The sequence below is a fragment of the Cygnus olor genome, chromosome 1 (assembly GCF_009769625.2).
Source record: "Cygnus olor isolate bCygOlo1 chromosome 1, bCygOlo1.pri.v2, whole genome shotgun sequence".
Taxonomy (NCBI): Eukaryota; Metazoa; Chordata; class Aves; order Anseriformes; family Anatidae; genus Cygnus; species Cygnus olor.
In genome coordinates, this window is record NC_049169.1 from 36,411,489 (window position 1) to 36,512,823 (window position 101,335).

Below are 101,335 nucleotides of genomic sequence, written 5' to 3' on the forward strand. Positions count from 1 at the left end.
GGTGGAGGCAAGGCAGGAGGACAGGTAGCCTTCCATGCTGTTAAGCTGGCTGTATTTTGCAGACCTTACAACTCACATGTAATTCCCTTTTTGGGGCTATTGGGTGAGTGGAGCTAACGTAGGAAAGAAAGAACTTTGTATACAACCTGCCTGGATATCCAAACATCGGATTACTAAACAGAGGTTTACACAAAGTTGGAATACGTGTTACTTACTTTCTTAGTTTTTCTCCTTTTTTTTGATGCTTCAGGACCATACCTATTCCTGAAGAGATTATTGCAGAAGTAACTTTGATGCTGTATAGCATTACTATCAGTGTCACCTGAAGTCACAATTTTTTTAAAGCATGAGAAGCATGAAAGAACTTGCTATTTTTCTTTATGAAATGCAAGAGACATTGCTTGAGCTTTATCAACCAGTGTGCCAGTATCCCAACACAAACTAACTTCAGCTTTTCTGGAATACTTGAGGATTGGTATCTTTTTTATATTTTGAAGCATAGTAGTTTTGCGGTAACACTGAGAACTCATTTCTAAAGCAGAAAATCAGCATTAATAAAAATAGCCCACATTCACAAGCACTCATCCCTTTGTTTATAGCAACTTATTTTCAATGCAGGTGAAGAACCCTTTACACAAAATATGGGGAATTTGCTATAGGAATCTAAATCTGCAAAGTCCTTCTTGCCAAGCAAGTCACACACCATGTCAAGATTAAACATGTTACTTTTTCTAGGAACCCTGCTGCCTTTTCCTCAGAGCTTGTACAGGAAAAACTGAGGTTGGTGATGCAGTTGTATTCCATCGAGTACCTCTTAGTCCTCTTGTCTTTGATGTGTGTTTGTTTTTAAGAAAAACAGTTTCTTTTGGCAGCTGGACTAGGTTCAAGTACCATCCACACCTTGAGCAAGCAGGCACCAACTCTATTTTAAGATTAATGAGCTATTACAGGACTGCCAACTTCAGACACAGTCCAGTGGATATCATCATATGATTAAATGACAGCTTAATCCGAATAGAATAACATCTAGAAAACTGTGTATTAGCATTACCATCTTTTTTTTTTTCCTTGAATGAATGTGAGTCCTTTATCATTCTTCATTTTTCTTCATACACATGACTTGCTCTTAGAAAGCAATGACAAAAGGAGACAGTGTGGAAAGCTTCCACAACCCATATGGAAACGTCACTTGGGCTATCAGTTATGTCTTTAAGCACAATGGGAAGATGCATCTAGGTAACAGAGATGCATTTTCTTGTGGTGCTACAGTAAACTTTCAAGTTTTCATAACCTGAATCAAAAAAAAATCCTTCAAGTAGCTGTTAGACATTTTCCTCTACTTAATGAAACACTGCTACATCACTGAAGCAGAAATGAACATACAGTGCAGAAATACTTCTTTAGAAGCTTGGGAAATCCTCAGACTTAAATAGGTTAAACATACCTACTGTTTAGTCTAGAAAATTGTTATGTACATACTTTTTTGTTATGTGTATACTTTTAAAGCAGTTGCACAGTATCATCCAAGGAATCAAATCCTGTAACAGGGATTTTGAGGTGAGGGCAGCACTTAAGTGAAGCAGCGCTTATTTAACTGTTGCACACAGTTCCCATTATTGGAAAAAGCCTTACACGGGATTGTATTCTTCCTCTTTTGCAGAGCTAGAATGTATTGCTTTTAGTTATGAACAACAGTTTCTCCATTGTCTGTTCTTAAAATTTTCCATCTATTCAGCTACATCAGTTTCCAAGGAAATATTGGGAAGTACAGCCTGCATTTAAATGAATTCACTCACCTCAGTGTTCCTACCTCCTGCAGTAGTCAAGTGTGGTCTTGCTAGACTCTATACATAGAGATCAACTGTGACTGTGTAGAAGTTCACTGGTAGACTTTTTTTTTTTTTAAAGTAACAGGGCAGTTAGCACAGAATTAGCTTATCAGTTCAGAAGTCCGTCTTTAGAAAAGCAACACAGCGTGATCCTTTGGAAAGCTTTAATTGAAGTTCAGTAACAAAGATAAGAAGTTTGATAGGCAGTTTATTTTTTCTTTTCCCAAAAGTGCAGCAGTGAACAGGGTCCTCTGGAAGGGCACTTTCTAAACAAACGTTCAAACAGCAGAAACTAAGTATGCTCACAACATGCTACAGCAAAGTATGCTCACATACAGAGAAAAGGAATACGAATAAGATTCACTTTAATTGAATCATAACAAAACTGACAGTTGTTTCATTATGAGGAAATGTATAATCAGTCTCAAACTTAAGTTGATTGCTTGAAGAGGTATTGCACCTGTTTTGTGTGTTTCCATGCATGTCCACATTACAGCTTTATTCCCCAAACAGAAGTCCAATTTACTGAGCCTATGCTGGGTAAACACGTACTAGCTGTATTGATTTATGCTGAAGTGATGATACAGAATGCGTTTCTTGTTTCAGGGTAATGTCAAAGTTATTGATTGTATTTCTCCCTGCATAGTATCTGCTTTACCGCATCAGATCATTGAAGTTCACAGCTCTGCTTTTGAGAATAATGACTTATAAAAAAAATAAATCACATTTTACTTAAACACAGCTCTGCACTGGTAAGGCCCCTTCATTTAACACAAATGCCTTCAGTAACAAGGTACAGACACAGCTACGATCAAATAGCATATGAAATTGAATATCCAGGAAGACCATTTAGCTTTAAATCCATTTGGTTGGGAATTAGATCTGGCTGCAAGTTAAAATTCCTTCATGATATATATTTTTTTAATTGTCAGGGTTAAGAATTAATACTGTTCATTCAGGACTGTTAAAATACTTAGAATTAATAATTCCTGGAAATAAACACCAGACAAGTCACAACAAACTCCTCCAAAAGTAACGGAAGCCAGGCAGATGTTGGTTCCTGTTCTTCCTTCAATTCATTGTATGTTCTTAAGCCTCTATCAAAAGTGAGAGTGAAGTTACTTTCTTGAATAGCTAATTCTCTTCTTTTTGGTTAAGAAAGGAAGAATTTCATTCTAAAATTGAGTTTATAGTATGACATATTACCTACAACAGATTTCAGGTATAGTGTGGTTCTGAGTGCAGAAGGTAAGTTATTGAGTCTGGGTACGACTTTATCTGTAACTAAATTAGCACTTGTACTATCTGCATAAACCTGTGAATAATTTGTCTCATCACACATGCTGAATAGTCTATATCAATTCTACTGTCAACTTTCATGTCATTTATTAGCCAAAAAGTAAAACTTTCAAAAGGAAAAGTTTGCTTACTATGGCTTTAGATCACTTTAAGAAAAGTGAGTGTATGTTACGTATTTATACCCATAAAGATTTTTTTTCCATTCAGAAGCATAATAATGAAATCATTACTTGCACTGAAACTTAACAGGAGTATAAACTTTACATACGATCTCCTCGATTTGATAGAGCTATTGAGGGTTTAACGTAAACAGTGTATTTTGTACCAGCCTCCACACAGCTACCAATATGAAGTTTAAACAAAGACCAAGTCTAACTTGCTAGAATTATGTGAGCAAAACACTATGTAAATGAACTTTAGGTTTAGCTCAGGATACAAGAAAATACTTGAGCATGAAAAACTTTGGTTTTGTTTTTAAAGACAAAACAGAGTCTGAAGCAAACTGATGGGCGATACTAAGGCTTGAGAAACAGAGAGAAAAGGATAAAGCTACCAATTGTAATGGAGGAAAAAAACATCCTGAGTAGCTGAAAGCATGCAAATAGTTTGAGAGTATCGAAAAATCTCAGCATTGATACAGGTGCTTCAGCTGAGAAACTACCTTTTCCAGTAATTTTTCTCCAAATATTTGGTCACTCTAAAGATTTGAAACAATGAGCTGAATTTGAAATAAAAGCTCTAAATAGGGCTTTTAAAAGCTTGAGTAAAACCTTACCATCACAGAAGTTCGCAACTAAACTACATGAAAGGCAACTTCTGTGCTTCAGAATCAAAAGCAAGGAAAGCTCGTATGATTTTACTGTAGCACTGTTTTTGTCCTGTATGTGGGTCTGTATCAGGGTATCTCCACAGTTCTGATATTGTCATACTTGTTGCCTGATCATTTTTTTCCCCCTTGGTAAAAGGTTTTGTGTGGAAGAAACTGAAAACACCATGCTCTCCCTTTAGAAGATCTAAAATAGCTGGCTAAGAACTAGAGTTGCACCACAGTTTGTTTGACAAGGGAAAGACATCTTGCCTGATAATACAGTTGATTTGCACACAAGCAACACGAACTTTGAACTTGTGTTTCAAAATACACACTGTTTCTAGAAGGTGTTTTACTAATGAACCTATACAGAAGTTCTATACTAACTCAAGTTCAGGTGTTTTTCAAGATTCAGAAAGATACTCAAGTTTGGGTACAAGTGACAGCTGCATTTCAGATAAGCCTAATCAGAAGGTTGAAAAGTCAACACCACCCTTCCAAAGGGAAACCAAATGATAACACACTACAGTTAGATGTCTACTGTGCACTCCTTTGATGTGAAGGCCACTTACTGCAGATTGCGTAGTTATGTCTCAACCAAAAAGCAGCTCTCTCTACAAAGAACTTGAACTGCCTAAAATAGCCCTCTTACCTTAACTTCTAGTGAACAGTGATTTTAGTTTTCACTCAAAATAATTTACCTTCAAGAATCTAATGACTTGTTAGACAATTCAAGACATTTGGAGGTTAGAGAGATCAACTCTACTGTGGTGCCCTGTTCTGTGTTTTAGTATTACTTCTTTCCGTGTACTGAAACAGATTTAACAGCTCAAAACACAGGCACACTTATTTGAATACTTGTTAGTCTCTGTTTTGATTAACACACTAGGAAACCTATATTAAACCCTAAGTTTTTTCAGTAGTACATATTAACCCATTCCAGCATTTCAAACTAGGAGGCTGAAATTACATTCTTGTTTGCAAGCTACCAAAGCAAATCTACAAAATTCACTGGTCTCATTTAAAGTGGTCTTATTGAAAGAGGATATTTTGCATACTGATTTTAGACTGCAAGAGATACTTGCTAGTCAGATCCTACAGTTTTGACTAATGCCTTCCCTATGCTATTTTGGGCTAGGTTGCTATTGTCATTAACAGCTTTGAGCTCAACACAGGAAACCTATCATTAAACATAGCCTTCAGGAAAGTGTGTGACACTGAATATAGGTGAGCATTACTGTGCAATAGCTCCTGCCTATCTAACCCAATTCAAATATGCATTTATTGACTTTTAGAACAAAAACTGTTCAGATTCGTAGGCCATAGATTCACCTCTGTGCCTGTGATATGAAAAGGTACTTAGAAGACAAAGGTGGTAATCAAATATCTGAGCAAGACAGGTTAGCTGTGTCTAATGATTTAGAGTTACAGTTCAGCTGTAAAATATACATATTGCACAAGGCAACCAGCTAAAGACAAGGGTTTTCTTCCAAACAGGGTTTGAATAGCCCATCAGAAGTCTTCCAGCTGCGATCAGTGAGAGTTTCAGAGACAGACCTGCTGCAATCACTGGAGAAACTGGTCAGTGGGAGCTGATTGCAAGAGGCTCTTAAACGCTTCGTAAGGACTGTGCAGAAAACCTCCGAGCCCGAACACCGTGATTGCTGAACATAAGCCGTGGGTCAAACCTGTACCTGTAGAAAGGAACAGCGTGAGTTACCCTTAGTCTACAGTAACAGTCATTTCTAGAAATAGCTGATCTCTAAAATAGGTCCAGTACAATGCTACATGAATAGCTCCTCTGCTGGTATCTAATAGGTAGAGAGACTGTCTCTACCGTATGCTGAATTATAATGACGCGTAGTTAAGGAGTTGATAATCTCTAAAGAAATAAATACGAGCTACAACATACCAACAGCATATTGGTATGTATAACATTAAGCATTCACGAGATGCATTTGCTGCCTCAAATCACAGATTTATGTGGCACAACTGTAAGAACATTTTAAACAGTGCTTAGAAAAGCTTCAGTCCAAATGAGTACTGACTGAATTTTGACATAAGCAGCAAGAATTACTTACCACAGCTGTCTAATACATACAGCTTAGGTCCTGCAATAAAATATTTTTTGCTAACAGTACCTCCAGGAATAATCAAAGTAAGTATTTGGAAAATTCCTGCCTATGGAAATACGCAGAGCTTTTCATTGCTTGCAGGCGAGTCTGAAGTCAGTTGTGTCTGACTACCCAGAACAGCTGTAAGCTTACAGCTATGCTAAGTCAGTGGCTGACAAGATTAGAATAGTAGAATTAATACCATAAAGTTATATTTTGTAGGTTAAATTAAAATAGAAGTTAAGCATTTAAGAAATATAAGCATCAAGAAGCCATTTCTATTAAACAAAAGCATGTATGTTGGTGATATTCTTTCTCACCATAAATACCTTCTATGCAGAATTTTGTATATATATATTTTAAAGTACATTGTTATACTTTAAAGTATTATGAGTCGATACAGTGCTTACCCAGGATCAAAGACTCCAGGTGTACGGCAAGTTGCTCCTGAACAGGACTGCAGCATCATTAATCGATAGTTCATCTTCTCTAGAATTTCTTGATCAATTGTTTTAGCAATGTTGTTGATCTGGTGTGGATCTGCAGTCAAGTTATATACTTCCACAAACACCTGTTGAATATAGACAGGACAGTGTGTATATAAAGCTAAAGTTTTGTTACATTTTTTTTTTTTTTTTAAAAGGCGTATTTTAGGTGGGTGCAAAACCATCTGTTACAGTACAGATCTTTTTAACACTTAAAGGACCCTGTCTTAAGCCTACAACTCCAGAGGAAAAGGCCATGGAGAAGGTGGCTGTTTTTTCATTAACGGATCTCAAAATACGATTTCCTGACAATCACATCACCACTGTATGCTCACCATGTACTTCCAGCTGTACAAACTCAGACACATCTTAGCTGCATGTACAAAACATGCTGAATACAAATAATAACCTTAATAAAAGAAAGCTTTTGTTGTGTGGACGTACTTTGAGAACTTCATTTGTCTAGACAACTTTGGGGTATATTTGTTTCTTGGTACATTAAATCTCTAAACTAGTCTGTGGGACAAACAGTAGTCAAACATATCTCAAAAAATTCAGCTGGAGTTTTGTCTGTGCTGCAGTAGGAGTTGTGATTGCAGGTGATAACTATTAACACTGACTCAGTTGTGTCTAACTTAGATAAGATGCATCAGGACAGACGCTGGTTGCAAGCTTTCTTATAAGGTTCACTGCAAGGTCTCAAACACTACTTCACTGCATCTTTCCAATATTGTTAGCCTTAATTTAGCTGACGCAGGTAAGCTGAGTGACCCAGAAATTCAGCCACCAATGAAGTGCAGAATCTGCTATCTTTATTTCCTATACAGTCTTTTTTTGCTGTCTGCCTGCAAAAAAACACCTTGTGGGATTGGCTGTCCTGCTTTAAGTTGTTTCTTGCAGATTACCAGATGTTTTTGTGTGGCAGCATGGTATTGGGAATACCTGATTTACTGCACATCTGCTGACAATGCAGCTTATTGAATTTGTCATCCTAACACTTCCCTCAAACTCAGTGTGCTCTCTGGAACAACCGTTTGCAAATGGGCACAAGTAACAACCAGCCCTGAGACTCACCAGCTTTTGCACATACAGCTGGTGCTCCGCAAGTGAGATGTGAACAGTTTCTGAACAGACAACTACGTCTCATACAACCAAACAACTTAAGCTAACAGCAGAGACTTTTCTCGGAGTTGTAACAGACTTTTGGCCATAACAGGCAAACACGTGAGCAACAGAAGAGATAATTAGCCTGAGGCTTCTGTTCAAGGAAAAGAGTTGCAGTTAAACATAACAGCAGAGTACAATGCAACAGAAAATGCTGTACAGAGGAATCTGTCACATGGAATTAGGGCAAAAATGGGAACTGAATCCAGCCTCAAAACAGCTCCCCCATAGGCTGTTAAGTAATACCAGGAAGCAAAAGTGATAGTTAGGCTATTCCCGTGCTGCCCTCCCACCTGCCTCCCCATCTCACCACAAAGTTTTGGTCAAACGTTCTCATCAGTAGTTAAATACTTTACTGCTTGTCCTGCAAGCAGTGCTAATCTGCTTTTCAGATTACTTTATGCAAATGCTGAGAGCAGACGGGACTGTGGGCAACCACTCGCACAGCTGTGAACAGCTAAGGTCTGTTAGAGACTCACCTCCCGGTCATCAAACTCGCAGTACTGCAGATCCCACGAAGTTGACATCGTCCTTACACAAGCGTATGTGTTGTTATAGGAGTCTTCACAGACGCAGTCTGGGAAGCAGTGCTGTGAAGTAAGCAGTTCACAAATACTTGAGATCAGGGAAAAATAAAGATGAACTAGCAATCCTTTCCCTAGAGTCTATACCAGCTCAAGCCAAATGCAGTTAATTAATGAACACCTGGATCTTAGTCTAACAAGTGTCCACTGGGGATGTTATGCAAAGGTCAGCTCTTCTTGAGGAAGTATTGTTAATGAAGTCACCGTGATTAAATGCATTTTGTCTGGGAAGCTTGTGTATGCACACTAAAGAGAATAGTACAAAACGCACTACTAAATACACCACAAAAGGGATGCTTTCCTTAAAGGAAACTTTGATTCAGAAAGCAGGTAGTGACTTAAAAAGCTGTAACATTGTACTGTGTGACAAGCCACTGGAACTCTAGCAGGAAGATGTCGCTGCCAGCCATTTTGTCCAGACCACTCCCTTCTGGATATTTCTTCTGCCCACCGGCCCCGTAGATTCCCACTAAAAGGGCAACTGTTCTGTATGGTCATGTGGACACATCAGTTCCGCATGGCTGGATGTCTCCCTGATTCTTAAATGCTGCGCAGCACCTACAGAGCTAGCCCCTGCTTACCAAGACACTGGAAGCTTGCTTCTAGAACCAGGTTAGCCCACAGAACAATCAGAGCTTTAAGTCAGCTGCTATTTTCTAATATTAAACAAATCTTGCCCTACTTACTGTGACACCAGGTCCTAGGCCAGGACAGGTAGGATCACTGCCGTTATATCCTTCTCCTTGGTACTCCACCAAGAAGTCTGATCTCCATGTCACATTTTTGTCTCCTCTCTAGGACAAGAGGTTAACATGACTTAATATTCACTGAACTGTGAAAGAGAAGAAATGTTCCATGCCTGGGAAAATAAATTCTATTCACTGCTTAAAAGGCAGTTTGAGTCATGGTCCCTAGTTTGAGTCAGTCTTAAAATAATATTCAGTCTTAGGTTAGAATGCCTTGGGTAGTTAGAAGACGAGGATCCAATCAAAGAACCCTAAACCTTTATAAAAAGGGTACTAAAGTACCATCTTCAAGTTATAAGGGATCAATCATGCAGCAGTACAAAACATGAGCCACGCGGCTAGAAACTACTGTATTGCAGACAAGATCCCTGTAACAAGGCTGTTTCTCTTTCTTTGATTTATATCAGATGACCACAACAGATGGAAAAAGATAGCCTTAGCGTAAAAGATAAACAGCTTTAAGAAGCAACTAAGTTTTAAGCTGCTCTATTTGTAGACGCATTTCAAAAGATAGAGTGGGGGAAAGAATTATAAGGTTAATATACAGCACCATCACAGATATAAGCAGTGAAACAACGAGTTTCACATTTTTGCTTGTCGGAGTTTAAACTAGATACCTTTTATCTGCTTCCATCTAATGAACAGCTTAAGGTTGGGATACAAGGTTTTAATAGCAAAGCACTGTTTTAAATCTAGATGATCTCCTACATTTCCAAGTAAGCTGTCTTCAATTTATAGACTAAATTTAATTAAAACTAAAAGGATCAACTACAAGCAGCTTTATTTAAGTAGGCTTCTGCTCGCTTAGTGGAAAGGTCAGGTTCACTTTATGAAACCACCTGCATTTTTGCAGAGTTTTAGGGGGAACCACTAGTTCTGCTGGAAACTGAGGCAAACCAAAGATGTCAGTAAAAACAGCCTACTTTTCTCTTATGTCTATACTGAAAAATCCTAAGGGAAAGGCAAGCGATAGTGCAAACTGGAAATAACACACAGCCTTCATAATAGGAGTTCTTTATGTACGGCAGGATTAGCCAAATGATGACAAGTTTTGGTTACAAGACTACCACAAAGCTGTAGTGCTTATCAAAATATACCTGCATTTAAACAGCATACCAACACCCCCTCTCCCTCCCCGCAAGCTATGAATAATCTGTAAAAGTAAACAAGGGAAGAATATGAACTACAAGTCCGTTGAAGGGAACGGTATGCACTTTGAATAACCCCTACAACAATTACTGGTTACAATCCCTGTCCATCTACTTACCAACAGCGGCAATAGTGACATTCCGTCCATCTGGGTCTTATTCAAGTCGTAGCCTGCAATATCCAGAATAGTGGGACCCAAATCAATATTTGCAACAAGCATCTGCAGGGTGAGGAAAACTGTTAGTTCAGAAGAACAGAACCTAACAGATAAAATAATGAGACTTCTAAATTTTAGCGTGTATCTAAAAATCACAAGCACTTAATTTCATCTTCATTGTCTAATAGAACCTGTAACATCCACAAGCAATGCAAGGACCTTCAGAAAGTGATTTCCACACCTAATTTATTTCTACAGCCTGCAATTACTTAATTTTACTGATTCAAGCAAGGTTGTAGAGCTTTTTTTTTTTTTAAATAAGGTCTTTGCATTTTCTACCACCCCATGTAGGCAATAATTTCTAAATGATATAAAGTGGGTAACTGTGAAACAACAGAAGCAGAGCAGTATTGTGTCTTCACTTCTTACCTACCTTATTTGTCTGATTTGGTTTTATCCCTGGTCCTCGAACTAGCAGTGGAACTTTGATATCAAACTCATACAGCTGCCGTTTGTCTATTGGCAAAGAAAACTGGCCTACACGTTAGAAAAGGGAGAAAGTTAAACGGGTTATTGTTTTATATCTAGAAAGAGTCTTGTGTTACTCAATTTCCAGCAACCAATTTTAAGAAGTCAGGAGAGGTTCTTAACATCAACTACATTAACAAAGTAGAGGACATTTTGAAGCTGTCAGTTCCTGTAAGACATATCTCAAGGATTAACAGCTTAGATACCACGTATTCAGCTGTGCAACTTGATGTAGAGATAGGTCTTTGAGACAGATATTTATTGGTCAACTCTACAGAGATCCTTCCTCCATTTCTATCTAATTTTAGCAGTAGACAGTAATGCTGAAAACCAACAAAACACAAACACCCAAACAAACCAAGAAATATCGCCAAACACTCCACACTGCAACTACAGAATGTTTTGCAATTCACATCGGTACTTCTCATGTCTACAGTTTTCCACAGCTGCTGTTCCCATTTTCTGGAGTGGCCCCAAGAGTGACACGTTACGTGTGATTTCTGGATCTTCTACAAACGTTCAGTAAGCAGTTAAAACCTTACCAGTATGGAAGCCATTGTCTGATGTATAGAAGATGTATGTGTTATCCAGTTCTCCATGGAATTCCAATTTCTTCACTAGTTTCTCCACCAGGTCATCTACTGACAAAAGAGTTTGCCACCTATACAGAAACAAAGCAATTCACATGAAAATGAAAAATTTAGAATAATTCTGACTCTTGGGGCATTCATGTTGCTCTAAATTAGTAGTGTATGCACTGTAAGCAGATTATTTTATTTGCAAATTCTGAAAACAAACTTCATAGATTACTATTCTGTACTTTTTGAGGCTGCAGCTTAAGATAGAAACGGACTGTTTGTCTTCAGTTCTTGTTGATTTTATTCTGCAGTGTCTGAGAAAGACGTCAAAATGATGATTACTTCTTATCTTATCTGGAGACAGCCAGGACCAACTTTGAAGCAATACAGTAACAAAGAGTCAGAGTTATCTCCTACAAGGTCATTTGTTATTAGTTCTTTATATCTAATTTTTAATACTAAAATACAAGTCTTTCAAGAATTTAATTTTCTCTAAGGGATCCTTTCTGCCTGGAAAGCACGTCAGTTATTTTGTATTATGTAGTATCAGGGTCTGTTATTCCAGGATATCTAAAAGCCTTGAACAGTCACAGGTTATTCTTTCCTTTGTCATGGGGTCTGTCATTGAGAACGCTTCCAGTAGGTCAACAATAAGACTTCTTCTCAGACTAGTATTATGCTGAATTAACTGGAGTTATTTAATTCTTAGATCCTGTTGTCTCCAGGCTTTATTTAAGATTGCTGCATAATTTTGCCTTCACGTTTTATAAAGCAAGAGCCTAAAAAAAAAAAAAAAAGCCTGGTCTTCCACCTCCAAAACAACAAGCTAATGCCTGATAACTGCTCAAAATGAAGTTTAACATTTAAAGCTAAGCTAACATTTCTTTCAGAAACCTACAATGTAAACAAATACACCTTTCTTTATAGTAAGAGAACAAGCTGTATCTTCACATTCCCTCCCCACTTTCCCTAACCCCTTATAAAAAGGGAATCAAGCACTTGCCTTAGACGGTCAGAATTATTACAGATATTCCTGCCTGAAAAGATGGGACTAAGAAACAGACAGAGCCAACATTAATGAGATTAGCTGGCTGATAAATTGGTATTTCATGTACATCACATAAGAATCTGGAATTCAAGTGCTTCCAAAGTAGAGAATTGTGTCTTTTTTATTATTATTTTTGAAAATGTATTGTGCATCGAAAGAAAAGCAGTAAAGACACCAAGCACGATGTCTTTCTATGATTTAGGAGAAAAATATTTCCAAAGTCAATTACAATTTTCTTTGCAAAAAGTAAACTTAAAGTCAGATGTGTTGAGACAAATGACACAACTATTACAGGTAACTCAACATCTATTGTCAGACTTATTACAGCCCTTTAAAAAAAGGAACAAAAAAACATGAAACCAAAAACAAGACAAGTTTTGAGCAGAAATTTTAAGCAACAACAAAAAAGATTCTTACCTCTTTCTATAAGCATCATCAAGAAACTGTATTGAAGAGTTAGTCATTGGAGTCTTTGCTTGTCGAATTAACCAGTGCTTGTTCTAAAGAAAGACAGATCAGGGTAGAAGAGAAGAACAAGAAAAGGTTTGTATCAGCTTTTAAACCTTTGTTAGGCTGATTACAAAATAAATCTTGTTTAGGGTAAAACATCCACATGATTCCTGTGAAATAGCTAGGTAATACTATCAAAATGACCTGACTCCAGTTTTGGTTTACGTAAGACCTAAGTTGCAAGAGAGAACATGTTACAGCTCCCTTGTGCTTGGTCCTTTGACAAAAAAATAGCTGTGAATATTTGCAAAGCAGTCCAGGAAAGAATTCATGCAAACTGCTAGGGAAGGCCCTCCCAAACAAAGTTTCAATAGCTACCAAAATTCAGGAAGAAGCCTGATACAGGTCTGATAGGAGAAAAAGTCTGAAGGATTGTGCAGCATTATAAAATTGGATATGGTAGTCAAAGTAAGGTTCTTTTGGGACTGATACTTGGGAGCATCCTAGCATAAGTTGAGAAATGGGGAGAAATGCCTGCAATTAAGACTACCTAATTTATGGACAGGTTATAGAAAGATCGGCCACTATCAGATTCTCAGTAGCCTATGAACTCAGGGCTGGAGACTACTGAGAGAAAAACATCCCAAATTTGAGGGAAAAACATCCCAAGTTTAGTTGGATTTTTTTATTCCAGAAAGAGTGTTTCTTTGCTGAATCGTTATTATTTTTCATCCCCAAGTTTCAGAGACAGCCCTTTCCCTTCTCCCCTCACCCCTGCTTCCCCAAGTAAGAGAGATGATCAAACTCTTCATATGAAAACTTATAGCTGCACATCCTGAAGCACCAGCCTGAGCTGGGTCAGGCACTGTATAAATGCATGGGAAGGGCTGTTGTGAACAGGCTGAAGGTTAGTATTAGTGGGGAGCAGAATAAAGGAGAAAGTCATGTCAAGGCAACTTTACACTTTTTTGTTTACTAAGTCAGACATGACCCACTCCTCATCTCCAGCTTGAGCCTATATTTAGCTGGTCACTCCTCTCCAGAGCCTCTAGTTATGCAATTTCCCTCCCGTCACAAGTGAATGACTGAAAGGGTTCAGAAGGCTTTAAGGACTCACAATGAAGTGACTCATCTTCTGCAGTTTCCCTGTTCTGTGTTTTGCAGACCGAAGAAAAGACTTTTGGCATGGAGAACTAGTATCATGCCCAGTTTATTTTAACTCAGTTGTATCAGATCTTGCTTGTGGCAGTTGTAAAGCAATTCTCTGGACAGACGCTACCTCCATCTCGGCAAGAAAACTGATGGCATCATCAAGACCAAACGCCTAGGGCTTACGTGTTGGTCAGGAGTGCAAAAGTAAGGACAGACATCACAACCCCCATCCCCAGCTCAGCACAAGTTCTTCAGGAAGTGAAGGATCCAGCAATGTCACCTGTGCGGACACCTTTCTCAGGAGGTGGACTTGGGAAAGGTCCTCCCCAAGGCACAACTGTGCTTTGTTTCTATTGCTGTGAAATAGGAATCCCTCTCTTCTGGAGTATTTTGATATTCCTAGCTTTCTCTTTGAGTTTCACAAACTTCACACAGCACCTTAACACCCTTGTGGATTTCAATAGACTTCATACTGATGTGCTGCCCTCAAATTTGTTTCCCTGTTGAGTTTCTTTCACCACATTATGCATAAAGCTGTCCACCTGTCCTGCTGCCTCCCTGTGTCCCATTCTGAAAGAAAGTTTACAAGACCTTGAGACAGAACACCCTGTCTTGCCAGCAGAATCTGGACACAGCTGTGCTCCAGCTTGCAGGGAAAACAATCCATGCGAGAGAAATACCTGACACACATCTCGGTCAACTTCTCTCAGGAAAAGCTTTCTTAGACCACTCACCCAGAGTATCAAGAGCCTTGCTTGGGAAACCAGACAGCTGCCTACCACTTGGTATAGTTCATTGCTGAGGATCCTAAGCAGAAAGCAGAGTGCACATCACTGGCCAGCGTGATGAGAACTCAAATCCTACTCGTTATGCAGAGATTCCACCTACGCTGCTCCTTTCAGTACCTCTTGCCCACATCCTACACAAGGAAGCTAGGCAATGTTGATTCAGGTATCAAGGCTGTAAAATGCAAGACTACACAATGCGAGATTGCCCAGCAAACATTACAACATCAGCGACTTGAGGGTCTGAGCCAAAGCATACGTTTATTACTATGGCAGGAATTGCACTTGCCCCAGAAAACAGCGAAGCTCAAAAAAGAGCTAGGCTTGAAGATTACGACGTTACCACCTAAAGAAATGCACGCTGTTAATGACCGGAGCTCTTTTATGTCTAGGAAGATAGGCAGTGCTAGTCCATTCCTGTTGTGAAACCTAGCAAGACTGCTGCACCCACGGATATTACCTACCAAACATTAAGTAGGTCTGTCATTTTGCTTTGTATTATACAAGCACATGCAGAGCTTTTGCTTCACATAAGCGACCTCCCAAGTTGTATTTTTTTGGCTAGGTGCTAACTTCACTGGTCAAGTTATTTCTAGCTCACACCTTTGAAAGCATTCAGTTATTACAGTAACGCAGGCTAAGAAAGTTAAGGATTTTTTTTTAAATGGAAAAAAGACTTCAAGATCAAGTCCAACGATCAACGAAAAAGACAGAAATTCATCCACTGCCTTCCCCTCTGCCCTTTTCCTCATACCCAGCTGTGTTCCCGACCTCCCCTGTCCCCCACCCAGCAGATGAGGAATGGGTGGCTGCAGTCAGTCCCTAACGGCATGTCTCTGCTGCTCCCTCATGCTTTTCCCTCCTCCACCATGGGCCTCTCCACAGGCTGCAGGGGAATCTCTGCTCTGGTGCCTGGAGCAGCACCTCCTCCTCCCCTCCTTCTTCAATGACCTTGGTGCTCACACTGCTGTTTCTCACAGTTTCCTCTTCTCCTGCCTGGGAGGTGTTTTCTGCCCTTTAAGTGTATTTTTCCAAGTGAAATCTTGACGTAAGTTAAACGGTGAAGTGCAGTAAGGTCTGCATTTGAGACTAATTGGACCAGAAAAATACCAAACCCCACAAATTAAATATCTCACCAGATTAACTGTTTGTGGCTTACTCTACCAATAAGCGGAAGCAAAAGCAGCAGATTAGTGTAAGCTAGACTATACACGGCTAAGTTTCCCAGCAGTGGAAGGTACTGGCCTGTGACAAACCTGTCTGAGTTTGTAACGCTAGGCTGAGCAATTCTGGTTACAAGTTATTTCAACAAACGAAAGCCAAATTCTCAAAGACCTTTATGACCCTGGGCCCTGCAGCTCACAATTTCACAAAGCCTGCTGGCTGGCCTGATAAGCTTGTCAAGTTGGGGGCAGCTTTGCTATGAGCTCGAGCAAAGGACCATCCCACCCACATGAGCAGGCATGCGCAGAAGACTGCGTTCTCATTCTTCCTCTGAGCCTTTGTGTAGCACACCACCTGTGTGTTCTCCTGGACACACTGAAAAGCAATGAAAGAACACGAAGTGCTTCAGGACGACCTGGAAACTGGACAAGGAATTAACTTTTTCCCCTACTTATCAATCATTATTCTATTAAACCATGTGATTTCTGCCACTGACTTTTTTTTTATTTACAAGACATCAATGTGCAAAACCTAAGTCACAATAGACATACCTTACACGTAAAGGGTGATTAAAATAACTAAACAACCAGCAGTCATTGCATTGGCCTATTCTTCTGTTTAAATTTAACATGCAAGTCAGGGTCGCTGCCTACTGCTCTCACAAACTAGTGGAACAACCTCGCAGGGTAGCTTACCTTTCCGTGAATGTTGAAATTGCTGTTTCTTGGCGCACTGACGTTCTGAAAGCTGTTCTTGTACTGTGGCGCAGCTGTCCAAGGTGAGTGTGGTGCTGGGGTTGAGATCATCATGAAGAAAGGTTCAAAATTAGATTTGTACTCCAAGAAGTCCAATGACATGTTGGCCTGTGAAGAGTTTTGTTGAAGAAAATAAGTCGTAACTTCAAAGGTAAAATGTACTCAAAAAAACCCAAACTAGGCATGCAAAACAGTTAGAGCTTGGTAGTACTGGGAACGTTTACGCCACTTCAGAAGCTTATTACTTGCCCATCTACAAGCATCCAAAACAGCAGCTCCCGATAAAATAAAACCAAGTGCTAAATTCTTTGTCCCACATCTCTGAACAGCATTCTGCTTTAGACCTTTACGTTATTTAGGCCTAGAAAGCTCAAAAGGATGCAAAGGACGACTCCAGCTTCTCATGCACCTACTCCACGTCTCAACAAAATCCACTTGAAGCCTCCTGTCACTGAGTAAAATTGCAACTTTAATATAGTCTGAGTCTTTGAGGCTCTCAGAATGCCATCTCACGCCTGACAGATCACAGTCTGTCAGATTCAGTTGTCTTATGAAGTTAGCAAAAGTTCTGAAAAAGTTATTTTGCTCCACTGTTTATAGTGTATGCTCACGATGCAGTCAACTCCCACTCTCTAAGGGGTGCCACATCTGTGCTGGTGAAACCAGAAGCTCTAAGGTGAAGCACAGTGCCAGATTCCTACCACTCATGCCAAGTCACTGTACTTTCATTTTCACTTCAGTCTATGCCCAACTTCAAGTAGCCAGTTCGAGGAGACTGAGTTTCATTTCGGCTTTAATTTCTAAGATTGACTGGGGGAAGGCTTCAAAGATACTACTTGCTGGTGAGTTCTCCACTATTCAGATCCTGCAATGTTTTCTTTTCCTGTCTGATTAGTATATCCCTGAGATTTCCTTCTCATCCTCTGGAATAAAGGAAACACTAGGAATTCCCTGCTTATACAACCTCCTCTTCCTTCCTCCTAACTTCCACAGCTAAGCAACAGGGACTGGACTTCAAGTATATAACTACAGACTTAAGGGAGGATACGAACTGTGTGAAGGAGGCAAACTCAGAACTAGTCTGAGCTAGTTAGGAGCTTAAACTGTAGTAGACAGATCCAGGTGTTCAGATTCTTAATACTACACTTCATCACCTGGATGTCCTTAGGACAAGAAGATTGCTCAGCCCATCAAGCAACACACGAACTTCGCATAAGCTACTTAAGCTTTTTCCTGGTGGTCTCTATTGCCACACATCTGGCAGCAGAGGTGTGGTGTGCAACACCCACACAGTGAATTGAACTCGAACACTAATTTGAAATGGTGAATACATATTTGGTAACTATAGGCAGAAGTTAGAATGCAACACACTGAAAATCATCATATACTGCTGTATCGACAGGCAACCCACCACAGCTAAGAAGTTTATGAGCAATCTGTCAGTTGAAATGCTTATGAGCTACTGAAGGATCAATAAGACTGATACAATGCCAGTAACAGAACAGTTAACTCACTTCTGGCTTATCAATTCCAATCTAGCTTTAGCCACTGTAAATCTAAATTTAATCAGACAGCTGTTACATGCCCTAAGAAACATCAATCATTTCTGTCCCTAGTAAGCAGTTGTCTAGGTTTAAAAAACTGGCAATGAACCTCAGAGTCTCAACAGAAGACCACAAACTTACTGCTTCAGGAGACTTCAGGGAAGAGTTTTCCTGAGCATGCAAGCTCTCAGGAATGCCGATTAACATACTGTAACAGAACACTAACTTAAGACTCCAGCTTTTGCAGGGAGATGAGGGGGTGGAAGCAACAGAAAAAAAAAAAAAAACAAACAAAATCCAAGGTACTTGCTAAACAGGGCCTCAAGAGAACTAAAACTAACTCTTACAACTTTCCTTTAAGCATCTTATATCTCTTAACTTTCTTAATTACTTTTCTTTGTCTCAAAAGGATAAAAAGGCTATAGGCTTCCCTGGTTGCCAACACATTTTGGCAGAAAAGTTGCCCTCACGCTCCATGGTGCATTAATAAGCCTTTGATATGCCTAAGTTATCTGTTTGATGTAGTTAAGGGCCACAAGACATTGACACATTGTAATACCTACCAAACAGAACAGCACCAAGTTACTTTTACATGCTTAATTTCCTACTGAAATTTTGGTGCAATTAATCTGTTACAGAGGTTGAGTACTATAATGAAATACATCCTTCTGTGAAGTAATTTAAGACATGGCTTGTATCCATCACGTTCCTCACGTACCACAGCAGTCATTAGTAACCTCGCACTGAGGTTACTGGTAGCAAATGGACAGTTGAAACCAATTTCCTTTTCACACCTCATGTGCATGAATGTGTCATTTTTAAATTCACACAATCTCGTGTGAACCTTGTTTTGCTGGTTAATGTCTGCCTATGACCATGACCGCACAATCATGCAGTATTTATGAACTAACAAACTGCCATCCCCAGCCCCCCTCAAGCCCCCAGCATGAGACATTATCTGGTCATAAGTAGCTTTTGTGACACAGACGTTGTGAAATTCCTTACCAGTACATCTGTCAGATAATCTACGCTGTAGTTTTCACCATGCCTTCGTGCTTTGCCATTTACTGAAAGAGTATAGTTGTAGTACTTGGAATTTTTCTCCTGTGAAAAAGAAAAGTTACACGCATTTTTCTACAGAGCAACATTGATTACTTAGAATAACCAAGAACTCCCAACAAGCATTCATCAAATATGTTACAAGCATTTGTCAGAAGGACAGACCAAGAATTCTCAAAACTGGTCCCCAACAACAGCACATATCGCAGTGTTATCTTACACTGCTTTGGCTTTACAAATTGGGGTTTCTCCCCAGACATCTGAGTGGGAGCAGTCCTTGTGAAAGCCAATGGACTGACATGACGTAGAGAAAAGACAGTAAGATTTATGTTAAGCTGTTAGATGCTGTGGCTGCTGTTTCACGACCAGCAAAGTTAGAACATGAGTTGGATTCCAAAGCTACCAAAATTAAGTATATTAAAAACAAGTCACATACCAAAGCGTACCAAAAACTCCATCCAGGAGGGACATGGCCAACTCCCCCTGCATCCTCTGCTCCATACTGAAAAAAGACAGACCACGACTCAGTTTCTGTTATCATGAATAAAAGCTAGAAGTTACATTTCATATTCATATCCTTTATTCAACGTTAGTCAGAAATCCAAATAAGCCAAATTCAACTTCAGAAGAAATATATCTACTCGTACATAAGAGTGTATGTACAGCCTGTTAAAGAGATAAGGGTTAAGGTAACTAACCTATTAGGGACTCACCAATAAAATTTAAATTCTATTCCCTCTTCTACTCTGCACGTGAATGTATGCAGAAATCCTACAGAACACACAATAAATCATCGTGTAATAAGATATGATCAAAACATGCAATGAGACAGTCTCGGGTTTTGTGCTAACAGTTCAGAAGAGATTAAAGATGACTTCACATAAACTAACAGCCTCCATCATCCTGCCTGAAGAGCTGGTGTGAACTTAAAGCAGTGCTAGCTGCTGTCATCTTAGTGCCAAATGATCCACAACAACCAGCCCTGAAGCCAGCAAAAAGGAAACCAACGGCTGAACGAGTGCCAAATTTAAAACAGAGGATGCCTCAGAGCAACACAGCACGTCTTCTCAGCGCTGTCCTCTGCCATCTACATGGCTCCCCTTACTGCAGGGACAGGAGATTATGCTGAGTCAAGGGATGCTAAAAGGAAGCCAAACAAGCCTTCCTTCCTCTAGTCACATCAGGAACTTCAGTAGAGACAGACTTGTGCCTGGCGATGAATGCTCACGTTCCATTATTTTATTATACCGCCATTTTCCACCAAGAGATGCAAGGACAATAATGCTGTTAAGAACTCTAAGTCATCTAGCTCCAAATACAACTCCATCACACAAGAACCACACCTCATCTTAGATTATTAGCGATGAATTTTAAAGCTTACCATAAACTACTGTGAACCACAGTTTAGCTGAAAATAGGGAAAAATACAAAAAGTGCATGCACACACAAGTAATTTAATAAAAAGTGTGGAGTAACCTCTGCAGAGAGCTCCACTAATCCCAGTGAGTTTACTTCAGTGAACTTTTAATATTTAAAATAGCACGTTAACTGCTAAAAAGAAAGTAGTCCTGATTCAAGGAGATACATCAGGAACAGCGAGACAGACCTATTTTTGTCTTTAAGTAAAACTGTTCTAACACCTATGGTGCTGGCCTGATGGCATTCTTCATAGATACTACATGCCAGTCATTTATTTCCTACAGTCTTAAAATGAATCATCTCTAGCAATTAACGCATCTGAACACACTGAAAAAAACCTTTGGATCCTTTCAAAATCAACTTTTAAAAACATTCAGGGAACTAAGAATCTGACTTTAACTAAGTTAAGTTCCAGATTTGAACTTTGCATCTTATTTACCCTGTTTCAGTACAGAAAATTGTTTATCCAAGTATCCATTTTAAATGTTTTGGGAATACGTCATTCATTATGAATATAAAAATCACTGAATATTTTAGAAATGTATACAAACAGTAGAAACATAAGCACATAATACCTCATTCAAATACTTTCCAGCGAAGAACGTTTGATAGCCACACATAGATTTGAGCAGGGCTGGGAAGGTATACGGCTCTTGAATCTTCTGCCATGACTTGCTGCTACAGTTTCCTTCCAGAGTGTTATTGACAACGTGATGATTATGAGGGTATTTTCCTGTTAAAATGCTAGCGCGACTGGGACAGCAAAGTGCACTGGGAACATACTGGAAAAAAAGCAGGATGAAAAGATACACGATTGATATTGTGGAATATTTTTTTCCTTAAAATTTACAGGTTTGAAACATCAGACAATAGGTTGATTAAGAAGTTCAACGGCTTTAAAACCGCACAAGATATTATATTCTCCTTTTTGGAGGCAAAGAATTACACCCCAACTATTTTCACTAGTGAAACGCTGCACGTGAAACCAGTTTTTTGTTTCTCCAGCATACGGCCTCCACCCCCATCCCCTGTATCACAAATACTGCTTACCAGTTGATTCACTACGTTACTTTAGCCATGATGATGTATTAGAATATAGAATGACTGAAGCGTGTTATCAACGCACAGAAAGCTAAAAGTTTTAAGTAGCTTTTTTTAAAGCTTCTTAGATTATAATAAAAATACTTACTAGGCAGTTTTACTTCACTGGCTAAGGAAGTTAACCCAGAGTACTTTTAGGAAGTGAAATTTTCCCCTATAAGACTCTGAGCGTGGCTTTCAGTTACGTATATTTTGAGACTTAAGAGTAGTTAGGTATTAAAGAAACCAGACACATATACGGATTTGTAGAAGTTCACAGGCTCTGAAATTTTGGATTAAGCACAGACACACACACCTGAGCGGCCCAGAGAGGTAACGCAAACACTCACCGCGTTCACGAAGGTGACTCCCATCTGCGCGATGAGCGCGTTGGTCTTCTTCAGGGGGGTCTGCAAGAGAGGTGAGGGCGCCGTGAGGCCGCAGCCGGGTGCCACCAGCCGCCGACAGGGCTGGGCCCAGCTCCCACAGCCGCCCTGCGCCCGTTTTCCCCCTGCCTTCACACGGGTGACACCAGCCCGTCAGGGGACGCCACGTTTTCTGCCCCACGGTGTCGAAGCCCCGCTCCCCTCAGGGTTTACCACAACCCGCCCCCCCCCCCCCCCCCCCCCCCCCCCCCATGCCGGGCTCACCATGCCGCCCAGGAAGACGTCCTGGTCGTCGGTGAGGACGAGCACCACGTTGGGCCTCCGCGCCGCCTGCGCCGGGCTCGGCGCCGGGCTCAGCACCAGCAGCGCGGCCAGCACCAGCCCCCGGGCCGCTGCTGCGGGAGCAAGAGGGGACATGGCGGCGGGGTGCTAAGGGAGCTGAGGGGAGCGGAGCTGAGGCTGCCGAGCCCCGGGGAGCACCGCGCGGCCCCGCCCCGCCCCCGGCAGATGAGCGGCGGAGCGGGGGGCGGGTCACGCAGCCCGGTACCGCCCGCCCGCCATGGCCGCGCCCGCCCACCGGAACCTGGCGGTGCCGCGCGGCCGCCACAAGATGGAGGCGGCGGAGCGCGGCCTGCGAGGGGGGGCGGGCAGCAGCGCCGACAGCCCGCCCGAGGAGGAGGAGGATGAGGAGGAAGATGAGGAGGATGAGGAGGGTCCCCGCAGCGGCCGCTCCAGCCGCACCTCGTCGCTGGTCAGCGGGCTGCTCACCGAGCTCTACAGCGCTGCCGAGGCGGGCAGCGCCCGCGCCGGGGTCCTGCGGGAGCTGCAGCGGCAGCGGCGGCCGAGCCAGGGCGGGTACCTGCGGCTCAAAGGTACGGGACAGCCGGGACAGCCCTCCCCGAGGGGCTCATGTCAGCAAGGCACGGCGCTGAGGTGCCAGGAGCCGCTCTGGTACCGGCCGGGTCTCCCCGTGTGACCCCCACCCCATCTCTTTTAATTTGGGGAGCTGTGAGAGGTGCTGCATCACACGGGGCAGCTGTTCTTCTCAGGTCATTTCTGTTCTGGCAGGCTTAAGGTTTGCCTTTTTAGGCTTAGCTCACCTGCAGGTAAACTTCCAGGGGAAAGCAAAATGATACAACGTGTAAACGCAACAGTCAACTACCCCAAATCAAAACGAAGCCACCAAACAGCGCTAATGACAACCAAGCAGCCATGGCGGTGAATGCTTGTGAGAGGATGGGACTTGCAGCGCCAGGCTGACCCAGCGAAGAAGGCTCTGCAAAGGGCTCTGGTCTCCCGATCTTAAAATGTTCTTGGTTTTGGCAAGGAAAGAAAGGAGGTGAAGAAACATGCCTGTTTTTCAGGCTGTGCAAACAGCTTTCTGCTTCCGTGTTTGGCTTCTTAATGTGATGATGTTACAGGATGTAGCTTACGGTCCGTATGTCCCATGGTGATCTGGGACTCAGCAAGGAATCAGCTTCCTTGGGAATACGTGTTAGAGAATAAAACCTCTTAAATTTTGCTGCAAAATTGATTCGTTGTTTTTATAGGGACAGCTAACTGGAATGAGCAAGAAAGAATAAAATTCAGCTCACTGCTTTTGTGGTGACCATACAAATCGATAGGAATACTTTTTTTTTTTTTCCCCGTAAGGTTCATAAATGTGATTTGAAGTCACCTTGCCTGATCCCCATGATTGGAGGCGCCAACTGAGCAGCAGGTGCCAAAATGGGTGGAGACTACAAAATACAGGATTGTACCAGTGGCTGCCCTGCCTTGCCTTGTACCTGGCTCTTTATCACCCCATGACTAACTAACATTTTAGCCTACTTTGTCCTTTTTTCTAGGCTCCCCAGAATTTTGGGGAAGGCTTTGCTGTATGAGTTGAGCTGGTCACCATCTCACTAACAGTAGGTTTTCCATGATTCATGAACTTTTTGCTCACTGGATCAGATTACCACAGTATGGATTTTTTTTTTTTTTGATTGACTTTTCTTTCAGCATCAGGGAGGCAAGATTGGATTGAAAGTGATGTAAGGTTTGATAACAGCCTTAGGAAGAAGGCTGTTAGATACTAGTGGCAAACTTCACCAGGCTGTTACAGCAAAGACCTGAAGAGGTCAGTGTGTGATAGGCAAGGCCCAAGCATTCACTGATGGGATGCGCTGTTTTCAGGACAGAGGATAGAATTCCAAATTTTAATGGACTTAAGACATCTCCCACACAACTTCCTTTTCTCCTGGACCCAAAGCTCACCACATGAGGGCTAATAGGAATATTAGAATTAAGCAGAATGATTTGGGTGAGCTCAGGGGGTGTGGTGGAACAGTGACTGACTGGTGAAAAGAAATGGAAGCCACGTAGTTTGTCTCTTAGTGGAAAGAGTTTCCCATTTAGAGTTCATCCTGGACTTGCATTTCTGTCCTTGGAGGCAGTTTTTTGAACATGTTCCTTTGCCTCTTATCATTTGCTTATTGCCCATGCACGTTTTCCACAGGCAACTTTCAGTATTTAAAATATACCCCCTGCTTTTGCTACTCTAGATGTATTCTGTATACATCTGTCATATAATTTCCAATTTACAGAAGTATAATTAGTTTATTACACCATGCAATAAGTTGAGGTACTTTAGTTTAAATGAAAATTAAAGTCTTTGGCTCGGATCCTGAAAATGTGTTAACTGGGAATTGTGCCATTCAGTAGAACTTGTCATTTATTGAAAGGTTGTGTACGTAAATGTCTGCGGGGGGAAATCCCTTCGCATGTCAACTACAGTAAGCTGTTTATGTGTGTTTCGTCCCGGACTGAAGCTATTTTCTATGCTTATTGGCAGATGTTGATGAATTGACAACTATAAAACGGGAACTGAATTACAGAATTTCTGTCCAGTCAGCAAAGTTGCTTCGTCTTCTAAAGCAGAAAGACAGGCTTGTACATAAAGTCCAGAAGAACTGCGATATTGTCACAGCTTGTTTACAGGCTGTTTCCCAGAAACGATGTAAGTACTGTTCTGTGTATGTGTATATTAGTGTAAGAAGTTTATTTCATTAATATGGGCAGTATTTCAATTAAGCACTTAATTTAAAATCAAGAGGCAAGGCTGTGTTATCCCTTAGATAGGACTAGCTTGCAGTGGTCTGTGGCACCTGGGAAAAGGCAAAGTACACTTTGATTTAAACAACTGACTAGGTAGGCTGTTGGAGCCTCAGCTTTGTAGATTGGTGCGGCACCCTTACTGTAGATTGTCTGCCAGACACCTTCACCTTTAGTTTACAAAAATTCTGAGATGAATTTTTGGTTGTGCATGCTGTGTTTAACCGTGTACCTTCATATGGTTGTAAGGAAGATGCTGGAATTGGAAATTCTGCTCGCTGGCAGCTATTGATGGCATATGTAATTGTCTTCCCAGAGCATTGCTAGTAGTGCATGTAGGTAGCTCCTTTCTATTGAATTGCTTCAAGATGAAGAGTATCGGTAAAAATAAACCCGCTTTCCTCAAAATGTTTTATCAGCACCTGTGTATTTTGTTTTTTAAGGGGAATGTGTGGGAAAGAGGGGAAATGCTGTTCTTTAATTCTTTAGTCTTTTCTTCTGAGACAGTGAAACCTTTTTTTTTTTACCTTGGCCAAGTTGTCCTCCAAAGACGCACAGTAGTGCTTTTGTTTGTTCTGCTAAAGTGAAACTGAATGTAATGTCACATGTAAAAATAAGTAGAAATTATACCTTTGTCAAACGGACATGTTGAGAATAACCTATTTCCTGTCTTATTTTTTCATTAACATGCTGCGTGACAGGTACAGAAATGTTCAGGTACAGTAAATAAAGCATGGTCTCTTCACAAAAATGCTTGTAGGAGCTTTGAGGTGCATGTAAAAATATTATTAAAAGAATCTTACCATAGTGGCATGTGCTAATTTAATTTAGTTAAGGGTTGGTCTATTAATTTTTTAGTATTTATAACCATTCCTTTGTTTGACTTAAAATGCAGCATGAAAGTTCTTGAATTACATCCACTAATTAGGCATATTTCTCTTCTCACCTATTATTTTTCTCTCTCAACATCGTCTTGATAATTGAGTCCTCAACACTGAGCATACACTGTGGTCTCCTTTTAAATGAAACTATGTTATTTGAATTTCGCATGCATTTAAGTGTTTAGAGGATTGACTATCAAGTCTGAAGGTCTGAACATCCTCACCTCATTTGTTAAGTAAAAAGTTGAGTTGAAGAGAGATGGGATTTCATCCTAAATATGAACGTGTCTTTATAAACGTCAGGTACATTTACATTTTAAGCATAATGCCTCTTTCCGTTAATTTGCTAGCAACACCTGAAATAGCAGCTACTACCTCATTTTTAAATATTGAAAACATTGATTTGTAGATGATTTTATTATTCTGGATTCTTCTGATGAAATTATATGCTTGGAATATTATGTTACATGCCATAAAACTTTATAATATGCTTTCATGTACAGCATTACCATTACAATATTCTGTAATACTAAAATCTTTCTCAAGTAACTAAGAAGTTATTAAATATTTTTTCATTTTTAAAGAATATTTTTAGTGGCAAACAAAGAAAAAATCTTTTACCTGTGTTATCATTGATTCTAATGTTGCAAAATAGATAATAATACAGAGGTGCCTCAATTGATTTCTGTAGGGTTTCGCAGTGTGTTAATACCACTGCCACACAATTTTTTTTCCTGACATAGTGAAAGCTATGCGTAGAGGTAGAAAGCCAAATTAACCTTAGGGTCATGTTCACGTGTTTGAATGCTACCTTTAAACAATCTGTACAGAACAAATTGCAAACGAAGACTGTTTCAGAAAAAGATGGAAACCGTGTCTTCATTCTCAATTTTGGTTTTATACCAGACTTGTTATTGAACACTGTTGAATTCACTCCTCATGATAAATTCAGTTAAGAAGGGAATTACAAAGGATAAAATTTATCCTTTATTTTATGATGAAATGTCTATCATGCTTTAGTCTGCTTAAAAAAAAAAAGGAAAACAGACACTATTTAAACAACTGCATGTTTAAAACTGTATATATTCAGTATCTGAAAGTTCTGTGTCTGTAAGAAATGTGTGTTTTGCATACAAATAAACATTACCATAGAAAACAAAATTCACAGCAGAGTAAAATGCATTTTGGTTGGATACATGAATAGCTATGGCTCTGCTAGGTGGTGGATCAATTGCTCTGTTGGATACGTGCTGAAAGCAGTACTCTTACAGACTGTTTGTAAGATACATGCCTCACCAGTTACATTTTAATAATGCGTATTTCATCCCCAATTTAAAAACAAACAAAAACACTCCAGTGAAGAACATCAGTAAGAAAGAAATAACAGCGGTGGCCTGATGCCACATACGGCTTCTAGGCACAAAGTCTCTTACCTTTGCAATTTTGATTTATTCGGAATAACAAGAATTAAGTTTCTTCTGGAGCACTGTGAACTACTTCAAATCCAGCTTAGCAAACACAGTGCTTCATGTGCTGAAGTGTATCACTTGAGAAAAGCAGAGTACGGACAAAAAAAAATCAAGTTTTTTTCAGCTTCATCTAAAGGACATGCAAAAGACATCCCATTCTTATCTTTCGTCCTGTTTTTATATAGTAACAACAAGCTTATATTACTAAATGTATTTTGAGTAATCAGAAATTCTTAGAATCACAAATTTTGTTTGCCTGTCATTCTAATAAAAAAGCATGCATTGTCTTGACATTTATAAATAAAATTACCCTGCTCCATTACAACTCAGTCTTCCTGCTGGCAAGCAAGGATGCTTAAATATGTTTCAGTATAAAATAAGTCAAAGTTACATTAACAGAAAGTGCATTAATATTCTCTTGTATTTTTAATGAAGTAATATTTTCAGTAGAAACTTTCACAGAGATTTTGTTTTTTGTTTCCTTTTTCTCCTCCTGGTTTAATTTGATGCAGGGCCGGCAGAGGGAGACAGTATGTTTTATTTTGTGCAGAGAATGAGGTTTCTCTCTGCTTTTCATAGGTTGGTGGCTTTCATATACTTCCCTTAAACATGAAGTAAAGTGCTTTGCAAACATGTTCAGGCAATAACTGGATGAAAAGGTTTGAAGTCAGGTGCAGCCTAGCGAATAAATGTTATTCCTCAGGAAAGTATTAGGGTTCACATGTGAAGTGGTTGGAAAAAATGGTGACAGATGGTTTCTTAATTAGAACTGAGATTATTAATTCCCACATGGCTGCCGAGGTTATTTCAGAAGCTCCTGATCATGCAAGCTGAATGTTTTGGGGTCTATAGAAATTCAGAGGTTTATATATCTATACTTACTAGCAATACTTTTGATCTCTTTGAGTGCATCTTACCTAGACAGAGAGCCAGCACAAACTGCTATTACCTGGCCACAGAGGTACCCTGTGTGTTCCCAGGGGATGGACAGAGTTCCCTGGGAGATGACCAGGCTGTGGACTGCTTGCCTGTTTCTTTGACTGCTGAGAATGTTATTCTCACTGTAGCATCAGTACTTCTCACAGGTTATGGAGCTCCCCTGGGGGAAAGTGCAAAAGCCCTGTCTGAAATCGTAGTACTATGAGGTGGTTAGAAGATGAATGAGCAAGATCATCTTCATTTGGTGTCTCTGGTTAAGTGTAATCTAGATATGCAAAAGTTCTTGATTAAACTTCAACTTGATTAAGCAGATTAAACTTCTGCTTTTTCTCTCTCTTTCTCTCCCTCCAAAGTTTGTTTCTTCAGCTTCAGTCTTGCCTCATCTGTGTGTACTGTCCCATCTCCCACATTTTTCTTCCCTTCCTAATTCGTTATTAGCTTTTCTCATTTGATCGTTGTCTTTAAATATCAGACTCCTCAGCTTTGTTCTGTGTTTTTTTTTCCCTTCCTACATCTTGTCTACTCTTCAGTGTTGAGTTTTCTTCATGTTGTTCCTCAGTCTTTTTCACATGTTCTTCCTTGTCTTTTTGCCTGCGTGCACTAATCATGTGCTCACCTCTCAGTCCCCTCTCTTCACTCAGTTGCTATAAGACTGAGACAGACATTCACAAATCTTAGTTCAGAAGGTGAAAGTTTGATAAGGTGTGAGAACAGCTTTAATGCAACATATTGTGTACTGCTAACACAGCTAATGTTGATTTGACTGTCACTCTGGATCAGATATCTTTTGCTTTTTTTTTAACCTGGGGTATATACTTGTGTGCTGGTGTAATAATTATTCATGCGGGTCAGTGTGCCTTACCTGTCTTTATACTTCTCAAAACCCAGTAGTTTAAGGTGCTCTTGCAGTTGTATGAATGTCATTTAAGCTGGAACATGTCAATTGCTCTGGTTTCATTTCTTTCTCTATGAAGATCTGAACTATTCAGCAGATGCTGCTACTGTGGGAGTTTTGCTCAAAAAAACAGACAGAACTCACTGACTCTCCATTGTTATAAACTGGGGGACAAATTTCAAACTTGTATTTGCAATTCACATTTGTCACTTTGGTGTCTGAAATGTTTAGTAAAGAAGAGGATATTTTGTATTAAAATATTGTCAGTGCAATTTCCGTTTGCAATTAAAAGAGAAACTGTTGTGTACTTGCTGTGTTCATCTCCAACTCTTCTTTAGATTTCCAATTTTAATTGTCTAATTTTAAATAGCTCTGATTTTTGAAGCCAGATGGATTAGCTTTGATACCTTTTTTTTTTTTTTATAGCAATAACTATTCAATTGATCTATCAAATACATTCCTGCTTTGATGCAGTTAAAAGAGGAGGTTTGCTTCTCATGGAGTCTGATTTCATATGAGTCATCCTCAAATGACTCAGTTGGCTGAATGCTTCAGTTCAGTAGATTTCCTATTATCTCATCTGGTTTTGTGTACTTGTTTATATTACTAGCCTATCCTTCATGGGTGTTAATGAATTTGATACTTTAAATTGATGCTGTGACTTTTTGAAATTTATATCTAAGAAATAGTGCTTATGGCTGTTTTTTTTTTTCCTAATGAATTGTTTTTAATTTATTCTACTTGGTCTTTTGTCCTTGGGAAGACTTCTGGTGGGGAAAGGGAAATGGAAAGAAACAGAATCATGAGTCTGAAACTGTGATGATCATTTTCAGCTGCTTTTTAAATAGTTGCCAGAGGTATGCTGAATTACCTTTACAGTTGGTTGTCCACTTGTAGCAATACATTATTTGCTACGACAAATAAATGGAATACTGCTATTGACTTTTAATTGTTGCTATTGTCTACAGACTGTTACCTATGCTACATAGAGCAAAGACTTTCTCTGTTATTTATGACTCAGGATGTGGAGGTGGGCTGAGGGATTGGTTAGCAAGGATTTTTTAATTTATTCGATGTCCTGTGCTGGTTTGTAGGAATTGAAGTAATAGAGGAAAGAAGAGAACCTGTTTCTAAGGATGCTGGAGCTTGGCTCATTGTGGAAGGTAGCTGTGAGAACCCTTAGAAAGAGCCAACTGTAGTGGTGAATATGCCTCTATAAAACTAAATGACACTTCATTATCATATTTCATTCAGCTATAGCCAGCCAAGATCCTGAGGAACCTGAAAGCCTATTCCAGTGCAACAGGAGCCTGGTCTGAGGATTACTTGCAAATAGCATCATTCATCACTGTGCAACAGGTCATGGAGAAGTGTTTCAATAAATAGTCGTGTGTCATGTTTAGTATTTGCTAACGAACATCAGGCTGTGTATTCTTGGTATTTGTTAGTGAGTCTTTGAGACAGAAGAGTGAGTGTTCTCATACACAATACCAGCAGTGTGGAACAGTGAACAAGATGTTGATTGTTGAAAGGGCAATAATTTTGTTTTTTAAACACTATTCAAAGTCTGCTGTTTTAGTATTTTATGCAGTTATGGAAGCTATTCACACAGAAAGTGCCAGCTCTGTGTTAAAGGCTGACAGTCGGTATCTGAATAATCCTGGGGACTGTTTAGGTAGTGAATTCCATGGTTACTTCATTTTGATGAGAATAGGATCTTGTAACTGGTTGATGGGATGTGCACACAGAGTATGGATTTTATATGTAATTGAGGTAGGTGATGAATGTTGACATCTTTGGTCATTTGGCAATCTGTAGTATTGGTAAGCTCCATGGAGAATTCAGACCATCCCACTTCATTGTCCCCAGACAGTTCTTCAGGATGACTAATGCTAGCCCCAGAAAGCTGACTGGTGTGAGGCCAGAGAAGCCCTTGGCTGCCTAATTCAAAATAATTCATCTGACTGCCATCTTCTCTTGCTGATATTCTCCAATGTAGAACTAAAGCTGTAATATAAGTTCTAGATTGGGAAACTGTCCGGTCAGTTTCCTTACAAACTTAGCAAATGGTGTGATTGTACAGACTTGATATCACTCAGAAGACCACTTCAGGGTTAATTTCAGTTTCACTCCTGAAATGAAGTAAGAATTCTCTCCTTTTCTAAAGTAAAAAAGGAAGTAATCTTTTCTTTTTTCTCCTCTAAAAAATGAGAGGCTGGATTTGCTGTCTGATTTGGTCATAGCCCATCTGAAAAGTTTCTGTCGACTGTGCACTTGCAGAGTATCAAATTGAAAAGAGGGCAAGAACTAGTGCTTAGAGCAGTACAGAACCTGGAATCCTCACTTGGAGGGAAATTCCGATTTTCGAGTACAGCAACAAAAATATCTTGTTCCAGCATGAAATAAAACACCTACTCACGAAATTCAATTGCTTATGAAGCAGAATTCTGAAAGCTTACATTTTGAGCTAAAATGCTTTGTTCAGATTTTGACACTCCTCGCCCTTTCTCATTTCTCGTTATATAATGAGCCATTTTTAAGACATTAAAATGTCTAATCCTAAAAAGAGTAAAAATTGAATTATGCTTTTGGCATTTAATTTTTTTTTTGTCAAAGATAATACTTTGCCATGAAGGACTTCGCTCTCCACAAGCTGGTGTTTTATGATGGAGTTTTCCATTAAAGTGTGTTTCCAACAAACTTGAGATTTTCCTGGGAATACGCAGCCATCCATCTCTGCAGTTTGCTCCCTGGCAGCTCGACTCTGGGGTTGCCAAGCTGATTTAGGGAGCTGCAGAGCTGACACTCATAATTAAGGCATATGTTTTTCTTCTGCCTCTTTGGGGATTATGTGGATCCTTATTTTTCTGTGTCAGATATTCCCTACTATGCCTCTTTGTCCCTTGCCACTGAAGTGTCTTGCCTGCATTGCAAATATGTCACTGCGCCACCCGAACAAATGCTGTCGCATATTCTGTCATTGGCTAAAACTTGCACAATTCTCAGGAATGGCTTTTATCATGGGCTTCTTCAACTGAATTTTTCAGGATTTAACCAGGCAAACTTTCTTGACTGCCGCTTCAACTAGTGGCAGGATCCAGAGGTAGGATGGCTTTTGTTGTGAACCTTGGGAGTCTGGTCAGGGTCTAGGCACTCACACTTTCAGAGGACACTGGGCAGTGCTCAGTATCAGCAGGGGATATGCAGATATACCCAACTGCCACTTCTGTTGTTGTAGGTGTCATTCCATTACTACGTTTATTGGGGAATGGCTACAGTCAAAGCTGAAGATTGATGCTGATGGTAGCTTCCTGGGGACACTGAAGGCTGCTGACTAAGATTGCTACCTCCTTGGGGGAGGTACTGCCTCCTGGCTCACTGCTGCTGCTCATTTTCCAGCTCGGTGAGGGGTGGGATTTTCTTGGGGAAGGGAGACAGCAGGGGTTTGTTCAGAGATGGGTGGGTGCTGAGCAAAATGGGCAGGGGAACTCAGGCGCTCTCCTCTGAGAGGAGATAGCCTTCAGCTTCCTGTTCTCTTCTGCCTGTTGACCCTCAAATATATTACCGGATAAAGGAGCTGTGGACCAGCTGTTTGGTGGTAAATTGTGTCAAGCATGTTTTGGGAGACAGCAAGCCTTCACCCAAAGGAGTGTGGTGAGACCTAGGAGGCCCTGGTCAACCAGCTGTGATGTCCCACTTCTCCATAGACTCTAGGCCCTGCGAACTTGAGAACCATACACCTGCATGCTGCCTTCTCCTCCCACTTTGAATACTTGCCTTGGGAAATGGCAGACATCTGGGGTGAGGGTGAAGTGGGGCTGAATTTGTAAGCAGTGTCAAACAGGCATGGTCAGTAGTTGGTCTCTGATGCTGAGGTGAAAGGGGCACTGCCATCTTGTAATGCTCACCACCTCAGGTGGTGAAAGCATCAGCCGCTGCTTATCTAACTACAGTGTCCTCAGTGAAACAGTTCTACAACAACTGCGTATTGTGCAGACACCTGATGGGGTATTAACAGCTGAACGTGGCTATGGTATGAAATAAATTACCAGAATAAATACTTCGTTGCTTATCATGGATCTGAACAGTGAATTCAGTAAATCTTTCTGTGATCAATAATCTTGCTGCTGAACCTAGGCCCAGTTTGCAATTGAAAATGTAGGTTGCTCAGTATATAACTCAGTGACAAGAACTTGGTAGTGATCCTGTAATCTGTACAGTGTTTGTTATAGCGTGTTGTGAATATTCTTTGTCAGTGTGCTAGCAGCTGTGACAACATAGAAATAGTTGAGTTAGTGCTACACCCGAGATTGTGCTTATTTTGTATACGTGTACAACTTGGGTTACTGACTGCTGCCTTTTCCATATTCTTCTGTGTAACGGTGGTCCTGTTTCTGCTACAAAGCAATAGCAGACCTTATGGGATTAGTTTTGTGATGCAGGTAGAATTTTGAATGCGCTGAACTACGTTTTTCACAACAGCTGTGCCGTGAAAAGTTGATGTATTGGATAGTACTTGTTACATAAAATGCTTGCTGAGTATTAGAAATGTGGATTAATCTGATAGATTATTGCATGTGGGTTTCTTTTTTGGATTCCTTACCAAGTAATGCTCTAGTGGTTGTTATTTGCTAATTTCCCTGAGCAAAGTGGTTCTCAAATAAGTGACATCTTATTTCTCTAGTACTGCAGTAACTTGGAGAGGTGGTATTGAATCAGCTTGAACTGAGGAGACGCTTTAGTCTCCGGAAGGAAGGATGCTGTTGTTTGATGATAACAACAACAGAAAAATCAGAACAACCTGTTCTCTATCTGCAGTCCCTTGTCAGTCAGTCGTGACATCAGAAACATCTCTCAGACAACAGTTTCCTCTTCACACGTGTAGTCATCAGGATGGACACCTGATCCACAGTGAAGTTCAGTTAGCCTCCTATTTCCCTGAAGAACTGGAAAAGCGACGCTTTTACTGAAGTCATGCTGGGATTACTGTGGTTAAGTGAGTTGACGGGCTGATTTTCTGCACAGGTTCAGGAACAGCGTGAAACTGAGCTCATCCTGTCCCAGCCCAGTGAGTCTGCCCAGGGCAGGGGAGCATCAGGCAGGGAAAGGGAGGAGCGGAGTGTGCAGCCTGGCCAAGCAAAGGGCTCAGCCTGCAGCTCTGTGTGACGTGAGCAAAACCAGAATTAAAAGTAGTCGTGGGCTTTGCTGTGGTACTTCATCAGTGTCCAGGAGATCTAGGATGTAACTAGAAGTTCATTGTTTTAAATGAGAATTTGAGAGGAATGTGGCTGTACAGCCAGTGCTACCAAAGGCCATACATGGAGGAGTGATGTGTGAGGAGTGCACATGATGGAGATTTCCAACCTTCATGTTTCCCAAAGCATTTAGATGCTTCTGAACCAATGATAGATCCTGCTCTGACACCTGCAGGTAGTAAAAACCCATGGCACTTACTGGAATTGTTGAACATTCAAGATGTAAAGATGTGTTTGTGTGTATAAGTTCATAGGATGGTTGGCTGTATGAGCTCTGGAACCATAATACAGTTGTTACAATCTTTAATCTTTCTCTTACAAGGTTTTGGATGTGGAAATAGCCTAAGAGAATAAAATGTGCAATTAGACTATGCATAGTCTTTCACATTTGTCTAGCTTAGCACTACCTTCTTTTTTTTTTTTTCTAGGTATTATACTTCAGTACAATTAACTTCACTGTTCTTTTTCCTAATTAAATGCCATCTTTTTTTTCTTTTTTGTCTTAAATCTTTGTAAACTTGCAGGAGGGTAAATAGAGAAATGGAGCTTCAATGGAAATGCCCTACAGAGTACGTGGCCTTTAAGTAATATAGATGCATTTTATCTCTGAATATGACATATAAAACATTCTTTGGTTACGTTAGGCTTTGACGAAGAGATTTGCTGGATACTGAAGATCAAATGGAGGATAACAGCTGCTTGGGATAATTAGTCCTAGGAATAGACCGGTTTATGGAGCATCAGCTAGCAGCTACATTTCTGCAGCCTTGCGAAATAAGTTTGACATTTAAACGCAAGATACTAGAAAAGCGAGCTGTGAATTTAGTCTATTTGGATCGATACTCCTGCATGTAATTCTGTGCTGAAGCAGCTCTGGAAATCTCAGATTTTACAGTGTTTCGCTATTTGAAGTTAATAATAACTTGAGTTTGACTTGCTGAGCAAGATGCTCCTCAGAAACACTTGAAATTTGCCAAGGAAGTGAAGTCCGTGTTACATCTCCATGTTACATCATCTTGCTAAAACACTTTTGTAAAAGTGACACAAGCATATTATTTGTATCTTTCTTAGTGAAAATTGGAAACCTCTTGTTCTGTTTTAGTAGCAGTGAAATCTTTTTCTAAAATGATGTACCTCCCTAAAAATTACAGCAACTTGTACCAATCACTATGTTCTTCCTGTCATCCATACAGGATGCTATTGCCAAAATCCAAAGTATGAGCAGTTTGTGGTTCTTGGGTTGCATCTCATCCAGTCGTCATTGTCAACAAATGTTATTGGGCCTTAGATCCTGAAAGAAAAACAATTACTCAGTGAGAATAGAGGAAGTTGGAATGGGGAGGTAACCAGTGTGCATAGCTGGTCTTTTTTTTTTTTTTTTAATGGGAATCATAATCTGAGGAATTAAATAATATTTGTGGTAATGCCTAGAGGAGCCCAGGGAAGTCAGAAATCTAATGAGCTGGTCACTGGACAAACACTTGGTCAGAGACTCTCTAGAAAATAAACTTTTAGTGAGAGCAGAGCACTCAAAAGCTGGTAGGAGCAGCATATGGTCAGAGGAGCGAAGTGGGTTGTCCCAAGCTGCATAGTAGTAAGCAAACAATCAGAGTTTGTGTGTTACCAAAATTCACACTTGTATAGTGTTGTACATATTAAAAAACAATTTTAATGGTTCAGGCTTCTGTTCTAAAAGAAGCTTTGATTAATCATAAACATATTCAGTTCAGTAAACTTGTCCTGTGAGAGTGGACTATAAACTGAAACTTTGTCGTTTAACTTGAATAAAAAAGCTTGGAATAGTAATGTGGTCATGATTGGTAACTATTTTCTTCTCGTTTCACTCAAACATCAGTAAAAGCCTGTTGCTTGGTCAACCTTGTTTAAATGCTTGATGAAACTTGAAATTCTTGAAAAGCTCTCATTTTTCAGGAAGTGGGAGGTGGTAGCTTGAGATTCCCTTAGGCTAGTCACCTCCTTTTTCAGCACTTGCAGAGGTTGCAGAGCACTTGCTCTGTGAAGCCATGGCCCACCTGATAGGTGGAGAAGAGAATTATCTGGACTCAGGGTTGTAATACCTTCATTTACAAACAAAACTTAATGGGAACATTTCAGTTTTTTTAGAGAGCTAGTGGCATCTGCAAACAGAGGCTGATGTATATGGGATCAAAGATCTTGAGTGCTGGTAGAGGGCTTCCATAGCGACTGATCAAGATTTGTGGTCCTAAAAGCTCCATTAACTTCTGTTAGAGTGAACACCATTTTCCTCCACAACCCCAGAAGGGGTTTTGTTTCCATTCCTCTGTAATGCAGCTCTGTCCATGGTGGCCATGTGAATTGAGAAAGGGAGGATCTGTGCTGGAAGCAGGACTCCTATACTTGGGCAGTGCTGGGATGATGTCTTTTTTTTCTACGTGTCTGTAGAAAGCTTTGTACCTCCTGATCCTGGTCTTTGATGGAAGTCCTGAGCATTACTGCAACTAAGTAGTAAAAGCTATACAAAAGCTTATTTATAAACATGGTCTCACCCCCGTAGTTCTTCCCAGCCCAAAGCAAAGGCATTTTTTGGTTAGACAGTTTTCAAACTGATGATTACTTTTCAGTCAAAAACATTTACGTGTTCTGTCTGTGGATAAATCTTGTCTTGGGGAACACAGTATTTTAGTTTTCATTAGTTATGTTAAGGGCGTTAAAACCTTGCTGTTTCTGAAATAGCAGTTCAAACCAAACAAGCTGGCAATGCGCACTGTAACATTCAATTTCTATGCTAGATGCTAAGCAAATAATTAAATTCTAATAAGGGAAGAGCAGCTGTTTGAGGGCTGGGAGCCTGCAATCGAGTGACCTCTCTTCTTCTACAAATATTATCTTAAACATGACTACAAACAATAACTGTCAGAAGTGTAGTTCTTGTTATTCTTTTTTTTCATATATTGCATTAGTCTTTTCTGCTGATTTGGTGATTTGATTTTTAAAATGACCATGTGGCGTCTAAGCAGGATTCTGGTGTGTGAATGCTGGCCAAGACGTGCATTTACTTTCCATCATTTAGCAAGGTAAGGGAACATTTCTTAATTCTTACACATAATATTTTTGTGTAGGCCTCTTCAGTGATTTTTCTTACTGTGTCCTTTACAAAAATAGTATATTTAATTCTGTATTTCAGTGGAGACTGGTAATTCCTCTGACAAAAAAAAGGTATTTGCTATTTGAGATCTCACTTCAATTAATGTGTGTTTTATTTAAAACACACTCCTCTGTACATATTTTATTGGTCATAAAAGCATTGCTGTGACTTCTGTTCCACCTGTTAACATTAGAATTTATGCAGTTTACTACTTGGTTAAATACATTGTTGCTATAGCAATGCCTTCATGACATGTCTTTTACCTTGCTCACTACATGCAAATATCTACTTAATGTAACTGCACGTGATCCCCTTTACTGCTATAGTCAGTGAAATAAATTGACGTTCACTCCATGGCTTCCACCCCCCCACTGTATTTCTGTATTTCCTTCATCAGGACAACAGTGATGACTGTGTTCCTGAAATGGCAAGGAGGACTTTAGAATTAATTTATACAGCTGAACCTAATTAGAAAAGAAAAAAAAAAAGGAAATCTGGATGCTGTTGTTCAATTCCAGCACCCTATAATTTCACAACATGAGAAAAACCTTCCACTGATTTACCTGTCACTTTTTTTCTAATTAAGATCTAGTTAGAAGCATTTGGGACACACAACACTTCTTCAAGCTCTTTTCCTGCTGGCTATAGTTGTGTCCTTTTAGAAGATGGCATACATGCTGTACAAAGAATTAATTGTAACAGTAGATTTCAGTTAGAGATTAACCCGTCTACATTTTAGTATGCGTACATAGGTGTTTAAACGTGTGCGAGTTGCCTACGCTTTCCTTATGGTCTTCAGAGACCTAGTCAATATCTTGCTTCCATTGCTTTAACGTAGAAAGCTCTTCATTAACGTAGAAAGCTCTTCACAACCTACTCTTCTCCGTTACCACATATTTGTCATTTCCTGTTCGATGTTCAAGGTTAGCTCATGCCTCCTCCCTGCATCCTACACTTAGCATTTTAAAACAAGTACCTTCTTATTTCTCCCTGTGCTGGTATTTACTTGTAGGTGTTTATCCATGTTGAAGTTCATTAAAACCTAATCCCTCAGCCCTCTTACTGACTTCATGCTACGTCATTGTCCTCTTTCAGATGTGTCCCTTGGTACTCCTTTTTGCCATGAAGTCTACAGAAATGCAATAGCAGCTCCTATATTAAGACTCCTTCCGTTGTGCTTACCAATACAGTCTTGCTGTTTGCATGTGCTCCTCCATATGCTAATATGTTTTCTTTTCTCTTATTTCTTCCTTTTAAAGCAGGCAGTCTGTCTTTTGCTGTGCTTGTACAGCACCTACTACAATAATGCTGCAGCCCAGAATTAGAATTTATGGGCATTGGAGTGAACAGAAACAGCTTTAATAGAATATCAGGCTTACTCACTTGTGCAAGTTTGTTGCCCTCAGTAATTGGCATAAGAAGGGGAATTAACTTACTCCTGTCCTGTAATCAAGTAGTATTATATTTAACTTTTGTTTCGTACATGGATGGTTCTGAGTTAAAAATCTTTGCCTTGTCCTTTCAGTGCAGCCATGAAACACTGTGTTAAGGTAGAGGTTTCCAAATCACATCTAGCTTGTAACATTTGATTTTTTTATTTTTTTTTCTCCTGAAAATATTTGAGGTGTCCTCGATCTGTGGCATATGCTGTTTACAGAGCATGAGTCGATTCCTACTTCTCAGGAATTCTTTCAATTCTCTCCTGTTATGCTCTGGGAACAGTCATGTCGTGGAACAAAATAGGCTGCTCTTTGTACCTGGCCCATTGGCACTGGTTGCTGCCATTTGTTTGCTCAGTGTTCCTGCATTATCAGCAAATTTAATTCTTCCACCTCAAACAGTTTTGCCTAGAAGCTGCAGATGCTGCAGAATATGAGCTTTTTAATGGCGTGATTGTGAGAGATGGTTACACAGCGAGGAGAGTTAATAATTTGTGGTGCATAGCATTTGAGTATTAACATATCCATAGCTTTCAATGTGATTGTGTTGCAGAGACAAGCTCACGAAAACCTTACTGCTGTGTGGTTTCCTGAAAGGCTCAGGAAAGTAGGGTCTTGATACTTCAGTGGGTTGTGCATGGGTCTGGGGAGACACGAGCATGCAGTTTTGTTGTTGGCCTTAGTGAGCCCTGGTACCGTACAGATGTCTTCCTGTGCATCCCCAGTTCATGAAAACAGCTACGTCTTTACAAGTGGAGATGGTTAAAGGCAGGTTCAAGGGGGTTACAGCTGTGTCAGTACTTTTGGTACTTTTTTTTTAGCAACCTGTGATGCTTTTGAGAGCTTTCACATTCTCACCGACATGATCCTATTGCATAAGCATCTCTTGTGCCACCTTGAGAACAACATCTGAATTGAGGGGTTTGCAGCTGACCTTACCTGCACTGATTCACTGCCCGTGAATGTGGTGCCTCCCTAAATGGGAGACTGGTCATCGCAGTTCCATCCTGGTGTGCTAGAAGTTTCTAGAAAGTGCTTTCACAACTGGTTTGCAAGTGCCTTCGTTACAGATAGGTGATCTTTCAGGTCTTTTCACTGATGATGGAAAAGTTTGGCATACTTCTTGGGCATACTTAACTGCCAAAAACTTCCTTACTGTGTTGTCTGTTGTTGAAGGGAGAAATAAGTAAGAACGGTGTGTGCAGTCTAAAGGAAGAGGTAGGACTGGCCTAGAATTGGATTAGTTTCTCAGTTCTGCTGCACACTTCCTGAGACTAATCATTTAAGTCTTGGTTTTCCATTTCTGATAATCATAGATGTTATTTCCTATCCTTGATATAGTTTATATTTGTAGTGAATACCTTGGTAAGCAAGTATTGTCTCTTGCTCTTTTTTCTGTGATGTCTAATAAATGGGTTGAAAACTGGCTGGGTAGCCGGGCCCAAAGAGTTGTGGTGAATGGAGTCAAATCCAGTTGGAGGCCGGTCACTAGTGGAGTCCCCCAGGGCTCAGTGCTGGGGCCAGTCCTCTTTAATATCTTTAATGATGACCTGGACGAGGGGATCGAGTGCACCCTCAGTAAGTTCGCAGACGACACCAAGTTAGGTGCGTGTGTCGATCTGCTCGAGGGTAGGAAGGCTCTGCAGGAGGATCTGGATAGGCTGGACCGATGGGCTGAGGTCAACTGTATGAAGTTCAACAAGGCCAAGTGCCGGGTCCTGCATCTGGGGCGCAACAACCCCAAGCAGCGCTACAGGCTGGGAGATGAGTGGTTGGAAAGCTGCCTGGCAGAGAAGGACCTGGGAGTACTGGTTGATAGGCAGCTGAATATGAGCCAGCAGTGTGCTCAGGTGGCCAAGAAGGCCAACAGCATCCTGGCTTGCATAAGAAGCAGTGTGGCCAGCAGGTCTAGGGAGGTGATTGTCCCCCTGTACTCGGCTCTGGTGAGGCCGCACCTTGAGTACTGTGTTCAGTTTTGGGCCCCTTGCTACAAGAAGGACATGGAGGTGCTCGAGCGAGTCCAGAGAAGGGCGACAAGGCTGGTGTGGGGTCTGGAGAACAAGTCTTACGAGGAGCGGCTGAGGGAGCTGGGATTGTTCAGCCTGGAGAAGAGGAGGCTCAGGGGCGACCTTATTGCACTCTACAGGTACCTTAAAGGAGGCTGTAGCGAGGTGGGGGTTGGTCTATTCTCCCACGTGCCTGGTGACAGGACGAGGGGGAATGGGCTAAAGTTGCACCAGGGGAGATATTTTACCATTTTTAGTCTTTTGGTTAGATTTAGTCTTCTTTGTGCAGATCATAAGAGAATCAGTGAAGCGTGGGCTTTCCAGGAGGCCTGGATCTGGGTAGCTAAAGCTCCGTGCACAAAGCTGCGTCCTTTTCTTTAATCACAAGGTTGCTCTGCAGCCCCATTTGTGCTGTTGTTCCTGTCACCACCGTATCTGCTGATGCTTAGTCTTCCTTTCTTGCTGCACGTCTTGAACCTCATTGCAGTGCAGACAGAATAGAAGTGGGCTGGTGAATGGGGAGGTGTAGGGTAAATATAATCGCTTTTTCTGTGTCGAAACCTGGTGGTGATCATAGGACCAATCACCAGAAGGCAGGTTGTGACAACTATGCGAGTTATACTTGTCACCGAGGATTTCTTATGAAGTATGCTCAGGCCCTAAAAAGGCACAGTTAGCAGGTGGTGGTAAGACTGCAGAGAGATACCAAATGAAGAGGAAAGGTTTTTCAGAAAGTGACTGTGTTGTGTGGGAGGGAAGAAATGAACTGCAGGGGAGAAAAGCAAAGTCTCAGGCTGATAATTATAAAATATCTGGAGGTTAAGTATCTGGGTTGCCCAAAACTCTTCTCTCTTTTTTTTTTAATGTATTTTCTAATAATTTGCCATCTGTCTTGCCAGTAATTATAGATAAGGACTTGTGAACATGGCCAGCCTTCTCTGCCTCGGTGGATCAAACTACATGCATGATGGCTCGTGACATCTTTGGGTTCAAATTGTTGCTTTTTCCTCAGCTTGAAACTGATGATTTGTCTGTGAGCTGCAGTGTCTGCGCTTTGAAATTTTCTTGTTGTTGAAGACTGTGTTTACAAATTAGTGGTAAATAGGGCAAATTTATACAAGCTGCTGACATGCAGTGTCATGCTTAGATGTGTGCAAGTCCAGGGAGTGGGACAAAGCATGCCTTTCTGCTGGCAAGTTAGAGGCTTTGGCTGATGGGTGGTTAAAAACTGATGTGATCCATTTTTCTAGAAGCTAGGTTCTTGCTCTTTAGATATGCATATGTATACATAATGGGAGACTTATCCATGTCTCCAAAATCCATTTGTGCTAACGATCTAGTGAGTCATCAAACCCATTAGTATGTTTTGGCTTGTTCATTTTGTGCACTAAAGTGCATTTTTGCATTTTTCTTACAAGAAACGTTGCATTAATTGGCTGGCATGTGGGCAATTGTCCTTAATGGCGTGTTGGTCCTTGCAGGTATCCATGTCCTCAGTCACGGAGTGATTGTCCTGTTTGTTTCTGGTTTTCAAAGACTGACAGGATGACAAGTAGGAGAAACAGCAGTAATGAGGACACTGAATTCTTTGGTTGTACCAAAGCAGCTGGTTATCCTCATCGGTTAAATATGGATGTCTTTCTTAGAGCTGATTTTTTTAACAATTGAAGGAAGGCTATGGTTGTGTTCAGTTTGGTGGGATGACCAAGTCACTGTCTGGATAACGAGAGTGCCTCTTTGGGCAAGTCCTGAAACTTTGGCCGTGGCTGCTGAGATTTTGGCCAGCGGTGTAGTGTTGAGTTACCCAGTCTTGAAATGATCAAAGACTGATGTGGGGCTGTTTGTGTATGGTGCCCAAGGAAGAGGAGAAAAATATTAGATTACATGGTTATTTCTGTAGTTAAATATTTCTGCTACAGTCCCATTGGTACAATCTGTACACCAAGGGAGATTAATTTATTTCAAATTTGATGCTTTAACCACTAAATCATCATCTCCAGCTGGCACTGAAACGAAGTGATTTACATCATCTACATCAGCAGGGAAGTGTCACCTTTGTTAAAAAAAGAACCACCGACACACAGACTTAATTATCTATTCAGAGTGCAAGCTAGCAGCTCCAATGTGGTGGCTTTTCTGCAGAACTGAACCAGATATTTAAAGAGGCATGATCAAAATCACACTTCTATGAAAAATTAACGGTAGCTTCTAAATATAGATATAACTTTTTGTGTGTGTGTCTTTTATATAATTGGCTTTACTGCTTATCTGTTGCCAGCTTTCTCCTGCCTTTGTAATGCAGCTGATAAACATCTGTTTAATAAAGGAGCAAGGGGCTGTGTCACAGCTACAGCTGTTGGCGGGTGGACTCGGACTGGTGGCAGCTTGCTCTTTGAGCCTGACCAGCGTGACGTGATAAATCCTACTCGCCTTCTGCAGCAGCACCGAGTGGTTTAGCTCATCAGAGCTGTCAGTATTTCAAATATTTTCCTTGATGATTTCCTACCAAGCCCTTTTAAGATGCTCTTAGGTCGAGTGCAGGTGCTTGAGAATGCACCCATAATGCTGTCAGGTAGTTTGGGGTGTTTTTTTTTTTTTTTGAAGTGTGTTGGTGCACGGCACGTTGTCACTAGCATTAGGTGAGGCTGCGGCTCAGATTCCCAGAAATGGCCGTGAATTGGGTGGAGGAGGTCCCCAGCCCGGGGTCCCCTTGCCGGGTGCTCGCCCCCCGGGCTGCAGTGCTGCTGCCGCGGGCCCCCCCGCCGCCCTTTGTTTCTGCAGCCCAGGTGCTGCTGGAAGAGGAGGAGGAGAAGGAGGAGAGGCTGCCGGTTTTCACGCAGTGATGCTAGGATTGTGGGCGGGAGCAACTCCTTTTTTTTTTTTTTTTTTTTTTTTCCTCTTTTTCTCCTCTCCTCGTCCTCCCTCTTTCCCTTCAGCACCTCCGCTGGGCTGCCCGCGCCGCACAGAGCCGCTGCCGCCCAGCCCGGCCCGGGGCTCTGGGCCCTCGCCATGCCCCCAGCCCTCCGCTCGGGGCTGAGGGAGCCGTGAGCGGTGCCCAGCGAAGCCCCGGCGAGGAGCAGCCCAGCCGGGCCGGGCACCCATGCGGCAGGACCGGCTGACGGGCTCGCTGCGGCGCGGCGGGCGATGCCTCAAGCGGCAGAGCTCGGGCGGCGGCGTGGGCACCATCCTCAGCAACGTCCTCAAGAAGCGCAGCTGCATCTCCCGCACGGCGCCGCGCCTGCTCTGCACCTTGGAGCCAGGTACCGCGACCCTAATCCCCGTAAGCCGCTTGGCCTGGCTCGGCTCGGCTCGGCTCGGCTCGGCGGTGCGGGCGGCAGGGCCGGGAGGAGGCGGTCGGGCGGCGATGGGCGCCCCGGGTAGGCGCGGCGCGGTGCGGGGAGGCGGCCGGCGGCAAATGGCCGCCCCCGGGCCTGCGCGGGGCGCCGCCGGCTGAGGCCGGCGGGCAGCGGGCGGAGCGGCCTCGGGACCCGCCCGGCCCCGCTCCCCGTCCCGCAGCGGCCGGTTCTGCCCTCCAGCTGTCCCCTTGTCGCCGCTCGGCCCGCTGCTGTGCCGCTGGGCTGGTCCCCGCCTCATGGCGGAGCCCCCTCCTGCCGCCCAGCCTTTGTCTGCGGTGCGGGGCTGGCGGGCTCGCCTCAGCACCACGGGCTTGTGAGGGGCAGATGCCCTGCCAGCGGCTGCCGTGTCCCAGGGAGATGGGCTTTGGGCTCAAGGGGGGATCCTTTTCGGCTCGGGGGATCCTTGCTGGGTGGTGGTTGCTTCCGTCACAGCGTTGGATCCTTTGGTTTTTAGTGGAAATCCGGGTTTATAATGTCAGAGCTGTCGCTCGGAGCTAAAGCGTTGTCAGGTCTTGCCTGATCCTAGGCGTACTGGAAATATGTGAGCTCGAGGTCTTAAAAACTAACCTAGAGCAGTGCATGGAGGTATATACGGTTCATTTCCCGTTGTACTAGCACTCATGTCCAAGATGGCTTTTGGAATTGTGTTGTGCTGACTGCTTCTGTGCTCGAGATTCATTTGGGATGCTATTATTAATATGGTCTCGGATTTATTCTGGTGTAGGTTTATAGCACTGCTGTTACTGAAAGGATTTCCTGACTTCTGATTCTCACAGACCCCTGTAGTAGTCTTCCCGTATTCCAGGTAATGATATCTGGGTAACGATGTTCTTAAATGCTCCTGTGAAGACTAGGATAGACGATGAGAGGTACAATCACGAATGCCATAGTCCTAAAGCTAGGAAATCCCCCTGGGCTGGGCTTTCCACATTGTTCAGTGTAAGTTAATAGGGATGACATCATTCGGGATACATGCTTTCACAGTGCTGGAGAGAGGGAACCTAATGAGCCCTTAAAAATATAAGCTTAATGAAATTTCGTTCAGGTTTTCTTAGTATCTGTGTCAGCGTATGTTTGCAGTGAGTTTTTGTGGACTGCAGATTTTGGATGTGCTTTGATATATCCGAGTGTGCTCTGGTGGCAGCTTTGGCTGCTATTTCTGATTTTGCAGGTGAAAATGTATATTTAGAGAAAAATTACAGGGTGAGACTAGGAGTCTTTCTGGTTCTAAAACTAGCAACAATAAGGTAGTAGTTCATGTTGCCATTTTTGTCCCCAGGTTTGGACTCCCACTGCACAGGAAGCAGCTCTAGGCCCTTTTCCTTGTTTGTTTTCAATAAAATATTTATTGGTTTTCCGTGGGAGACATTTCAACAGCTGCTTTTAAGTACCAAGAACCTGCAGTGATGTGCTTTGTAAGTTGGAAACTCTGGCTCGTATACGTGCATCAGAACAGATCATCTCCCTATGACTTTTCTGTTTTAGTATTTCTGAAAAAAATATCTGAGACTTCAGCCCCATCCTTTTGTTTATCATAGCTGAGGATCAGGGACTTGATTCTTCATCCAGGTGCTTGGCTGGATGGTTTTCTCTGCTTTGGTGGCTTATTATGTGGTTATGTGCCCTGTTTTGGTCACGCAGTGGATGTCTGTTAGGGTTTGGGAGTCCTAGGGGTGTAATGTTCCTTCTTTTAGCCCTTTGTTGTCAGGCTACATGGTGCGTTTTTCATGGGAAAGCTAACAGGTCTGGATTTTGTTGTGTTTTGTGTGTGTTGGTTGTGTTTTTTGTTTTGTTATTTTTTAATTTCTCTCCAAATAGCTTTTCTGCAGTTGTTTCTGGTGACCTGGCTGCAAGGGCATTGAACAGGCCATATTTTGCCATCCTCCTACCCTTCAGAAATATGATTGGTGCCAAACAACTGTACCTTTGTGTATGCTTGTGTTTGTGGAGCTAGTTAATTCGTTTGTGTTCCTGCCTACACGGGTTAATAATTTTTTTAGGTATGAAGCATCAATTGAAAGTGTCTGACCTGGAGGTGATACGTAATGTGTCAGATGACACCGTGGACTGTCTGGCTTGGTGGAAAAGGGCTGAGTGGTACTGACAGTGCTTACAGTCCATGAGAGTAGGAATTATTGCTGCATGTATGATACGTTTCCGCCATGCGGAGGAGCTGGAAAGAAAAGTTCCTGCAAAGCCCCAAGGGGTCAGGAGTCTTCTCCGCAAAGAGTGCGTGCTTATGTAGTGGAGAGGAATATGGGACAGATGGAGGGTGGACAAAAAGGGCAAATCCAGTGAAAATGGGTGCAGAGGGTCCGTGGCAGGGTTGGATAGGTGTGAGGTGCTGAGTGGGGGAGAAGGGGTTGGGGAATCCAGTTTTGTGGGGAGAGGGCAACTGAAAGCAGAGATAACGGGATTCACTGGTAAGATGTAGCACATGAGGGAATTTAGGAGAGAAAAGACTGGATGGAGGAGGAGGAGGCCTGGCTCATCACCAGCCTTTCCCCAGATTAAGAGTGGACGGAATGAAAAGGATGATGGGACTGACTGCAAAAGAAGTACGTGAAGGGCGGGGAATGTGTTAGGAGAGGGGGAATGATGGGGGTAGGAGGGTGTGGGAAACCAGGAGAGTTTGGAATAGGGATAGCCATTCATTTCCTTGTGGAAGCTCTGAAGTCCAGGGACAAATCCAGTGAAGAGTGCAGAAATTGCACATGTAGAGATGTCTCTCGTGTCAGAAACAAGTAACAGGCAGTGGGGTTTGATTTTGGGAATATTTCTGACTAGCAACTGGGAACAAATAAGGGGCCACAGACTCCATGGCTTTGTGGAGTTACGTGGTTATAGTGCATGGCCTGACCAAGAGGTTTCTCATCATACGGCAGAGACCTAGCCGTGTAGACCAGTGTTACCACATAACGTTAGCCTTGTTTCTAGTAATTTTCACATCTGTCTTAATTGTCAGCAATGATATGATAAACTTATATGGATGGAAATTCAAGGGTCTTATCTCAGTCTGATTTAATCAAGAGAAAGACAGCTTATCTGGTGCACTGTGTGAGCTCCCTTGCCGTGATGTTAAGTAAATGATAGACATGTTCCACCTTACTGGGAGGTTGTATCTGACCGTGCTTGACCTTTTGCAGATCGGGCTGTCTGCTTGCATCTTCCTTAAAAAGTTGGTAAGACAAAGAGAGAAGTTGTTGCTGAGATCTTTAGATGTCTTAGAAAACTGTGAAGTGATTAATATTTGGCTGTTGAGTTGGAAATGAATACGTGATTAATGTGGAAGACTCTTGCTCCTTTGCTACCAAGCAGTGTTAGGTAACTGTTACCTTAACGAAAGGAGTTCCTGGTCATGACACTGGTCTGTATGTACTGGACATTTCCGGTACTTACCACTGAATTGCGTGGGAACAAGAGTCACTTTTTCACATTTACAGCAAGCGTGATATGATTGCATCTTAGTAGGTTACCGGCATTGTTACACTGTTCTGAATTATTATGAAGAGATTTATATATCAGGAGTCCCTGCTGAGTGCCATGGACTTATGGGGTAGAATACTAATAAGCAGTTACTTCCAGGAATTGCTGTTAACACTCGAATATTTTTCGAGACATTTCTATTATGGTTTGAAGCTTTTATTTTTCTAAATCTGTCAAGCGTGTCTTCTAAATCTGAAGCAGGGAAATGACAGCACCCATCCCCAAGTCTCAGTGATGCAACTAAAACTCTAAAATTCTAAACAGTACTTATTTTTTGTGTGAATTTTCTTTATTTTTCCTTCCCCATGCCAAAACAAAAGCAGCCTTGAAGGAGAAAGCTTCATCTTTGTATTTATCAGGCAGTGAGGTTTCTACGTTACTTATTGCCACTTTTTAAATTACAGTATACAAATCCTAAAAGACATTTCATATTCCAGAACTAGCAAATGCCACTACAGTTTGGGTTTTCACAGACTCACAGGCTTCAAAGTACTGAGTATTACTGGTGGGTTGATTAGCGTGGATTTTGTGTACTTAAATCTTGCAGGATTAAAGTATCGTTGCGTGGTGTTGTGTGGGGTTTTTGTTTGCTTTCTAATATGACTATTTAAATATATATGCAAAAATGGTTAGGGTTGATATTCTAGGAAGACCGTAAGTTATGCATGACATAAATATGGAGCAATACACGATACTGAGTTACGGAGGGAAAATACAGAAAGGCTTTATTCTTTATGCCAGAAGCTGGGGGAACGGCGGGATGCACTGTTCAGAACCGGAGCGCTGGACAGCGGCAGCTGAAGGACCAGAGGGTTGTGGAGGCAAAATGGGTGCTGTTAAGCAGCCTGACAAGTGCTGCTGTTCTTTGTGCTATGGCTTACCAGATGCCCTAGTCAGCATCCAGCGTGGGCCTTGAGATCCTCTTATTCGTGTATTTTAAAGTGTATCCGCTCATTTTCTGTATGAAAGCTAACGTAATCTGCTCTTACAGCCAAAAAATAAAGTAGGTTAAATATTTGACATCCTGAGCAATACAATAGTTTTAACACCCCAAAGTCAGAAATTAATATCAAGTGTTTTAAGGTCCAGAAGTTGACGTAGATGGAAAGCACCTCTTTGTATATCTTTTTTCAGTGGTAGTTTGCAGTATATCTTTTGTATATCTTTTTGTATATCATTTCATATGGTAGTTTGTAGTGTCCTAATATGATTTTCAGAACAGTGAAATACCAGATTTTTTATTTGATTTTTTTTTAGTTAAGTGAATTGTGCTGAACTACAGCATTAATTTGAAGAGGGCACAACTGCATTTTAAAAATGTTTTGTCCGTGTACTTTTTAAAACATGCCTAGAATCCACTGTGAAAACAAGAATTAACAGAAACAGGTGAAAATATAATTATTCAAACACATCTAGTTGAAGTCTCATGTTCTTATTTCAACTAGATTTTTTTTTTCTCCTTCTGAACTAAATGAAAATAATGATCACGATTATTTTTCCTTTTTGTTTCTAGGGGTTGATACGAAATTGAAATTCACTCTTGAGCCATCTTTAGGTCAAAATGGTTTTCAGCAGGTAATTTGATTCATTTTTCTCTGTGCTTATGAAGGACTGGGCTCTCTTCAGTTGAGATACTTACCCTAGTTCAGAAAAGCATCTGTCATCATGTCAGCATATTATTCGCTATTGCATGAAGAGCTGTTCTATTAGTATTTGGAAAACACAATAGGTTTTAATTGTTTTCTTGGTTATCTCCTACATCTTTGTATTCTAGAATATTATTGTTTTCTTAGATCATTAAGTAATTAATCTATATTTTCCCTGTAAGTGGATTAAGCAATTAAACTTCGAAATGCGTACAGAAATGAACGTGCATGTTCTCAGTGTTACAGATGTTGCCACGTTTTTGCATTAAGCTAACGGTGGACTTTTACCCTTTTGGATGTTTTTGCTTAGTGGCACGATGCACTCAAAGCAGTGGCCAGACTGCCAACAGGCATACCAAAAGAATGGCGCAGAAAGGTAGGTAGACCTGTACACGATGCAGGACACATCACCTGTGGTTTCCCATGAGAGGGAGATGAACGACATCAATCTCATCAGTGTTTTTCAACCATTTATTTATTGGGAAATTTTAAGTGTAAGTTGTGCTGGGATTTTTCCTACTTTCCATTCTTCAGTGATAACCTCATTTAGCAGCTGGAGAGGCTGAGACAGGTAAACACAGCATTTACGCCCTATTTAAAGGTTCTTTTTGATCGAGGCTTCGGTCACTTATTCCAGTGCCATCGGTATTGTTTCAGTCTGTCAGTCCCAAAGAACTGCGCTGGCAAAGCTGCACCAACAGCTGAAGGTCAACTAAAAGGAGAGGTGAAGTTGCCAGATGCTGGTGCTGGCAAGAATGTTGATAGAAACATTTGACAGGGTAAAGGCAGGTCCCCTAAATGGGAGAGTTCAGAGTCAGCAGTGATGTGGAACAGCAGAGTACACCATCACTGGGAAATTGCACTTGGTTAGTATTGTAGGAAAGTGTCCAGTGGGATTATGCTAAATTTGCCTTACTGCTTTCTTTAGCAACATTTGAAGTTCCCTAGCCTAAAAAACAAGCCTTGTATGTATTCATCTTTCTTAACAACTAAGTGAGGCACACGATCTCAGCTTTAATAATTTAGTTCTACTAAAACAAATATTTTTAAAGCTTTATAAAATACACATGGTTCCATATATTTTTGATGTATCAGGTAATTTTCTTCCCTGTTTTCTTCTTGCTATATTTCCAAACCGAAATATTCCTCTTTACCAAATGGGGAAGGAAAGGTAAGACGTTAAGTGCCATTGCTTTCCTCACACCACTACCATTTTATTTTTGATCTACAGCTCCAGTGAATTATTGTATCGATTTGGTAGCCTTTTTCTTTCCTGAGAAGTTCTTTTATCCCTCTTCAGTAAGTCTCTTAGAACTGCTGTTTCAGCTTTTCCGTGGTGCGTGAGTGGCGGAGGTCACAAAGTCACTGAATTGCTGAGGTAGGAAGGGCCCTCTGGAGGCCTTCTGGTCCAACCACCTCCTCAAGAAGGGTTACCTGGAGCAGATTGTCCAGGACCATGTCCAGATGGCTTTTGGATAGCTCCACAGATGGAGACTTCGCAGCCTCTCTGGGCAACCTGCGCCAGTGCACAGTCACGTGAACTGCAAAGAAAGGCTTTCTGACGTTCAGGTGTAACCTCCTGTGGTCCAGTCTGTGCCCATTGCCTTTTGTCCTGTCACTGGGCACCACTGAAAAGAGCCTGGCTCCATCTTCTCTGCACCTTGCCTTCAGGAATTTCTATTCAATCATGAGATTCCCCCTGAGCCTTTCCTTCTCTAGGCTGAACAGTTCCAGCTCTCTCAGCCTTTCCTCATAGGAGAGAGGCTTGTCTGGCCCTTCATGGGACTCTCTCCAGTGTGTCCACATGTCCCTCTTGTACTGGGGAGTCCAGATCTGGATGCGTTACTACAGGTGTGGCCTCACCAGTGCTGAACAGAAGGGAAGGATCACCTCCTGTAGCCCATTTCTCCAGCCTGTCCAGGTCCCTGTGAATGGCAGCACAGCCCTCTGGGGGTATCAGCCACTCCTTCCAGATTTGTGTCACCTGCAGACCTGCTGGGGGTGCGCTCTGCCCCATCAGGTCTCTGTCTTCCTTCTTATACTGCCCATCTCTGTCATTGCTCCACATGGTCCCATGGTCCTAACCAAAGAATCAGCGTTAGATAAAGGGATGTGATCTTTTCGCTGCTATTCCTTGGCTTTCTGATAACTTTAAGATTGATACCAAAACAAAGGAAGCATTTCATGGTTTGGCAGCATGCTGATTGCTTGCTCTGCTGGCCGCAGAAGGGGCAGGGTGACATCTGTGTTACTGCTGTGGCACGTGACATCTGGTGTCCAGAGCTGGCAGAGGCAAGGAACATCACCAGGATGATAGCAGTGCCAAATGCTGCTGGGAGGCAGAGAGCAGCATCATTCCTCTGCATGGGTGGCTTTGCAAAAGTGGGATGGCATGTTTAAATGCAGAAAAACTCAAATTCTGTGAGTTGCCTATAAATTCCTTCACCATGCGATTATCTAAGTGTTTATATTTGTGGGAAGCGTCTGAATTGCTTTTCTCACTTGGGGGACTTAACAGCTGGTATAAAACTTGACCCATTTGCTTTCATGTTTTCTTTCAGTATCCTGAAGACAAGAGTCCTTCATTGTTAGTTGCTGCCATTGTATGCTCTGTCATGGTCCATCCTTAGTCTTCAATACACATTCATAAATCTGTTTTGGTAATTACTAAGCTTTGAAAATAGGCAACACGTCTGTTTTCAGAACTCTGTGTTGTGCCAATAATTTAGGAAGTCCTTTTGGAAAATGAACTTACTCTGATCCAAGTAGTAGTTTTTCAGATTGGCCCCAAATGCTTCATAGTCAATGCTGCTTTGCTGCAAAGTTGATCAGGTGAGACCACCTCTGCAGGAGAGAAGCACTATTAGATTTCTCTCATGGTGTTTTCAGGAAACGAATCCATGGTGGAGTTTGAGGAAAGCCTGCAGCTGTTTTATTTTTTTATAAAACACCTTGCTGGTTACAAGGTTAGAAGGGCTGATCCGACCAGGAGGGCCCTCGCAGTAGGTGGGCTTCTGTTTTGGAGAGTCCCTGTGAATTCAGTTTCTGACAATGGACTTACACCTTTGTAAGCACTTCACAGGTTTGGATGCTTAATGCTGTTTCCTTCCTTTCTGCTTTAGGGAGTAAGGGATTACTTTAATTATGCAAAAGTTATTTTAAATATAGTTCTCTTCTGCGTACTTGAAGTCTAACAGCAGATCATCGATGGCTGAAGTTGGTGAGGTTCATCTCACGATGTTTATAAAAACTGCTCATATTTTATCCGAGAAATAATGCATTCTGTTGACTTTCTAGGTTTGGCTGACCCTAGCTGACCAGTACTTGCACAGTATAGCCATTGACTGGGATAAAACAATGCGTTTCACCTTCAATGAAAGAAGTAATCCTGATGATGATTCAATGGGCATTCAGATAGTAAAGGTAGTCAACTTACTGTTATTTTACTTTAACTTTTTAATGAAAAGTGAAGACTTTTTTTAAGATAGAGTTTGGATTTATTTTGTTGTCTGTAACAGCTTTGGGAAAGGCTGCACCTTAATTCCCTTTTGGCTCAGTAACAGAAAATAATTTGCTGTTACTGAACCTTTTTTTTCTCAATTTATATATATATGTGTGTGTGTGTGTGTCTATATATATATATATATATATATATATATATATATATATATATATAAGAAATACTGGAGTAATGGAGACAGTTATATGGTTTTGTCCTCATCTCTGTAAATAAAGCCAAATATTTTCTGGGGTTAAACAGTGTTATGTTTTATAATAAAGCAATTGAACATCTTTTCAGTTATTTTACAGTGGTGAAACACCTTTGTATATATTTCTCAGCTGGTTGACACTATATTTAAAGCAGAGAGTAGTTTTGGGGAAGGGCTTAACAGATGTATGTTTCTGTTGTGACTTAGATGTTAGTCTATTTACCTAGAAGAGATTGCTTATGTTCTATAGCCACCTTAATTACTGTACATGGAGCAAAGTACCTTATGTTCCTGATTATTACAATAGTCGTCTGTACTCGGTAATTCAAGGTTACAGATATTACTCGTGAAAAACTGTAGTGTGCTTTGCCTTTCACAAATCATTTAAATTAAATTCTCAAGGACACTGTTTTTGTTTGTTTTTGTGTTTTGAAAACTTAGCTTCCTGGCGGTTCTTTTATAGTTTGATTTAAAACAAACAAACAGTTCCTCTTGTTTTATTTGGTCATTTAAAAAAATTGATTTTTGTCTGTATTCATTTCCTTGTCTGTATTCCTTTCTTCGCACAAATTACCGCTTCACAAATTCAATGATATGTCAAGAACATCCCAGTCAAAAACTCTAATGGTTTCTGAAACAAAGGTCTTGAAGGGAAAGTCCTTGACAGATGCTTGCTAGAAATTCTGTATCTAGCTTCAAACCTTGAAATTGCTGCTGGCAATGTCAGTTTCACACAAGCATCTGTTCTAATCCTTTGCTCCATGTTGTGCAATAATAGGAGGTCATGATATTCTGCTGAGCCAACTCATGGTGTAATGGCTGTCCCATGCAACGAAAGCAATTCAGAAATAGAAAAATGTGGTATTTTTCCCTTAGGCTTCTGTTTAAGATACACAAAATGCATTTTTCTGAAGTCTTGCTTTTGGCAATCTTTAAAATTGAGAGAAATCACTATTCTGTGAAGGGAAATCTTAAAAAGAATTATGCAACTTTTATATTTTGCGTATTTGAAATTTAGATGTCTTCTAACATCTAATATCTTCTGTGACAACTTCATATGAACATCTTCTGGATAACTTGTTAACTTAAGACCCTGCTCAACCTATTTCTCTTCAGTAAGCTAAAGGTTTACAGATTAAAAAACTCTCATCGACTTCAGGAGTATGTATCAGGAGGGTGGAGGCGGGAGGAATACTTGGACAGGCAGGAGAACTAAAAGGGGAAGGAAAATTCACACTTCTTCTGTCTATGCTTTTCTCCTTTTTTCTTCTTTAAAGGACCTTCACCGGACTGGTTGCAGTTCCTATTGTGGCCAGGAGGCAGAGCAAGATCGAGTGGTATTAAAACGAGTTTTGCTGGCTTATGCCAGGTGGAATAAATCTGTTGGCTATTGCCAAGGTTTTAACATCCTAGCTGCACTCATTCTGGAAGTAATGGAGGGCAATGAAGGAGATGCCTTGAAAGTGAGTAGAATCTTTTGTTGCAGTGTTGAAGAATGTGTTTGCTTAGTGAACGTCAGAATAAATGAATGTGCAAATGCTGTAGACAGCCAAAAAGAGGAAGACTCGGAGGACTCAGTTGATTTGTATCTGTGAATTGTTTGTTATCCTTACTGAGCTAAAGGTGGACAGTTTGAATGTTATCCTTGTTAAAAATTTTCAAACAAACAAATGAGGGTTTGGCCATAACGAAATGAAAGAGAACATTGCTACTGACTTTAGAAGATTTTAACCCATAATCCCAAAGCTGCTTCCAAACCGTGTGTGTGGCTAGCGCCTCCAGTTTCCATTATCAACCCCATACATAGCAGTTAAAAATCAACTGTATTTTAAAACAAATTCTAGGAAGACACAAAATAAATACTTAAAATGAAAATGAATAGATTTGAAGCTACTGTCAGGGCTACGTTAGCCAGTGTTTTACTACACGTTTATTATACACGTTACTGTGTTTTATTTTTTAGACCTTTTCTATTCTAATTAAGAGAAGGCTTCATGAAGCTCATAAGTCATAAAAATGAAAATCCGGCTCACCGCAGTCATATGCAAATTTAATTGAGTAAACTTGCTCATATGTGTGAGGGTCAAGATAGTAAAAGATTACTGTGACTCTTGAGATACTGAGCCATCTGTTTTGCCTTTGACAAAAATGTGGTAAATACTTAAGTCTGCTCAGAGCTCTAAAATATAAAGCTTTTGGCAATAGAGTCCAGCTAGTTGGCATTTGATGCTTCATTCTAGAGAGCAGCCTATAATATTAAGAAGATAATATATTATATTTACTTTGTCAGGCAGTAAGCTTTCCTCTGAATAGTTTGTGCTGAAAATGTATTCAATACTTTCAACTATTATTTTTGTGTGATTTTATACTGTCCAGAAGCTTCTAGGACACCTTATGATAGTGTAGGGAATACGATTCCCCAAAGATTTTATGAAGCCCAAATTGGTTATTGGGAACTCTGTGTTATTTTTGAGTTGTATTTAATCATGAGTGGCATCAGGCTTCTTGTGCTAAGGAGGCAATGGCATAGCACCAGACTGCCCTGGAGAGGTAAATCACTGAAAACTGTTAGCACCACAATATGGGTCTTATCTGGCAAAAATGAGAATGGAAAACAAAGTTATCTTTTCTCCAATTTCAGTGCGTGGGCTTTGCAGGAATGGAATTTCCTCAGAAGGAGGAGATGGGGTAGGGGCAGCTTTTGTCACTTTTAATTGTGGGACAAGCTAAAGACAAAAGATACCTGTTCTCAAGGAGGCATGAGAGAGAAAGAGGCTCTGAGGGGATTTGGGAGTTAGCAAGGGCTGAGAACCTTCTAGTGCCAAGGTGGGGAGGCACATGCAGGTGTTGGTAGTTGCTCTGTGTTCTGTAAAACATGGAACAGAAGAATTTTATTGCCTGAGAAATCTTGTAGACGAGGATAAGTGGCAGCACGTGGTCACAGGCAGCTGGGAGAAAGCAAGGAACAAGTACGACTGTGTAAGGCAGTACCCTCAGAAGTTCAGTATCTGACATCGTTTTTTTGGTCATCTTAAAAGAGGGATTGAAAGGAGGATTTTCTTCTGTGTATGGAGGTACCAAGTACCTCTCTAGCATTAGATGCTATGTGAAACGGAGGATAAAGATGCTTGTTTGAAATTTGAACAAGTGAGTAATGGAGGGTTGAAGCAGATATTGTGAATAGAGATTGCCAAAGATCCTGAAGTGAAGGCCACTGTCTTCTGTTGGGCTGATGAAATAAATTGCCTTCTGTATATTTGTTTCATTTGTTCATTCTCAAAAGTTTGGCAGTATCCAGTTAAAGCATTATTACCCATGCAGTTGAGCTGTCTTACTTGAAACAGATGTCTGCTTCAACTGTCTCATGCTGCTTAATTTAGCACCTTTTAAAGTGACAAGATGAAGTGCAGCACACAGTGACACATCGCAGTAAAATGTGGGAGGAATGTTTTTAAAGAACAGTACCTTGCGTTTTGGGGAGGAAAAAAGATTATTTGGAAGATAAGTCTTCTAGTTGTGGCAGTTAACAACCAGACAAGGGATAATGGAACTTTACAACAATTTGGAGAATCTCATAAACACCTATGGCATCAGAAGTGCAAAAAGTTGCCTTTGATTCAAGTAGTGCTTCCAATTTACTCATAGCTTACTGTGAAATTGATGCCAGCCATTCATGGTTCATAAAATCTGACCAGCTTCAAGAGGCTGTCTTAGGCTTTGCACCTTGATTGCTTGTGGTTACATGGAGTACCTGTGGGTACGTAAAATGATGATTTCTTCCCATATATACAGAGATGCCAGAGGCATGTGTTGCCACTGGCTCCAAGCTGTAATTTAGAGAATTTTGGAATTCTCTATATTTTTTCTTCCGTTATTCCTAGAAAATAACTGTCTCTGTAAGTCCTGCATGATTGTATTTCATTTTCTTACAGATCATGATTTACCTAATTGATAAGGTGCTTCCTGATAGTTATTTTGTCAACAATCTCCGTGCTCTCTCTGTGGATATGGCTGTTTTCCGAGATCTTTTAAGAATGAAACTTCCTGAACTGTCCCAGCACTTAGACACCCTGCAGAGAGCTGCCAACAGAGAAAGTGGAGGTACACTCAACAGAAAATGCTGTTAAATTCCTTCTTGTTATTGTTTCACCTGAGCACAGGTCTAAAAAACAGTGTTCTAAGTGTTTGCCTGAATATATTGTTCAGAGTATATATTTATATATTAAGTTGTTCGAAGTGAAAGATGACCATTTCCATTATTGATATGCTTAATATATATATTGGTGTCTCTCTCAGGAAAAATAAATACGAAAATCGTTTGGTCCCACAGTTAACTGCCAACATGATGATGTTGACAAGGTCATAAAATGAATGGAGTGGCAACACTAATGTACAGCATAGTACAAAAGCTACCTTGGAAAGGTTTCTTGCTCAAGATATCTGTCTAACCACATATTGCTTGTAGTTGCTTGAACTTAGTTGTTCTGAGAAGAATTACGATTTGAGAGCAGATGGCATTTGGTTAGTATTACTTCACCTGTGAATTTTTCTTGTATAGCATTCTCTCCAGACTTAAAAATAAATAAATAAATAAACAAACAGCTGTTTCATTTGGGATTGTGTTGTCTTCTCCCCCCTGCCCCCAAGTCTGGAATCTAAGGAAGTTCCATCTTGGAACACAGTGTACATCTTTTCGATGTAAATAAAATCATGACTGTGCCCAGACTGTACAAAAACAAAGAAAGGGTATCAAGTAAGCGTTTGCTGTTTGAAAGTGTTTTCGTAGACAACAGCCTCTCTGGGTCATGGCCTTCAGTGCATCAATTGATACTAGGATGCATGAAGTTTTCTCTAAGAATAACAAGAACATAAAACTATAGGTTTTCAGGCCGAAATGCTAAATCTTGTATGAAACTGTTAACAAGCCAAAAGGAAAACTGAATATGGTAACAGCTGCTTCTGCTAAGCTGTCGGTGCATCAGGACTTTAGCACAATAGATAAGACAGACTTCAATGAGAGTCACCTTCATGCAGCTAAAGACTTCTTAAGCCTTTAGTTTCTGCAGAAATACAACTACTTTTTTTTTTAATAAAAACTTCTAGCTCCTGTCACTTCGGTGGAGGACAGACATTTTTTCTGATACTAAAAAAAAAAAAGCAACATGTTTAATGGTGTTTTCAAAAGTTTATTCAAGCACCAGTGTTGTTGCTTAGAGCTTTTGGCAGTGCAGCAGAATGAAGGAAGACTAAGTATGTCATTTCTCATTGTTCTTCTCAGCTTCTCATCAGACAGCTGCAAGCGAAGAAAGTTTTGAGCATTATTAACAGAAGTTACTAGAATGACTGGTGGATTTCTGTATGCATTTCATACTCCTTGTAAAGTAACTGTAAATTGCAAAATTACTTTAAGCATTTATATTTTTTATTTCAGGAGGCTATGAACCCCCACTTACAAATGTCTTCACAATGCAGTGGTTTCTGACTCTCTTTGCCACGTGCCTGCCTAACCACACAGTTCTGAAGATCTGGGATTCAGTATTCTTTGAAGGCTCTGAAATTATTCTGAGAGTCGCTTTGGCTATCTGGGCAAAGTTAGGAGAGTAAGTGGTCATTTTAATCTGCTTTTTCTTTCGGTTTGAGCAATGTAAGTAATTTATATGTTGTTCTGAAGAGCATGTTCTCGGATCTAAGCAAGACACGACCTTTCAGGAGAATGTGCAGCTTTTTTGAAGCAGAAGCAATGTGTCTTTGTCTTCCCCTAAAAAATGTGTGCTGGAGAATATCATCGTGATGCCAGAAGAATGGGCATGATGATGAATCAATCCTTCTTGTCTCTTGTTATTTGCATTGTCTGTATATAATGTCTTTATGGTATGCTAAAATATTGGTTGGACTTTCCAGAACATAAACCTCTGAGGGAGTTAGTAAGTACTTGGGGGGAGGGGTGCTATACAGGGAGGCTTGAGTGTGACTAGTTAATTCAGTCGTAATTTACCTGAAACTGGAGAGGTTTTAATTCTCATATTTTCACTTAAGGAATCTCAGTGGCTATACCTGAGAAAGAGTTGAGGATTACTAAAAGAATGATTTAGTGCTACATGGTTCTTTTCTGTTAAAGCCTGCAAACACATTTTCTTGAAATTCTCTGCTTTTAAACACGTTCTAGCAAAAATACCACTATTAATAATTTCTATTTCAATTATTATTAGACTATTAATTTCTATTAATTTAGGTTATTATTAACCCACCACATAGGGCAAAACACAGGAGAAGGTTAGTTCTTCTAAACTGCCTTTGTTGTCATGGCAAATACTCGCGTCCCAGAGAGTGTACAGTCCTCCTGGAGAAATAAAGGTTTTGTTACCAACTCCAGCGGGAGGCGTGAACTCTTACAGGACAAGCAGATATTCGTTCAGCTGGAAGCTTTTTTTCAACAGCTGCGTCAGTTTTTCTTGTGATGGCTATCCATACTTTCATTTTTTCCCCCTCAGGCTGGACCAGCTGATTTACATTCAGTTCTGTCCTTGGATGTTTGATTTTTATTCTTTCTTTTTCCTTTCTGACTGAATTAGCACTTCAGTTCAATTACATAAGACATTTGTTTTAGGTTCATGAATGAAACATTCACAAATCATTTGCATTAGGATTAAGCTGTATGTAGTCCTATTGTGCTTTATTACTTTGTCCTATTCCTGTAGATAAAGGTCCTATGGGGGTGGGTCTCTGTGCTCTTATGAGCTGTAACTATAAATGTTCCAATTCATAACATGATTTAAAAAAAAAAGGAAGTCATTGCTTTGAAGATTTTTACTATAAAAATCTAATCAAAGCAGAAATGAAACACATTTTATAAAAATTGAAAGGAAGGGAATGAAGAAATCGCCTATAAGAATATTGCCAACAGAATAAGCTATTCATGTTTCACACCTTAAAACCATTGCTTGTGGGGAATGGGAGGGAGCGTGGCCTCTGCATACATTTTGTGGCACTTAACAGAAAAGGGCCAGTGGTGTGATAACCAGAGATGCAGAATATGGTGGGTCACAAAAACTGAACAAGCACGGAAATTCGGTAAGTTTGTGATTATTTACTACCCAAACAAGGTAAGGAAGTAAAGCAGGGGCACTATGTTCTTGATGCGAGATGACTGATTTTTTTCCTCTTCTCTGCTAAAAGTAAAATGGGGAATTGAAAGAAGTGGGACCGGAGACAATGATAGTATCAAAGTCTTCATGCTTTTCATGACTATTTTTCTAGACATAAAAATGGGGTGAGAAGTGCTTCTCTTAAAATGCTGGAGTTTGTCATGCTTCGGTTTTGATGGAAAGAGACTTAAAGAATGAGCAGTTTAAAAATAGTGGCAGTAGAGAAGATGTGGATTTTTGTGAGAGACTGAAATTATTAGGGAAGACAGGCAGTAAGCTTGTGGTAATTGGCCACATACCTATTATTTCCTTTTTCAATATTTTAGCTAAAGTCAGTCAAGATTTTGATAACAGCTCAGTAGTTCAATGGTTATTCCCTAACATAGACCCCTAAGGTAGATCAAGAGAAGCTTCCTCTTCTAATCCTTAAGAAAAAAGACTACTCTTTTTTTTTTTTTTGGAGGGGGGACTATCCCAGCAGATAGTGGCCACTGTACAGAGGAAGCTACAGTATGCTCGTTTCTTTGAGCTTTCCAAGTCAAATATAGGCAACACATATGATTTGTTTCAAAAAAAAAGTCTGTTGTGGTTTTAGAACACTGCCATAATTAATGTGTGCATTAACATATGAAGTAAAAATAGTGAGGGTGAAAACAGTAAAGATTCTTGTAATTAAAAGCAGGTAGTTGTACAATGATTGTGTGAACAAATAAGCAACCTGGAGCTAACTGCTTGTTGAGGGAGTAGTAGGAAGAGAGCTTTACTGTTCTGAAAGATCAAAGGGATGCCTTTAAAGCAGAAGGTATGCTGAGGAGACTCGACTGTTGCAGAGACTGATTCAGGAGACAGACCTGGAATGGGAGGGGAATTGGCAAACGTTCAATGGTCATATTACCCAGGTGGGGATTTCCTCTAGTTTGCCCATTCGGGGGCTAGCCATAACAGAGAAATACTGTTCTGCCCCAAGCAGTGATTCAACAGAAAATTATGACCATCTTTCTGTAGCTAGGTGGTCTCATGATGCTGTCTCCTACTTCTCCCAGTCTGTTAAAAGCAACAGGAAAAATGTCAGTAGTGGAACATATAGATGGCTAGAAGTAGGTCTGTGTGCTGGATGCGTTCCTGTTTGTACCTGATTTTTTTTCAGCAGTGTTTGCAGACACTTCCACTTAAGCAGGACGAAATTGATGGCTTGGACTCTTGAAATCCAGAACTGTAAGATGCAATGTGCAGAAGTCCAGATGTGCGTGTGTTTGTGCAAATCTATGTCTACCTTTACCCATTTTTTGATTTGTTGTTCTGAATTTGTTTTTCTGCATCACAGCTCCATGGAAAGAATCACAGGTCTTTTAATCAACAAAGAACAATTTTAGAGCTCCTTTTTGACAAAGTTGATGATATATTGTGCCTGTGTTCTGGTGAAGTCCCGAGAAGAAACACAATTTACTTTTCTAGCCTTCTTTAAATCTCTTTTCAAATTCTTGGTGTAAGCTTGGATGAATAATAGGCCATTCAGTATATTTTCTCAGAATAATGATTTCAGCCAAAGTGATTTTAGAACTATGATTTTTTCCAACGAAATATCCATCCTGGATGGATCAAAGATCCATTCTATTTCTAGAACTATTACAGCTAGATTTACTGACAGAGTTTCTTTCCCTTCAGGGTATTTTTAGGAAGGAAAAATTGACTTGTGTATATATCTCAGACAAACAACCTTGAGAATGTGGATTACTTCTGTTTTCTTTCAGGTTTATTGCAGAATTTCACACAAGTCTTTCTAATCTATAAACTTCTCATTCATGGGGTGAAGATAATATTTATTTGCCCCTTGAAGGGGATGTGAAGTTAAACTAACCTTTGCAAAACGTATTGGTATTTTGAATGGAAGTTGTTGCAAGTGTCAAGAAATGTGATTGTGTTCAGCTATCTAATCGGTGGTTCATTATGCTGCTTTGCATCCCTGTGTCTGTCTTTAAATGGGTTTGCTGTTTGGAGGTCAGACAAAGGTTCTTAGAAAAAAAAAATGGTGGGAACAAGGTTAATTTTTATTCTTGGAGGTCTGAAGAAGGGCCTTGAAAGTCTGGAAGCTTTTCTGATTGAATCAAGCCAGTGTAATCCTTAATCAAGCTATTATACAGTGGCTTTATAATATGTTCAGCTAAACTGACCAACTCATAGGTGTGTATGTAAGAGAGAACATCCCAGTCTTGTTTTTTTATGCAAGCATGCAGAATGTTACAAGATGAATTTAGCAAGAGACGCTCCATTTTTGAGATGAGGGGTAAGTTCCCTTGTGTTAGTAGGGGGACAGGGTTTATTGATCCCTGTGTTGTAGAAGTGAAAGGAGCAGAGCGAATAACCTGTCTGTATATGGATGAATCCTTTATCTTAGGTAGTCACGATAATGTGACGTGCACCGTCTTATTATTTGGCAGTCTAGGGGGGATTGCGATAACATACGAATTATGGTGACTAATGGAAGTGCATATTTTATGGTAACAGAAAGATCAGTTTTGGTTTGGAGGCATATGATCATGTGTAAAAGTAAAATAAGAAACAACAACATTTGTTTTGATGTAGGCAAATAGAGTGTTGTGAAACAGCAGATGAGTTTTACAGTACCATGGGCAAGCTGACCCAGGAGATGCTGGAAGACAGTCTGATTGACAGCAATGAACTCATGCAGGTGAGTAATTGTGATATAATTATTGTTTGTGTTTTCTGTGCATCCTTCTGGTGCTGATTTCTGAAGAATTATGCTTTTATTCAGATGCTGCAGAAACGTAAACTCTCCCAGGAATAAAAGCTTAAGATAAATGCAGATGGCTTGCAGTTAAAGCTAAAATCTTATACATTAAAAATAGAAAACCAGTAGGCTCCATTTGATAAAGATTGTGTATATGTTGACAGCTGAAAGTTTGGAGTGATACAGTGCCCAACTGATTTTATGCAAGCGAGATGTACAATCTCTTTGTAGTCATAATTTTTAGGGTTTTCTTTTCTATTTGTTTTTGTTTTGGCCAGTTATTTATTACACTGTGTCCTTTTCATTCTGTAGACACAGTAGGAGTTAAGAATTTATCAAGTAAGAAGGAAGAAAAATCCTTCATGATTAAAAAATGATTTAAAAAATAAATGACAGTGCCATGAACGGTGTGAGTGAACTATAAACAAAGACATTTTTAGGTAACTGTGCTCATTGAATTCTTAAGCTTACAATCATTGTGTAAGAACAAAGATCTGTGTTGTTCTGGAAAAGGAAAGGGCCTTGAGTATTGCAGATAAAATTTCATTGATTTGCACTTGCATTTTTTTTTTGCTAATATCCATGAGGTTTTTCCTTTTTAGGTGTTTTATAAAGGTTTCATGCTGCAGTTCTCAAGTCAACTTTCGATGAGTCAGAAAATGGTGATTAAATAGGTGCAAATACAGAGCACATAATTCACCTGAAAATTTTTACTAAGTGGGGAAAAAAAAGTATGAAGTACATGAAGTTGGATAGATTTATTAATGTAGTTTACAGGTGACTTTTTTACCCGTTATTGGAAGCCAAATTTGTTGACTGGGATTCCATAGCCTGGTAAAGTACTGTCCTGAAGTAAAGGATCGCTTTCAGATTTTTTTGGTGGTGGTTGGTGTTGTTTCGTCTGATTAAGGAGCTCTGGGAATGGGAAGGGTAACTACTACGGCTTTGTTTTGCTTCAGAAATACAAGTATAGCTGGTCAGAGGTACTCACGTGCTTTTTAAATAGTTGTTAAGGTTCCTAATGGGATAGTCCAGGTAATGAGGAGACGTGAGGGGAGCGGCACAAGCTGATGCCTTTTCATATTCAGTATGTTTCAGTTCCTGGTCTCAAGGGTTAGCACAAAATCAAGATGTAGCATTTGCCACAAACAGTGATGTTGGGAAAGCTGAAGGGTGCTTCAGTGACTCTGTTGGATTTCTTTCTTTGCTGTTGTGTGCAATGAAGATAAGGCATAGGTAGATTTCTGGAGGGTTGGAAGGATATTTCTTTTCACTGCTGTAATTATTATGAATATATTAATTTGGCAGTCATTTTGTGCTTTAGCAAGAAATGGCAGTGTAGCCATCTCCATCTGAGATGTTCACTCCAGACTCTCTTTACCCTACGTGGAGAAAAATAGGCACCCGAAGTGTTTGCTGTTAGGGGATATGAATCCCACCATGTGCCTGGCCGCTTCATTTGAACGTTTTTTTTTTTTTTTTCTCCGTTTTGGGGAAGAAAATAGAGAAATGTGAACCAGTGTGTTAAAGAAAGGATCCAGTCTGCTTGAAGACATTATTTTTATAAGTTGCTTTAACTTCTTCCAGAGGAGTTAGCCAGATATGAGTGTTTAGACTGCTTTGTTTTCAAAATGTTTTTTTCTGTAATCAGAGCAATGATTTTACTTGCATCTGATACTTTTTCAAGGTGACTCAAGGATTAATATCCTACAATGGGAAAGGATTAATATCCTACTCTGCCTTTTCGGTACATTTCAGTAAAGGTTGTTGCTGATGATCATCTCACTTTTTCTTAAGCTTGCGTGACGCTTCCATTTGTATCTGAACTACCTGCCCAGGCTCGCTTAAGCCAGTGCAGAGTAACTGGCACTTCTAGGCCACTGGGAAACAAAGGCCCATTGCCTTTAGGAACTGGAGGAGGGAGGTTTGGCTGATGCTTCAGGGGCAAGTGTTGACAGGGCAGATACCTAAATTATATCAGAGGACTCCTGTCCTTATTCTGTCCACCAGCATGTATAGTCGGTGCAAGTATATCATTTAAAAACCCCTCTCTTCCTCCCGTGCAGACAGTAAATAATATACTTAGGAGTGAAGACTTGCAGCTTTTGTGGATTTGGCCCTTAAATAGTAAGAGTTCTTCTCATGTTATGCTGAGGAGAGCTTGGAGGGATTGGCGGAGCAGGCAAGCCTACAGCCTCCTCCTTTTTCATCGTGAGCAGTTCAGGTAAATAAAGGGTAAGTGCTGCACGCTTCAGATGCTAGACTGCATATGTATTTTAGGACTAGAAGCTAAACAAATAGGGTATTCAGTAATGTCATTTTATTGGCCTATTAATTAACTTCAGTTCTCGCATGGAGACAGAAGGCTTTTTGCCAGGTGTCTGCAAGTTCTCTAAACAGTGTGTGCTGGCTAGTTTGAGTAGACGCTTTGATCCCTTCTCAGAAAGTGAGCGTTTTTACAAGCAGCTAAATTAATTCAGTTTGTAGGCTTAGAAACATTCCAGTGTAGAGGAGATGAGAAGAAAACAGGAAAAAGGAGAGGCATCCCTGTGTGTTTACTGTGTTGGAGGGAAATAGGGGTTAATCCCTCTCTGTTATCCCAGTTTCAGACTAACTGCTGTAGACAGTTACCTGGCTGTGATGGTATTCTCTTTCTGCTGGAGTAGCACTTAGTCTGTTTACTTTTGGGGTCGTTTTTGCTTTGGCTTTTTGCTTTGTCTTCCTAATGAAAAGAGAGAAAAGCCTTAAACCGTTGTGGGACAGCTCGAGTGAAGCATTTGTGAGGTATCTGCAAAAGCAAAACCACTTGCTCTCTTTTGGAAGTCACAGTCTATCGCCTTTTGTATGGCTTTCTGCTGAGGGTGTAGATGGCTTTGCATTTTTAGAGAGAGTCATGGGACTGAAAAGTCCTACTGATTTGAGGTGAGAAGGGAGGGTATTTTTCTAGTCTCTTTTAGTGTTCCCAGAATCTGTCCCTCATGGCCATAACTAAGATAGTGAGTTTGGCTGCATCATGTTTTTTATTGGTAGGTTGTTTCCCACTGGCACAGTTTCACCAGAATCAATCAAAAAGCATCCAGAGCTGTGTGCAAACTAGGAGCAAGATTCTTTGCCTCTGAAGCATTGCTGTGAGCTCACAGGTGCTGACTGAGAATAATTTTTGAATGTCCAGGGGAATTTGCACCAGCATAAAATCTGTTTGTGAATCTCTTAGATAGCAAGTGAGGCTCCTAGTTATAATCTGATAACAAGTAATTAAGTTAAAAATGTGGACAAATGAAAGAGATTGCACAGGATCTAGAAAAGATGCAGATTAGAGACATGCTAAAGCTGAAAGCATAATCTAAAACAGTAGGTGCGAGGAGTAAATGGAGGGCTCAAGCTGACTGTTTCACATAAAGGGTAACCAGCATATGGAAAAAGTTACCTGAAAAGGCTGTTGACATAAAAACTAGAAATAAATTCCAGACGCGCCTCCTTCTCCGTGAAGGGAGAGAGTGGAGACATATGGGGAAAAACACAGGAAAGCATGATGGAGATCAAACAAACAGACAGGCACGTTGGGCCGGAGGTAGGTCTTTCTCCAGATCATAAAATTCCTTCGTCTGGTAGACTGCCGGCGTATCACTGTTCAGGCCCTAGAGGATATTTATCTTTCACAGTAGCAGTGCAGTTTTGTGGAGTGGCAAAGCCTCTCAGTTCATGCTCGGGGTTTCTGAAGGTGCTCTCCTTGCCTTCCTTTTTGCAGAGCTCAAACGAGAAAATTCTTTTCATGCAGAAGCCTGTTGAGCTGCACTATTGCCCTGTGCCTAATCAAGCCAGGAATACCCTTCCTGCTCCTAATTGCTTACATCATTGCCACTGGAGAAACGTATATATGTATTTTTTTTTCCTATCAGGAAAGGTCCAGCTCTGAATCTCACTGTATTTAGAACAAACCACTGTTCATGAATGAATTAAATAGAAATTGTTCAAAATTTCCTTTCATCTTAATTGAAGCTATTTGCCTTCACATGAAAATGTCACTGACTTAATAGGACAGAAGAAGAAGCGATGTCCTTTCATAGCTAATGAGATATATTTTTTTTTTTACGTTGCTGCCTTTCAGAAGACATTTAATTTTCAAAAAGCTTGATTTTTCAAAGACACTCTGAGTAATGATGTTTCAGATTTTTTTTTCAATGCAAAAGTAGGGGGAAAAAGGGCTACTAAAATAAGTAGGATCAAATCAGTAATGATACTGCAATGAATATTATGTATTTTTATGCCAGGTTGGCTGGTGACACGCATCCTTTTATTACAGAATGAATTAAAGCAAATCTAATATGGAAAGCAAGTACCTTTGCTACTATTTATCTTCTTTAACTCTGGGTATTGAAATAAAATCGTACTATGGTTTCTTATTTTAAGTTCTAACATCGCAATGATGCATTCAGAGAGTTGAGGACATTTTATGGTCCATGATAGGACAAGTCTCTTCTCTCACAATTAAAAAATGTCCATTAACTGGAAAATGTTGGATCCTTCCTGTTTGACTGCGACTCAGGTGATGTAAGGGATCTGTTAACGATTCCCAGCAAGTGAGGGTTAACAATTCCCAGCAAACTCCTCCCTGTCTTATGACAGTGTCAATACCTTGTTGAATACTTAAGAGAAATATAGGTCTTCTGGAAGATGCCTAAAGCCTCAGTGATGCAGATGTGCTGGCAAGGGGAGGACTGGTAATGATTATTAAATAGGTACAGTAGCTGAAAAGGATGCTACGTCTCGTATTATCTTACATGCTTTTAAAACTATGAACCCTGTATTTTTCTATTGAGTCAGTCTTTATTTTTCTTATAGGAAGCATTGACTGAATCATAGAACTAGGCTGTTTACATTTTCTTACAGCAAGACCGAAAGTCTGTTCAGGGAGAAATCTTTCGTGGGATTGTTGGTTAGAGGGGCAATTTTAAAACCTGCTTTTTTTTTTTTCTCCCTAGACTGTTTATACCATGGCTCAGTTTCCCTTTCCACAACTGGCAGAATTAAGGGAGAAATACACGTACAACATTACTCCTTTCCCTGCAGCAGTAAAGTCAACTTCACTTTCAGGGTGAGTTTGAAATGCTTCTTACTGCATAGGATCATTGTTTACCCTAAAAGATAGTGAAATGACAGGTAGCGTCTTCCCTTACGTGCACCTAAAGAAGATAAAGATGTTTCATAAAGATGTTTCATGTGTAAGAATGCCTCTTTCCTTTTTCCCTTATGTTCTCATTTGACAGAAGGCTAGGCAGAACCAGAGACAGCGACGAGGAGAATGACCTAGATGATGAAGATTCAATTGTCAATGCAATTGGCTGTCTTGGACCATTAAGTGGATTTTTGGCACCAGAGCTCCAAAAGTACCAGAAACAGATGAAAGGTAAAAGTATTTCAGTTAATTTTGAAAAATGTATTTAAATCTGCGTGACCTTGAGAAATCATTTGTATGTTCAACTATGAAAGCTGCTATGTTTCAATATTGAATATTGAATATAGCTGTATATTTCAATAATGAAACTTTTGACAGAATTACATGTTCAACTGTGCGAACGCTCAAAGGAGGAAAAAATTCTGATGCATGTGAGAAGAGCAGACCATCTCGCAGTGGCCTTTATGAAATGATGATCAGTGGTGATTTTATGATGCCCTGGGAGAGGCTATAGTTGTTTTATTTTTATTTTTTTCGTTTTTTAAAAGTGGATGAGTAGAGGGGGAAGCAGACTGATGTAGCAGTCACTGTTAGCTGATTACACATCATCGTTCTTGTGGCTTGGTTTTGTTGAGACCTTTATGCTGGAATCTTCTTCTTGATTTTTGTTTTTTCCTTCCTGAGGGACTGTAAGTCTACCTGCTGCTTCAAGCTAGCACTTAGTCAGAACATCAAACTTCTATTGCAAACTAAGCCCAAGACAAACATCCCTTGGAAAAGAATTATCCCCTTGACCCTGGAGTGCCAGTTTGGTGATGCATCAGAAACAGCTGTGAAAATAAATTGCACTGCTTCTGTTGCTCTGTGGCTGTTTATCAGAAAGGCTCTGAAGTTGCCTGACTGCTCAGCTGCTCGGTATCTATCCCTTCTTTTGCTACTGGCAGCTTATTCCCTGTGGTGCCGTAACTGTTTCTTGATGCCTCTTGCTCATATCCCTTAGGACGGTTGATTAACCTCCTGCCTTCTTGCCTGTAATGTGTTTTATAACTTGCATTGTTAGCCTCATCTTTGATCAACTGAGTGTTTTAATAATCATTTTTTGAATTACTTTAGTGATGGTTTGGTGTACTTTAGGGTAATTAAAAAACTGTGATGATAACTTTCCATTGCTATGTTAATTGATGTACTCTTGAAATGTGCACACCCCCACCACATACTTTCTATTCTTAAGCAGCAGTTCTGGAAATGTAATTCTTATAAATACTGCAGCTTTGTTAAATACATATATTATCTTAGCTTTAATTAAAGACTACAGTTAAATAAGACAATAGGAACCAGACATTGGCTTGCCTTGCCAGTAATCTGCAGTATTCTTCAGTATGCCAACTAACTCCTCATCTTCCCTTTATTCCCACTCTGTGCAGACCAGAATGAAGAACAAAGCCTGGGCTCCAGCAACATCGCAGAGCTCAGTCCAGGAGCAATAGACTCTTGCCGAAGCGAGTATCATGCTGCTTTTAACAGCATGATGATGGAGCGTATGACCACTGATATTAATGCACTAAAAAAACAATATTCCAGGATAAAGAAGAAACAGCAACAGCAGGCTCACCATGTGTATATTAGAGCAGGTAATATATCAAGGCGTGTTTCGTTTACTGATTTATCGCAAGCTAACCTCATCAGGAGACAAGGCAAATAAGCTTATTTTACTTTAAACCAAATAGAGAAGACGAGAGGTTGATGCAATGTGTAACACCTTAGTAGTAGGGTGGGTACAACTTCATGGACACGAATTGTAAATGAAATGGTGATGTTGTTTTTTCTCTTGTCAGGATCTGAAGATGACGACCCTGGGATATTTTTAGGTCCCAGGGACCAGCTGAGCAATGGTATTTAATAGTGTCTTTGCTATCTGGCTGCCTTGACTTGATCTCTCTGCTTCACAAGTTTAAATCTTTGGCATTCTTGGAGTTGACATACTGATGCACTGAAAAAAGTGAAATGAGGAAATGAGTACGCTTCAGATCAAGGGGCAGGTAGATTCCTAACTGATACATATCCTCCTACCTCCCCCGAGTTCATCAGGGCATGGCAGGTTGCGCAGCTGGGGAACTGGCCCAAATGTTCCATTGTGGCTGGCAGTTTATCTAGCCCTAATGATGCTGCTCTGAAAATTGGACCAGACATGAGTTTGTTACGTAGCCATCTGTGTTCTGAGTCTGCTTCCCCAGTTGGTACTCAAGGACGTGGAGGTTAGCCTGAACAGAGCAGCTGAAGGCTTTTAATGGGTGTGCAGTTGTTCGTAAGAAGTTTTTTTTCTTTCTAATAGTGGCAAGGTATTTGCTTTGAACAAAGGCAGCAGCCGTGCAGAAACAGTGCAAACAGTAAGATGTTGATTCCCAAGGACTGCCAAAAAAAATAATAATTCAAAAACCATTCTAATTTTACTAATCATGATTCAGGGCTGGTTTTGTGGTTTAATCAAACTGTCACCTAATTACCTAATCCTGGATTTACTGCAGTGGTTTAATTAGAGAACCTAATAGAAATAAGTGGGTGTGGTTTTATCTATTAAAAATATACTGTTTCATTTTCCAGTCACACAAGCCTCACACACAAGGAGGGGTTTGTGTGACTGACTTTGTACAGGGACTGAATTGCCTCTTACAGCTGGAAGAGAAATGAAGGAGGGGGACAGACATCAGAAGCCAATATTAATGTTAAACTTTCAGTTACAGTGCAATTCCAAAAATGGAGGAGCTGTATTTGTTACGGTTTATTTATTTATTTTTCTGGCTCAGGACCTAGCCATAGTTTAGAAGCAGGGAGGGAAGATGGGAAATCTTCATCACAGCACTTTTAGCTTTGTGTTCAACTCCAAGATGTAAGAGGAATTCAGTGATTTTACTAGAAGTCAGTCCTACAAATCTTTGCTATACCTCAAGAAAGGCTTCAAATTCTTTGCTGGTGGATCCTTTGAATATTAATTTGTTTTGATGTTAACAATATTGTGTTTCTTTTAAACTCTTTCTTTCAGACAAAGGGCCAGTTACCAGCCTCCTCCCTTCTCAGGTAAACCATTCCCCGGTGATAAACCACCTCCTCTTAGGAAAGAAGATGAAATCAAATAACAGGTCTCTCAAGAATGCTGTTATTCACATCCCAAGCCATGCTCCAGGGAAGATGTCTCCCATTCCCCAAGAAGATCTTAAATCAAAACTGAACTCTCCGTGGCGCACTCACATACGAGTTCATCGAAAGAATATTGCTAGAGCTAAAGACCAGCTGGGGCATGGGGATACCGTAGGACTAATAGATGAGCAGAGCGAGAGCTGCAAAACAAATAGTCCTGGTGCAAAGGAGGAGACTTCCAAATGTTCTGATTTTGGAGAAGAAGGAGGTGGTTTGGATGACAGGACTACGCGAAAAGCTGACCAACAGCAGTCTGCTGACCCCGTCTCTACAGACAGCAGCACTACAGACGTGTCAGTGGTTCAGCTAAAACTGGAAGCACTGGAACTCGTCTCAGATAACAAAACTGATGCTGAGTCAACACCCGGTCAGTCCTGCCAGCCACGTTTATCTGAGTCGAGCAGTTTGTCTAGTGACAGTGGACACCCGGCGAAATCTCCCCAGCCTGGGATCCCAAAGCCACAAGTCTTCAATCCTTTCCCCAGTGTCAAGCCTCTTCGAAAGTCAGCTACAGCCAGGAATTTAGGGCTGTATGGCCCCACCGAAAGAACACCAACTGTACACTTCCCACAGATGAGTAGAAGTTTCAGTAAGTCAGCCAGTGGCAACAGTGGGACCAAGAAACGATGACGTACCACATGGCACTTTCCATTTCTGACAGGGAAAAAATGTATTGTTTTTTTATTATTTTATTTTATTATGTTTGTGTATATGTGAGTCCCAAAGAGTTTCTGATCTTTAATTAAGTAATGAGGACAAAAGTGGTTACCGGATGTATAAATATGTGTCTTTGAAAATTGTGCTCCCGTGTTGCCATGGGATAGATTAGTAAAGATGCACTTTGGCACCCTATTGTCGATTCTGATGGTTCTGTGGTAAAATAAACGTTGATTTGCAGTGTGAAGCATACTATTTCTTTAAATCTAATCCAGGCATGAAATCACCAGCTGCCTTTGACCCCATAGGCCCCTGTGGCTGCCTCCCGTCTCTTTCAAGGCTGTAAGGACAAATTGTCTGTCTGGTGCAGCAAAACCATAAAGCAGTTTTTATGACTGTTACGCAGCCTCCCTGTTAGACCTCATTATTATGCTCCGTGAGTAGCTGGAGAAGCCACAACTAACAAAAGCACAAGCAGCCCTAGCAATCTACAGTATCACTTTCAGTGTTAAGCATTGCCACTTATTTATACTGGGCCATCTGGCTTCAGGCATCCTCCAACAGCATGTCACGCTTCTCTTCCCATGGCAGTCCTCTGCTGATAGTGGTTTTAATATAAATGTAATCAGTGAGTGCGAGAATAACGGGCATGAGCCCATCTACAACACTGGTTTGCTCCTTTTCTATTACATATAACTGCTGGGGCATTGCAGCACTGCGAAATTAGGCATGAGGAACAACTAACTATACATACAGTTGTGTTGAATATTATGACACACCTTGGCTTTAATGGATGTAAAAAAAATACGATCTAGTTTGCAACCAGTTTTGTAATTAAAATGTATTTGCCTGCTTAGCAGTGGGTAAAATATATGAATGTTCCAAAGTAGTTTAGGAGTTTAAATTCTATAAATAGAGCGATTAGATACTTAGGGTGCCACTTGTCATTAAAACCCAGCATATCAGCCATGATGTTAGTGGACTGGACACAGGCTGTCATGGGGTTCCTTGGCATGGTTCTGGTTTGTTGTGAAACAAAACTGGCTAAAATATAAGCTGAGTGTTTACTTCCAAGTCAGTCCCTTTTGCCAGTTTCTTACAACGTTTTCTCAGAAGCTTAGATTTTTGATATGTCCCCCACTAAAGTCTTTTAAAGCTGGTGAATACTGCGAGACAAATGACAGATATATATATATCAGGCAGGCAGAGAACCTAAATGTGGATAATTCAGCTTCAGGGATGCAAAATCAAGTATTCTGACTTCAAAAAAAAAATCAGGTCGCTCTTAAAATACTACAGCTCTGCCATACTGTGTGCATTAACTGTGATTCATGACGTTTTTACTTCCAAGTTCCTCATGACTTGAAACTGCCCTGACTTCAAACTGGTGTAAAGGCAGTAATGATGAATCGATCCCATTGTATGTAATATCTTCCTCAGTTAAAATTATTTGTTAAATTTGCAAAGTAATATATCATTGTCTATTTATTAATGTATCCCATGATCTCTAGGATGTGATATCAGTTTTAGCTGTACAATATACCCCTGTTTATTGTTGTGCGGATGATTTTATTTCACTGTTGTATTTTATACAGGTGTATGCATATAAAGTAATACACAAGTATGAACACTATAAATTTAAAACAGTTGTAGATCAGATTTTGCCCCTGCCTTATTTTCAGGTTAAGTAGTATTGTTGCTAATGATCATTTGTAGCACTAAGTAAATCTAAAATAATGTAGGATTTAGTCACTGACCGTGGACTGTATGAGAATTGTTTCTGCCTTGATTTAAAAGACATGCACTTCTTTTCAAAATTTTACTGTGAATCATTTTCCCGATTTTTACCTAGCTTTAGCATATCATGCAGCTGTATGTGGAACTAGTAAAAATAAAAGGATTGTCATGCAGAAAAAACTGCTAAAATGTCACAAGTACATGCATGGATTTTCAGCACATTAAGATGTGATTAAGGTAATGGAAAATTAGCAAGCTTCGCACAGATAATGATCGGGGGAAAGAAATGCCAATAAAATATTGATTCAGATCTAATCAATAATTGATGAGTGTGCTTTGAGGGAGCTGTACTGTACTTGGACTGTTAGGATTGAGGCGAAGGAATCACAGCAACTCTGTGCATTAGTTTGGTGCTGTTTGCAGCAGGAAATTTTCTCTAAAATGGCTTTCAATTTTCTTGTTTCCCATAACTAGCACTACTGAGTTGTTTGATACCCCAAAGGATGTTTGATCTGCCTGAAATCCGTCTGCTGAACACACAGCAAAATCAATTTAGTCACTCGGTACTGTAGGAGAAACGTGAAGGAGAGGTCCAGAGAGCCAGCAGCCTTCAGAGAAGCTTCCAATTATTTTTCTCTAAAGATTCCCTTCATCAAGTGGGGTCTGTGGATGCAGATGTAAGGGTGGCTTTGCAGCATCAAGGACATTGGGAACACGGAAATGGGAGTCTCTACCACATAAACCTGTGTTTTGTTTTCCTTGAGGTTGCCTCAGTGCAGCCTTGTTTTTTTCCATGCAACTGAAACACCTTTCTGAGTCTTTTTATGAGAAACTATTCTATTAAGGTCAGATTGACTTTTATTTCCAAGAACCCTCTTCTGCATCATTAAATGGAAGGTCTGAATGGATGGGCATTTGATTTGGTTTTGATAGTACTTAGAGTTGTGCAAATGGAAACAGGTCTGAAGCTATTCTGAGGTTATTCAAAATTGCCTGTGCTTTTGGGGTAGAAATGGTAGATAGTAGAAATCGGTTTTTCAGAATTGCAGGCAGAAAACAGTTGATTTCATCCGCAAGTGCAGCTAGAGAAAATTTAGTTTTGTATACTTAACAAAAATCCTACTAGAATTCCTTCAATATATTACGTTGCTAGAAAGGTAACAGAAAATTACTTTAAAAATAAAATGCGTCTCTTTACCCTGCTATTTCCAATTCAGGTTGAAATTCAAGTTCCAAATTTTAAGAGAATCTTGTAATGTTTTTGTCCTGTATTTTAAGCCTTGTAAAATTGTACAGAAAGAAGGCGGGTGGTATCACCACTTTGTAGTTTCCTTGACCTCCTTGCAATGTGTTACTTGGTGCCATCCGCCAAGCAGGCACACCTGCAGAGCCAAAATCATCACCTGACATCAGCTACACTGGTGCATGAAGAGACAAAAATTCATCCTCAGTGTCTTCGTTGTTGCTTTGTTTGTTCCACTTTTGCACACTTTGGCAGAAAATCAAAGCAGGGAGTTGTCACGGCCCCGTGAGTGATCTGAGGTGTGCAGACTCATCCCAGCTGAGCATCCTTAGCCTGGGGGTTGTCAGCCGTAAGGGGCCGGTGGGGTGGCAGGTTTCTTGAACACCCAGAAACTGCTCTGAGACTCGTGTGGGCCGCCTTGGTGACAGGCCCCCTTAGGAAGGTGTGCTTCTTTGGGGGGGTGGACTGTGGGAAGGGCAGATCCAGCCGGCAGGAAAGTACACGGGTAAAGGGTCTCTGCTGCACACCTTTCCCCACTGAAGACCCAAGCCTCAGTGGATTGCACAGGCTGGAATTTGAGTGATTTTAAACGTGGAAAAGGAAAGCTACAGCATGAAAGTCTGTATGCTTGGTTCTGATGAGGGGTTCAATTATTTTTGACCAACGTAAGATGCTTAAGATTTAGGGTGCTGAGTTGAATGCCGCCCCTGTTGGCAGTGTGAGATCATTTTGGGCTAGACAAGGGGCTGGCCCAGACACCTCAGCCTGCAAAATGCAGTTTCTGCTGTGCTTAATCCTAAAACCAGCGTGCAGCAGTTACCACACATTTAACAAGAACCACAAATGTTTCCAAGTCTTCCTCTGATAAAACTGTATCAAACCACATGGGCTCACCACAAATAAGCAGGGAGGACAGGCGGTGGTGGCAGTGGCGTGGGAGGCAATGCATGCGGACGGGAATGAGAGCATAAAAAGGTGTAAGAAGGCTTGAGGGAAAGCAAGCTCCATGCCTGTGCTTCTTTTGGGGTTGTTTATAAGCAACAAATCAAAGGATCCGATCAGCTATGTGCTGCTCCCTGCTTCATGTGTTCAGAGTTGTCGCTGTCTTGCCTGAGGTCAGTGAGGAGCTGATCCCATGGTGGTGTCCACCCACGTTATAGCCCAGCAGTTGCTTCCAGGGTGCATCCAGAGGCAGCCTTCCCCTGGGGCAGCTTCTCAGCCTCCAGCCATCTGATTCTGGCACTACACGGTGCCAGTTACTGTCACTATGAACTTAATTAGGCTTTCTGTTTGTTTGTTTTACCACCACCTTTTAAATAATCTTTTTGCTGCAATATACTCCCGTGTAAGCTCTAAGATGTACATGCTCCCTGAACTAGAGTTATTTATCTGTCTTGTGAAAACTACTCACGTGAGATTCAAATAATGTTCCTGAGAAAGGCTACCGATACACCCCCATCTCTTTCCTGTTTGCAACTGAAAGGTAAGTGCAATTCATAGGGTATAAAGCTCTGAATTATTTGTAGAGGAGATGACGAACCTTTGTGGTGCTTCCAGTGCCACTGAACATGCAGACCTCTGGCTGGAAGGGCCTCTGGTTTGGTCAGACATTGCAGACCAGGAGACTGCGTCATCCACGTGTGATGGTGTCTGGAGGGGAGCCACAGGCGCTGTGTTAGCGAGGTGGTGCATCTGTATGTGTCTACCCATCTCTCCACTCTTTCTGGATTTTGAATCAATACTTTTGTCCCACAGAAACCAGAGAGTCAGACAGGGCTGAAAACTGAGGGTGGCACATCCGATGGCCTGTGCAGTGATGAAGGCAAAGCAGGCGCTGTTTGCAAACCCATATTTCAGTCCTATTAGGATGCACCCAATGGGTGTTTCCATGCTGCTGCTCTCTGTCAGTAGTGGTTTCTCTGCTGCACGTGTGCACGTTGCTTTCTCTTCCTAATGGGTCCAGTGACATTTCCAAGTGACACACAGGTGTGAGCACAGGTCAAGAGTTAAAGGCAGGAGACAGTGAGAGCAGATACACCATAGAAACGAAGAACTTTGGTCAGCAACAAGCCGGCTTATTCGTAGAAAAGTAGAAGAGGTCTCTAGCAGCCATTCAGCACTGGTATAGAAGTGCAATATTAAAACTTTCAAAGACCATTGATTCATAGCATGCCTGCAACCAGCCACACTTGTTCTATAAGAGGAGAGCTGCATGAAGAGCTAACTTGGAGCTCCAGACACCAAAAGTGCTGCTAGAAATCTTTTAACTGTTTAATTGTTTCATGACAGGGATTTATAATTGCAGTTTTCCTTACCCTTCTAATGACATTTTTACATAAAAGTTTTTTTTTGTTTGTTTTGTTTTTTCCCCTGAATTCATTGCTCTATTTTATCTGCATCAAAATACAGGTGTATAGCTGATCACCTTCTGGTCGTTCTCGCACTACCCGTCAGTCATATTAGACATCATGCCCTTCTGAACTCCAGATTACTGTAAATACATATATATATATATTTTTTTTTACAGTTTCCCCTGCACTAGTAAACTTTTCACCCAGTTGTGACAACACTGCCTGCTGTCTGGCCCCCAGCACTCCAAGAGAAGAGGCCCTTCTCCCGAGGGAACAGACAGGCTATTGTCTGTTTGGCAGAGGGACAGAAGACATGGTGTTGGCTGACACGTTCTCCATCTCCACTAGCCAGCTCTGAGTCACCGATTTCCTTCCCCACCAGAGAGCCTTTGCTCCATTCACGCCTATGAGCCGCTTCTTCTGCCACAGTGCGAGGGGCAAACTGTCCTACACCACCGCTGAGCCTGGGGGTTGGTGTGGCAGACAGAGGGTTGGTTGGTGGGGGGTTTCACTATTACAGTTTGCAAAACTTAATGGCATCTTCTGTTAAAAAGCTAACATTTCTGCCTGTGAAGATGCGACGTCTCTAACTGGCAGAGGTTAGGTCAGGTCTGCAGATACCACCACCAGCAAGTCCATGCTGTGTCTGTCCCCTGCCCTTGGTACATGCCATGTCTTCCCGTGTTCATACAAATTTACGGTAATCTAGTTGTGGTCACTAGATGCCACTGTTGCTCCATACGAAGCCTGCCCTGCTGCTAAACTACAATTCCGAGGAAGGCACTACATGTAGCTTAGTGTTTACAATTTATTTTTAATCCCCGATCAGGTGTGAAGCAGTTACCCAGTCATCCACCCTTGTTTTCACACTGCAGCCTCTCTGCTCTGTTGGACTCCTCACATTGACCGTAAGCAGCAAACCCAGACAGCCTAGCAGTGTGTCTTTTGAAAAAAATGTCCATAGCAATACAGTAAAACACCAAAAAAGGCTTTTTCTCAGTTACTGGTAAAATATATTTTATCTCTGGGGAAGGAGCTGGCAAACACAATTCAGGGGGCAAGCAGGTGAAGGAAGCCTGCTGAGTTCACTATGTGCCTCGTATAAACTTACTTTGTCTTAAGAGTGGGTCAGCAATAACAATCAGATACAATCAGCGATGAATCAGCTGTGGTCCTGCCTTGGGGTTATTTCTATCACAATTGCTGGTGTGAAGCTGTTCAACCCTAATGGTTAAAAAAAAGTGTTGTTAAATTTCTGTAAAACCAAAACATAGCTAAACTAACAGTATCTCTTCTCAGTTATTCACTGCCCTACCCTGAAGGCCTTACTGTTTCAACCCCTCAGTGATTTCCAAGCCTCTGTGTTCAGGTTTCTCACCTGTGGATCCTCTGCCTTGAAGAATTACTTGCCCCCACTGTGCACCTGCAGTCCACCTGCCTGTCCTCAGCAATTAGGACTTTCTCAGGTCCATGTATGCCCCAGGCACAACCTTCACCAGCATCCTAGCAAAATGAGAGAAGCATTTAGATTTATAGTTCAGTTTTTCAGGAGCTTGTGCTGCAAACATTAGTGAACCGACACAGGCAGAGACACACAGGCTTGGCACAGGTTTATTTCACGAACACTGTCTAGTTTACTACCAGGAAAAAAAGCACCCGTGAAATGCAGGTCACTTGAAACACAAACACCCTAGATCCATTTAAGGACTTCTGCTACTTGCCATACAATAAGAATCTCAAGACAGGGCAGATGCTGATGTGCCTGGGCAGAGCCAGAAATGGATTGCTTTTGGCCAGTAGGTCAAGATGTGCCACAAAGAGTGGTCATTTCTAGATCTGATCAAGTGCGATTAGTCCAAAAATGTTTGGGAAAACTCAGCAGTTGTTTGTTTTTAATCTCTCTGTAGAGATATGCTTCAAAGAAAGGCATCATTTCCAACATTACTTTTATTTTTTCTCTCATATACCTCAGTGGTGTCCATGACCAGTGAGTGTCCTTGAACCTCAGCAGTTCCCATCCTGATAAGCAGCATCTTAACTTTTGAGTGTTGTCTATTTGAGGGTACATGGGGGTATTTTCTGTGTCGCTTATTGAGGTGGCACCACTGAAGACTCACAGCCAAGTTCCAGGACATGGGGACACAGCTGTGTGCCCTCTGTACAGGGTGAATGGGTTTCATCCCGTGGGCTGTGGATTCGTAAGGGTGAAAGGAGAGGAAGGCATTGACCTCTTCTAAAATTGCAGGCAGCAGTCTTATTGTTTAAAAAGGTAGAGATATAGAGGTTTGTGCATCCACTGGAAAGGCTGCCAACCAGAAGCAGGTGGCAGAGGGAAACCTGAGCCCCAGCACCTGCTTATGTTTAGATTTTACATTATACATTACATATATATATATAGCATGCTACACATTATATATATATATAATTATATGAAAAGAACACTGAACTCCTCTGTGGGGAATAATCTCAACATGGGAGTTATTCAGATTAATGAAAGAAAGCTTGAAAGATATCAATGCCATAATTTAAATATGCATTCTACGTTAAGGATAACCCCTAATAAGTCTCCTGTGTTGTTTACCAACCTGCTCTCCACTTCAGTGAGTAAAGAAATGAGATTTGGGCAACTCTGGCCAAGGGAAAGACGGGCTGTGCTTTGGTCAGGCTGAGCTGAAGTGGCTGCAGGTGCTGAGACTGGGCTCGGGAAAGAGAACACAGGTGGGTAAGAGAGGGAGTACAAGAAGACATCCTTTTCTAGCCTATATTTTGAGTATACAGATTTTTTCCTTTAAGGACACCCATGTACCTCATGTCACAGTGTCACCACATGAGTCTGGGCAGGAGGCCGAGGGCCGACCTGGGCCCCGCGCCACACGTGGGCCGGGCCGGGCCTGCGCCAGCCTCCCTTGTGTCATGAGGGGTTGGAAGGAGGCCGTGTGGGTTACTTCCACTTAGCATTTACTTGAAAGTAGCAAAATAAGAAATTTTCATTTCCTTCCTCCCTTCATTCCCTCCTTTCATGCCCAAATGGTTTAACAGCATTTTCCAAAGCTGGTAAAAACTTGTGTAGTGCAGTGTCTCACCTGGATGTGATGTGTTGCTTGTCCAGCTTTCCATTTCATATATATTTTTAATTTTCATATATATTTTTAATTACTCTTTCTCAAAGTCTGTGGTGTGTCTGCAGGTTTCCAGGGAAGATCACGAAAGAGCTGTGTGATCTACCTCTGTACCAACACGCTGTGGTGACCTGCATGTACCGTCTGGTGAGGAACAGGGCCATTTTGACATATACACTCCTGCTACAAACCAGACACTACTTTGCTTTTCTTCTCTTACTTCATGACTGTTTTATTGCCTCCTTTTTTTTTTTTTTTTTATATATATATCTATCTTTCTGCTACGTTACATGCTCTCACAGTTAGATACTGACTCAGCCAAATATATATATATATATTTTTTTTTTTAATTGGAAGCTGAGCTGCTAGTATCAGGTATGTATAGCTACATCTGGTATACCAGAAGATAAACTACCTCAGTTTTCTTTACAAAAATAAACCAAAACCAGCTTATTTATGGCTGTCTTACATCTCTCTTACCTATGAAGAAAAGTTCAAGAAGTTGTTTTTTTCCAAAAAATTTGGACATTGGAAAGGAAAAGCATTTCCCAAAGTTCCTACCCCTATTTCGAACCTGGATGTCTTTGAAGGCTCAGTGCATAACTTCTTACATTTTGATGTCAAACACGGCAGCAAATAAATGACCTGCCTTTTGAAAGCAACTTTTCTCAAATAAGATGAGCCAGAAGCTGCAGAAGGCGGAAGGAAGCAAGGTACATATCTGAGACTATATTTCTACACTCACTAGAGTCACTCCAGTAAAATTAGTCATTCGAGGGAATTACTACACACCTAACATCGCTGCATAGCTACTTGAAAGTTAAATCACTCAGTGTTGGTTTATTTCAGTGCTACAAATGACAGGCTCAGAGAAAATGGATGCGCTGGGACTTTGCTGTCACCAGAACTGACTACGTGAATAGCGAATGAGTGAAGCACAGTTATTTTTCTTTCAGAGGTGTGTTGGAGGATATGGAAAGCTTTGATGAAGGTATTTTGATAATGACGAAAAGAGCCATCACATGTGTGTAGAAATAAAAAGGAATTCCTTCTCTTATCTTGTCTTTTTCTAGCCCAGTGGATGGACTAATTGGAAGTGGGATTGCTAAAGTGAATCATGACTATTCACCAGCTTTTAAACTCCATCCAGGATCATAGAACAGAGGGTAAGTCCCACTTGCTCCTCTGTTAGGCAGAACATGTGCCTACATGATTTTCCAGCTCCACCCTTCACAGATGCAGATCGTTACAGATGAAATGTATTCTTTATGTTGTTTTGCTCACTACTACCATGCAGAGTTGGACTGGGATAGAGAATGCCTCGTACAATGTAGCCCTGAAATCATTACTCTCAGAAGAAGTGTTGCAATATGAGTGTGTTGCCTGTTTTTTTTACCCAGGCTCTCTTTTCAGCTTTTGAAATCATATACAGCATTGTTGCAATCCAGCAGTTGTGTCACAGCATCTTGATTTAAGTTCAGGCCACCTCAGGATGGGAAGAGGATGTCAGTTTAGGTCCTTAGCTACCTTCAAATGGTGCTTTCAGCTCAGGAAGGACAGACTCCTTCTTCCACCGGTGTTTGGAAGATCTTTAGGGCTATCGAAGAGAGCTGAGACATGACAGCAAGATGCCCCTTGCCTGTCCTCCCAGGGCATAACGTGTCTCTAAACCAGTCCAAGTTTCCAGCTTGAGCTGTGGGTTTTATACAGCTCTTCAGTTGTGACAAGTGGTCTGTGGGATGCCTCCCTCTATGCTGTTGCCTTTTTCTTTGGAGGAGACAGTGAGCTGCTCTTGAGGCTGGGAACACTGCCCTAGCAGGCAAGAACCTCCTTTTCCTGCATTTTCTGTAAGTTCTTACCAGAGAACATGACTTCAGGGCTGAAGTACAGGAAATCTGCCTCCCCAGCTTTATCCTCACCAAGTTCTTTAGTGGCTTAGACCAGAGATCTAGACAACACAGCAGTGGCCACAGGAGGCTGTGCAGGACGAGGGAGGAAGGAGGAGGATTTATGGGGAAAGAGCATCCCATCGGCATAAAGACAGCCAGAAACCGTCACCATCAATAACAGCCTGTGGGGAGTGGATGTCCCAGAAGTGGCATCCAGCTCCAGTGGCAGCTGATTTTGGGCCACCCTGATTTACCACATCAGGTTTTAGTCTGTGACCAGAGTACCAAACAGAAGAAAGTTTAGAAGAAGTTGGAGTACTGTTTGCTGCTGTTGAGAGCTAAGTGGAAAAATATAACCAAGATGATAAGCAAAATCCCTTTATCTGCCAGTTACAAACCTCCGAGCAGAAAAGCTGAAGAACTACACAGAAAAAAGTCTCTACAAGGTAGCAAAAGCTCTAATACTTGTAAAAAAAAAAAAAGGGGAGTTGGCAGGATGATTTTGAGCACTGCCTTCTGTCCCGTTAATCAATATCAGACGATGTATGTATAAAAGAACAATGCTGAATGAAAAAAGACCAATTTGATCCCAAAAAGTGGAGTATAGAGCTGACAGGAAAAGTGGAATCATATTTCATAAGGAAGGTGGTTGAAACATTCTGGGTGAATTTTGCTAGATTTAGTGAAAGTGAAATGAAGTTAAAAAAAAATTTCAGGCAGTGTCAACAAGACCTCACACTCACATTTTTTATTAAACTTTATGATTTTTAGTTTCTATTTTAACAATGTTTACATTATGTGGTCTAACTCAAATCATATGTTACATGTTACTTAAAACACACACACACACCCCAAAAACATACACACACACACACAAAAAGATCAGTTGACTTGGAACATCCCAATATTTTGGCATTTTAATTTCTGGAGAAATGTTGGGGTTTTCTGCTCCCAAAAATTCATTCCTAAAGAAGGGAGGAGGAATTTGTCCTTCCCTCCATTTGGCATGCAATACACAAGTGCCTTTCTGTAAACAGCAGACTCATTTGAGCAATGAGCAACCCACACAACAGGCTGGCTTCTGGCATTTGCTAACTGGAGTCTGAGGGCTAAGTGCAACAAAAACTTGAGTTGCCCACAGAATAGCTACTCTGATTCAGCTGAAACCTGAAGCAGATTTTGGTCCTTCTTAGAAAATACTTGTACTTTTTTGTTGGTTGTTGTTGTTTCTAACAAAGACAGAATTGAACCAGTCTCCCAAGTTGAGATGCTCAAAGATGTCCAAAATGAGATGTGACTGGCAAGAATACAATACACAGATTAATAAGGAAGTCATTAAAGGACAGAGAAGCCCTGAAGGGATGGAGTGGCTTTTAGTTTGAGGAAGAATAGGTACATAAGTTCTCGTTTTGCATTAAATTTTACCCTTCCTTTCTGCAGTAAGCCATAAGTCAACTGTTTGCTGTGACTTCATCAGAAAACAATCTCTCTCTTTTCTTTCCTGCTCATAGGCATCTTGGGCTCAATAGAAAGCTTTTTGACTTGGATCCAACTGTTTGCTCAGTTTAGAGGAAGTTTCTGATGCTATTCAGTATTTCACAATGGCACCGAAAGGAAATTTATCAGCACAGGGACTCTACTTAATTACCAAGCTGCCAGAAACACCCCTGAAACAGGAGAGGAGAAAGGCTATTGCAAGGCACAGCTGGAACATCAGTAGGGGAGGTGAAGAAAGATTACACCAGGGAAGGAGGTGTCTTACAACATGGAAGTAAGAAAAATGGAAAGGAATGATCATGTATCTGAAGAATAAAATAAAAAGGCAACAACGAAAACAAATTACTCAGTTTTTCCACGCTTTCCTCTCTCTTGCTTGCCTGTTGAGTCAGACACCTAGACTCAGTGCAGACTAAAACAGAGTGTCTTTGTTACACGTGAACATCTTCTTTTTATGCGTAGGGCTCTTTGACAGGGACATATATGCATCTAGGGATGCTTATCCTCCATTATCATTGCCCAGAGCAATTGTAGCTCCCTGTTACATGGCTTGGAGATGGTGTGCATTGCACAGCTTCTCTCTCTGTCCTTTCTAGAATGGCTGCCTTGCTCCTAAGTACCCCAAAACAACAGTTGATGACACCTACTCTAGAAAGCAGACTTGGGCTCCCAACTTGTTTCAGACATATGTCCTGGGAAATGAACTGCAAGGAGCCACTGTAAGGAGCTAGACCTGAAGTTCCCACCAAGAAAAGCTGGCAGATCACATGGTGAACAGCAAGGTTTATCTTATGCTGCTTTGATCTGCCCCCAAAAGAGCCTTTGTATAGCATCACATCACAGATATCTTCAGGTGGTCAAGCCAAGGCTAGAAGAGAAACCAGTGCATCTCTGCTTTCCACAGTTCTCTTCCTAAGAACTTTGAAAGTTCTTGGACTTTCTTTAAGTAACTTTTACTGTGTATTTGCAGTGTTCTGGTCACAAAGGACTAAAGGTGAAAGGTTTTTGGAGGCCTTTATAGATAGTTTTCCATTTTCTAGAAAGACCTTTTGCTTTTTGAAGTTCACACAAAACTGTGCCAAAGGTATGAGCAGAAAAAACATAGGACATAGCATCAAGGAAGTGGGTTTTTATAACTACATTCCCTTGGGACATTTCTTATCCATGTGGGATTTGCACTTGACTCTTTGGAGTATCAGGAAGGATTTCTAAATCTCTCAGGAGAGAAGGATCAACACATTAACCAATATGCATAATACCCATATATTCTCTTAGGTTGATCTGCTAAAACACCAAAGACTCCCTTAACTTTACCTCAAAATGGGCTCATGTTTCATACAGTGAAGAAATTGATACAGAGTAGTAGATTTAGCAGTTGATTTTTGTCTGTGCTATGGGAACAAGTTCCTTACATGTTCTGCATCATTCATATGCTGCTATTGCACGCCAGGTGGCAATTGCATGGCAGGTGGGCAGGTGCAGCAAGACTGTAAGTTTAGGGCTCATCCCTTGGGGATCAGATTTAAAGAAATTTGATCCAGTTGCAAGGCTGGAAATATATAGGTCCATCCAGAAAATTTCCTTCTGAATTTCATTGTTGCATATTCTCCTAGCTCCTTCTGAATTCAGGTCCTTGCTTTGCTATTGCTTTGCCAGGATACTTACTTCTTTAACATTTGTCCCGAGAAGACTATTCTGTCTCTCTCTCCCACAGATTTACAAAGGCACAAATACTTGTGCAGGCAGGCAGAGCTGCATTTTGTTTCCTGTGTGGTTCTGAAGAAAAACGAGTGGTTGTTCTGGGCATTATGGAAGTGCCGCATGACCCCCACATCTACAGAAAAAGTAGTCTTGGTGTTTGGAGTCTCATACTCCAAAGCCACACTGGCACAAGCCAGGATAAGAGAAGTGGAACATAAGAAACAGAAGTACCAAATACAAATAGCAAAGACAGAAGAAAATTAAGAGAAAACCATGCATATCTTCAATTACTGCTTGACTTTGATAAAAAGGCTCTTTTCAGTTTTGTATGGTGCCCCTACCCGATAAATATTCACACCTGTCTGTCAATAGATCTTGATCACCCCTATAGCTTTCCTCTGTTGAAGATTGGTCTTACTTCATATTTCAGATATCCTTGCTTGCTTGGTCCTTCCATCTGTAGATGGCTAGATCCTTACCTCAGATATAAAGGAGCTTTGACCTTATTCCAGCCTGCTTTGGACATGCAGAGCCAGAGAGTGCTGGCTCTAGTGCCCAGTGCATGGGTTTGCCTATCCACCCCCAAAAGTGACTGAAGCACTTTGTGGTGATAAGGGGCTTGGGGTGAATAACTGCCCTCCCCCAGTCCTGCTTCTGAGGATAAGGTGACGTTTTCCCCAAAATATGGCTTTTCCTTTGCTACTTTTATACTTAGTCCTGACTTTTCTCCATTTCTTCTTTTGGTCTTCATGGGCTCTTGTCTTTCTATGGACATGAATCTTTGGAGCAGCAAATTTAGTTTCCAAGAAAAAACTTGACACTCATCTTCTACCTTCCTAAGTCACACATACACTCACTAGAAGTGATTTTTCTCACTATGTATGCCTGAGTTTTAATGGTTTAAGTTATGATGGCTGATATTTTATCTTCAAGCCTTTTACTAGGATGTTATTCTGTACACCAGTGTCTAATTTCTAAGGAGAACAGACCCCAGTGATATTCCAGTTGACTGGAAGCAGTTGTCTTCTGAACCATCTCTACAAGTAATACCACTTCACTATGTAGAGAATAATTTTGTGTGTGTATATAAACTGGTTTTATTGCTTAGAAAAATGGCAGTTCTTCCAAAAGCTGGATATTACTTAGAACTATGTTTATTCCACTAGCCTGTGCAATCTGTCACTTTGCTTCTAGCAAACTACTACTCAGATTATATTTTAGATTTACTTTGTCTCTTCCTGTTTCTATGAATCTGCAGTTTGCTAGCTCAGTGTACTACAGCAGTCTCTAGTTTCCTCTCCAAAGGTTTCAAGTGAATCTTAACCTCCAAGGACAGTAATTGCATTTTTTTTTTATTTTTTTAAGGTTAAGTCAGCTCCCCAAGCAAATTCTCTGGGCTGGGTTTGTTTTTTGATTCCCATTCTAGTTTCCATCATGCATATCTCATTCAAATATTCAAATTCAGATAAAAACTTAATATTTCTATCCCTTGCAAAACACATATCTTTTGAAATGTTTTATTATTTAGGAGTACAATCCTGTTAAAGTCTCTACAGCAGATTCTGTAGGTAGGCTCACTTTCTGTAGCTAACTGAGCTGGAAGATGTCACCTTTGTCTCAAGGTCTGCCGATCACCTGGAGAACATACCGGGAAAATATCACTGCATTTGTCCCATTCTTAAACTCTTCCCTAGACATCTCTGGTCTCTGGGCTAGAGGGACTCTTGGGTTAATTCAATATAGCTGTTACTACGAATTTCTCTTCTATCATTAAATATCTTCCCTCTGACCCAGAATCATTTAAAAAATCAGTATTTTTTTGCTCCTTTTCTCTTCCTCCTTTTCCTGTTGCCACTAAGCAGGGGTGGATATCTTGTTCTTGGTCAAACCACTACAGTTGTTCACTGCTTTTAAAGAATTCAACTTTCTTTGTGACTCTCCATTTCATGATTTCTACTCACAACCTTTTCTCCTGGTTCTCTGCTTCTGGCTGTACTCTTCCATTTCCGTCTCAGCTTCTTCACCATGTGTCATTCCTTGGTATTATGATTAATGGTAGCTGTGGATAGAAACCTATAATTAAATACTTAATTAAATAATGCATAACAAGTATATAAGATAACAATAGACATGATAGAAGCAATGAACAAAATAGCTCCTCATAGATGAAGGAAGGTCACTCACTCTAATAACACTATTGCTTAGTCAGTCTTCTCATTAGCAAACTGCTATAACTAGTCTTTACCAGAATGTTTGATGGGCTGTTGTATTTTAGTCCTCTTGAAGAGACAGATATTCCTGGAGAGTTATCTGCTAGAAAGGTTGTTTCAGTTTTTGTTTTAATCATTGGCAGTCATTACTGAGTAAGTTACTCATGGTTATTAATATTATATCATCTACTCTAAATGTAAAGAAATAAATAAACAGTATTGTTTGTTCGTTTGTTTTGTTTTGCTGTGTTTTGTTTTATTTTGTTAAGGTATGAATTGAACAGCTGTTGAGTGATCTCTGTATACCATGATCTCTATCCTTACTATTGGTGATGCCATAGTACACTAGAAGAATCAACAAAAATGGCATTTCGTTATGTCAGGCCTGATACTGATAGTAAATAACAACAAAAGAAGTTACAGTACAGACTGAAGATTACAAAGATAGAAGTTACTGGAGTTTTATCATTTGAGAGACACAGGCACAGAGAAGTTAGTTGACTTGTTCTGTATGGCACAGTGAGCCAAAGCCAACAAGAAGCAGAACCCAGCCACTGTCATTTCCAGACTCACATACAACCATAAGAAAATGTTTCTTTGCTTCAAAAACAACCAATTCAAAACAAAAAAACATTCCTCTTGGGTACAAGCTAGTAACCTCTAGTGTCCATAAGTGCCACTGTCTTTTAGAGACCTTTACCATTTTGTAATAACTGTGGTATTTTGTTCCATCCAGTGTCTGATTAATTGTACATTTTTTTGCTTGGATACTAAAGCTGGAACTATCAATTTTATATATGTTTATTTACTTTTAAAAAGCACATAATTTAGTTTTCGGTAAGATGTGCCCTATCCCTGAGAGTTCTGCATTCAGTCACGCTTCTGGCATGTCAGTTATAATTTGCTTTTTCACAGTATCTGGATAGTCCTCTATCTTGTTATTTCTCCTGAGCATGTCTCAACACAAATCTGTTGTTCTAGTCCCTGGCCTTTGAAATGTAAGTTATACGCGAACTGTTCTGTTGTATGCAATTTTCTAAAAACAGAATGTTTCAAATGTATTACTTTTCTAGCTTTAACTAATTTTCCTCAGCTTAGACTGTTTCTCAGCCCTATAGTCCTTTATTGTAATGTTTCCACTTTTTCTTTAAAATTCAATTGAAAATCCTTTGTTGGAAAAACAAAGAAAGGTCATTCCTTGTCATGACACCATTGTGGTCATAAGAAGACCAAAATATTTGAGAATTCAAAAGTAAAATTGAGTAGAAGATGCAGATTTTGACTTGAGATTTTGACTATGTCTCCTGTGAGGCAGATATTCCCTGCTGATTTCAAAGCATGATGGAAAAGGAGAGTATTTGAGTAGGAATCACCATCTGAAATTATTAGAAGATTTTTTCTTCATGCTTTTGAACTCCTTGAAACTCTGTAAGTGATGCCAATGGCATAAATGAAGTATTCTTTTTGTTAAACGTTAACAAGCATTGTGGTTATTAAGTAGTCATTGCATTTCCATTTTAGTAAGTCCATCTGTAACTGAAAAGGGAGAAGTCAGGCTTAGCTATGTGGCCTATTGACCAACTTCTGTTATGCTTCATCTCTAAGGTTTTCAAAAAAAGCTAAATTTTGCATTCTTTGAGGAGAATTTCTATTGGAGCAAATGTGAGTTATGAATGTGCCGGAAGTATAGGATGCCATTAAAAATCTTTCCCCCAACCAAAAAAAACATCAGTGACTATCAGTCCAAGAAGCCCCTTTTCAGAGAAGGGTCTTTACTGGATCCCTTCTAGTGCTAGCAGTGTTTATATCGGTCATATATTTCTGGGATGGTGCTTACAGTTTCTCAGATTTCGCCATTCTGTTAATGATATGGTTGAAATCCATATGGTGAAATCCACCCAGCATTGTTTTCTTATGAAGCCTGATTTCCAGGGATGGACAATCTCTTCAGACAACAGCAGTTTCAATGGCTAAATATCTTTCCTAATAGTACGGTAGGCCTTATTTTCTGTGTTTATCTAAATGGAAATCCGTAACAGTGGCTCAGAGAAGAAGTGCCTTCCAATAATAGATGTAGTTTTGCAAGTATGTACATAAAATCTTAGCTTTCCTTGCCTTAAACTATCTACGGATAGCCTTTAGTTTTCACAACTCATCTCTGAAGTTCCAAGCTTTCAGTCTTGGCCAAGCAAGGATGTAATTAATTTAAGCAAATAGAAACTCTTTCAACAATAAGGCTGAGAGAAGCCCAGTTCAGAGGAGCCTGTACACCAGTTGTAGAGCATAATCTTATAATATGAAGAAACTGGTTAAAAAAACATTCAAGTGATTATGAGAAGCCCTGTGGCTGGGCCCTGTAGGAGGCCCAGCCCTGTAGACACATCCTGAGGAGATCTTGTCCCCTCAGCCAAACAGGCATTTGTTTCTTAATCTGCCCTGTGAATTGTGCTCTGCCACGTAAATGAGAAATTTGGGGGTTAGGTGATTTGGAAACCTGGATTCCCACAGGATTTTACTGGAAGAAACAATATCAATAACACTGAGGAATTTGGGGGTTAGGTGACTTGGAAACCTGGATTCCCACGGGATTTACTGGAAGAAACAATATCAGTAACACTAACTGGCATATGAGAAAAGATCTAGCAATTGCCCTCAAGACTCAGATAATGCCTCCTGCTGTGTTTGTGGTTTCTAAAGCTCCCAGTCTCATGTTTTCTTTCTTTTAGTCATTGCTGAAAAAAATGATAACTGGAGCAGGGCTGACTACAGAACTTTGCAGTACTGGAATGTGATTCTCCCACCTTCATTTACATCTAGCTATTTAATCCAGTTTCTAATTCATTTATGGTGTGTTGTGGTCCCTTGGCACTGTTACAATATCTTAACCATTTGTCAGTAAAGCAAAGCAATGTGACTTTGCAGCCTTGGGATCTGTTTTCCCACTCTACTCTGTGCTGGTGCGGCCTCACCTCAAGCACTGTGTGCAGTTTTGGGTGCCCCAGTATGAAAAGGACATAAAACTATCAGAGTGCCCAAAGGAGGGCTATGAAGATCACAGAATCACAGAATCACAGAATCGTCTAGGTTGGAAGAGACCTCCAAGATCATCTAGTCCAACCTCTGTCCTAACACTAACAAAACCTCCACTAAACCGTATCACTAAGGACTACATCTAAACGTCTTTTAAAGACCTCCAGGGATGGCGACTCAACCACTTCCCTGGGCAGCCCATTCCAATGCCTAACAACCCTTTCAGTAAAGAAGTTCTTCCTAATATCCAACCTAAACCTCCCCTGGCGCAACTTGAGCCCATTCCCCCTCATCCTGTCACCAGGCACGTGGGAGAATAGACCAACCCCCACCTCTCTACAGCCTCCTTTAAGGTACCTATAGAGAGCGATGAGGTCTCCCCTGAGCCTCCTCTTCTCCAGGCTGAACAATCCCAGCTCCCTCAGCCGCTCCTCGTAAGACTTGTTCTCCAGACCCCACACCAGCCTTGTCGCCCTTCTCTGGACTCTCTCGAGCACCTCCATGTCCTTCTTGTAGCGAGGGGCCCAAAACTGAACACAGTACTCGAGGTGCGGCCTCACCAGAGCCGAGTACAGGGGGACAATCACCTCCCTAGACCTGCTGGCCACACTGCTTCTTATACAAGCCAGGATGCTGTTGGCCTTCTTGGCCACCTGAGCACACTGCTGGCTCATATTCAGCTGCCTATCAACCAGTACTCCCAGGTCCTTCTCTGCCAGGCAGCTTTCCAACCACTCATCTCCCAGCCTGTAGCGCTGCTTGGGGTTGTTGCGCCCCAGGTGCAGGACCCGGCACTTGGCCTTGTTGAACTTCATACAGTTGACCTCAGCCCATCGGTCCAGCCTATCCAGATCCTCCTGCAGAGCCTTCCTTCCCTCGGGCAGATCGACACGTGCACCTAACCTGGTGTCATCTGCAAACTTACTGCGGGTGCACTCGATCCCCTCGTCCAGATCATCGATAAAGATATTAAAGAGGACCGGCCCCAGCACTGAGCCCTGGGGGACTCCACTAGTGACCGGCCTCCAACTGGATTTGACTCCATTCACCACAACTCTTTGGGCCCGGCCACCCAGCCAGTTTTTAACCCAACGAAGCGTACGCCAGTCCAAGCTGCGAGCAGCCAGTTTCTTGAGGAGAATGTTGTGGGAAACAGTGTCAAAAGCCTTACTGAAGTCAAGGTAGATCACATCCACAGCCTTCCCCTCATCCACCAGGCGCGTCACTTGGTCATAGAAGGAAATCAGGTTTGTCAAGCAGGACCTACCTTTCATAAACCCATGCTGACTGGGCCTGATCGCCTGGTTGCCCTGCAAGTGCCTCGTGACGACATTCAAGATAATCTGCTCCATGAGCTTCCCTGGCACTGAGGTCAAACTAACAGGCCTATAGTTCCCCAGGTCTACCCTCCGGCCCTTCTTGTAGATGGGTGTCACATTTGCTAGCCGCCAGTCGACTGGGACCTCCCCTGATAGCCAGGACTGCCAATAAATGATGGAAAGCGGCTTGGCCAGCTCCTCCACCAGTTCGCTCAGTACCCTCGGGTGGATCCCATCCAGCCCCATCGACTTGCGTACATCCAAGTGCTGTAGCAGGTCGCCAACCATTTCTTCATGGATAGTGAGGGCCACATCCTGCTCCCCATCCCCTTCCACCAGCTCAGGGTACTGGGTATCCAGAGAACAACTGGTCTTGCCGCTAAAGACTGAGGCAAAGAAGGCATTGAGTACCTCAGCCTTTTCCTCATCTTTTGTAACTAAGTTTCCCCCCGCATCCAGTAAAGGATGGAGATTCTCCTTAGTCCTCCTTTTGGTGTTGATGTATTTGTAAAAACTTTTTTTGTTATCTTTAACGGCAGTAGCCAGATTGAGCTCCAGATGAGCTTTGGCCTTTCTAATTTTATCCCTGCACAGCCTCGCAACATCCTTATAGTCCTCTTGAGTAGCCCGCCCTCTTTTCCAAAGATTATAAACCCTCCTTTTTCTCCTAAGCTCGAGCCACAACTCTCTGTTCAGCCAGGCCGGTCTAGTTCCGCGTCGGCTCGTCTTTGGGCACGTGGGGACGGACCGCTCCTGAGCCATTAAGATTTCCTTCTTGAAGAGTGCCCAGCCTTCCTGGACTCCTCTGCCCTTCAGAACCTCCTCCCAAGGGACTCTGCCAACCAGTGTCCTGAACAGCTCAAAGTCAGCCCTCCGGAAGTCCAATACGGCAGTTTTACTGGTCCCCTTCCTGACTTCGCCAAGAATAGAGAACTGAACCATTTCGTGGTCACTCTGCCCAAGACAGCTCTCGATCACCACATCTCCCACCAGTCCGTCACTGTTTGTGAACAGGATGGTGAAGATGGTGAAGGGTATAGAGGGGAAGACATATGAGGAGCAGCTGAGGTCCCTTGGTTTGTTCAGCCCAGAGCCGAGCAGGCTGAGGGGCAGGCGCTGAGCTCTGCTCTCTGGGGACAGTGACAGGACCCGAGGGGACGGCATGGAGCTGGGGCAGGGGAGAGTCAGGCTGGGTGTTAGGGAAAGGTTCTGCACCCAGAGGGTGGTCGGGCACTGGGACAGGCTCCCCAGGACAGTGGTCACAGCACCGAGCCTGCCAAAGTTCAGGAAGCATTTGTACAACGCTCTCAGACACAGGGTCTGTTTTTTTCGGGTGATCCTTTAGGGACCCAGGAGTTGGACTCAATGATCCTTGTGGGTTCCTTCCAACTCAGGATATTCTATGATTCTGTGATTCTATTTTCTGCTTGCGTATGTGGATCATTAGTAATTATACTACCTTCTCCAAAGGGGTGGTCTACGTCCCACATGGTCAGGGGAAGGAAAAATGGATCTGGGGAGCCATAGTATCTCTCTGGGTGTCTCTTGAAGCTAGGCAAGAAATCCTGTCAGTGGACACTTTCCAAGGGCTTAGCTTTCATTTGAAAGGGTGCTGACTAAGATGAATGTTCTGAAGGCAAGAAAGCTATATGAAAGCTGTGTGAGTAAGGCAAGGAGTTGCTTTGTGTTTACGTCCTGACATATGAACTTGTCTTGTTCTACAGGTGAGGGGATTTGAGCTATCTTTGACAGAGGTAAAGGTACAGCCACCATCACAGCACAGGCACAAACAACAGAGAGAGGTGGGTGATCTGTATCACCAACAGCTGCTCCTGAGAGTCTGGTTTTGCACCCTAAAACCATTATGTTCTCTGTGTAGCCCAGCTGTGAGCCAGCTGGGTGCTGTGCCAGTCCTGGGCACTGCTCTCACAGGGCATCCACACCATCTTTAGAGAGTGCAGGAGATATTTCCAGTTAGCAGCCTGAGACTGAGATGGAAAGTGGAAAAGAACTGAACACGACTGGTTAAATGTAGAAAAGAGAAAAACAAGACAAGAAAAGATGTGAGAGGATTAAAATTTAGATATGGAAGTATTTAAGTCTTCAAGGTTAAACATATTTTTAAAGGGGTTTGAAAACAGTTCCTCTCCACAGGTTCTCTTCCCAAATAGAGATAAAACATTGTCCTCTGAAGCAGTAATGCCACCATTTCTCTTCAGTAATAAAGAAACACCACTGTTAGGCTTCTTCTCTGTTTTGGTCTACTAAGGAAAATACTTTTTTGTTCTCAGATATGCCAACCTTAAAATCCTACTTGGGTGGTTGTTTTCTTTCTCTGATTATCTTTTTACAGTTCCTATTTCCTAAACTGTATTCGTTGTTATCAATTCATCCTTTCATTCATTTATTCTCTTTAAAATGTTTTTAGCTTCTGCTTTCCTTCTAAGTCAGGTTATTTTGTAACCAGTACAGCCTTCTTTCCCAGTTGTGGTATTGTGGCTTTCTTAGCATCTAGTGAAATAGTCTTAAATATCTCCTAATTAACATTTTTCTTTTTAGAGTCATCTCCCAACTGACTTTAGTCAATTGTTTTCAGCTTGGTAGAAAGTTGGCCCTTTTCAGGCCTCGAGGATGTATATAGTTTACTGGTTTGGACTCTATTCTAGTTATACAGAACAAAGGTAATCAAATCATGATCGCTGGCTCCTAAATTTCCACTACCTCCTACTTCTGTGAATGGCCTCTGTGTCAACAGAAGGGCTAAATATAAACCCTTCTCATGTTGGATATAGTATTTGAGTTCAGATGTTGTCTATAATTCTCATAAATGAAGGAAAATCTTATATTTGCAGCATGAAATCCATGAAACACATATTTCTTCCTTCCTGAATATTGCAGATGGGACTTGTAGGAGTCAATTGTCATTCAAACCTCTAACTTCACCACAGCTTGAGTTATTTTGCTGTGAAAACAATATAAAACATTTTCTAACCATCCACACAATGTGAAAATCAGATATGATATTTTTCAATAGCCAGCAAAGCATGTTATACTTTTGTAGGTCTCTGGATTTTCTTGAACAAATCACAGCATGCTAGACACAAAGAGATTGACTCTCAGGATCTCTAATTGGCAGAATTCCTCTGAAGTTATTGAAAGAGGAACTTTAGTGATATTGGTAGGCAGAAACCTCTGTGGATGTAGTATCTAGCCAAGAACTGTAAGTCTCCTTTCTAAATCCTTTACATAAAGCGTGAATAAGCTTTCATTGATACACACAGTCACCATCTCCCCATAAGCAGAAAGTATCCAGCAAGGTATCTGGGACGTTTGTTTGTTTTGTTTATTTTATTTGAAAATTATGAACCCTTTCACTCCCATTAGATAAAAAACTGCAGCTCTGTGTCTCTCATTAGGCCATTCTGGGTGACAGTTTTGCAGATCCCAGGCACTGGTGATGCTGAGGGCTGACTGGCAGCTTTGTAGAAAAGGACCTGTGTGTCCTGGTGGACACCTAGTTGAACATGAACCAGCAATGTGCCCGTGCCACAGAGAAGGCTAATGGTGTCCTGAGCTGCATTGGAGGAGTGTTGCCAGCAGGTAACTGTCACATGCTTAACAGAAGGAGACTAAATACTGGCCTGCTGATGGGAAGTAGTGGATAAGTTCCTTTTTTAGCTTTGCTTATGTGCACAGCTTTTGCTTCACTTATTATTCTGTCTTCATCTTGATTCATGAATATTCTCACGTTCCTTCTGTTTTCTCTACATACCTTGGGAGGGGCGAATGAGCATGTAGCTGTGCTGGTGCTTGGCTGCTGGCTGGGGTTAACCCACCACATTTGCCTAGAGAAGAGAAGGCTCAGGGGGTATCTCATCAATCTGTATAAATATTCAGACACATGGAGGACAGAGACAGGCTCTTTTCAGTGGTGCCCAGAGGCAGGACAAGAGGCGATGTGCACAAACTGGAGCACAGGAGGTTCTGTCCGAACACTGGGAAGCACTTCTGTGCTGTGTGCATGATGGAGCTCTGGCACAGGCTACCCAGAGAGGCTGTGGAGCCTCCCTCCTTGGAGATCTACAAAAGCCTCATGGTCATGGTCCTGGGCAGCCTGCTCTGGGTGGCCCTGCTGGAGCAGGGGTTGGACCAGATGACCTCTGCAGGTGCCTTCCAACTTCAACCGTTCTGTGATTCTGTGGTTTTGTCTCTTTCTTTTCATGTCTGTCTGTTTAGCCCTCTTTAACACTCACTCTGGAGCCTGAAAGACACATATGTGAGCTGAAACAATTTATTAACCCAGCAAACTTTTTTTTTTTTTCCTAGATTAGTCGGTAAACTAAGATCACAGATCTGTGCAACAAGCACTAAACCTAGTGAGAACTGGGTAGTGCAACATCTGAATAGTGGGGAGAAAATGGCGAAGAGCTGCAACTTTTTCTGAGCTGTTTGGCTGTGGGCCAAGGTAGAGAGAGCCAATCTGAGTGATCTTTGACAGAGTGGCTGAGTTAATTTTCTCTCGTGGGTTTTCAGAAACTGAGTTTTCTGTATTTTAGAAAAAGGTGAGGAGTAGTTGCATATTTGGGGTGAAACCTGCCCTTCCCAAGATATCAGTGTCCAAACAAACACAAAATAACCCCCTGTTCCCCTTGAGCTGCCATCCCACTCTTCTGGCTTTTCTGTAGGGCATTTTCCCTAGAATACATGCCCTCTAAAGATCCTAAAAGCACCTTTCACTCAGATGGGATCTTAAGAATACCTAGTGCTTCTCAGGCTTGTATCTCCTCCACTTCCCTGACCTCATTCTTTTCTTCCATTCCTACCCACTTCAGACTGGATGAAGAGTAAGTCTTTCATGTGGTAGTGAAATGTGAGCTAAAATGGACCTCTTTTCATGGAAAAACGTAGAGAACAAAAAGTTATAACCTTACCATTGAACACTGAAGTTTAAAATATTGAAGTTCTAGAAAAGAAAGAACCATTATGTCTCGGGAAGCAAGAAAGCACAGAAGAATTGAAGCAATACTGATACCAGTGTTTGGGTTCCACCTACAGCCATATGCCTTGGGTTAGTTCAAACTCATTTTATCTATTACTGTTTCCACCCAGGTACAACTGAGTGCTCATTTTGCAGGCACTCCACAGCTTCACTGGCTCCTTGTTTACAGACCCAAACGTTGTTCATTCTCCCTTTAATTCTGGCTTTTTTTACTGTTATATCTTTTGCAAAATATCAGAAGATATAGTCAATTCTTTTTACAATTACTTGTACGTATTTGTGGTTTTAGTAGTGGGAACTAGAGAAGTTGCTGAAGGACTTGCTTTTCTAGCTAGTTCTTTGTCTTTAGCACGACAATTTCTGAACTGCCAGCAGAACACCACTAGTGCATATAGTTTCTCTATTTAAAAGCCATAAAAAATTCTGCAGAATAAGAGTTGCTTTAATGCAGTGAGGTGTGTGTGTGTTGGTTTTTTTTGTCCTTTTTTTTTTTTTTTAATTCAATCTGCTGCTGAAGGATGTGTCTGTGTGTTCTAGTGAAAGTCTGAGTTTATAACATGTATTTTAAAGAGGAAGGTATCTGTTTTCTAGGAGTGTGTGTGGTTGATAGAGACTTCCTGGGTTTCTACAGCTGAAGTTATTACTTCCTAGGCTATGAAGCACTGCTCAGCACACACAGGTTATTGTGGGCTTCAGTTATGATAGATATGTGTGTACTTAAGTCTCTCCTGGAGACATGAAAGGATTTTTTTACTTTGCTTTGCTTTATGAGCTCTTTTAAAATGTGGTCTCCACTTCAGAGACACTGCTATAATGAAATATTTTCTAATATCCCATGCAAATATCAGCCTTTATATGCTGAGGCCAAAATAAATACAGACTAAAGACTACATCTACGCTGTCCTTAGGAACATGCTAGAGACCTGTATTTTAGGAGCCTGTTCTACATGTCCACGCTGCCATGATGCCTCTGTGCTCTGCATTGCCTTTCAGAGCACAGTATTGGAGTCAGTGTTAGCCAGGTACCATTACCAAGCACTGTGGTAGGTCTTGTAGGCATTGGATGAACAGATACAGACCCAGCTATGCCTCTCCTGCCAGGGATATGCAAGGTTGGTTTCCTCTAAGAGTTACATGTTTCTCCCCTAGAAGATGGAGCAGTCTTGCTGCCAGGCAGCATAAAAGGGAGATAAATTTTAGAGCAAACACAGGCCCATCCAGATATGGTTGAAACTCACCACAGAAGCACCTAAAGAGATTTATCTTAGATTTGGGGTTTCTCAGCAGGCACGTAAAATGGCAAACACTCCTGGCAACCCACCTGCCCTTCTTTGGCAGACCACCAGAAAAGCCAACTCCTCCTTCCACCCAAGACTTCTAAAACTATCCAGCTCCTTCCCCAAGACAAAAAATGTCTGGTAGCTTCTGTAAAGAAATGTCTCTGTTCACTTGGGTTGTGTCTTTTCAAATGCAGTGTCCAAGATAAAGTTTGAGATAAAGAGTTCGCCTAAAGGTGGGAGCTGAATCCATTTCTGAATGTGTTAAATCCCCTGTTGCATTGAGCACCCCTTTGCCAAGCCTGTTGTAAAAGCCCGGGGAAAGGAGAAGAGGAGCACAGTGTTCCTTTTCGATATGTAAATGCTGTTGGATGTTTGTCTGAAGTACTTGGTTCCCTGTAATTGCAGTTTTGACTTTAGGACTAAAATGTGTATTTGTTTACTTTAGATTTCTAATCCTGTTCATTCTGTCATGGAACTGCACACATTATTCCAATCATAGCAGGGCAGTCCATAGCTTCTTGACTTACCATGTAGCCAGCCCAGCCTCTTTGAAATCAAAGGCTTGGGGCTTATTTTGTTTCTTTTGCTTCTTTTAAATAAAGAGACTTTCCAAACAAAAAGCCAAACAAATTTTCCTGTGGCCTTCCTAGATTTGTTCTGCTTCAGTTAAAGAAAGATGTAGGACAAGTTAAAGTATGTTAAGAAACAATGGAAAAAAAACAAAGAGTAATCCACTTTTTCTGTGTTGAAGAGCTCCCTAAACAAAAGCAGCAACCTTTTAGGGTTTGAATCTGGGTGTCCCTGCAATCTGCATCTGACCTCACCTCCCAGAACAATGAACCCCCACACAAAGCGAGTGCCAACTGCTAGCTGAGTGTTCATTTGAACTTCCTCCAGCTCGAGAAGAAAGGGAAGCAAGAAATTCCTCTTGAGATGCCAGCGGGTCTCCTACGTGTGACTGGCAGCTCTGAGGGATTCCAGATGGCTTAAGCCCTTCTTTTGAACATATCTTTTGATCTCATTTAAATTTCCTTCTGATTTCACCTGCTCTGTGTTTACCAGCTGGAGAATACGCAGGTGGATGTATTAACTCCACCATAGGGTACAAACGGATTAAAGGGAAGTTATGCGCAGGATGGAGTTTGTGTAGTACAGCTAATAGAGCTCCAGCTCTGCTCCATGATTTATGATTCAGAAACCACAGAATAATTTTAACAGACAGAACAAACAAATGAAAAACTTTCTCCATTCCCAGTGTGTGTTTTCTGAATGGTACAACATTTACTCTTTGATCTGGCGGTCACCTAGGAAGTCAAGTAAGACCAAGAAAATTTTTTAGAATTAACTTTTGAGATCACAAATTTTATCCTGCTCCTTGTTAACATACTTACAGTTCTCTCTATTCACAAATTTAGACAAAGTCATCCTTCAAACTTTTGAACTATGCTTAGCTGTCAGACTTTTTCCATACCAAGTAGCAATAAATAACAGCACTTGCGCTAATGACAGTGGTCTTGTTACATCAACGTTTTAGCTGAACCATACACATTGCAGAAGGAGGCAGAGCAGTCAGGATCATGCCCTGGATGCAAGAAGACCTCAGAATCCAACAGATAAACAAGATAGGTGCACTGGGTCCTTGTTAAGGAGGGCATGAAGCAGGTCAGTCTGCAGAGACGAAGACTTTCCTTGGTTGGGTTAGTGTGTACTTTCATCTGAGAAGGGATTTTCTTGCTCCATTTAAACTGATGATTGTGGAACACTTCTTAACTTCAGTGTAGGTAGGCACCCCATGTATCTCAGCTGTGTCAAGATGAGACCCAGGTGTAAAATTTTCCCCATAGTGTGGTTTCTGTGGAGTATATAAGCTAGGAGAAAGCTGTTTCACACTTTTACCATGTTCATGGTGCACTGCCATGGACTTCAGACATCAGTTCTGTAAGTATGTGTTTGTATGTCACTTCATGCGGTCTCAGTCTCAGACACTGCAGATAAAATAGGTATTTTAATCATGGTGGAATCAGATAACCATACGTCAAGACTGCACAAGATACTGGCACAAGTACACTGATGCAAATGTGAATGGCAGGGTCAGATAAAATTAGCTCTACCCCATCTGAAACCGAGACAGGTACATTTCAGGATAACCACCTCATCTGCTTAGTGGTATCTAGCCTAGCAGATGTACACAGCCCTTATATTGTGTTCCTGCTTCAGACTTTCATTGACTTCAGTGGCAATTGTGGATAGATGTGACAACATTTGGCTATCACTTGGTCTTACAAACAAACAAATAAACAAACAAAAAACTTGCAACAGAGAAGATAAGATTTGAAGTTTTCCTACTGGGAATAGGAAGACCTCAAGTTTTAATGTCATTAAAAAACAGTGGAAAGGAGTACAACAGATGATATTACTCACTGAAAATAGGTCTAAAAAGCCTGTACAGATGA

At 41.2% G+C, this 101,335-nt stretch overlaps 2 protein-coding genes and 1 long non-coding RNA gene across 7 annotated transcripts; 2 read left to right on the top strand and 1 right to left on the bottom strand.

Annotated features, from left to right (window-relative positions):
* Nucleotides 1-2,020: 2,020 nt before the first annotated feature.
* Nucleotides 2,021-22,861, bottom strand: GNS (glucosamine (N-acetyl)-6-sulfatase). The gene is made up of 14 exons (XM_040552516.1): nucleotides 22,548-22,861; nucleotides 22,248-22,307; nucleotides 21,393-21,599; nucleotides 19,835-19,900; nucleotides 19,345-19,443; nucleotides 16,736-16,903; nucleotides 12,907-12,989; nucleotides 11,406-11,524; nucleotides 10,769-10,872; nucleotides 10,297-10,398; nucleotides 8,970-9,077; nucleotides 8,179-8,289; nucleotides 6,461-6,621; nucleotides 2,021-5,630 (listed from the first exon to the last, which is right to left on the bottom strand). The coding sequence occupies exons 1-14, from the start codon at nucleotides 22,698-22,700 to the stop codon at nucleotides 5,546-5,548; spliced, it is 1,626 nt and encodes a 541-aa protein (XP_040408450.1). The 5' UTR covers nucleotides 22,701-22,861; the 3' UTR covers nucleotides 2,021-5,545.
* On the top strand, nucleotides 22,836-74,566 carry TBC1D30 (TBC1 domain family member 30). 4 transcript variants are annotated; one of them, XM_040552482.1, is made up of 14 exons: nucleotides 22,836-23,155; nucleotides 25,117-25,281; nucleotides 49,743-49,804; nucleotides 50,186-50,251; nucleotides 53,173-53,298; nucleotides 54,863-55,048; nucleotides 57,518-57,686; nucleotides 59,017-59,185; nucleotides 63,314-63,419; nucleotides 68,462-68,574; nucleotides 68,747-68,886; nucleotides 70,080-70,286; nucleotides 70,491-70,547; nucleotides 71,696-74,566. In XM_040552482.1, the coding sequence occupies exons 1-14, from the start codon at nucleotides 22,843-22,845 to the stop codon at nucleotides 72,478-72,480; spliced, it is 2,664 nt and encodes an 887-aa protein (XP_040408416.1). In that variant the 5' UTR covers nucleotides 22,836-22,842; the 3' UTR covers nucleotides 72,481-74,566. The 4 variants fall into 4 exon arrangements, with proteins under 4 accessions (XP_040408416.1, XP_040408423.1, XP_040408440.1 ...); XM_040552489.1 differs by lacking the exon at nucleotides 70,491-70,547 and having other exon boundaries at nucleotides 22,856-23,155; XM_040552496.1 differs by lacking the exons at nucleotides 22,836-23,155; nucleotides 25,117-25,281 and adding an exon at nucleotides 44,335-44,647.
* Nucleotides 74,567-80,353: 5,787 nt separating this feature from the next.
* LOC121067715 lies at nucleotides 80,354-87,469 on the top strand. Of its 2 annotated transcripts, XR_005818413.1 has the most exons (5): nucleotides 80,354-80,556; nucleotides 81,026-81,104; nucleotides 81,807-81,915; nucleotides 82,031-82,123; nucleotides 82,358-87,469. It is a non-coding gene; the product is annotated as an uncharacterized LOC121067715 (long non-coding RNA). The 2 variants fall into 2 exon arrangements; XR_005818407.1 differs by having other exon boundaries at nucleotides 82,031-87,469.
* Nucleotides 87,470-101,335: the final 13,866 nt, after the last annotated feature.

Bases quoted from the DNA above. Each gene is read 5' to 3' on its own strand.
- GNS (XM_040552516.1), bottom strand. From the start codon at position 22,700: ATGTCCCCTCTTGCTCCCGCAGCAGCGGCCCGGGGGCTGGTGCTGGCC. The intron at 19,444-19,834 runs GTATGTGACTTG...TCTTTTTCACAG, and splicing joins GGAGTTTTTGGTACGCTTTG to GAGAAAAATTCCAAGTACTA. The intron at 11,525-12,906 runs GTAAGAATCTTT...GTTTCTGTATAG, and splicing joins GATGATGCTTATAGAAAGAG to GTGGCAAACTCTTTTGTCAG.
- TBC1D30 (XM_040552482.1), top strand. From the start codon at position 22,843: ATGGCCGCGCCCGCCCACCGGAACCTGGCGGTGCCGCGCGGCCGCCAC. The intron at 70,287-70,490 runs GTAATATATCAA...TTCTCTTGTCAG, and splicing joins CCATGTGTATATTAGAGCAG to GATCTGAAGATGACGACCCT. The intron at 70,548-71,695 runs GTATTTAATAGT...TCTTTCTTTCAG, and splicing joins CAGGGACCAGCTGAGCAATG to ACAAAGGGCCAGTTACCAGC.